Source organism: Lagopus muta, chromosome Z (assembly GCF_023343835.1).
Source record: "Lagopus muta isolate bLagMut1 chromosome Z, bLagMut1 primary, whole genome shotgun sequence".
In the NCBI taxonomy this organism is placed as follows: Eukaryota; Metazoa; Chordata; class Aves; order Galliformes; family Phasianidae; genus Lagopus; species Lagopus muta.
The window spans coordinates 41,372,469-41,494,364 of record NC_064472.1 but is presented as its reverse complement, the minus strand read 5'-3'; the positions used below and the strand labels follow the sequence as shown (position 1 = coordinate 41,494,364).

Sequence of the window (121,896 nt, the reverse complement as noted above, 5' to 3'; positions counted from 1 at the left end):
TGAAGCCCATCCGGTCCCATGGACTTGTGACTGTCCAGATGGAGGAGGAGCTCTCTAACTGTCTCCACCTCGATCTCCGGGGAGATATGCTGCATGTCAGCCCAGATATCCAGATCAGGGCACAAAGTGCCCTGAAGATAGCTGGTCTGACTATTAAGAGCAGATGTAAAGAAGGCGTTGAGGACCTCAGCCTTCTCCTTGTCATCTGTGGTCACATTCCCTGCCGCATCAATTAAAAGACAGAGATTATCCTTGGGTTTTCTCTTGTCATTGATATATTTGTAAAAGGATTTCTTATTCTGCTTTACTGCAGTGGCCAATCTAAGTTCAAGATGGGCTTTCACCTTCCGGACTTCCTCCCTGCATTCCTTTGCAACTTCCTTGTAATCTCCCCTAGTAGCCTGTCCCTTCTTCCACAGGACATAGACGCTCTTTTTCTTCCTGAGTCTTGACAGTAATTCCTGGCTCATCCACACCGGTCTTCTCCCCCTACGGCTCGCCTTATGGTATTCAGGGACAGCCTGTTTCTGCGCCTTTAAGATTTCCACCTTGAAGAGCGTCCAGGCTTCCCGGACCCCTTTACCCTTGAGGAGCAACTCCCAAGGGACCTGTGCTACAAGCGTCCTGAGCAGGTTGAAGTCCGCCCTCTTGAAGTTCAAGATAGTAGTTTTGGTAGTCACCCTTCTGACATCTCCAAGAATAGAGAACTCTAGAGAACTCTAGAGAACTCTAGAAAACCAGAACAAAATAAATAAAAAACAAAAAACATAATACTCCCAAATTTGTAAATCAAACATAGATCTGCAATGTCCTTAAAGCATTTGGGGAGGTAGGCACGTGAAGAGCTACCTGTCTTTCCTCTCCACCACTTCACCACTGTACAATGGTGAATGAAGACTTAAAACAGCAGGCACTGCTGGCAGACCTGCACACCAAAAGCATCTTACAGCAGCCTGCACTCTCACACAGTTTCTTTAGCTGGTCCCAGCCCTCTGCAGCCATATAGTCTCAGCAAAGCTAACTCAGAGGCAGGACCCACCTTCAGATATGAGGCTGAGGATAAAAAAATGAGCTACACGGGAAGAATTACAAAACAAGCAAGACCCACATATCCACGACTCTTCAGTGAGCAACTCACAGCAGACAGGGGAGGGAGAACTTCAGCTCTTTGTCAATGGTAGTAAAACACCAGAGCAGAGGTGCCTGACGGTTGGACTGCTCATTAGGTACGGTTCTTAGTGCAAACTAGGCATTTTGGAAAAACATTCAACAAAGGAGTTCAGTGATATCAGGTGAAGGATGTAATAAAGACATGACAAAATACATATAGAAAGCAGTGGGAAACAGCAATTAGCTTTTTTAAGACCTAGTGCTGTTCTGCAGCATACACAGGGATGTCAAAATGAACGCACACCTACTCCACAGCAGAGGAGCCACCTAATAAAATATAAATACTTCCACAGCATACTGAGAGAGCTCCCTGGTGTGACAACACAGGAGGTGGTCGGAACATCAGAAGTCGGGCACTGCCTCTGCAGGACTGTGGTTATAAGGAAAAGAGGAGGCTTGGTCCACTTAAGGTACAGGATACAGATAAAAGTGATGCAACAAGCAACAGTTTATTTGTAGAAAAATGCTTTAAAATTTTACTACATGGTAAGATTAAGGAAAAAATAGTATTAATATATATACATACAATATATATATACACAAACACATTGCACCATTAAAATTACATGCTTTTTAGAACAGAATGCGCTTTATCCCCTCATATCAATTTTAAAGTTCTCACTGCAGGAAATCTTGTGTCCTTTTGTTTTTATCCCCGTTAAAATTTTCAAGTACAAGAAGTAACTTAGGATCTAATAGTAGAAAACAATTTGGTATACACAAATTACAACTGACAGCCATACAGTATTATTCTGCGGTATCTAACACATGTATATCCTTTTTGAACTCCATAATGAACAAACTTTTACCTGAGGTAAATGGTAATAAAGAAGCATGGTAATTGGCAAGGTTAAGAGGTTTTCACATTATGATTTGACTGTAATCGAAGTTGACAGGTATCACACATCTGTACCCACAGTATTGGCACATGAACGCTCTGCATGAGTCATTACCAATGTCTTAGAAATAAGGGAAAAATTAAAAGGCAAGCACCACTTGCAATGATAAGCATGCAGACAATTTCAGTGAAACAGAGGTAGCATGTTCTTGTAACTCCAGCAGGGTCATTCAAACCAATGGAACCCCCCTCTTCTGCAAAAGGCACTCGCTTTTTCAGCTAAAAACAATGTGGTGTTATATTCAGGCAGACTAATCACCAATGTAGGTGGATTTCCCTCCTTAAAAAATATAAAAAAGTGTTAAACAGAGGACAGCATTTTAAAGAAAAAAATGGACATAAGAAATACACATTTCATGTACTATGTGCTATTCTTCTCCCCTTTCCTTTTACAGGGAGAATTACTTCATAAAACAGTTGTGATACATCCAGAGTTGAAAAACTTTCCAGTTAAAACATCAGTATTAAGCAGCACATTATGTATCTGTAATAACTTTTAACACATCGGAAGTACACCAGCCTTTAAGAGATCAAATAAAAAGCAACAGTTCAGCCAGAAGTAGAAAGCTTAAGCACAAAAAGGTGGTGCTGAAGAAGGATAAAAATCCTTTGACGTAAAACCTCATAATTGAGAAGGTACAGAAACTCTCGCACTTTTATCTTTTCTGCAATTTGAAAACATATCTATGCAAAACACCTGTTTCTTACCGTGATACTACAGAGCTAATTGAATTATAAGATGTGCCACTGTTGCAACTTGAAGCATAAGCCTCTTGACCATTAGCATCAAAATTTATTTTGAATACAGAAGATGCCTTGAGTAAAAAGTCTGCTGCATCTCTGCGACCTAATTCCCTCAGCTTAGACATTAGGATTCCTACAGTGCTCTCTGGAGCATTACTCCACTCCTGCAGCAGGGCATGGACTGGGCTTGACAGAAAGTCATTTTGTGTTCCATTATTTGTATTGTACTTTGCAACCAGATCAGGGAGGCCCAGGTTCATGGCCAGAAGGCACCAATCTTTGCCCATGGGATCAGGTGGATCCAGAAGTCGGCTCAGTTTTCTCCTGGTGAGTAGATTCAGATCTGAAACATGAATATCCATTCCTAGGCTTCCTTGAGAGTAGACATCAAGACACCCAAAACACAGTATACTACTAAAGCTCTCTTTATATCCCCCCATGGTGTTAGTTAGTGATGTCTCCTTTTGACTCTGTGCACGGAAGAAGTCTCTAGGCTGATAGACCATTACTGGTTCATGATGCTCCCTCAGCTGCTGAGGACTAAGGTAGTATTTTACAGTCAAAAGGCCTGGTAAGGTTGTGGCTATTAAGTTATCAATGGTGCTGCATACAGAATCCAAAAGTAAACAGCACTTGATCTTCTCTGTTTCCAGTCCTCTAACTTGAACCTCTATGCCCTGACCATGGTTGACAAGCAGCACTAAAAGCTCAGCGCCGCGATTCATGATCTTTGATCCATTTACCCACAGACGTATATCAGCATCTCCCTCGGTGCTTTGTTGATGAATCCACCTGCAGAGATTCACCTGAACTTTATGAAAAATTCCACAAGGAAATGGGGTAAGATGTTCCACAGGAACAATTCTAACACCACCATAAATCAGTACCTCATCCTCTTCCTCTGTCCAAGACCTGTGGAGATTGTCAGTCTTGATGAGAGCAGGAATATCCACCATTGCTCCACTGCTAAGGTCTCTTGCACAAATATCCATAGCGTCCAAAATCTGTATCAGTTCTTCCACATCACTATCTGTTACCAGACGCTGTATGTCCTCTATAGTGTATCGACCTCTATAGTGATGGAGAGCTTTTGGGTTCTCTATTGACAGGATTTTTCCTAGGACATTTGAACAGAGCCAGCGAGGATCCAGAAGAACAACATCTTGAACTGTTTCACTCTGCATAATGTTAATCTGTTTATAAATAGGAAAGCTATTATTGGTATTTTATGGAGAACAAGACGGTACTCCACATTCTGTCTCTCCTAACCTGTTGACCAAATCACTTAAATAACACAGCTGACAGAGCCTGAACTGCATTTTAGTTTCTTGCAAATATTCAGAACTAAGAACTCACTCTTGGCTTCCATTAATAATAAAGCCATCAGAACCCAACAGCATTACAGCCTAGCCAATGCTCTGCAAGCTATTTATGCAAAGGTGTTTTCCTACAATTCAATTTCTAAGAGACAGACAAATTTCTCATCTCATTTCACTACCTAATTTCAAGATGCTAACAATAGCATATCCTATGTATTTTATGATGTTACAATTATAGCAATGAACTGCAGCTCTTTCTGTCTCATAGAAATAATGTTGAATAGAACACATACACCAAAACAATAATGATAACAGGAAGCATTATTAACCAGTCTATTACTTATGATGTCTTGAAAGGACAAGTAGAAGGAAATAACTACAGACATTTACTTACATCCTATTAAGCAATATTCAACCAGAGAAGTACCTTGATAGTAAGAATACATAGTTTAGATAAAAAGCACTCACTTCTCCTATGCTATGCAACTGCTGTGCAATGTGCCGCAGGTCATCTTCATTTGCTAGGGGATTAAGCTGCTCCTGTACATCATACACAAACTGCTGCAAGGACATCAACTGGTTGGGTCCATTCATTTTTCTCCATGAAGGCAGCACAGAGATAATTTTTTCACACAGAAGAGTCATAGGTGGGCAAGTCTTACAAAAAGCACAGAAAACATCTTGTAACTGTACTCTGCTAACATTGAGGTCTAGTACGTACATGATATATATACACATGTCTAAAGGGTCCCCTTGTGATGGACTGTTACTCTACCACCTGTTACAAACTTAGGAGAAGATCTACTTTTTCTTAATGAAATATATTCCAGAAACAGCTGTGCATTTAACTGAAGTCTGTACTCACCAATGTCTGTTCTGGACATTTCAACAGGCGACACTGCAGAATATAAGATAATACATACAGATAGCATATTTATCTATTGACTGTTTTGGACATTACTGATGACTATGTCTTGCAGTCTCCAGCCACAGCACCCAATCAATCTGTATGCAATAAGGACCTCTCAAATTTCATCTAATGGAAACTGCTACAAAAAAAAAAGTTCTGTCAAAGAAAAACTTATTAAAATCAAGACACCATTGAGAACATTAAATAGGCTACATTTTTTAACATTCAAAAAACCTTCTTCCTTGAATCTGAGAGTGAACTCAGCAACACTTACCTTTTATTTCATTGTTTCTTTTACACCTAACAGAAGCAGCCACAGAACCTTGTGTTGGCATGTCATACAGTTAAGAAGGACTTTAATATGAAGAATTTAAATGATAGACTTCAAAATTGGTCACCCTTAGTACTGAAGTTTGTGTAGATCCATGGTAATTACATACAGTTAGGGGCAATTTTACCCTTAGTTTCATACACAACTATGAAAAATCTAAGTACATAATTTTTCAATAAAAGAATCTATATATTATCTATATTATAAGTTTGCACACCAGTATGTAAAGTCTTCAACCCTGGTCTTTTTGAAAAACATCTGCATCAAATACATTCAATTTCTTTGTCATACTACTGTGTCACATAGTATAAAACAAACAATGGCACAAGCACCGGAGTCCAATCTCTGTCAACTCAAAATATGAAAACATAGCTTTAAACTGAGAATCCCAATAATTTATTTCAAAGAAAGGCTATTTTTGGTATCTGTACAATATGCCAACAATTTTGGAACTGCTGACAGAATCCTTCATGTCAATAATTTGTTGTTTCATTTCTAATTCCTGAAATTAAGTAATAAGTTTACAAAAAAAAAAATTCCTGTCCTAGGTTTTCACATTTTGGCTGGCACAAACCAGACCATTGATATTACTTACAGAAATTATTTGGCTTCTTATTTCTTGTAAGTGATTTCGGAGAAGCTTCATATCTTTAGATCCAGATGCTCCAGCATCCAACACAAATAACTTCTCTGAAATCTGAAGATCATTTCCAAATCTTAAAGATAAAGAGAGACAGCATCGTTTACTCAGTCCCATATCTATTTTCTTAATCCAGTGGCATTCCTTCGAAGAGTAATGTGTATGTGCAGTACCAATTATGGTAAGATATTTTATAAGGAAAGACAGAATAGTTGCTCTCTAGTTTTTTTGATCCTAAGCAGATAAATTGACAGTATATTATTGTCTTTCCAACAGAAGAAGGCTGAGGAGTCCTAAGTGAAGTTTAACTCCATCCCAGCTCTTGTAATAACACATTTTACTAGATAATGGATAATAGGAATTCATTTTTAAAGGTCTTGAAATTTGCTGTTTAATTCCTACTCAATTAAAATAGTTTAGTTTCCATCAATACAGACACTAGCTCTATTTCTCACTTTTATTTAACTTTTCAATCACACATGCTTATTTTCTTAGCTCTGGAATGATCTGCATTTAAACGGATGTAAGATTTGATGCTGAAATCTATATATATTGTGATAGTTCATTTCAATTGATTGAGATACTACATTATCCGTTTTGTAGGTAACACAAATATGTGAATACTCCTATAATACTCCTTAGTTTGTGGAAGTCTTCTGTTGTATGTTACTGACAATCAGACGTGCTCAAGAAGCTGAAAAGCTTTTCTGACTACTGAATACCTTTTGGTTGATCTTTTGTTGATCAAAAGATTTTGTTGATTTTGTATGTACTCCACCAGATCTTTTGTCCAGTTGTCCAGTTCATGTCCAGTTCTTCACAAACTGTGTATGGGTACTGTCTCCAGACTTGGCTTAATTTTTCTCCTACCAATCCTGAATCAATTCAGATTAAAAGGTGGCTGCCCTGTGAAACTTCCTCTTTCACTCCTGCAGGCTGCAGCTCAGAAAAACTGCCCACTTTTCTGAGACTGGTGCAAAACTGACACAAGAATGTTGACACTGGCTACTGGATCTAACCCATCTTCAAGGTGAGACTTTTGAGCCTCAGTCATATTATGCATTATTTGCTCATGTGAGCTCACTCACTGACAAACAGTATTGACAATTTTTTTCCACCTACTCCCTCACAGACTAAGCTTTCTGAATATTTTCATTAAAAAAAGAAATCTTCAAAATAAGACACTTCCTTTTGTGCAAATATCAAAGCTTTAGCCAAATAAAAAACCTTTTCCATGTTCTCGTATATTTTAGTATACATTCTTTGAAACTCACACATACACCACTACCAATAAATATAATCCCTCCTTACCTGTTCCTGATTTCTTTCAAGAATGACGTATCCTTGTCATACCAAAACTCCCCCCCGGCAGGCCGAGGAAGATTGACTATATCAGCATGTGTGGCAACCAAAACAACACGCAGGGGAGTTTTCAGCCTTCCGCCAAATGCTAAAAAGGAAACAAGAACACTTCCTTACTATGAGACATGTCCAGGAGGATGGGTGCCTTACAGAGCCAGGGAAGGAGCAGCACGCGTTTTGTTCTTGATAACGCTCACTTCTGCAGTGGATTTATGAACTTCTAAGCACAGCTACGTCTATTCTATATAACAAAACCACTGCTGTTCTGGCTGTTAGCCACTTACAAAGTCATAACATTCAATTTTAATAGCGGGAATCTTTGAATAGTATCAGAAATACTGGTATCACGTGACCTCACTGCTTTAACGAAAGCATTAATTAATAATGCTACCAATATATCTATTAACTACAGTCTATAACAGTGTAAGGAAAAATAATTAAGAAAAATAAAAGCGTTTTTAATGGGTTTCTCATTACCTCAACACTACAGGTAAAGCTTAGGGAAATGCAGGTAGAACACAAAATGTCTACAACATTTATATGTTGGTATGAATGCTATTTTACAGTACTTACACAAACAGTGACCTCTCACCTAGGTGAGAGTTAAGTAGGAAAGCCTGGCAGATACCATGAGAAAGAATGAAAAAGAAAGAAAGATACAAATGGCATGAATGAGGAGACAGCATGGAACACAGAATTTTCTATCTCTTCTCAGACTGATCTTGCACAAAAGAGGAGACATTATTAGACAATTATTTCAGAAGAATGACAGAACATCCAGTTCTAGAGTTTTTGTCTGACAAAAACAAGTCAGAAACATGTTTTCATTGAATAAGCTGCAGAATGTGGATTCATTCTTAAAAATAGCCATATTTTCCATCTTTGTAGCATTTTGAGATAAGACTTCTCCAGATTTAGATTTTTTTTTTGACCTCAAGAATTTAGAAGCTGTAAGTAATACCAAAAGTAAAACTTATCCACTAATGTCAAATACTACAAATAGACATAAATATCCAAATAGAGCTCATCAATATAAATACTGATTTAAGCAAAGTGTCTAAATAATGGTATTAACTCAGTCAAACTAAGTTTCCTTACTAGACCAAGACATGAAAAGCTTTTAAACACTGCAAGTTAACTATATTTTTAGCTTTAATGTTTTTCTGCATATTTCTGAGCTTTTAATTTCAGAAGTCATTGCAAGTCAATTATATCTAAATGGTTATATTCATAACGTTGTGTTGTGGCCTAAAATGCAATATGAAAGACAGGCAGGTGTCTGAGATGAAAACTGAAGGTCAGCCCTTTAGCTCATCATTATCACCGGTTAGGCTGAGATCATACATACAGAAGAGAGCAGTAAGCAAAAAGAGAGGGGCAATACTCTGTACTATACAGTATACACTATACAGTATTTTTGTCTGGCTAGTCCCCAGCAATTTTTATAAACATCCATCAGTGCTGAGTTAGATCCTCTGGTGGGCACAATACTTTGTTAGTGAAACCAGTTCTTCCATAAAACTGCAGACCAGTGCTTAGCTACAATCATGATCAAACCTTACAGTGTACGTATGCCTTGACCTACAGACCTTTTAAGGAAAAAAAAAAACCAAAAAATTAACTTAAAATCAGTTTGCCTGTCGCATAACTCTACGTTATGTAACTTATATGATTCTATGAACTTTTAATTCATTGAAGAGCTTGAATACAAAGTCATTTAACTTAAAACCCATGCAAAGTCTTAAAAAAATTGAAGTGAACCAGAAGTACTGGTTTCCATATATTCTGATGTACCAGAAGTTAAAGCTAAAATACACCTCTAATTAAAGGTTAGAGTGGCATGTAATGAGAGGTAATGCCAGTCTACAATATCATTCTTGTTGGAGCAGGTCCAGAAGGGGGTCATGAAGATGATCAGAGTGCTAGAGCTGAGAGAACTGAGAGAACTGAGGCTGTTCAGCCTGGAGAAGAGAAGGAGGAAACTTCATAGCAGCCTCCCAGTACCTGAGGAAGTCCTACAGGAAAGCTGGGGAGGGACATTTTCTAAGGGCAGGTAGCAATAGGACAGGGCAAAATGGTTTTAAACTGAAAGAGGGTAGATTTAGACAAGATATTAAGAAATTCTTTACTGTGAGGGTGGTAAGATATTGGAACAGGTTGCCCAGTGAGGCTGCGAATGCCCCTTCCCTGGAAGTATTCAAGGCCAGGCTGGATGGGGCTTTGTGCATTGTGGTCTAGAGGGAGGTGTCTCTGCCTATAGCAGGGGGGTTGGAACTAGATGGTCCCTTCCAACCCAAACCATTCTATGATTTTATGATTCCTGTTGACGTTCACAAAATTAATTTACCCTGTAAAAACATTTAACTGCTGTCAGATTTAACTGCGTTTTAATCAACATGTCCAGAACTTGCCTTAAATGGTTTCAACACTTCTAAAACACTTCTCCAGAACACTTATCTGATATAAAACTTCATTTGCTACAAGAGCTTGTGCTGTACCTCATGACCTTTTTCAAGTGGATAACTGGTGCATGAAATTAATTCTTTAGGTTTGTCCCACAAATAGAACTGTCCAAATAGAACTGCTGAGAAACATTGATTCAGTTTTGCTTAAATAAAAGGGGATGAAAAATGCTTAATATCAGTCAACATAGAGGATTTAAGAGCTGTAGAGAAATGCTTGTATTCCTGTGATATTTCATTAATAAGCAAAAGAACATACCTATTGGCTCCTCAACAGGGACTAATGATTTCAGGAAACTAAGCCAAAAGGTCACTTGGTTTAACTGGATTTCATAAGGCTCCTCAAGACTAAAAAGCACTATATGAATTGTGGTGGGATCATTTGCAGCAAAATAATCATAACAGCAGAAATACACAGGATTCCCAGAGAATTCCCAGATGCTGAAATCACCAACTCCTAAAAAACAGACAAACACATGTCAGTAAGCATGAAGCCTTACTCATCATGGAAAGACAACTCAAACAGTCTAACTTAAACTTTCTCAGAGGTGAAGTGCATGCAACTGAGAAGGCAGAACTGTAAATGCAATCATGAACAAAAGGAATGTTGAAGTTTCAGACCATCTCAGAGTTTGAGAAGTTGGATCCTCACAATTTGTTCCTCTCTCACATTCACTTCTCTAAGTCATTCAGCTGGAGGTCACAGGGAAACACCTGCATTTTACATGCACTGCAGCCTTACACATTAAACAGGCTTGTGTCTTGTATAGAAGTGATTACTTGCAAAATACAACTGTTCTTTTCTTGCTAATCCCAAAAAGCATTTTAATGATTTTTTTTCTTTTGAAGGACAACTGCTGGTATTAAAAGCAACCCAAGAACATTCTCAAATAACCCACTTCACTTTACAGTATTGTGTTACTCAAACCACATTTGCAAGTCAGGACTGAAGAATCACTATATTAGGGGCTGAAATAGCACAACATTTGTTTCTATGATCTGCTTTATTTAGCTTTAGGTGAGAAAACCATTAGCATGTTGTACTGCATTGACACTTCCCAGACTCACTACCAGGTTAGTGTGAAATTAGATACAATTATACTACCTTTACTTAAATAAATGCTGATTGAGATGCACTTCAAATTTCCAGGAGGAAAAAAAGCCAGAGACCTGAAATTTACTGTTATGGGTACTGCTATTCAGAGTTCATTCATGTACACAATTTCCTTGAAGATCAAGATAATAGAAAGAAAAAAAATTGAAGAGTTTGTGGCACAACTATTTCACTGCAGAATTTGACCTGATTTCAAATTATAACGAAAGAAGAAATTAGCCATACAAAGAACAAGCTTTAGTTACGGCAGTGAACGGCAGTTACTGTTACACAGTTTTAGTTACACAGTGACGGCATTGGTGGATGAAGGGAAGGTGACCGATGTCATTTACCTGGACCTGAGCAAGGCCTTTGACATGGTCCCCCACCACATCCTCATCTCCAAATTGGAGGGAAGTGGATTTGATGGGTGGACGACCCGATGGATAAGCAATTGGTTGAAAGGCCGCAGACAGAGGGTGGTGGTCAATGGCTCTATGTCCAGGTGGAGGCCGGTAACAAGTGGTGTCCCCCAAGGGTCTGTCTTGGGACCGCTGCTCTTTAACATCTTTATTAATGACATCGATGAGGGAATTGAGTGCATCCTCAGCAAGTTTGCTGACAACACCAAGCTGAGTGGTGCGGTTGATACGGTGGAAGGAAGGGATGCCATTCAGAGGGACCTCGACAGGCTGGAAAGTTGGGCTTGGGTGAACCTAATGAGGTTCAACACGGCAAAGTGCAAGGTTTTGCATTTGGGCCGGAAGAACCCCAGGCACCTGTACAGGCTGGGAGGAGTGGTCCTTGAGAGCAGGTCGGCAGAGAAGGACCTGGGGGTCCTGATGGACGAGAGACTGAACATGAGCCAGCAGTGCGCTCTGGCAGCTCGAAAGGCAAATGGGATCCTGGGCTCCATCAGGAGAGGGGTGGTCAGCAGGGACAGGGAGGTGATTGTCCCTCTCTACTCGGCTCTTGTGAGGCCCCATCTGGAGTACTGTGTCCAGGTGTGGAGCCCTCAGTACAAGAAAGACATTGAGATTTTGGAAAGGGTCCAGAGGAGGGCGACTAAGATGATCAGGGGGCTGGAGCACCTCCCCTATGAGGACAGGCTGAGGGAGTTGGGCTTGTTCAGCCTGGAGAAGAGAAGGCTGCGGGGTGACCTCATTGCAGCCTATCAATACCTGAAGGGAACCTACACCCAGGAGGGGAGTAAACTCTTCAAAAGGGCTGACAATAGCAGGACTTGGGGAAATGGATCCAAGTTGAAGGAGGGAAGATTTAGGTTGGATGTTAGGGGGAAGTTCTTTACTAGGAGAGCGGTTAGGCCCTGGAACGGGCTGCCCAGGGAGGTTGTGGATGCCCCGTCCTTGGACGTGTTTAAGGCCAGGTTGGACGGGGTCCTGGGCAACCTGATCTGAATGTGTATGTTTGGTGGCCCTGCTAGGCAGGGGGGTTGGAACTACATGATCCTTGGGGTACCTTCCAACCCGGGTAATTCTGTGATTCTGTGTGATTCTGTGATCTCACAGACAGCAGTGTGTATTTTAGTTACATGCCAAACTCTTCAGCATCTAGGACAAATGTTTTGTCACAGTATGTATTAGTGTACATAGCTGAATTTATAGATAGGTTTCTCTCTCCAAATTAAAAGCTTGATTAATTTGAAGCTAAAGCATGCAGAACATCATCCTTACCACAGAGAGATCTTACCACCTCTGTGATTATTAGTAAGGGTGTTGGTATTAGTAAGGGTGTTGGTAAGCACCTTTTGTATGATCTTCACACTCAAAAGTGTTACACTAGGATCTACGTGTACTGAAGACAAAACACAGCTACTGGATGAAGAGAAAGCACTATACATCTTTTGTTTTGGAAAAGTAGTGAGCGGTTCAAACATCTTCTAAGACAGACCTCTCTTCCTGCTAACTGGTTCCAATTGCAGAACACTTAACTTGCTTTCTGAAAAACTGAAACCAAAAGTCCCAGTCTGGTGCTCACCGGATGTGTTCCAGCCCCCTCAGGGGGTAAGAATGGTTAGGTCCTTCACAGAGATGGGAAACACACCTGGGCCTATGGGACTGAATTAAATCTGACAAAAATCTCTATCCTAAGTGTCAGAACCTTCAGATGGTGTCCTAACCCACTCCTATTCCAACAAACCTCTTCCTCCCACCCCACTTACTCGACTCAAAAATATTCCTGTGTGATAAGTATCTGACACAAAAGATTACTACGTGTCTTACAAGCAGAGAATTTCACACCGATATACTTTCTACTTAAACACTCCCCACCCCCCAGTATTGAATTCTTAACCAGTCACTACCATACCAAGTCATATATAAGTCATATATATAAGTCATACATTATTTTTTTTACTTCTAAAAACAAGAAACAAGCAACATGGCATTACTTTCTCCACAGAAGTGAGGCATGCCAGCTCAGACCTCTGCTTACCATTCAAGTAGGCATTCTGAATGTCAATGGCCTTGGTGGACTGATCATCAGCAGAGAAATGAGAGTGATGAGCAGGTGAAACAAAAGCTTCTAATACCCCTTTTGTCAGGCCTGGCTCAAACATCATACTTCGGCTTCTCACACTGACATTCTCACAACCAGGATAAAGATTCGTAATGCTTACTGAAACTGAGTTGGAGAAAAGGAAAATAAGATTAAAAATCATGGGAAAGTTACAATCATATGACTTCAAAATAAGTATGCTAGGCAAAAAGAAAAAAAACTGATAAAAAAATTTCAATTTTTCTTCAAAAAAAGATGATTACCAAGCTGTGTGCACACACAACAACATCTTTATTCTGAATGCTGAAAGGGAAAATTTAGAATGATCCCATTTGGTGTACTGTAGCGCATATACTACTGGGAAGGAAGCTAGGAAAGGAATAATTTGGAAGTAAAAGACTTTAAGAGTTAAAGCTCTTCTACACCACAACAGTATACTTTTTTATAGATAAGGGTTGTAATTTCATAGTATGGGCTATTTTCATTGGCATAGAAGTGCTACACATTTGAATAGTTAAATTCTGTAACTAAGGATAAAATTATTATAGAATCAGTAAGGTTGGAAAAGACCTACAAGATCATCCAGTCTAACCATCCACCTGTTGCCAATAGTTCTCACTAAACCATGTCCCTCAACACAAAATCCAAACGTTCACTGTACACCTCCAAGGACGGTGACTCCACCACCTCCCTGGGCAGCCCATTCCAGTGCTTGAGCACTCTTACAGAGAAGTAGTCCAGCCTGAATCCCCACTGGTGCAACTTAGGACTAGAGGGAATGGCCTCATCACTAGTTATATGAGTGAAGAGGCTGATCCCCAGCTCACTATAGCCTCTCTTCAGGTAGTTCTAGATGTATATAGTTATAGTATATTAACTGGAGTGATTTGACTTATAAGCAATTTGTTGAGTTCACGCTCACTGCAGATTCCGTAAATGAAAAAGGGCTTTTTAATTAACTTGCACCATCTACTGGAGAAAGTAAATATTTCTTTCCCCTATTAGAAGCTGAATTCTAATACGAGTTAGAAGTATAATAAAAACTTTCATGTTTTAATCTTTTGGTAGACTATTTAAATCTTCAGGCTCACATGAATTAAATACAGTGAATTCAGACTTATTTTTACTGAATTTTTTAAAACAAACATGTTGTCAAGTACCCTACAAACTGGACTGTTTTAAATGTCTCAGATTATAATGTTCCGTTCAGAACATTATTCATGACTTACATAATGATTTGCATCCAAAATGACCAGATACTGAAACATAAAGTGATGTCATAGTAGATTCACTTGAACAGTGCTGCTCAATTTTTAAATGTAAGTTCTAGAGAAGCTATTTTCAAGTGAATGCTTCAAATTCACCATTACTTTCATGTTGATTTTTCAAGCAGCATGACAGACACATCATCTTTCAATTGATGATGGTATGACAGCATTTCATTACTCTCTGATTCTTGTATCAAGTGACCTAAAAAGTGTCTTCAGTCAAAACCTTCATAGAATCATAGAATGGCTTGGGTTGGAAGGGACCTCAAAGATCATCTAGTTCTAACACCTTTGCTGCAGGCAGGGCTATCAACCACTAAATCAACCACAAGATCAGGTTGCCAAGGGCACCATCCTGCCTGGCCTCAAACAACCCCAGGGATGGGACAGCCACAGGTTCTCTGGGCAGCCTGTTCCAATGTCTAACCACTCATTGAAAATTCTCCCTGAATGTAATCTAAATTTTCCCTCTTTTTTTAGTTTAAAATAATTCCTGCTTGTCCTATTACTATTTACCTGTGTAAAATATTCCCTCCTGTATGTAAGCTCCCTTTAAGTACTGGAAGGCCACAGTGAAGTCTCCCCAGAGCATTCTCCAAGCTGAAAAAGCCCAACTCCTTCAACATTTCCTTCATAGGAGAGGTGCTCCAGCCCTCTGATCATCTTCATGGCACTCTTCTGTATCTGCTCCAACAGCTCCACATCTTTGTTGTGCTAGGGGCCCCAGATCTGGATGCAGTACTCCAGCTAGGGCCTCACAAGGGCAGAGAAAAGGAGGGACAATGACATCTCATGCTCTGCTGGCTACCACTCTTCTTATGCAGTCCAGGGCACAGGTGGACTTCCAGGCTGCAAGAGTACACTGCTGTCTCTCACTGCAGTTCAGCTTTTTGTCCACAGCGATCCCCAACTCCCTGAGAGCAGCTCTGCCAAGAAGGACTTCTTCCCCCAACCTATATACATCTGGGATTGCCCCAACCCAAGTGCAGCACTTCACACTTGGCTTTGTTGAACCTCATTAGATTCATATGGGCCCACTCTTTGGGATCATTCAGGTTCTTTTTGATGGCATCTCTTTTTTCTGTCATATTAACTGCACCACTCAGCTTACTGTTACGCTCCTCTCTGCCTCCAGGAACCGATATTTGTGGTGTAGTTAGTCTCCCATCGAAAAACACAGTGAGTTAATAATCCAAGAACTTCTGATTGATTTATTTACATATTCTCTCACCACCACAGGTATTAATGCCTTCTGATAAATGAACAGCAAATATAAATGAACGGTAAGTGTAGTAATCTGTGTTGGGTATCTTGACAAATCACAATAATTACCTTAGAGTTTCCAAAGGTGATAGGAGGGAAAGTGGAGGTGAAATCTATTGCAAGCACTTGCTCTAGCATTATGTGGAAATAATGATAATACCTAAAACTGCAAGCAATACCCAAGGGTTTTTAAAGAGAAAGACAACACTGACCTCATCTGAAACTTAGGTAATAAGATTATTTCTGAGCAGCAATTTAAATTCAAGCTCTTCAAATTGCCTGATTAGCTTGGATACATTGCACAGTATTTCAATGTTACAGCAAACAGTCCTCTCTTTCTGGCATGCTACCACAACTACAGGCTCTTCCAGAATGAGGTGAATGTCGATGTGTAAATCTAACTAGTTTCTCCACATCCTGCAGCTCTTTCCATGTTACACAGGTTAACTTCTTGAGCAAGGTTTCCTTACCATATGCATACTTCAGTTTAGAAAATCTCCTTTTTCATCTTGAATAGAGACAGTTTTAGACACCACTTGGCTGATCCAAGTGCCTTACCAGAAAGCTTTTTCTGTGTATCTGTGGTTATACTTAATGATTGTCTGAGGATGCAGCAACTTTTAGTTTTACACAGAATTTACACTTAAACAAAAAATGCTGACAAAACTTAAGTCCAAAACCATGATGGTAGAATCTCATTATGGCAGAAATATCTGCAGCTTACGACTTTTTCGTAAAAATAAATACAGTTTTCAAAGTACTGTCCTCTGCTCTCTCAAGCTCACATACTTACCACAGTAGAAAACGGAAGCTGAACTATTTTTCATTCTCCACAACTGCTGCTCCTCTTATTTCTTATTTTAGGCAACAGTTTGCATGCAGAGTAGTCAATACCATCTTTGCTTTGCTTTGATTCTTTACACACATAGGCTATTCTGTCTTTTACACCACAGTTAATAGGTGCTTGTTTGGACTTCTACAGATGAAAAATGAGTTACTGTTTAAATGGTATAATGTTAAAGCCATACCTGAAGGTTTGGAAGACAAAGGAGATGGTGGGAACCTGGTTGAGTTCGTGGAAGAGAGTCTAGGCCTACGTCTTCGGAAAAAGCTTCGGATTAGGCCACATTTGAGAGACTCTACAAGGGTTGTTTTTCCAGAGCCAGAGTGTCCAAACAGCTTCAGTTTAATCCGTGGCTGTGGGTTCTGTGTGTGTCGCAACTGCTGGATAAAAACTGCCCTGTGCGTATCCTAAAAATGAGTACAAACAAATCAGAGTGCATGGCAGAGAACTTCTGCCTTCCAACAAATGTAAAACCTAGGATTTAAGTAGGACTTCTTTGCCAGGTTAGTGTTCATCTGGATCAGTTCTCCCCCCGCTGCTCCATGCAAGTGATCAATCACTGGCAGAGGAGGAGGGATACGTAAACAAAACACAGCTAAATCACTGCTATCCAGAAAGAATTTGAATTGTCATGAAAATCATGCATACTTTCGGGATCAACATCAGTGAACGGGATCATTCTGACACATAATTGAGGACGAATGAGAAAAGAATAGGTTCTTTTCACTTCCTTTTTCCTTACCCATCATTCTCAGTAGCGTAAGCATTACCTTTAAGCTTATATAATATATATGCAGGTCTGAAGAATTTTGCAATGATAACCACCATCTGAGCAATCTGAAAACTTGGCACGCTTCTCCCTTCCTCTTTCTGTTATCTTTTTCTATACTTGTTGTGCTTAGGAGAATTCTCTCCACCAAAAGCCTGTTTATTTTCACTTCACTTTCTTGCAAGCAAAATATTGCCTTACCCAGACCAATCTTACATCTCAATTCCCACAAAGTTCTTCTCTCCCATTAAAGACCTCTTCCAATCTTCGAAATTTCTATCCTTCTACTGCAAGCTTAAATCCTCTATACTTGTTTCCCTTTTTACTCCCAAGCCTCAATAAATCTGCTTCCCTACTTAACTGTTCTTTCATTGTTTGCCCTCTGAATGCATTCATTAGCACTTCCCCAACTGCAGTCTCCTGCTCATATTTAGGCCTTCTTCAAACCTGATCACAGCTTCTGGAGAAGAGCTTTCCACTTCAAGCTTACCTTTCACCACTCTGTTTTGCAACAAGAATAACAGCCTAGGACAAACAAAACACATCTTGCTTTCTTCCTCCAGCAAAAAGCAATCAGACATAGATGCTCTACTCATGGGAGCTGAACTTTAAAATCAACCATCAAGACAAAGCAGTGGAGGACAGGAAAACCATTAAATGCCTCTCAGTAAAGAAATACCTGTTTTAAAATAACTGAAGGAGCAAAGGAATTTGATTTATGCTCCCTTCCTTCACTCACCCATTTGGAGCTGAGAGAGGCTCTGTTGTTCAGCATTTGTACTGGGAATTAAGGTGAATTAAAAGAGTACCCACTGCATCAATCCCTAAAATAAGAACATGCAGCAATTTCACTGAGAAATTGCTCAGAGATAGTAGTGTATTTAATTTATTTTCTTTCTCCCTAACAGGTATGTACAAAGTATGTTCATCACAATGCAAATTTTGCACCCCCTCATTGCTAATATTCAGTTATCTGTAAGAGCTACTAAAACAGGAAGTTCTTTATATGTGTGCTTTTAGGAACAAAATCCTCTAGAGGCATTGAAGACAAAAAAATGTCAGGTGCACTCAGCACTGCATAGTATCACCCATTTTAAGTGGTTTGTTGTAGATTATTAATTTCAACTTACGAAGTTATCTATTGCAAGCTCTGATCAAATAATTACTATACATTTTCCCTACATATGTAGTCAGCCTCCAAGAACTAAGTATACTCCACTGTCAAAGAGCATTAGATAAATCTCTTCTGAAAGAGATTTTAGTAGCTCTATCTTGTTCCTTTTGTTGGTTGATTTGTACTAGTTTCATGTCTACATCAGAGATATTTTTCTACCTGCATGCAAAAACAGTCAAGAGTTTTTTTTGTTTTGTTTGATTGCTTTCTTTTGACAAATACTGTGCCATAGTGTGTGTGTGTGTGTGTGTATATATATATATATATATATACACACACACACACACACACATATATATATATATATATATATATGCTATACTATGGATCTTGTTATGACAAGCGTACACAAAAGCAATCACTGCAAAGGAAGCCTCAATTTTGTACCTTTCTGTCATTTTCACTGATATATTTTACAATTCTAGCAGGTACAGATTTACTGGCAGGACATGATTCTACTTCTTCCTTGGCAATGCCTGGCACACATACATTTCCACTTCAAAATTATGTGGAAAGAAGAGCCTGATCATTTACTGTATATCTCCAAATATCATTGGCATAATTAAAACAGTACTCTTACTGCTTTGGTTGTAGCCTGAAATCTCCAGAAAAGTGGTCTCTGTATCTTCACAGCATGATACTGCATATTTGGAATAATCAAACTATATCAGACTTCTCAGGCTTACTCCCTTATGAGAAGCCTAGATCAGCTCTATGTTTTAAAAGGTAGAGGATTTTGAGCTACTGAAATTGCAGAATTAAAAAAAGAAAACTTGCACTACTATTACAAGTGATATTCTAGCTTCCAGAGAACTCCTCAAAGTCATAACTCGAATCTAAATAAAATGGTAATGAAAGCAAGTCCTCCTGTAGGATGTGCTAACTCTTGATAGTTTCTTACAAAATCCTTAAAATATTTGGTAGGCATTGTTAGAGAGATAAGATGGAGTGTTGGTGTTGTCTATCTTGCAGCAAGGATATTTGTAATGAGTTTTCTAGAGTGACTTTTGTGAATGATCTTATAATTTCCTATATTCAAACTGCTTCTACCATCTTAAAAACACTCAGAAGAAGAGCTCAGTTAAAATGTACACATTCCCAACCTTTTTAAGTCTTGCAAGCAGATTGGCTACATGTTCATGCTGCTCTGCTCTGGCAAGATCTTCTGCTGTTTTCCCATCCTGTTGAAAGATAAATCATTAGCTGCAGTTTCTTCCTTTTACCCACAATAAAAAGTTACGTGCAACACAGATCAATTCTGGTTAAGGCAATAACAGAATAATTACTGTCAGACATAGATGAGTCAGAGGGAAGAGAAAAAAAATAAATGAAGCAGTACTGACTATGCCCACTGGAATTCCTGTTTTCTTAAGTAGTACAAAGATACACGCTGTGAAATACACCATAGTATTTTGTTTACAAATGAGCATCTGGCTGCCATTGTACTAACACACTTTGAATTCAGAGCCTTATAGTGATGCAGTACTCTCTTTCTGTATTCTTTTCTCACCAATTAGTAGATTATAGTAATTTCTATATGTATTTCTAACAGACACTATTTTCTAAACAGATTTCAAATGGTTCACAAAGAAGACATATTCACTTGCATGAATAGCAGGAGAATTTTGTTTTCTAACGGATGAAGAATGATGACAGCATATAAGTCAGTGGAGGTATAAAGAAAGCACAAAGAGTAGAAAGGATGTGCTTTAAACTGCATCAGCGAATTCAAAAGGAGAAAAGCTAACTTCAGCATCCTATTCTTGACATTTAATTACTTATGTTTCATACATCAGCAGTTTAATATGAATAAGCTGAAAGAAAAAGTGCTATTTTTCCTGTTACCACCAGATTAATGGTGATTTTTTTTTTTTTTTTTTTTTTTTTTTTTTTTTTTTACATTTTGGCAGCAGGTAACTAATTCACAAAGATTTTACCTCTGGAGAATTTTACTGGAGAAGTAAATTTTACTGGAGAAGTAAATTTTGTTATTTATCTTTTATTTTTAAATGAAAGACCTTTCACATATTAAGACAAAGTACTGGAAAATTAAGACCTCTTTCTTGGACTTTTATTTTTATGTACTAGGTTTTCATATGGGGTTTGCATAGTCTTAAGTAGTTTCTGACAATCCTGTTAACTATTGCCTTATATATGAAACAGGCATCTTTGATAACTGGGTATCTACATACAGGAGCCATTTTCAGTTTTCCATAGAAGTTACTATGTACTCCAGAATTTCAGATAATTAATACAGAAAAGGAACATCAGCAGGTAACAGTCAGAATCATGGGCCATGGTATGAAGAGACTAATTCTGAACAAACATCTCGCCCTTAAATTCCTTCCAAAACTTAAAGGTGTCTTCAATTTTACTGAAGAAACACCTGAATTTCTTAAAATCCTTTTCCTTAGAAAAAATCCTTTTCCTTAGAAAGATGTAACAAAGACAAAGAATTTTTGCATCTGCACTGATCCATATTGCATGGGTAGATAGTGATAAGACAAGAGGGAATGATTTTAAACTAAAGAGAGAAGATTTAGGTTAAATGCAGGAGGAAATCTTTCACTAAAAGGGTGGTGAGGCACTGGAACAGGCTGCGTGAGAAGCTATGGATGCCTTATTCCTGAGGATGTTCAAGATTGGATGGGGCCCTAGACAGTCTAATCCAGTGACTCACTAGTGGTTGACAACCCTGCCTCAGGGGTTGATTTGATGACCCTTCACACCTAAGCCATTTTATTTTTCTATGATCAATGTATATTCAGTGCGTTCTTCCCGTTGGGGTTAGCATCAGCACTATTTACTTTGTCATCTCATTCACACTGATACAAGCTACAGAGATAAAAATTACAAGGAATAGATGAACAATTATACCAACATAGTTATTTTGACATAAGGAGCTGATACAGCTCATGAATCTCCTATCCACACTTTTTTTTCCTTTATATCTCACCTCTACAGTATGCAATATTGACAACAGAAATACAGAATGAGACAAAACAAACAAACAAACAAACCAGCAAAGGACAAAAAACAGGTAGCAAAGAAAAAGCTGTAAAATGCCCCACGAAGTCCACTGCATGCACATTTCATTGCTGATTAATAGAGGACATAGCAGTCACTGACCTAGTTTTCCAGATGTCATTTTTAGATACTAAACTTCTTCAAGCCACAATTTCAATGGTTTTAATGACTACTTTTGAAAGGCTTCTATTTGTCATGTGAGATACATACTCAGAGGAAAAAAAAAAAAACAGTGCTCAATGTATGGGAAAGCAAAAATGTAATTTCCATCAAACGGCTGAAGTAAATGAGCCGTTCTTCTCTCTCCATTTTTGTTGTCTCAGGGATACTTCATGTGAGCAAAAACTTTGAAAACAGTAACCAAACCACAGTCACGTGATTTCAATATATAGAGAAACAGTTATTTCAGATTAGAATGCAGTGATTAGAGCAAGGAGCAGCATAAACCAATGCAAGTCTTCTAAAAATAAATTACAGTGGGTGGGCAGGTAAAGGTGTGTACAATGCCTTGGATGTATGGAGGGTGTATGAGGTATTTAGGAAGAAGGATATTTAATTTCTTTGGTAGATGTGCCAGTAATGACATTGCTGCTCAAAGCAGTAAGAAAGATAGATATCTTGAGTGCGAATTGCAAGCAATAGTACTGATTGATCTGACATAAATGATTTTTTTTTTTTTTTTTAAAAAAAGATACTTGCATGCTAGTTCAACTCTTCCATGTACCCACACATTTATGACATGAAAATGAAGCTTTTGAACTGCTCCAAAAAACCCCCAAAACCCAACAGGATACATACTATACATTTGTACAGCAACTGTATATGGCATGAAATATCTTAACATAATGCTGTAATAGGCCACCATTGTTATCTGTATGCCTAACTAATTCATAAGTGAAGAAACTCTGCAGATGAAGTGGTAGCTTCACTGTACCCAGTTTCAAATTCAGCTGTAAGAAGGGAACAAGTAGACAACAGAATTATTTTCAAGCTGCGGATGTTCTAGTACCTACTACTTTTTCATTTCAAAATGTAATTGTATTTAACCCCCACTGCTCTCCCTCGAGATTAACTTGTTCTAACACTGTATATAAAACACGCATGAAGCACTGTCTTAATACTTACTGAGGTCAGAGCTTCCACATTGGCACCCATAAGACACAGGAACCGGACAACTTCAAGAATGCCATTGTTTGCAGCAAGATGTAAAGGTGTTCTTCCATACTATTGTGGAGAAAATAAAGGGTCATATTAGTCAAAGAATATCATTCCAATGGTTATGATTAATAATAAAACATATCATACAATTGTTATGCACTGATATACTGCAAAGGTACTGTGAAAATTTGAAGAAAAAGCCCTTAGTTTGTAAAGCTCTTTTTAAAGTTCAATTTATTTCAAATCAAGCATTACTGAAGATGTCTGAACATGTCTGCAGTGTTCTCCTAGCAAGGAATAAGAGATGAACATAAGGAGCGCGCATGAAGGGATCTATGATTATAATGACAAAAAGAAAGTGATGAAATATTCCTCATCCTGTTTTTGCTATTTTCTCCAAATATTTCTCCTGACAACAGGTTTTCATATCAATCACTTCTGGTCTTCTACGTTCACAGCTAACATCATAAATAACTCTACTATATACTGTAAATCCTTGCATTACTTGTAAATTTTCTTATCACATCCTCTTATTACTTCATATTCTCAATACAGTTCTCCCTGTTTTAACCCTACATTCAGAATTTATTTGCTTACTTCAAAAAAGTGTACTTGAAAGCAAAGTTAAGTTTTATGCCAGCTGCAAACTGGAAAGATGCTTACTTGTCAAACTCAAATGTTTATGACATTTTTTACTGCACACAGTCTGTGAAAGAAACTAGCAGTGCCCTCAAATGGTATTGGATATGCATTGGACAATGCTAGTTTTGAGGACCAAGGACAGATGACCCTTAATTAGTTGACTCACATCACCAGTTTCACTGCGGAAGAGGACAAGTAGAAATGAATGTCCTTTACTTCATAAGACCTTTATTTACTCTTTCAAATAAAGTGTATTCTTAAAAATCACTCCAATGTACTTGACTACTGGAAGACTAACAAGACATGAACTTCAATTGCACCTCCTGTGCCATGATCCCATATCTACTGCATACTTGAAGACTGTTCTTTTCTATGGTATGCTTGAAGTCAGGCTGATCCCAGCTGAGCATTTTCAGTTATGAAAAGAGGTGCTAAACCAGCCTTTTGCTGAATTAACTCACTTCCCCAAATGTGTTCTCAGCAGTAGGTCTAAATTTAATTGCCTACTCAATAATACTTAAGCTCAGAGTGCATTACTGCAAGTTTCTTGACTTTGCAGCTGATGATTTTAATTATTAAAACCAAGTGATTGCACTGGGTAACTTTCAAGCCTGAAGACCTACAACTTTAATTAGCTGGCTAATATAGAAAAGGTCAGTTTTCATAACAAATGTAAGTATTAGTAAAATGCAACTGTATGAATATGCATTTTTTCAGAAAGAGTGAATTACAATATGAGCCAAACAATTGATAATATAAAGATATCTACAAGAAAAAACTTAAGTTTCAGAGCACATAAGAATTCAACAGAGCAGAGAAAGACTGCTTGTAGGTGATCACTTGTAGGTGAAAGAATAACCAATAGGCTAATTTCCCAAAAGCACCTTCCTCAGTCATCTAACCACAATTTTTGAAAAGTTTTACTTTTAACATTTTAATTCTGAGAATTCACATACTCTACTGCTGGCAACTTTTTATATACGAAGATATTTTATTCTAAGTTAATGTTTTATCATCGTTTATTTCAATAAATGAACTCAAGAAAGAAAAACACAAGCCAGCTAATATAACATGCATTTTTATAACCAGCAGTAGAATCCACACTTGATTCAATTACTTGTTCAGATGACAGTGCAGATCTGTACTGAATTTAAATTTAATAAAAATGCACCAATCTTCAATTTTGCAAGCTATTTAATGTTATTAAGATATTTCAAACCAGTGTCTGTTCAGGCCACCAGAAACACACAACCTCTGTTCTCTGGTGCATAGACATGATCTACACATCTGAAGAAGATTGCTGGCACAGACTTCAACATTAGGACTGAGTGGCAAAGTGCACTGTGGTAATTAATTCACTTGGATCTTTATGGATCTTTAATCCATGAACTAAACTGAAAAAGTTAAATCTGCAGCATGTGTCATTCAATGTTTTGCATTTGGCCACTTAAGAGATAAAAATGAGGGAAAAATAATTTTCTGACTAGCAAAGTAGAGAAGGTCATCCAACGCAACAGGTGACCTCTTCAACGAAGCAGTTCAGTGCCATATCCCATTTACCTTATTAGCGACATCTAGGTTACAACCTGCTTCACAAAGTGCCATTACAATAGGGACGTTGCCATCTTTGCAGGCTACATGGAGAGGAGTGTTGCCATGTCTGTCTTGGAAATCTACAAAACAGCCTTGATTGATGAGGGTTTTAACTACTTCTATCTGACATCTTCTTACAGCAAGGTGTAGGGCTATATGACCATCCTGAAAATACAAGATTCAAGATGTGAGGTAAAAATAAAAATTATAGTATTTTTCAGTCACAATAATTTTCCAGTAATTGTACTCATTTCCTTGCCTCCAGAATTAAAAAAAAAAAAAAAATTGGGGGGAGGCAAAAGGGAAGGGCAGGGATGGAAGAAGGGAGATGCTCAATATCTGTCAGAACAAATCAACAACAAGTAAAAAGTCAAATTTTTTATTAAGCCAGCAGGCTTTGCAGTGGAATGGATGAATGTAAACACACATTCTCTAGTGAAGACTTCCCCAGAAGGTGGGAGCACGACCAACTGAAAAAACAAGCTCAGCACTGTAAATCACAGTAGTATTTAACAACAGAAGTTAGGGCTGTAAAAGTCGAGCAATCTGTGACTTTAGAGACAGAACTTGCTTTCTCAGTGGAATAACTTACAGGCAACCTGGCTAGAAAAAAAATAATAAAGATCAGTTTACTTCTTCTTTGGGGAAAAAACAAAACAATACTGCACTGAACATGCTTTAGTAACAAGTTTGTAACTACCATCAATAAAGCTAGCTATGAGGACAGACATAGCAAAAGTATAATCTAAGAAATGCAAAGTTTATTTTTTTTGGATCACATTGTGAGAGAGAAAACATGATTTTGGATGAAGTGCACTTGTATTTTTAAATAGATTGATTTTGGTGTACTAGAAACAAATGTCAGGAATCACAGGAAAACATGAAATTCTTTTCTCTAAGTCAGTAGTCTGTTCACAGTTACAGAACCAAATGTTCCTTCCATTTTCCTCAATATTATTCATAAGGTGACAACAAATAATCAAAATAATAATAATAATAAAAAAGTAAAAATAATCAGCTAGCAACTTAAAAGATTAATGTAGCCGACCATATTCTCTGTAGAAACTGCTCAGAAATCCCAAATAACAAAAAACAATGCTGGGATGCAGCATTCAAATAAATCAATTCAGAGGTATGGCTCTGTGACACCTCTGAACTCTGGAGGCAATTCCTACTAAATGAAATCACTCACCCATAACTAACCTTATCTGTTGCATCAAGGTCAGCTCCATGTTCTGACAAGCATTCCACGATATCATGGTATCCCCTAGCAGATGCTGTCAAGAGTGGAGTCTCTCCTTCTCTGTTTTTAATGTTCACATCACAGCCTGCTTCACAAAGTGCTTTGGCAACAGAGTAGTAGCCATGCCAAGAAGCACAATGCAATGGGGTTTCTTCTTCCTAGAGACACAGAATAAAAGCCCACAATGAAAAAAACAGAAACAAATGTTACAAGAAGCAATTCACCTCCTTAACTTAGAGAGAAAGCAAGATGGCAGGAAAAAGTCTGCTATATAAGCCTTGTAGAAAGGGGATAATTTCAAATGCTGATGTTCTCAAGTGGTTCCTGCTGACACACTAAGGGATTACAATGAAGCAGTAGATTTCCATCATCACCTGGATTCTGGGAGTCTATATTTCTCACTGTAAGGCTATCTGTTGACAACACTCTGAATGTGAGTAGTACTAGATTGGACATTTCTGTGCCATTAAGGCTAACTGCCTTGGTTCTCCTACTAGAAAAGTGATTCTCATTCATAAACACTTTGTACATCCACATCTTGCATGCTAAGGGACTAAAATAGTGTTTAAGACAGATAAGTCACCAAGGAGATATAAATCTCACAAGACTTTTAGCTTGAGACATTTTTTTGTTTGTTTGTTTGAACCAAGGAAGATTTAAAACGTCATTTCCAATATCTCTGTATTTTGAAACAATTGGGTGGAACATCATCAAGAAATCCAAATGTTTCATAACAATAAGTTATTGAAACTAATGGTTGTGTATCCCACTACAAAACAAGAACTGTATCAAAGATTTTTTTCAAATTCTAAGAAATGAAATATCCTTTCTGTACTCGATTAATAACAACAGACAATTAGTGCTGATACTAGAGGACGTGGGCTGCAATCAAGTTTTTGTAAAAAAGAAAAAAAAAAAAATCTAAGGAAGGAAGTAAAAGTTGATTCTGCTTAAACAATACAAATGTAGCCCTACAGGATGCCAAATTTCAGTTCCACAAGTCAACACCCATGCACAAGAGAGTATCAACGAATTTAGGGTTGAACACGTTTTATTTTTCAGTTAAAACTTTTCTTTCATCTTACAAAACTTGACAGTTCAGAGCTCACAGAACAATAACCATCTTTAAAGGAGCCCTTCTGAACGCTTCTTCTGTTTTCAAAAATGGCTGATTGACACTTCTGAACTCTCTCATGCCTCATTAAAAAGCTACTGAAATCAAACCAACAAGTAATGAAGCGTTAGCTGAACTCACATACCACCAGCTGGACCTTCATGATGTGAAGCTTCTTCATCTTTAAGCTTCCACTTCTAAGCTAATTCGCACTTTCTGAGTACAGCAGTGGTTTATGCACTGTTTTGAGTAGCTATTTATTAAGAGGTACCAAGACCTCCACGATTTCAATTTTTTGTCTTTTCCAAATTCACAGAATCATAGAATGATCCAGGACCTTTAAAGGCAATCTAGTCCAACTCCTCTGCAATGAACAGGGACTCCTACAGCTAGCTCAGGGTGCTCAGAGCCTGGTCCAGCCTGGCCCCGAACGTCTCCAGGGACAGGAGCCTGTTCCAGTGCCTCACCACCCTCACTGTGTAAAACTTCTTCCTTGTACCCAATCTTAATCTCCCCACTTTTAGTTTGAAATCATTTCCCCTTGTCCTGTCACAACAGATCCTCCTGAAGAGTCTGTCCCCTTCCTTCTTACAGCCCTCCTTAAGACACTAAAAGGAAATTCGAACATATTAGAGGCTGCAAGGAAAGGCTTAGAGTTTTGACCACTTACACTAAAGCTGTGTTTCTGTAGGAAAAGCAGAAAGTACTTCACCTTATCTTGGAAGTTTGGATTGGATCCAACACTGCAGAGAAACTGAACCACATCCACATGCCCGTATCGAGCTGCAACATGAAGAGCTGTCTCTCCAGACTGCAATTACAGAAGAACATAACGGTGTAATTTTGTATGTTGCCCTAAATTCACACCACTGTACACCACACCATGTACAGTTTGATTGTCTATACTACTTGGGGCACACCTTTCTTCCTGTACCCTAACAGCTACAGTTAGCAGAGGTCTCCAGTTTGCAAACTGTAGTTGTATGTGACAATCACGATACCACCAGACAAAAGGTATTTCTTCAAAGGCAATCCTTCTCTGGAACTTACTTTCCTATTTCATTTGCTGAAGATTGCAGCCACAGTGGAATTTCTGAGTAATGTGAGGAGACTGATGTGTGCATAGTTGTCACTGAAACAGGTATCCTATTCCTATTCTTGCTATCCTTCCCAACTTTACATCCATACATGTAAGGAGTTGACCTAACATTTCATTATATCCTTTGGTACATGTATTTTGGTTATTACATAAAGTAATTTGCAAACTTCTTTTTTTTTAAAGTTACATTATAAAGAAACAGTATTTCTACTAACAGTGTAATTCCTCTTCCAGTATTTCTATCAGCAATATCAGTATTCAATTCCTAGTATGCCTTTCCTTTTGCTAGTTCAATGATCAAAGCACATTTCACAACTACATACATTTCACAAGTATAACTGCTTCTGTATTGGAGCTTTGGCTAGCACGGAAACATTGCTATGGTATAAGCTTTTAACAGCAACTGACTTTTCAGGCAAATGTTGCGGAAATAACTGTGATACAGGCTAACAGCTCATCAACTTTAAGTTCTTAACCTCTTTTGTACTCAATAAAGTAAAATCTATTTGTCAGACTAAAGTGATATTCAATCAAAATGAATGAAAAACAGAATCACGATTTTACACTGAGTTCCAACGCAAAATCCAGTGCTCATGTGAAAATTAATTTAGGTTTGTTCTTCTCCACCTGCCCACCATGTACTCATCACATTTATATGCACGCTTGGTTAACATCCATCAGAAGAATAATCAGTATGTTCAGCTACTTAAAAGCTGTGTTATTAAGCCCTATATGTCAGCTTGTAAAACCAAACTAAAAAAAAAAAAAAATCAGTCATTTTGTAAAGCCATAATGTGATGGAAAACACAGCAATAATGGCAGGATAGCAGAGTCCCAGGCTGCAGCAAGTGAGGAGAAGCCCTAGTGCAGCAGCCGTAAATGTAGAAACAAAAGAAAAAAAGCTGCATACCTTCAGAAGGCCTCAGGTAGGCAGGAATCTCTTACAAGATACCTTTGTCTCTGCTGTCAACCCTTACATGAGGTCTGGGAGGGGGTGGGTCCTGGCTCCACCCCTTCTGGTCACTCTGGTGCATTGCTTGCACCTGAGCTCCTTTGGGTTGGCTCTACCTTCCACCAGGTGCTCAACCAACAGCTGTTTCAGGCTGTGACTTAGCATTTTTGCTACACACATGAAGAATCAAAAATTCACAGCTCAAAATCATTTCAGTTCAAAGACCTCTCTCTTTGCAAAGGTAAAGCTTTATGAAAACAAAATACCAAACAAGCTGTTTCCACGAAATATGGAAAAAATGTTGTTCTTACCTTATCCTTAACATCCAAAGGACATTTATTCTCATTCAGAAATTTCAGTGTTTCTATATGACCGTGTCGAGAAGCCCAATAGATTGCGTTAGATCCAGCCTGTCCAAAATTTTTGATTATAGGTGTCAGCAATCACTTTAGAATCCTGATTTTAGACATTTACTGAGGTAAAAATGCACATACATGTATACTGATACACTAAACAAATCAAATTCATCACAGTAAATTTGAGCTTATCACTTACATCAACATTTTTATATATATACTTTTTTTCTTCAAGTTGGTTTAACAACTGGACATATCAATACCAAAAAATCCACCACACTCTATACATGGATAATTAACAGGATAACTAGCTCTATGCAAGGGATAATCCTCTTCACCCTTGCAAGTGAGATTATGGACAAGTCATAAAATAAAAACCTATGTTGTGCTTATTCTTCCATTTATTAGGTAGGAGCAGACAGTGCTTCAAGTTCACTTTAAACAAGACCCAGATCACTCAAAGATATTTTGAAGAAGCACTAACTGCAAAGTGTACCTGAATTTTAGTTAGTATCTTTAGATTAGTATCATTCAAATTACCACAACTAATAAAGTGATCAAAATGAGGGTATATGCATTAATAACAAATGAAGGTATAAAAAATTTGCATTTATCTTTTTGCTATGGAGACAAGTGAATACCTTACAAAACAAGCTCTACAGCACATTCTTTTTCATCTCCAGTACAACCTGTTCTGAACTGCCTGTCCCCTGCTAGCTGTACTGAATGTGAAAATCTTATATAGAAATGGTGACAAATCAGAATTCTTACTTTGTCTTGGACATCAATACGGGATCCGCGCTTTAGAAGCAACTGAAGCATCTGAATGTTTCCACAGCCAGCAGCAATGAGTAGTGGAGGTGTTCCATGCTAATAATGAAAAATACAAGCAAGAATAACCTATTTAAATTTTGAAGGATTAAGAACAGAGATTGGAATAAAAGAAAGACAGTTAATGGCATCTCTGGGTGTCCAGTTTTAAACAAGTCTTTGGGGAATACTGTATAGGAAACAACTACACCTTTGTCCAACTAAATTTATTATATATCAGTTTGCTGCATTTTTTGCGATGAAGTCACACTAGCTAAATGACACAAAATATTAACAGCACACTTTTCAAACTAGGAATAATAATGTTAAGTTCTCACTAGCCCAGTTTTCAAAAGATGGCCCCTTTCACAATTTCTTTATAGCTGCATTTCAAACAGCTTAGAAAAAAAGAAAAGAGTATAAAAAGAATATTAAGTTTTTGGCCACAATACCTCAAAAACTCACTAACAACATATTAGGAAGTTAAATGGTACTGCAGCATTTGAACAAAAATGCGTATTCAGGACTCCTTCACAGCAAAATGATAAATGCTTTACTTTCACAGTACTCTTCAAGAATACTTCTTGAAGTGTTTTATAATGAAAATTATAATCATTCAAAAAAAAAAACCAACTGAAAATCAAAGCTGAGATGATTTATCTAAGGTTTAACAGCAGAGCCAGCAGTGGAACCTCAGTCTCCTAGGCTCAATTATAAAATACTCCCACTCAAGCAGCTGCAGGATACTAAAATTCTTCAGCAGGCAACTCATTTTGTTTCTGAAAATGAATGGCCCAATATAACATTGTGTTCGTATATACACTTTCTTCTGTATGGGACTTTTGTTTCTGAGAGCACTTTGCAAAGCTGGTTTGTCAGTCTGGTTATTTGTACATGTTCAGCCACCTTTATGTGTTCTAAGAAACAGTTGCAAACAAAGCTCTTTTATATAGATTTGATTAGTAGTTTTTCAATGGCTTACTTTTTCAAAAGCATATTTCAGGCTCCATTTTCAGGTAGTCTGAGAAGACTGCAGGCAGAACTTACTAAATTTTTCCCTAAAGAAAGGCAGAACAATTTCCCATCCACTTGACATTTCTTTTTCATTTCATGTGTTACATTTCTATTACAGCCACACTGACATATTCCACAAGGTTAGAACTAGTTTGCCACCCACCTCATCACAGACCCACACTCTACCTTGTTAGGTTGATTGACATCGTAATTTGTCAGAGATCCCAGAAGGTGCTGTAATCCAGGAACATTATCATCATTGATGGCATGAATAATAGCTTTCATCACAAAAGAATCTTCCTCATCCTTGTAATTAAAGACAAAGAAGAAAAACTGTTAGCTTCAAGAAAAATAACCCCTCTCAAACTCAACAGTTGCCAAGACACTGTAAAATTTTAAAAAGTGAAATTCTGAAGTCTTCTGATGAAAGTAATCCTTTGTGAAGCTTATAGATAAAATGTTTGAATGTTGTTTGAAAGTCACACCAAAAAGCTCTGCACCTTTTTTAGTTCAATAATACTTAATCTATAAACTCATTATTCACTAAGATTCCAGACGCAGAACTAATTAAGGCAGAACTAATTACACTCATCTATCCATCCAAAGGGAAATGGTCAGCAGCCTACTATGCCTCTTGATTGCACAAACTTATAGGGCTGGATAGGATCTACTCAAGGGTGCTGATGGAGCTGGTTGAAGTGCTAAACAAGCCACTCTGAAAAATTTACCAGCAATCTTGGCTATCTGGGGAGCTCCCAATTGACTAGGTACTAGCAAATGCAATGCCCATCTGCAGATAGTGCAGAAAGGAAGATCAGAGGAATTACAGGCCTGTCATTTTGACCTTGGTGCCAGGCAAGATCATTGAGCAGATCACCATCAAATGGCACATACAGGACAATCAGGTGATCAGACCTTGTCAGAATTGACTTATAGTTCTGCCTGACTAACCTGGTCTTCTTCTACAACAACATTACCCACTTAGTGGATGAGGGAAAGGCTATGGATACTGTTTACTTGGATTTTGGGAAGGCATTCAATTCTGTTTCCCAAAACCTCCTCCTAGAGAAACTCGCTCCTCATGACTTGGGAGGATGTACTGTTCACTGGGTAAAAAACTAGTTGGATGGCTGAGTCCAAAGGGTCTTTCTGAATGGAGTTAAATCTGGTTGGTAACTGTTCACAGGTGGTATTCTCTAGGGCTAAGTATTTATGTCAGTTTTTATATCTTTATCAATAATATTGATGAGGGTATTGAGTGTGCTTTCAGCTTTACACCACGTTGGGAAGGAGTCTTATCTGCTTGAGGGTTATCCTTCTGCAGACGGATTTGGATAGACTATATGTACAGTCTGTATTCAACTGCGTGGCATTTAACAATTCAAGATGCTGGGGTGCTGCACTTCACAGAATCACAGAATCACAGAATCACCCAGGTTGGAAGGGACCCCAAGGATCATGTAGTTCCAACCCCCTTGCCTAGCAGGGCCACCAAACATACACATTCAGATCAGGTTGCCCAGGACCCCGTCCAACCTGGCCTTAAACACGTCCAAGGACGGGGCATCCACAACCTCCCTGGGCAGCCCGTTCCAGGGCCTAACCACTCTCCTTGTAAAGAACTTCCCCCTAACATCCAACCTAAATCTTCCCTCCTTCAACTTAAAACCATTTCCCCTAGTCCTGCTGTTGTCAGCCCTTTTGAAGAGTTTACTCCCCTCCTGGATGTAGGTTCCCTTCAGGTATTGATAGGCTGCAATGAGGTCACCCCGCAGCCTTCTCTTCTCCAGGCTGAACAAGCCCAACTCCCTCAGCCTGTCCTCATAGGGGAGGTGCTCCAGCCCCTTACTTATTACTTACGTCATAACAACCACATGCAGTGGTACACATTTCAGGAAAAGTGGTTGGAAAACTTCCTAATAGAGAAGGGGATGCTGATCAGTAAGTAGCCAGTTGAACATGCGGGTGCAGTGTCCCCAGGTGGCCAAGAATGCCAGTGGTGTGCTGGCTTACATCAGAAATAGGCTGGCCAATGGAAAAGTGATTGTCCCTCTATATTTGGTTAGACTGCACCTTGAATACTGTCTTCAGTTTTGGGCCCGTTAATACAAAAAGAATATTGACTTGTCTAAGCATGGGAAAAGAGCAACAAACATAACGAAAGGACTATGAAACATGACACACGAGGGGTGGCTGAAGGAACTGGGGCTATGTAGTCTGGAGAAAAGGAGGTTGAGGAAAGACCTCATTACTCTCTAATACAACCTGACAGGAGGTTGCAGTGAAGACAGTGTCAACTCTTTTCTAAGGTGACATGTGGCAATGGCCCTAAGTTGTGCCCTCCCTCCTTTCAAGAAGTGGTTTAGATTGGAAATCAGGAAGAATTTCTTCAGAAAAAAATGGTGGTCAGGTATTGGTCAGTTATTGCCCAGGGAGGCGGTAGAACCACCATACCTGGAGGTATTTAAGAGATGTGTGTATGTGACATGGTTTAGTGGCACACTTTTCAGTGTTAGGTACATCACTGGACTTAAGAATCTTAAAGGTCTTTTCTAACATGTTCAAGACATTAAAAAAAACATGTACACAAATACAAAAAAACAGAATAAAGTTTTGTGTTATCCAGGGATATGCTGTAGAAGAGGTACTTTGGATCCAGCTTTCATGCATTCCTATGGACCAGGTAGGAATCTACAAAATAAATAATGAGCCTAGGTATGTTTGCGGACATAACTTTATTTTTCTCCTATGCACTAAAATTCACTGAGCCAAATATCTGAACCTCTTACTTCCTTCATACTGTGATTTCTGACTTTTTAAAAATCTAACATTAGAATGTGCAGAAGATGATCTCTTCTGCTGCAATACAGGTATGGAACGCTGATGGAGTTTTAAAAGACATAATGACAGCTGATAAGCTGGGGTGGGGGAAGTGGGTTAAGTGGAAAAAGAGAATAAGCAGCGTGGAAGCAAAAAGATAGGAGAAAACGGAGACAAAGATATGTGGGGTTACAGAGGAGGGACACAAAGAAGATAACAAGAACAAAAGAGGCTTTGTGAAATTTTTGAATGTGACTCCCATCTTCAAGAAGGGCCGTAAGGAAGATCCGGGGAACTATAAGCCTGTCAGCCTGACCTCAGTACCAGGGAAGGTTATGGAGCAAATCATCTTGGATGAGATTGCACAGCATGTACACAGTGTCCAGGGGATCAGGCCCAGCCAGCATGGGTTCATGAAAGGCAGGTCGTGCTTGACCAACCTCATCTCCTTCTATGACTGGGTGACTAGTCTGATAGATGAGGGAAGGGCTTTTGATGTAGTCTTCCTAGACTTCAGCAAAGCCTTTGAGACGGTCCCTCACAGGCTTCTTCTGGGGAAACTGGCTGCCCGTGGTCTGAACAGATATACACTTCTTTGGGTAAGGAACTGGCTACAACGCCGTGCCCAGCGGGTCATGGTGAATGGAGTGAAGTACAGATGGCGACCCGTTTCAAGTGGTGTCCCCCAGGGGTCGGTACTGGGGCCCATCTTGTTTAATATCTTTACTGATGACCTAGATGAGGGCATTGAGTGCACCCTCAGTAAGTTTGCAGATGACACCAAGTTGGGAGGTGGTGTTGATCTGCCTGAGGGTAGGGCGGCCCTGCAGAGGGATTTAGACAGGCTGAACCGCTGAGCTGAGGTAAATGGGATGAGGTTCAACAAGGCCAAGTGCCGGGTCCTGCACTTTGGGCACAACAACCCTATGCAGCATTATAGGCTTGGGGGTGAGTGGCTGGATGAGTGTGAAGAAGAGAAGGACCTGGGGGTGTTGGTTGATGCTCGGCTGAACATAAGCCAAGATGAACGTGTGCCAGGAGGGCCAACGGCATCCTGGCCTGCATTAGAAACAGTGTGGCCAACAGAAGCAGGGAGGTGATCATCCCCCTCTACTCAGCACTGGTGAGGCTGCACCTCGAGTACTGTGTTCAGTTTTGGGCTCCTCACTACAGGAAAGATGTTGAGGTCCTGGAGTGTGTCCAGAGAAGGGCAACGAAACTGGTGAGGGGTCTGGAGCACAAGTCTTATGAGGAGCAGCTGAGGGAGCTGGGATTGTTCAGGCCGGAGAAGAGGAGGCTCAGGGGAGACCTCATTGCACTGTACAACCTCCTGAAAGGAGGTTGTGGTGAAGAGGGATTTGGCTTCTTCTCCCAGGCAATGAGCAGGACACAGGGCAGTGGCCGCAAGTTGCATCAGAGGAGGTTTAGGTTGGACATAAGGAAGAACGTTTTTTCTCAGAGAGTGGTCAGGCACTGGAATGGCTGCCCAGGGAGGTGGTGGAGTTGCCGTCCCTGACAGTGTTCAAGAGGTGTCTGGATGACGTGCTGCGTGATATGGTTTAGTACTAGTGGTGGCAATGGTGATGAGGAGACGGTTGGACTGGATGATCTTATAGGTCGTTTCCAAACTTGTGATTCTATGATTCTATGAAGTATGATCCTATTAATGCTCAGGAAAAATGAATTTACCCAGCTCTAAACATATTATTGCTGATCACATGGGATTTCTGAATAGGGAGAGTAAGATAAATAAGATGCTCCTGGATTTATGAGGAAGTGTTAATTTCAAAGCATACAGTTGCTACTACTTAAAATCCAGTAGATATATACAACCCGAAAAACTGAATACTGCCAACTCTAAAATTTTGTCCTTAAGTAACTGCGTAGTATCCTTAGTTTGATATTGCTGTCCAGCATTTATCATATTATGGATGCTCAGTAATTCTGAATGTTCTGTTAAAAATACCAACAGTATTATTTTATGCTACACTGTGCCATGAAAAAAAATCAGATGCAACTTTTCCACATTATAATTGCTACAGTACTAAAATTCCCCCTGAGTAAAACTGAAAAAACAGACAAATGAATTTCAAGCACAAGCTGATCAGTCTCAGTAACTTGTGGGATAAAGAATGTCGTAGTATTGCTAATGAGTGGTAAAGCTCAACAATAACTTGAGCCAGACGTAAACACCCAGAGCGCCTAGCCCTTACATGCAACCAGACTTGGCTGCGCGGGAAAACAGTCGTGTTGCGCAGGTATAAAAGGTGGTAAGCACCGCCAATAAAAGTCCTTTGTTCTGCAGCAGCAAAGGAAGCAACATCTCTTTCGCCACACCTGCAAGGGAGCTAGGTGACCTCTTGCAACAGTAACTGATAAATGGAATTTCAAAGTTGGTGTCACACACAAGATCAGACTGTGGATAATTGCCCTTTGTAGATTTAAAATCTATTTCTTCCTACATCTGAGGATTTATTAATCCTGCACATTTTGTCCAATATTTGCCTTAGAATCATTTCAGAAAACATTATTCCAGATGTATAAAGGCATCCTAATCATATAAGTATACACTTACCAGAGTATCATCACTCCTAGCAACACTCATATTACTTCTGGACAAGAAGGATCTTGATAATCTTTGGCACAAGGATATCAAGCGTACTGATTGCTTTTTAAAAATAAGAAGAGAAAAGCTAAATTAAAACAAGAATCGAAACAGTACTTGCGATAGAATGCTATATGCCTTTTAAAGGAAGACTGTCTACTAATAACACAAGCAAGTTTTATTCCAACCTCTCTCCCATCTCTTTTTGAAGTTGCATTTGAATCTTCAACTGTAATACAGATAGGCTATTTATTTACACTAGTAGAACTGTATAATATTTTTGGATTGGTACTGTTTCTAAAAGCCATTCAGATACAGAGCAAAACATAGAAAGTATTTAAATGCGTAGATTTTAAAGCACACACAGAAAATCTAACTGGGCATAAATTAATTGACAACATTCCCTTAAGCTGTTATTGTAATATATATTTATATATGTATATATATATTCATGTGTATATTCATATATGCAGTAACATAGACTTATAATTTAATATTAAGGAAGAAAATTAGTATTTCAGTTTAATAAACACCATAGATATTTTCCAAACAGAGACACTGCACTGTGGCAAAATAAACAAACAAATAAATAAATAAAAATTACAAGTATATCTGGATAATTTTTGTTTCTGCTCAGTGGCTTAGCAAAATTACTGTACTTCTGGACTCTATTGAACTCAGTAAAACTCTTTTTCTAATATTACAGACTTCCGTTGTGTCATGTTTCACTCTCCTTGTATAAATAGTAGTCAGTCCTTGCTTACTATCAGTTTGAACTCCCTAGTGTGCACACAGAAGGAAAGAACTGTCATTAAGTGTTCCCTGCATTGACCAACAACTTTAGCTAATACCCTGCCTCATTTCTGAGATTAAATGATGTTTTCCTGTAAACAGACTGACAGTGTCAGAGCAAAAGCCCTTTGCAAAAGAGACTAGCTTTTACTTCCTATTCTGCTTCGTGTTGGCATAACTTGGTGGAACAATAATTCTGTGAGGCCTGCTTAAAAACGGTTTGATTTACCTGTATTACTGCCACAAAAACATGAACCTACATCTGGGAGTGCCTTTACTCTACAAATATGAGCAAGATAGGTGATAACAACAGACAACTAGACACGTAAACACTCCACACACACGAGCACTTCTGTGCAGATCATTAGCAAGGAAGTCTTCACACTATACTCAATCTCCTACTTTATTCCAAATGACAAAGGAAAAGCATGTTTTTCTGGAGCAGGTAGCATTTTTGTATTTATATGTTACCAGCACTGAGATGATTTATTGAATGACTTACTTTCCATTTTCGCCGTGCTGCAAACTTCTTGAATTTCTCCATATTCACTGCAGATGCTTTCCTACTTAGTGCTTGCTGAGTGTCTTTAGGCTGTGAGCAAAAGTAAAATGTAGCTATGAAATATCCCACAGTTACAACCAGAATTTTCATAAAACATCTTCCTTTATGTAAAACTTCCAATTACTTTATTATATTATGATGATGTTTTTATAGTGTAAGCATGTATTTGAATACCCACAATCTAGTGAGACATGCAGGTGGAATTCCCTATGAATACAGTCTAAAGAAAATCCAGGTCTAAGAATATTTAATGAAATACTAAGTTGGGTTTTTTGTTTCTTTTTTTAAACAATAAATCAAAAAGCCAAAGAATGTTGATTTATCATTCTAAAGATAAGCTTCATTATTATGTATCACTGTGATGGAAGAACTGTGTATTATTTCCTACACAAAACATGTCTTCTAGGAAAATTTCCTGGCTGAATTTAGTCAACCTTTGTTCTGATCTCAGAGTCAGTAGCTAGATACAGCTGGAACAAAATAATAATCATATCCTACCTACCTATGCAGTAAGTTCAGCCTTTGATATTTCTCACAGGCTAATGTCAAGCATCAGTCACCAGTGAAACATACGTAGTTTTGCAAAGCATGATGCTGTGTTTAAAGTTATTTTTATTGGGAAGTACGGGTAAAGGTAATGATGAGAAGAAGGAAGAGAGGATATGAGCAGTGGAGAAGGCAGAAGGAGAATATTTGGAAGGTTAAGATTATGAAGGAACACTGCAAGGTACAAAATATAATAACTCCTGTTGCAGGAATGGAAAATGTGTACGTGAAACACAAACATAGTGCTTGCTATACTGGTTTCAAAATCACTTCAATATGACCCCAGATGTCTATTTCACACCTGTACTAGTTAAGATTAACTCAAAAAAGTCAGCAGAACAGAGAATACTGCTACTTTTTCTAGTCAAAACTGCAGTTTGGCATATTGCTGTGGAAGTATATCTGCCCAAGGATGCTAAACGTGAACTGGTTCCCTGGAAAGTGGAAAGAGGCCACAGTGCAATCTCAAGGCTTGGGAAATCATTGCTGCTAAAGACATTTACTATTCATAATTAGAATTTGATAGGGTATTGAAAAAAATCCATGACATGCATTAGTGCACACTTTAAGAAGAGTGACAGGTCCACTTTTTCCCTTTCAGCTTAGAAACGCTACAAAAGCTTATCCTTAAACAACCACTGGAAGACTGAAGGAAGTTGAGGACTGCCCCACATCAACTGCCTTCAGTCTAAAGGGGGAAAAAAGACAGAAGAGAGAAGACTCATCTATGCCTGATCTGAATAAGGAGATTAGAAGACAACAAAGGGACTGGGTTGAGATAATGCATCTTTGTCAGTACAGTGCTCTCTGAACTCTCGCTTCTCTGGATGAACATGAATTTTATCTTAACAATAAACTGCCCTTCTTGCATAATTGCATATGTAAATGAAGTCCACAGTTCACACACACTAGTATTCATACAGATAGCCTTCAAAAGCAGTAAGATATATTTAACAATTAGACCAATTGTCAATTTGAAAGCTTTGCTGAAGAACATGTGAAAGTGGAATAAGAAATCAAGAACGATTAAAAAACAGAACAGAGAATGAACTGCATGCTCACCTTGATCCAAGGATGCAGCAAACTATCTTGAATAGTCATTCTCTTCCTATAATAGGAGAAAAGAGAATTGTTTCAGGTAGTAAAAAATAGAAAATACAATATAGTAAAAAAATTAACATTGTAAAATATTCTGTAATTTGAAATATTACAGACATTTCAGAGTGCAACAATGCATATGCAAGAGGAACAACTCACTTTGGATCCTTGACTAGAAGTCTTCGTATAAAATCTTTAGCTAGGGCACTGGTATTACTGAAGAATTCTTCTTCAAATTCATAATTCACAGCAGACACGTTTGCTAATGTTTCCTGCTTGGTTTCTCCAAGAAATGGCGATGCACCACTTAGACTGCAGAAATACAGAACCCTCCTCACATTACATGTTGAAACACAGCTGTTTAACTCTCTCAGCTCAAACAACAGCAGAAAGTGAACATTTTTTTTCTTGCTTTAAGACTGGAAATACTATTTTCAGGAAGGTTTGATTTAACAGGGCAAAAAAATTCTCTGCAATTTTAGAGAGTATTACCTACAGATTTGAAGATAGCTTCCCACGCAATCTCACGGCCCACTAATGACCATTCTAATCAATAATTATAATACTGCTTTTGTGATTATTCAACTTGAAACATCTTCTGCAATCAAAATTAGTTGATTTGCATAGGCATCACCAAAATCCCAGAGAACAGATTAAAAATCTAGCAATTCTAAGAACTGCCCATAGATTTTTGTACTTACAGGATGTAAGTTATGACACCAATGCTCCTGGAATAAAAAAAGGGAGAGTGGAGGGAAATGGAGAAAGAGAAGGAAAAACGTAAGTTTAGAACACATAAATAACCATAACATTTATTTCAAATAAGATCTAGTAACTCACCACATATCTGCTTCAAGTCCAAGAGGCTCATAATTTACTATTTCAGGAGCTAAAGGAAAAAATAAATAGATCAGAATATAGCCCATGAGGAAATCTATTTCAACCTATATAAGTCAGAGATAATAAACTAAGACGCTGACAGACTAAATACCTTTAACATATATATTCCTACTATAAAAGTAGGAATGAGGGAATGAGTGCTACAAACTGCTTAGTTAAATTTCAAAATATCATAAATTACCAAAAGTAATGCCTTCTATTTATTTAAGTGGAAACTACAACAGATACAAGGAGTGCAATAACACAGTTTGAGAGATCAAATTCTCAGCTAGAAAACACTACTTTTCAATACATTCACAATGATTTGCTATGCATTTTCACCACAAATGGACAAAATGCATGCCACATTCATAAAAATCTGCACCAGAAGAGGTGACCCACTGTCGCTGCTGTCACAGCTGAAGTAGTCCCGTCCCTCACTGTGCTCACATCCACTATTAAAGTTCCATAAACATTCAGCAAGTCAATGAATGGCAGTGGGTGCAATGTTTTCCACAGAGGAGTTATACACCTCTGCTTCATACACGCTTCCATGTCACACACAGTTTCATTAGAATGCCTCTCTGCTGCCACATCTTACATGGCAACAAAATGTAATGGAATATTGTCAGGAATATTAAACTTCCATTGCCATACCCCCAGCACGTGTCTCTGATGAAATGGATCAATATAATAATACAGGAGGCATTACTTTTGGAGCAGCCACCATGTAAACTCTATCTCAGTCAAGCCAAGCTAAACCACATTTATCGTTTCACAGACTGGGAAGGAAGAGTTTTAACAACATCAAGTTTCTCACCAACAAACTCTGGTGTTCCGAAAATATTTTTGAATTCATTTCCAAAATCAATTTTGTGTGCTAAACCGAAGTCAATAATCTTGATTCGAGGCTTTGGTACATTTTTGTCCAACAACATTATGTTTTCAGGCTTGGAAAGGTAGGAAAAGAGAGAAAAAGGAGATTACATATTGGTACAAAATGTCTGATACATTCCAGTGCTATTCAGTGTTGAGCACTTCCTGTATATTCAGCAGAGAAATCCTGCTTTTTCCTATCACAATTTAACATGATAAAATCAGCAAATCAGAGTTTCATGCTGATGACAAACTGCTGATTACTGCAGGCACAAAATTCTACTCCTTATGGATACAACAGTTGCAGTTCTCATTTGGAAAGATCCTGGTGAAACACGTTCTCTTCAGTAAAGATCACAACCCCTGTTTATGATCACTGCAGTTCTGCTAGAAGCTTCTAAAAGACAAAAACTATTAAGGAATATTTGATCAATATTACCCCCTGAAAGAGTTTTTTTTTTTTCACAGAAAGTGAGGAAACAACAAATCAGGGAAGTATATCTCTCTGCTTTTGGTTCTCCAAGAAACTTTAGGAGTGGTCCAGCTCCCAGACTTTAAAGCTTGAAATCCTTTCATAGATGAATAGCAGGTTCTTGTATTTAGCAATTACTTTTTAAAATACAGCAAAAGATTCTTTACAACACAGAATCACAGAATGGCTTAGGTTGGACGAGACCTTAAAGATCATCTACATCCAACCTTCTGACATAAGCAAGCTTGCTACCCACCAGATCAGGCTGCCCAGGGTCCCATCCAGCTTGGCCATAAATGCCTCCAGGGATGGGGCAGCCACTGCTTCTCTTGGAACCTTACCACCCTGTGAGTAAAAGATTTCATCCTAACATCTAACCTAAATTTCCCTTCTTTTAGTTTAAAGCCATTCCCCCTTGTCCTATCACTATTTGACTTCATCTGCCAGTTCCCTCAGAACCTGTGCATGGATCTCATTGGGTCCCACGGACTTCTGCACCTTCAGGTTCTTAGATGGTCTTGAATCTGATCCTTACTTACAGGAGGCAGATCTTACTTCTTCCAGTTCTTACCTTTGCTTTCTGCAGCTGGGGTGGTGTGGCTTAGAGCCCTTGCCACTGAAGACTCAGGCAAAGAAGTCACTGAGCACCTTAGTTTTATCTATATCCCTCATGATCACATCTCCAGTTTCCTTCCAGAGAAGGTTTACACCTTCCCTGGCCTTCCTTTCATTACTGACATACCTGTAGAATTTCTTCTTGCTCCCTTTAATGTCGCTGGCTAGATTTAAGTCTGGGTTTTAGCTTTCCTAACCTGGCTGCTCAGAGAAATCCTCTGTAGTCCTCCCAGGTTACCTGCTCTTCTTCCACTCCCTACAGACTTTCTTTTTGAGCTTAAGTAAGTCCAGGAGCAACTTGCTGATTCATGGAAGTCTCCTGGCATTTTTGCCTGTCTTCCTTTTTCCTTGGACTGCATCAGGCTTAGAGAAGATGGTCCATGAGTACTGACCAGCTTTCTTGGGCCCCTCTTCCCTCCAGGGCTTTATCCCATGCCACCCTGCCAAGTTGTTCCCTGAAGAGTTTCAAGTCTGCTCTCCTGAAGTCCAGAGTGGCAAGTTTGCTACACAACCTCTTTCATACTCCAAGGACTCCAAGGCTGCCCTTGAGCTCCACATTACTCACCAGCCCCTCTTTGTTGGTGAGGACAAGGTCCAGAATAGCACATTTTCTTGTGGATTGCTGTACCACTTGGAAGAGGAAGCTACTATCAACACATTCCAGGAACCTCTTCAACTTCTGGTGCCCTGCTGTGTTGTCCCTCCAACAGATATCAGGGGGACTGAAGTTCACCATGAGGACCATGTTTTGCGAATGTGAAGTTGCTCCTATCTGTTTATAGAGAGCCTCATCCACTCAGTCTTCCTGATCCGGCAGCCTGTAGCAGGCTTCCACTATGATGTCTTTCTTCCCTGTCTCTCCTTTAATCCTAACCCATAAGCTCTCTGTCAGCTCCTCATCTGTCCCCAGGTGGAGCTCCCTGGACTCCAGCTGGTGATGTCGTGGGCAACACCTCTTCCCCTTTTCCCCTGCCTGCCTTTCCTAAAGAGTTTATGCCATTTATACCATCCATTCTATCATGTCTCAGTGATGCCAATGACATCATAGCCGTGTAGGCACACACATGCCTGCAACTCTTCTTGCTTGTTCCCCATGCTCCATGCATTAGTGTGCAAGCATTTGAATTGGGCTCCCATTGAGGCTAATTTACCAACTGGAACTCCTTTATCTTTCACCTTAGGTGCAATCTTACTGGCTTATGATCCAATTGCAGGTCTGTAACACCCATTATCATCATCAGCTTCAAAGTGGGATGGTTTGAAGATTCCCTTTCTCAGAAACTCTGGGTTAAACCTTCCTGATTAAATTGGAAAGCTTGTTGCCAAAGATGGTCTTCTGCTCTGAGAGATGAACCCATCCTCCTATAGAAGACCAGATTTCTCAAAACTAGTTCCATGACATAAACAGCTGAAGCCCCATTAATAACACCACCAGCCCTGTTCATGACACTAGACTTCAATGGATGTTGCTCACAGCCGTGTGCATTCTTATATGCTCAACATACCTTTAGATCAAAGTGGGCAATTTGAAGAGAATGGAGATACTGAACACCATTAAGTATTTGCTTGAGAAATTCTGTGGCTTCCTCCTCTGTAAGAGACTCTTTTTCAGCTAAGAAGTCGAAGAGCTCTCCACCTGCAACACTGGGAAAACAGGATTAGAGTTATTGCCAAGCTTGTTTTAAGCTACAAGCTCCTTTAGCACAGTTATTATCAGACCAACCTCAGAAAGCATCCAAAAGCTTATAAATTGACAGCATCAAAGTAGAAGATGGAAAACACTTAATTCAGTATCTGAAATAATAATTACCCCCAACTTCCCTGAAGAGGAAAGATTACAATAGAAAAAGTTCACTTTTTAAAAAAAAAAAAAGGTTGGAACAACTAAACATACATACATTTACAGGAAGCTGTATCCAAATTTAAGTAAACTAAAACCCACATACTCAAATCATACTGAATATTAGAAAATAAAGCTTGTCTTTGCTCATACACCCATATGACATCAGCTCCTGTTCGGTTGTATTTTATTGGAAAATACAAAATTCAAAGCTTTCTTTATAATAATTATTAGTATTGTTTTTTTCATTGTTCTTTTAAAAAATGAATTAAAGAACACAACTTCTCCAAAGTGTTCAACTCTTGAAAAACATTGTGTACTCTCTGAAATAGTGTTATTGCACTCAGCATGCGTGTTATATTTCTACTCTAATCTACCACACAACTTCTCTAACAGGGAGAATCTACAACTGCTCTTAAAACAATTTAGTTGGCTTTCTGGGCTGCAAGGGCATTGCTGGTCCATGTCCAGCTTGCCACCCACCAGTACCTCCAAGTCTTTTCATCAGAGCTGTGGTCTATCTTTTCATTCTCCAACTTGTAGTGACAGTGGACATTGCAATGATCCAGTTGTGAGATCTTGTACTTGAATTTGTTGAACCTCATGAGGCTCTCCTGGGCCCACTGCTTGAACGCCTTTAGGTCTTTTTTGATGGCATTCAGTTTCTCAGGTGTGTGACTGCACCACAGAGCTTGCTGTCATTTGCAAACTTGCTGAGCATGCACTCAATCTCACTGTCAGTGTCATTCATGATGAAGATACTTAAAAGTGTTGGCCCCAGTATTGACCCCTGAGGGACACCGCTCATCACTGATCTCCATTCAGGCATGAGCCAGTGATCACTATTTGATGGTTATGATCTTGCAATTAGTTCTTTGTCCAATGAACAGTCCATTCACCAAATCCTTGCCTTCCATTTTGGAGGAAAGGATGTTGTGCAATGTGTGTGTCAAGGGCCCTACTGAAGTTCAGACAGACAACATCAGTGGATCTTCCCTTGTCCACTGACACAGTTTCAGCTTCAGAGAAGGTCACCAAGTTGGTCAGGCAGACCTGCTCTTGGGGAAGCCATGCTGGTTGTCTTGCATCATCTTCTACTTTTCCATGTGCCTTAGCACAGCTTCCAGGAGCAGGAGCATCTGCTGCATGACCTTCCCTGGCACAGAACTAAGGCTAACAGGTCAGTAGTTCCCTTGGTCATTCTTTCTATCCTTCTTTAAAATGGGTGTGATATTACCTTTTTCCAGTTCATCAAAGACTTCACCCATTTGCACGATTTTTCAAATATCATTGAGAGTGGGTTGGTGACTACATCAAATAATTCCCTCAGGACTCCGGGATGCATCTCATAATGATCCATATATTCAGCAATGTTCAGTCTCCTCTGGTGGTCATGAAACTGATCTTCACTTACAGCAGGAGCGGCACTGCTTTCCAAACCCCATCATCTGATTCTATCTGCTCGAAGTGTGTGTAAAGAGCAGCTGCCAATCAACACTGATGTAAAAAAATTGTTAACTACCTCAGCCTTCTCCTTGTACGCTCTTGCCAGTCTGCCTGTATAGCTCACTAGGTGGGGAGTATATACCCTCCTAAGCTTTCCTTTTCCAGTTAATGTACCTGTAAAAGACTTTTTTATTCTTTGCAATCCTTGCCAAGTCCAGTTCTAATCTGGCTTTAGCCTTCTTCCCAACTACATACCTACACAATGTAGCAGCATCAGGTTACCTGTCCCTATCTTCACTGCATTTTCTTCTTCCTCTCCAGTTTGACTAGTAGGTCCTGGTTCAGCCACACTGGTCTCCTTTCCTACCTTCCTACACTTGGAGATGGAGAGCTCTTCTGCAAGAATGAAAGCTGCCTTAAAGATCTGCTAGTTCTGCTCTGCTCCCTCATCCTTGAGGACAGATCCCCAGGGGAGTTTTGTTGACTTCACTCCCTGAGGAGCTGGAATTTGCCTTTCCTAAAATTTAGCATCTTGATTTTACTTTTTATCTGTCCTATATCCCTCAGATGTGTGAACTTCACCATTGCATGAAGCGAACAAGAAACAAGATTCACAACTTTTCTTAAAAAATAATCAAGCTTTCTTCAGTTTAAGAACACCTACAGAAGTAACTTGCCACTCTGCAACTGTTTTTTCCTGTTTATAAAAACTGCACTACTACACAGAAAGGTGTTAGAGACAGCAAAGAAAGTCACATTATCCCTTGTATTTTGTACAATACTGATAATTTAAAAATTATATGTATACATATCAGAACGCACAACCTAATACAGTATTTATAGTGTCTTTCTGTAGGGAAAAAATAATCTGTGCATGATTTAAAGTTCTAATTATGAAAAATAATGGGATTAACATATAACAATAGTTAAACAGTCCAGGCAAGTTTCTGGAAATACATTTGACTTACTTTATCGTGTCTACTTTTCAAGAGACTTAATCTGCATTATTGTAATGCAAATTACATGAAAAGTGTATTTTAATGAGTTCTTGGAGCCTTCACTGAGCTGCCTAGAAGACAATAACAGTATTGTTTTGGGTATTATTTGGGGTGTTGTAGTATTTTCTTCATGAAAGTAATTATTAAAACAAGTGCAAAATGAAATGCCAGAATTACATTACTTCAAGGAAGAGAGATAATTTCAGTAACTTTTTTGTTTGTTTGTTTTAGAAACATTAAAATGAAATTGCTGCAGATTAAATACAGTTGATTATGTTATGCAGGCTGGTCAGAAAGATCTTACATATGGATGCATATGCACATTCCCTCATTCTTTGCTTCCCTCTGAATTAAAGTGAAAAATTTCAGAGAGCTTAATAATGCAGGTATTGTTTATTAGCTTCCTTCCAATGCTTATTAGAAGAACGTTTACTCTGTTACCTTCCTGCTGACCCTGGTTAGGTCTGATATTAAACACTAACACCGTAGGTATACAGAAAATCATTGCATCATTACAAGGTAATTGTTACTTTAAAACAACTCATAGAGTGCTAATGCGTGTCTGCACTCAACATGCTTTACAAGCTAAGTTTTAATTCTGCAGTTTATTTACTGGCTCACAGTTCCCTTGATCAGTGTAATCTACTCTCACAAATTACATAATCACTTTATATACTTAGATTCACACTGGATGATCTTGAGCGGACTTTCAAAAATTTCGGATTAAGAAACCGCTTTAAAAAAAGCCAGTCTAAGACACTGGTTCTCAAACCTATGTCAGTCCTCACAGATCTAAAATACTGTCAGGTTTTCAAGTCTAGTCCTGTGCTTCAGCCAGGATAATGTGTTCCCATACTAAATAAACACAGTGTAAACTATTCTCCCGTGTTTAACTTTAGAGGTGAAGCTGCAAGCCAGAACTGTAACAAAAGAAAACCTTACTCACCAAAATACCTGCACGTAGCCTTTCTGCTGCATGGCAGCAGCCTCAATCTAAAGGAGAAGAGGCAGACCATTCAACTCCTAAGACTAACCTTGCAAAACTTCAGCCTCTCCCAAGAACAACACTGGTTCCACTGCCAGCACAGTGACCCAGCACTGTTTCTCATGTACCAAAAACAAGTTAGGCTTGATACTGCTGGTGAATGAATGCCCTGTTTAAGTCTAGCTGAAACCAGATCACTAGACAGGCTCCCTGCTGCTGCCAGAGCCCTGCAACCTGGCTTCTTTAGACACTACATCGGGATCCAGGCAGCATTGCATAGCTGACTGCTGCCAACAGACTGGGTGAGAATTGCTTTCCTCAGGGTGCGGAGGAAACGAGTTCACTGAGCATGAGGATTTCCTTCTGCAAAGCACCTGGGAATAATGATATATTGTATCCTCTGGAAGCCCGTAGCTTTTTCTCTATCCTCTTTTTCTCTGTGCACTTTTTCTTTGCTAGCAGGAGCTACAGACAGCTTTCTGAGCAATTCACCTGTGCATCGACAACTCTTCTCTACAAACTGCTACCAAGTGACAGGTCAGCAACAAGACATATCTCTTCATATTAACATTAACAGCTGAACTTTAGTCACATCTGAATCCCATTACAGTTCCAAAACCTTTACTTTCACCATTATGTAACTGTTTCCTTTGAAGCATTAACTCTTTGCTGTTCCTGAATTAAACCTTTCTGCTTACCTTTAAATTGGAAATGTTCTGCAGTTACAATAAATAGGTTGTTCATATATTTGCTTCAGTAAACTAAAACTTGTGACTCACGGGTATCACATTTTGATCCTAGAGGCCAGTTTTTATCATTTTCTGTGCTGAAAGCTGCAAGGACTGAGTAAATCTATTTTCACTGCCATAACATCACTTCACTTCATACTGTTTCAAGCAGCAGTGCACTTGTTTTTAGAAGCAGCAACAGCCCTGAACTTGAAAATATTCTATACAATCATTTTTACTAAGAGTAACACTGGTATCACTGCATCCCCAGCACAACTAGGCAGCAATGCTAGCTTTCCTGAACCGGTGTAAGTGAAACAAAGACTTGGGTCTGCTGCATTTACATAAATTGCAGCAGTGGTAAGCACAGTTCCCCGTCTTTCCAAAGGAAGGCTGACAAGATGTTTTCGCAGATCACATATTTCCTCTGGGAACTGAAATAGATCACACTTGCCAAAAAAGGACTTCCAGATAGTACTGTTTCAAGTTGTCAGGTCTCCTCAACTAGGAAACATCGCTAACCAGCAGACCTTGGAGGAAGTCATTATAGGAACTGGCACAAGGAACTTAAAAACAATTAACCTTCAAAGTCAGTGTGGCCACCTCATAATGACTCAGTCACATGCTGGGTTGATCACATTGCTTATATGATAATATTGCCTAAATGATAATTAATGATTATCTAACAATTTCTCATGAAGTCAAAGAAAACAAAATATAAAACACTAAGCCCTTGTTTCAAACAACTTAACCCAACTTTAAGCTTAAAAGATTTAACCAATAGATTTCAAAATAATGTGAAGTAGAAAAGCTAAAATCCAGAATCAGTTTACTCCAATTTTTAAAGCAGATTTAACTTGGGAAGTTATCTGAATCATTTTCTACTACAGAGATTGGTGCCCTTTCCTAATCCAAAATATTGTGTTATCACTTGCAGAAGAAATGCTCTCTTCTGTAGAGTCTGGTTGTCTGTGGTCAACTGTCTCTCTTACGATTCCTTGAATTTTTTCAAAATATGAGTTTTCTGTCCAAGACTAGAATAAAATATTGCTACTTTTTTTTTTTTTTTTTTTTTTTTTTTTTTTTTTTTTTGTATCCTATCCTTGCAACACTGTCATACTTAGTTTATTTAGTTTATTTTTTTAAAGAAACAAAAAGAAAACAACCAAAGGCTTATTACTGCATTACAACTTCTTGTCATTTCACTGCTCCAGTCCATGGTGGAGATACACACTGTTGTGAAATCCTCTTGTCTGAATTCTGCAAGTATACAGACCAAGAAGCTTTGGCTTCAGAATAACTAGCCAGAAGAACACGTGCTCTGTAAGTGGGCAGGGATCTAAACAGTCAACTTCCAATAAGATGGAGACCTGAAAACATCAGTACATCTTTCTGCACCCAAACACATCTGTTAAGTCTTTTTTCCTAGGTGTTGAAACACTCCCTGTAGCTCTATCTGACAGCCTGCAATTCAGGATTTTGAAGTCAAAAGGTAGCACGTCTCAAGATCAGCACTGTGGAGCATGCTTACCTGCTGCTATCTCCCACTAATCTCTGAAAAGCCAGTACAAGGCTCTCAAAAACAACTTCTTAGCAAGTTGCAGGTAAATTTAATAAAAATATCAAGGCTATTTTAGTCAAAATACAATTAAAGAAACTGTGCTGACTTCAAACCTCAGTGGAAGTCAAGCTATTTTAAGCAAAGTTAATTCTGATGAGATACAAGAGAGATTCCAGAGTTCATTGTTATTTGTACTTATTTTTTCAATAAGCAACTCAAGATGTCATTAGAATTTTATATATGGATCTACTGTCCACTCTTTGCTGTGTTCTGTTTTGGTAAATATTATAGAGGTGCCAAGAAGGTAGCAAGAATGGCTTGGCTGGAAAGGACAACAAATATCATCTGGTTCTAACCCCCTGCCACAAGGAGGGCTGGCAACCACGAGATCATGTACTAGATGAGGCTGTCCAGGGTCCCATCCAACCTGACCCTGAACACATCTTGGGGTGGGGCATCCACAATCTCTCTGGGCAGCCTGTTCCAGCACCTCACCACCTTCTCTGTGAAAAACTTCCCTGACATCTAACCTAAATCTCCTCTCCTATAGTTTGAAACCATTTCCCCCTGTTCTGTCTCTATCTACTCATATAAGAAGATGATAACTCTCATATTTATAATCTCCCTTTAAATACTGGAAGGCCATACTGAGATCTCACTGGAACCTTATCCAGACTGAACAAGCCCAGATCCCTTGGATTTTATTTTAAAGGAAGTACACAGGAACTAACTTCCGAAAAGGACAAGCCTTTATACTTAATGTTCAATCACTTGCAAGTAATAAAATTCCTCTCCCGAGCTGAGACTTTAAAACCATTCTTCTTATTTTCTAAATTTTATAAACAGATTTTCAACATTCAGCAATACGTTACAAGAATTAAGATTCTTAAATTAAGATTCATAATGCTCTCCATCCATTTCTATGCTCAGCATTATATTTGAAAAATCATGGCTGTTGGGTGAAATCTCTGGTGACCGGAAAAAGGAAAACATTACTCCCATTTTTAAGAAAGGAACAAAGGATGATGCAGGGAACTACAGGCTCGTAAGCCTCATCTCTGTGCCTGGGAAGATCATGGAGCAGATTTTTCTGGTTACCATGTTAAGGCACATATGAAACAAAGAGGTGATCTGAGACAGCCAGCATGGCTTCAACAAGGGCAGATCATGCCTGACCAATCTGGAAGCCTTCTATGATGGAGTGATGGCACTGGTGAACAGGGGAGGGCGGTGGATGTCATCTTCCTGGATTTCTGCAAAGCCTTTGACATGGTCCCTCACCACATTCTTCTCTCTCTGGAGAGGTATGGATTTGAATGATGGACTGTTTGATGGATTAAGAACTGGTTGGCTGGTTGCAGCCAAAGGATTGTGATCAATGGTTCTGTGTCAGGGTGGAAGCCAGGCACAAGCAGTAACCCTCAGAGGTCAGTCTTGGGACCGGAACTCTTCAGCATCTTCATCAATGACACAGATGATGGCATCAAGCGCACTCTCATCAAGTTTGCAGATGACACCATGCTGAACAGTGCAGTTGATACACAGGAGGGAAGGGAAGCCATCTAGAGGGACGTGGACAGGCTGAAGAAGCGAGTGGGCCCATGAGAACCTAATGAGGTTCAATATGACCAAGTACAGGGTGCTGCACTTGGGTCAGGGCAATCCCAGGTATTTATACAGATTGAGGGAAGAACTCCTTGAAAGCAGCCCTGTAGAGAAGGACTTGGGGGTCCTGGTGGATGAGAAACTGGACATGAGCCAGCAGTGAGCGCTTGCAGCCCAGAAGGCCAACTGTATTCTGGGCTGCTTTAAAAGAGGAGTGACCAGCATGGACAGGGAGGTGATTGTCCCCCTCTACTCAGCTCTTATGAGGCCCCATCTGGAGTAATGCATCCAGGCCTGGGACCCCCAGCACAAGAATTCCAAGGAATGGGCCCAGAGAAGGGCCACCAAGATGATCAGAGGGCTGGAGCACTGCTATGATGAGGAAAGGTTGAGGGAACTGGGCTTGTTTAGCGAGGAGAAGGCTCCAGGGAGACCTCACTGTGGCCTTCCAGTAAATTGAAGGGAGCCTATAAACAGGAGGAGGAACAGATGTTTATGATGGTGGATAGTGATGGGACAAGGGGGAATGGTTTTAAACTGAGACAGGGAAGGTTTAAGTTAGATATTAGGAGAAAGTTTTTCACACAGAGGGTGGTGAGACACTGGAACAGGTTGCCCAGAGAAGTTGTGGATGCCCCATCTCTGGAGGCATTCAAGGCCAGGCCAAACATAGCTCTGGGCAGCCTGATCTAATGGTTGGCAAGCCTGCTGGTAGCAGGGGGGTTGAAACTAGATGTCCTTTGAGGTCCTTTTCATCCCAGGTTATTCTATGATTCTACAAACTGAAGACTTTATTTTTAGCAAAGTATGAATGGATAACTCTACCCATAGCTTTCCTGTGTGAAGTACTCCACTACTGCTATCAATCCGTTTTGAAAAGTGAAGCCAGTTGGATTTTTTTATTATTATTATTCTGAGCAATTGTTATATAGGATTTAGGGTAAAAGCACTTGTTCTTTCCTGGTGCATGTAGAAAGCACCACACATTGATAATATTTTGCAGGTCTGCAGCCTAAATGAAATCCTAAGGAAATGGAAGGAAAAACAAAACAAAGTAGTCAGATACGGTGCACCCAGTTACCAGCAGGCCAATGAAAAGGTAACCAAAAGTGTCTGAGGAAAGAACGTAAACTTGCTGAGGGTGTACTCGATCCCAATGTTGAAGTCATTGATAAAGATGTTTATGAGCGCCAGTCCCACGTCAGACCAATAGGGCACACCATTCATCACTGGCCTCCACCTGGACACAGAACTGCTAACCACAACCCACCAGGTGTAACCATCCAACCAATTTTTTTCAACCAAATAGTCTATCCTTCAAACTTCTTTCCCCAATTTAGGGATAAGAATGGGACTATGCCAAAAGCCTTGCAGAAATCGGGGTAAATGCCATCTGTTACATTTGCCCTTCCCTTGTGCAGTGATGCTGCTACTCCACAGAAGATCACCAGATTGGATAGACACAACCTGCTCTTGATGAAGCCACCGTGCTGACTATTTCAGATTGTCTCCTCATCCTGAATGTTCTCAGCACATCTACCAGGACGATCTTTTCCACGATCTTTCCAGGCACAAAGGTGAAGCTCACTGGCCTGTAGCTCCCCAGATCTTCCCTTCTATTCTTAAAAAGGGGAGTGTTGTTTCCCTTTTTCCAGTCATCTGAGACTTCATCTCACTTCTCAAGCACAACTTCTCAAAGATTTTGCAGAAATGGCTTGGTAGATAAAACAGCCAGCAGTAAGACAAGGAATGAAGTAGACAAGAAGTGATACAACAACTATCAGTCTGGGACTCGACATGTAATATATTTATTTCCCTACTCTGTCAATATAGTTATTTGATATTGCTAGCAAATATCTTAAGATACTTTCCACTCTACAGCACAATGGTAGTAACTTCTACTTCACAGGCTGGATAAAAGAATTATAAATATGAAGTGCTATACTATTAAGGTGAATATTTCTCACATACACCTTGCGACATGAGGAAAAGCTTTTTACTGAGGTGGTGATGGGGTACTGTAGAAGGTTGCCCTGAAAGGCTGTGGATGCCCCATCCCAGGTTTCCAAGGTCAGGCTGGATGAGGCCCCAAGCAGTTTGATCTACTACTGATCTAGCAGCTAGCAACTCTGCCAAAAGCAGGGGGATCAGAACAAGATGATCTTTGAGGACCCTTCCAATATAAGCCATTCTATGACTCTAGGATGCATGCTGTTTGGCCCCAGAGACTTGTACACTTTTAGTCTCAAGAGGTGGTCTTGGACTTCCTCTGCTCTTACAGTGAGGGGAATTCTGCTCCCCTGATGCTCATCCAAAGGTTCAGTGATGTAAGAAACGTGGGAAACCTGACTACCAGTGCAGACCAAGGCAAATAACTGCTTGAGTGCCTAAATCTCCATATCTGCTGTTGCCATTTCTTCCTTCTTGTTCGTCAGAGAAAAAAATGGATTACATAGTTATGTATTTGAGTATATGATTAAAATGACAAACTTCCCACATTTTCAATGGCTTTGTGAAATACCATAGTGATTTTGAAGATAGTAAAAGTTGTTTCTACAGCAATTACAGCAATTCAGTTTATAAAGGGTTGGCTAGTGTATCATATACCCTCTGTACTACCTTTTGATACAACAAATAGCACTTCTTCAGATTAATATTCATGTAATAGTTTTGAGAAGTGGAGAAAAATCTCTGACACTACATTGGGATTATTAACTTGGCAATATGATTAGCTAAACAGCTATACAAATAGTCTGCTGTGCTTCACATTATCAGTTTTATGAAACATTAACTCACACTGGATGCAGTAACTGTTTCCATTCAATAAAAGTCAGGAGGTACACAAAGACACGCATGGTAGCCTTGCCACCAAGGGAGCTTTTATTCCATGTGAACAAAAAAAAAAAAGAAAAAAAAAAGAGAGGAATATCTCCATTCCTCCTACCACTATCTGCAGCTAATGAGTTTTCTTCATGGCTCAAGTACAGGACACTGGACTTTCATGTAGACAGACTACAGAACAGAAAAGTGTAGAAGAAGCAATATGATAACAGTAAAGTTACATATAAGAAGAATGTGAGAGCAAGGGGAGGGAAATCAAGGTAATTTTTTTTTTTTTTTTTAAAGTATTTATTACACTTTTTTTTTTTAAAAAAAAGAGCTTTGAGCATCAGTAGTAGTTGGTCTTCTGACAGAAACTACAAAATTCTTACTTTTTACAAGTTGATTATTCAGTTTTTTGCAAGAATTCTCATCTACACAAATTCAAACTAATGCAAATGTGTAAATCTGAAACTAAAGAAGCCAACACCCAGACAATAGCAAGTATTACAATAAGCAATCACATGCTGGACTAAAAGAAGCGTAAAAATGTTTTCATGTATTACAATGTATACATTATCGCTAACAACTAGAGCATAACTCCAGAAGGTAATTTGCAGTTTATGAAATCTCTACTGCAAATCTACATGTACACTGAAACTGAAAACATGCCACACTGAAGTATCCTTATAAGGTATGTGGAATTATCAGTTATGAAAGCCAGTAAACAAAAGGATGTAATGTACAAGAAAAAAAAAATCACATGAACAGCAAAGGAAAAGAGAAGTATTGCCCAAGGTTCTCACAAGTCACATGCATTTGCTTGCATGAAATACACATTCTGAAACATTTAAATGGTATGGAACAAATATGGCAATAATACAGCCTGTGTTAGGCATCTAAACAACTTAAAGACATGCATATCCCACAAGCAGACACTGACAAGCTGTGAAGGATAAATACTGATTAACTAGAGAACTTGTAGCCTTTGAAGAACTTGAGCTCAGGCTCCAAGCAGCAGCAAAGTGAACTCTGCTAACACAGTTACTTCAGTCAATTAGCAAATAACTGGATAAAAAAAAATGGGAACTAAAACAAGGATATGAAAGTTCAGTTTACATTTCAACAGGAAAGAACTGTGAGAATTCTACTCTCAGTTACGTGGGCAAAATAATAAATAAATTCAGTGATGCTGCTTTACACCAAAACAAAATACCACAAAATTTGCTAAACTAACCTCCATCCAGAATCTGTACTTCCCTCTGCTCTAATCTTAAAATCATCAATCCACACTGCTCTGGATTTAGAATAATAATGATGATAAAAATAATAGGTTCAAAAAAATATTAAGTATACTGTACTTATTTAACCACTGTAACACACTTAGAGTGAAAAACAGATGTATAAATCAGGAAGCGACAACTCCAATATAAAGGAAAAGAACCCTCAGGCTATTATCATTCACCTTCGGGTGGTAAGAAAGACTCATTAAATCACCATTCTTAAAGTACCTTCATTTCTTTAAAATAACAACACAAAAAATCTGTCATTCTTCCCCATACATAGAGTCACTTACAGTTCCAGAATAAGAATGACATCTGTTTTGTTCTCATAAACATCATGCAGGGTGATCACATTAGGGTGTCGAATCTCCTTGAGAATGCTGACTTCTCGCTCAATATCTTCGCGGCCCACGCCACGTCGGCTAGATTTTGTTCTCCGTTTCTTGATGAATTTTGCTGCAAACTGCTGACCAGTGCTTTTCTCACGGCATTTTTTCACTACAGCAAACTGTCCACTGAAAAAGAAAAAAGAAAGAGAAGGAGATTGTTAGAACTGGAATAGTTTCTACTTGCTACTACAGGGAGAAACAGCTGTGACTCCAACTTACTAACTCTGCTGAAATATATATCTGTTTTTTGTGAAAACCAGAATAATACCTGAAAAAACCAAACGCACCCTGGAATTCTACAGACATGTGGCATGCATATATACCCAAATTTCAGCATACGTAACTAAAAAAAGCTGCCTGTGCAGGCCATTAGATTTTTGACACATATGTGCTTTGGGAATTAGTGAGGGAAAGTTCTGCATTTCTTCGTCTTCACTCATGCTGAAAGTAATTTTTTGTTCCCCAAGAATCTAGTGCTATGTTAAAGAAAGAAGAGGATTTCTAATACTATTAAATATTCTTCCTAAGTTTTCTTAAACTCTCGCTCAGGGTTCTCCAGAAATTTTGTTAGTTTTTTTCACTGTACAAAGAATTACTGGATATCAATGAAAAAGTTTTCTGAAGTTTTTCAATTTCTAAATTTCTGAAGTTAAGCAAAAAAGTGACCCTTGAAGTAGATTTATAGCAAAGGATAAACCAAAGACAAGCTTAGTAGGATCGGATATCTGCACAGAGGTGTAACATAAGCACGCGCAACTCCCATCAGTACCTGAAAGGTGAGCTAACTTGTACCGGTAGTTGATTAATTACAACTGGCAGAGATCTGCAAGATGATCCATCACCTGCTGAAAGGGCATCACTTAAGTGATGCCAAGTGGGAATCTTTCATATGTGAATACAATCCATTACACCGTTTACATCACTGAGAATCTGCTCAGGCAAAGTACACTAATGAAGTAAGTAGACAACTAAGAAGTGTATGACAGACCGAAAATAGCCAATAACTGATAAAAGCAGTATTATATAATTGGCCAACTTCCATGCTAGGTGGCTAGAAGTACATGATCTTTAAGTTCCCTTCCAACTCATATCATCTAATGGTTCCACAAATCAACATAAGAGCAAAAATCACATTTGTGTTTTACGAATTTGGAGGGCTGGATCCTGCTGTTGGGTTGCCACTATCACCACACTTAAACTTGAGTGACAAAGTATCTTGAGCTGGGACACACTATGGGGCAACACTGAGCGACTTCCTTGCAGAAGATTGGGCAGAGACATCAACCTTCACCTTCTAGAAAGGCTTTGGAGTAGCCAACAATTACAGGGCAGACTTTGAACTCTGCCATGGGCAGCCAGAGAAGTAAACATTGAGAGAAACATTCCATTTAAGTTTCAAGATTTGGATTTACTTCAGTGTTATCATCAACATTCCATGAAATCAATTTCATGAAATCATGAAATCATGAATTTGTAAGATGACATTATGTCCCTTGAGAAAAAAATATTTACAGCAAGGATTTTTTAAAAATTCTGCTGCATACTTTGTTATTCCCCTGTATATCTCTGTTCTAAAGATAGAGCTGTACTACTCAAACCTGTCAAGGGCCCGATTTGCCTGACAGGGCCTGAAAACATTCAAATGGTAGTGAGCAGAGCTGTGCTTTGGGCTGTGCTGGCTGTATCCTCCTCCTGATTAGGCGTAAGATGTACATTATTATCCTGAACTTAGCTAATGAGAGTCATCTGAGATGATCTTGGACACTCATACAGAACCAGGATACAAGGTACAGGACCTCTGGAAGATCTGTGTTGTCCTAAGACCAGCAGCAGAGGGACAGAAAAGACACTCTAAGGTACCTCAGCACTTTTTGCTTAGTTCAGTTCAGCTCCACGACAAGGTTTGGTCTCCAGGATCAGCACAGTTTTGTGTACAGGACAGCAAGTCAGGGCAGAGCATGCACTCAATTATCTGTCCTGCTGTGGTGGAGTGCATGCACAGTGCCCGATGCTGTTGCTTATAGAAAAAAGCTGTAATTCTCTCACTCTCTCACACAACATGTACACGTTTAGAGATAGAGGTATTTAGTATTATTGAAAAAGCAAGCCACATTTCAGAAAATTCAAAGCTCCAGAGCAAGTGCGAAGTTAGGCATCAGACACAAGCACTGCTACAATACAGTCCAACTCAAGGGTCAGAAGGAAGTAAGAAGTTCCTCTTCATATTTTGGCCAACTGGCTTTCTGCCTCTAAGCCTAAACTGCGCAACAGAAGAAACAAAATATTTCTGCTTATGATTCATCCACAGGCTTGAGTGCTATGCAGACATCTAGGGAGCTGATCATGGGATAAAAATGCCGCACACCACATAATATGTACACACAAAATTAAATGACTCTGTAAAGAAAGACTGCCAGCAGCAACCAGTAAGGGTAAGTAATTTTTGGTTTAATCCCAATGGGCACAAAATTCCTGTTACACTTTCTATTCTACTTTTATTTTCCTGGGCTCTACTAAAGTACTTAGAAGTTATATCCACCAAGCTAAACAGAAAACAAGACAAATTCTGGGAATTGTATTCTTGTCAAGCTAGTTACTCCTTTAAAGGAGAGCGTATTAAAAACACCCTCATCTCTCCATAACATAGGGAGAAAAATACTAGGGCTAGACAAAAGCATTCTCTGCCCAGTAACAAAAAATGGCTTTTTTTTTTCCCTGTGTTTTAAAAGAATGCCAATCTTTGCATAAGTGAGACACCTACAACATGATTTTAAGCTATTACCATTTTTTTTCCCCCACAGATTTGAGGTTTTATCTGCACTCAAACAGCACATTAGTAATGATTTTGCAGCTAAGTGATTTGCAGCTCCAAGAAGCTTAGAATTTACACTGCGTGTGTGCACACATAATACTTATTCTCCTCTTCTAACAGCAGGTACCCACTGCAAAAAAGGCAAAAAAACCACTTTACTCTCAAAACAATTGAATAGCCATTAGTCAGAGTAAGGAAACATGTAAGACCTTTTCAATCATAAAAATATTAAGGTTAGCCACTTTCTTATCAACACTCTCCTCGGAAGTTTTACAACAGCTACTGCTTTACCATAGTTAAAAAAAAAAATAAAAATAAAAAAAAAATAAAATAAAACAATCACTACTAACATCAGGCTTAAGAAAGGCTGCAGCTAAAAAGTAACACTGAGGTATGTGGATATACAATACATTTTGGTATCTAAGAAGATTTAATAAAATTGACAAACAGAGTGGGATTAAGAGTCATGTACATAGGTTGCTTCAAAAGTAATAACTTCTAGTTATTTCCATGGAAATGACAACAGATACAAAAGAACACAATAAGACTATTTCAGAGAGTTAAGTCCCACCTACAAAACACTATCTTTCAGTATAGTCACCATACTTTTTACCAGAGATGAGCAAGCCTTCATGCTACCTGTAAAAATCTGCAAAGATGTTTAGAACAAGGGGCCACGGTCATCACCATGTAGCCTCCACAAACGTTCAGCAAGCATCAATGAATGTCAATGAGTGTCATTTTTTTCTATATGGAGGAATTCAGTGGCACCCCTTTGCTTCAGACATACATCCACTTTGTCAGACTGCCCCACTGTTGCCATCTGTATGGCAACAACATATAACGGAATACTGGCGGGAAGGTTCAACTGCTACTGCCATGCCAACAACATCCAACCTCTGACATCATGGGCCAATACAATAAAACAGGAGGAACCACTTTCAGAGAAGCCCTTCTCACTGAAAAGACTTGCACTGCTGGTGTTTGAAGAATTCTGACACCTGAATTTCTGATATTTTTTCCTTTAGTCCATATTTTTTTCTTTTTTTGTTTCTTCACTGAAGATAGCAATGCATTTTGGACTTCTTTCTAAACAGAAAACATTCTGCACATAATTTTAAACATGCAGTAGTTGTAGATCTGCAAACTAAAGAAAGATAATTTCTCTGTGGTGTCAATAGATCTTCAATAGCCCCCATTCCACAAAGACGCATCGTGCTTATGATGCCTTTAAGGTTAAGAGTTCTTCAATCTGATGTTGGCAATGAGTCAACTATCGTGTCACAGCATGAGGCTGAAGCACTGAAATAAAGGAGATCAGCTCAGGCTAGTAGATCTCCTCTCTTCTGAGCTATGTAGCATTTTCAGTCTTTTTTTCCTCAAGGTGTAACTGTTTCAAGGATATCTCCACACAGGGTATACCACAGTAAAAAAGTGTTATCAGATGGCCAGTATATTGCTTGAAATCAAATTACTTTGAAGACTGCTCCCACCCACAGTTCATCAGGATGTGGGGTTCTGGGAATCTTTGCCAGTACAAGAAAATTATCAACAAACAGTTATCTAGATTAAGTGCCAGTTATTCAACAGCCTTCTTATTGCTATTCAGCACATACCCCACAATTAGTTGTTTGTTATTAAATGCTCTACTTGCAGATCACTTTTAAGCTGCAATCAAAGGGGCTATTTCACTCCAGAGTTCTCTAAGCCCTGCTATTTTACAGCTCCCTTAAAAGCAAAGGAGGTGTTAAATCAAAGGGTATTTACTGGACTTTAAACTGTAGAACTTCAGCAATAGAGCTGGTGTAAGTCAGCCCTGTATAGGCTATATTCATATTCCTACACATTCTCCTGCTGATCTTTTATTTCAGATCCAGCATTCATTCATTTAGCCTTTTCAAAGACAGAAAAAAAGCACTTGAGTTTTTACAGCTTCTATTGCTTTTGCAGGTTTGATTTGAAGTGGCCAGGTCACAAAGACCATTGTCAGTACAGGGGACAATTACATTAAAGGAACAAGCCCTCATAGAAAAAATATCCGACATTTTTTTCCACATGGCAGAAGCAGGTTCAACAGTGAAAATGACAGCTTGAGGAGAGAACAAATACTTTTGCTAATAACAGTAATTTGTTTCGCAATTTTGTAACTCTTACTCAACCAATAGCTAATTGCTAGCCTGAATCCACTCTTTTCAGGACACTTGGCATGAAGCTTACACATCCAGTGAATTTTCTGACTCACTCTTGAACAAGTACTTATCCTACTGGCCTATTCATCATTATATTTCTCTGTCATTTTTATATCATAAAGACAATGTGTGCTATCCTTTATAATACATACAGATAAGTGCAAAAATTATGGAAAGTGACAATATCCTCAATACAGCACACACACACCACTCTTCATTGGTCCTGGATCAGCGAGATCACAGAACAAGCACTAGCATGAATTATAAACAGTTTTAATTGCAGACACAGATGTTTTAGAATCTATTTTCCTTGGAAGGAGGTTCAGTGTTATAAGTGCCTTCCCTTTCAAAGGGATGATCATAGTGATTAGGAGTAGCAGACTCGTCACCTGTTCCAAACCCTGTACTCTTGTCCAGCCCCAGCCTGCAGGTTTAGACTAGCTGCAGATTAGTTGCTTCTGTAATGAGAAAAATTCTTGCAAAGAGAACCTTCCAAAAGAGGTGAAAATTGAGCAAGAAGGTACTGAAGCAAGCCCCAGAGACCAGTTTCTAATACTTACTGCCATAGATGTGCAGGTGTAGAGGAATTACTCATTCAACTTTCTGAGATGGACTGCACTAATGGAAGCAGAGAAAGTGAATAAAGAAGGGACATTACACTGATAATAGTAACAAAATGTCTCAGTACGTTCCTAATATTCAGTGTTTTTTTTTGTTTTTTTTTGTTTTTTTTTTTTTTGAAAAAAAGCATGTTATAAACTTGGTATTCATTACTCAGCTCTGACAATGTGATGTATCAAGATTCAAATATTACTTCTTTCACTATTTGACTGCTCTCCTTTTAAAAATCATACTTACCCAATGAAAAGACACTCAAATAATATTATTAGGTTGCAAGTCAATCACTCAGCTACTTGCTTCCACACAAGAACAGCTGCTAGCAGACTACAAACATCCTCACACCTCCTCTCTCTTCTGAGCTCTTCTTGATCTCTACTTCAGATGTTTTCAGAAATGGAAAAGCAAACATCCTCTCCCCAGTTTTTATGTCCTGTTCCTGGAAAGCTGACACGCTACTTGCGCTGAAGTAGCCATCCACAAATTCAAAACACAGCTGGCAATTTCTCTCACAGCACTGCAGCAGGGAAGGCCAACTGAGCTGATGATTGGTTTTTAGCCCTCTCCCTTACCCCCACCCCCCACCCCCCATCTTCACCCCAAAGAACTGAAGATAATCTGAACAAATGAGAAGTCTCCTCAGGGATCAGTGGATCTACTCATGTTGCTTCAGAGAAAGGACACTGACGTAGCATTAAACAGGTACTTCAGATAAAGCAAGTGTCTTGATAAGTAGATACCTTTTAACAGAAACTGCTTCCTCCTATTGCAGCTACTTATGTAAAACCACCACAGCATTTGAAGCGTACAAAATGATCTTTATAGGATTTAAGTCCAGAGATGTTGCACATTATACTTCCATGCGGTAACTGCATTTCTGTTTTTTGCATGTTCTGATTTTCACTGCTGTGACTGAAACAATTACCTACTGGTATACCTCTCTCTAACTTGAAACCTTTTGTAATGTGGAAACACACCTTCAATTTTGAGAATTCTGTATTTTTCATCATGTAAGATACTTTTGCAATACGCTGTTCCCTGCACAAAGAATGTCTATACTGTGAAGATACAGGCTTTAAAAACATTATATTGTGGACTTGTGAAAAACAATGTTTATTGCTTCATTACAGATTGAAATGAAAGCAGTTATATAATATAAACCCAGCAGAATCACCTGCAATATTGCTTCCTAAACTGGTGAAGTTTATTTTGTATTTTCAATTTCCAATTACCTGCCTAGATCTGCCATGGGTTTTATAACCTATGCAGACATCACATGCCTCTGACTGTTTCTTTCTTTCATTTTTTTTTTTTTTTTTAAGAGAATTTTTAAAAATGTATTTTTATAATTGTCTTTGTTCTAATGGCTTAACATTCTCTAAGGCTTCTTCTGAAAATAAACCGTAGGGAATATGACAAGACACTAAGGGGAATGCACAACTGAGCAAGGGAACTCATCCTTCATTTGCTCTTGCTAACAACAGCCACCTCCACATCTTTTTGTCAGCTCGGTCCATCAGTCAGCACTACCTCTCATGTTCTGTCATGGTAGAGCATATCTGAGTTTTTCCTGCTAAACAGATTAATTCTCACCAAACTCTGAGGAAGGTATCAGCACCTAAGTAAGCTTTTTTCAAAGGAAAAACCAGTTTCTCTAGAAATTATAAAGGGTTATAAATACATCAGATCTCTCTCCATGTTCTAAGTCTTGCAAATAAGGCTTATGTTTTCAGCTCCGCTACAATGCCGAATTGGAATCCAGGTGATCCCTTTCCATTACCACTTCTTTGCAGTTTTGCACAACAGGGTAAACATTAAGAAGCACTTGAAAGCTTGTCCTGCATGTGAGCCAGTGACTCTTAAGTGCAAAGTGTTAGACTTGCCCAACTGAAGAGATAAGCTACCACCAACACTAATAGGGCAGGGTAAGTCATCTACTGAAGAGAGCACTCCTGGCAATCACCGCAGGAAAGCGGTGGTGGCAGTCCACATTCACCATGCTCAAACACAACTACGCTCACTGCCAGCATTATGCCTCAAGGCACAATCTTCTCTAATCTCGATGGATGAAGAAGCTGAGATACATGTGCATGGACACATGGAGGGCAGAGCAGGGGGGGGAAAAAGGGCACAATTCCCCTGTTTTATCTCCAAATCACATTATTAATTTTGCAGCCACATGGAGAATTAGTGTAGGACAGGCTAGTTTACTCATACTGCGTTTGCTAAGGCTTTGAAAGGTGGAAGTGCTTATTCAGTGCTCAAAATGTTTGCGTTCCTTCCCTTGCTCTGCAACATTTAATTCACTGGTAGGGAAACAGAAAATGGCAGTAGCATTTAGTCTCCCAAATACCAGAGCTTTGAACAGAGATGGCAAACAAAACAAGAGAGAGCACTGCAGGGTGTCTGTATCTGAAGGATGCTGGACAGATGATTAAGCTATTTGCTTTTCTTTTTTTTTCTTTTTTTAAACTTCCTATGAAAAACAAAACAAACAAAACAAAAAATTGAAACAGCTCTGGCTAAACAATCCTTAAGTAACAAGCTTACACTTTAAGTACTCACAGACACAAATCTCTCATTTGACAGTGCAGTTGTCTACTCTGTGTCTCTGGCTTAAAAAAGTATTTCCCAAAAACTGCCCAGTGCCTAAGCTGGCAATGCACTAAGTACTTGGCAGCTTTCTAATATGGAGGAGCAGTACCCAGTCACCACATGCATATTTTTGCTGCACATAAAAACCCGCTCTGAAAAAGGGTGCACTGGTCACAGCACAAAGCCAGAAGTAAATTCAGGAGACATGTGAAACAGCAGTACATCAGAAAAGAGCCAGAAGAGGAGCTGAACACTATATAGCATCTCCTAGCATCAAGCTGAAGAGAAAATAATGCTGAAACACTACATGAATGAACAAGGAGGAGAATGAGGCTGCTGAAATCCAATGGTTTTCTACGAAGACAGCCTTTTCCAGCTACTACTGATACAGAGAAGCACATACAAGAATCTAAATAAATTTGACCATAAAAACAGAAGAGTACTATAAGTACAAAGGCAGAAGAATGTGTTATGTGATCTTGCTATGCGAATGTTTCTGAAATTTAAAGAATTTAAATTAAGTTGTAACTTTTACTCATCAGTAAAATAGAAGCTGATACGCATTCCTCAGAAATATTCTAGAAAGCAGCAAAGCTAAAAAGAGCAAGAATAAGGAAAGGGAAGTGCATCATACCCCTAAAGCAAAGCAAGTGTTCTGATGTGAATTATTTCTAACTTTCTTCATATGACATGCTAAGCAAAATGAATAAACAAACAAATAAATGTAACAAACCCACTTTCAAAATAATCTGTATTATTACTATAAGAAATACTTCCAGACAGAGGGTGCATAAAAGTCAGCTGCAAATTTTTTGCCCAAATGAACTGAAATCTTTGCTCCACCACCTTTTCAAATACAGAGTGAACAGTGTAACTACAAGCTATTAGTAAAATTAATGGTGAGAGAAGCAGCCTGGCATTATTTGTGATAGATGATGGTTAAGATGAAACAACCAAAATTTGATGTTTCAGATGCTGTAAAAAGCAGATAGGGTAGAGTTTAAGCATACACATTTTTAAAAATTAAAACTGTACTTTAAAATTACATATTTCAAACATATCCATAGGCAAAAGTACGCAGCAGAAATTTGTAATCTACCCTGAAATTAGATTGAACTCGAGTTCTTTATTGTTTTCTATTTTTCTACAGTTTCATTAGGCTGATAAAGACTTCTCTAGATTTTTACAATGCTTAAAGAAAAGTGGTTTTTTAATTGTTTTCTTGGAATCCAGAAGAGTCTCTAGTCCTAAGGAAGGACATTAACAACATAACAGCATGAAAGCGCACTTCAGTATCCATGACAGAGCAGAAGACAGATACCATATTTCTTACTGTTACCTATACTTCTGCCCTTTGTTTTATCTGACTAGTGTATCAAAAAATTCTAGAGGAATAATTACAAGATCTTGGAGTAAAATAGAGAAAAAAATGGAAAGAAGGGGACTTATTTTTGAGCCATGTACATGTATGCATAAGCAGTTTTAAATGAAATACTTATGCTACCAAGTGCCTTCACAATACCAGATTATCATACAGTATTACAGCACTTCACAGGCCTCATTATAAATGCAAACAATAAAATGCATGACTGGTACTGCCAAGATTCACTGCAAGAAGTGTTATGCATGCACAACTTCTGGTATGACAACATCTCGCCCAACAGGGTGCTCCAGAATAACAGCTATTGTTAAACAGAAGCTGATTGATCAGTTGGGTCTGACCACAGGTGATTCAGAAGCGTTTGAACTGGGATGGACCTTTAAAGGTCACCTAGTCCAACCCACACGCAATGAATAGGGGCCTTACTGAACAAAGCTTTACTGAGGTCCAGATAGATGACATCAGCCACCACAGAAAGCCAGGTTAGTCAGGCAGGACCGGTCAGTAATAAAGCCTTGCTGGTTTTCTCACATCACCTCCCACTCTTCCATGTGCCTCAGCATAGCATCCAGGAGAATCTGTTCTCTCATCTTCCCCAGCACAGAGGTGAGACTGACAGGTCAGTAGTACCCCAGGTCATCCTTCCTACTCTTCTTAAAAGAGAGTGTGGCATTGCTTTTTTTTCCTGTCATCAGCGACTCCACGTGACTGTCATGAAGGAAGAGCGAAATTCGGAGTATTTCCAATATATTTTTCGCATATATTTCACCCACATGTTGAAAGTAAAAACAATACATCTTCCCCAGGCCCAACAACACTGTTTAAAAGGAAGATGTTGGTCTGCTTAGGATTTTCTCCTTCTATTCACAGAACAATCACACCATTTTACCAACACAGCCAATGAAAAACAAGTTAAAACCTGTTTAGGCATGCATGTACATACCTGTGCATACAATCACAGCACCAAAAGTACTTATTAACTAGTACAAGCCATTAGGCAGAGTCAGATAAGTTAATTCTAAGTATCAGCAGTTCAATAGTAAAATTCAATTGTAGATGAACAGTGAATTGCTCACATCTGAAAATAAGGAGTTTAACATAAAGATGTAGTCTTTTGATGACTAGGCTTAATTTTGTGTGTAGAACAGAGAACAAATTTAAAAAAAACTCAGCTTATTCCCGCCTGTTCACATCCAACACATGTAAACATTTTTACTTACTGTTTATGCACATGTAAATGTGCCAGAATCTCAGTATACTGCAACAAGAGCATTGTAGAAACAGGACAAAAATAAAATATGACTGATATATTTTTTGATATTTTGATGATATCTTGCACATACTATGTTGTAGAGTGAATATCTAGATATTTTGAATACTCCCTCTTGGCATGCAGTAACTAGGTTACTGTCCTTGGAAGGGTTTTAGCTAGAAATGCAGAATCTAGGGCGGGGGTGGGGGGGGGAATAAAAAAAATTAAAAAGTACAAAACCTGTATTATTTGCTTTCTGCTGATGTACTTAGCCTGAAGGCTGATGCACAGACCATGCCAAGTGTGGCTGCTACTAACTAAATTAGGCTGTACTCCTCTCTTCCATCTGAGAAGAGATCTCCAACATTTTCCCCCTTTATACAAGGCTTTGTTTCCAGCCAGAGCTCTAAACTGAACAGTGCAGTGCGCAGAATGTGCTCTGAATAACACCACATCTCCCTGTGAAGTTGCAAATGCTTCTGCTCAGAGCAATTCCTGGCACGTTACTTTTTATTGGGGAGCAAAGGGGATCATGAAACTCAAAGCTGTAGATACTTTACTGCACAATTCAATGTGAAAGCAGTTATGAAAACACCTCAAAGAACAGCAGCATGTGTACTGCTTGGAACAGAGGCTATTTATATTTTCTTTATGCAGGCCATCTCCTTGACGTATAATCAGATGTTACTGAACTATACTTTATTAAAGGAATGTGTACATATTTGATTAACTTATCATATAGCATAAAATAGGGAAATGTAAACTGTTATTTACCCAAACATTACCCAAAATATACGCAGATATTAAATTATAATTAAATCAGAAATACAAATAACAAATTTAATAATTACATGAAGCATACCACTTCTGAGTGCTTCATCTGCACTGAACACAAATTGGATTACTGAAAGATATCACTGGTTTTCATTGAAACAATGAAGAATCGTAGAGGAATTACAGCACAGAAAGGAAAGCTCTGACAAACTAAATACTGCACATATACACAAGATTCTTACTCCAATAAATATTTTATTATCCAAACTGCCACAGAAAGCATATCATTATAAGCCACAGTCAAGGTTTATATGGGCATTTCATCACAGTTTGAAGATATTAAGTATTGAAACTTACCCAAGACTTTCAATAAGTTCACACTCGAACACAAATTGGCAGATGACAATGCAATAGTATAAGAGTGATTTCAGTAAGCCCTTCAAAAGTCACCTGCTCGGGAGAAAATGCTTTGAAAGATGCATCTTAAAACTTCTACACAGCCCCTGGTCATTTCAGAGTTTAAGCTAGAAATTCTGCTTTTTATATGATCTAACATCTAATCTTAAACTCAGCTTGACCAAACGGTAGGCTAAGTCGAAGGCTTGCAGTGCACAAAAAATACTGCTTGTTGGCCTTTTACTTCTGTTGAAACAAAGATTTTTGAACAAGTGGCACAGGTCCAAAGGCTCATCTCCAGTATTCAATACCTTCACTTTCCGCCTGATCCTGTAACACAACTGAAAGGCCTTCTCCTCACTCTTCTGACAGTCCACTGTAATTATTTTCCTCACTAAGTTCCTCTCAATTCAAAACTTCTGTAATCCCTACCTTCCCTTCCAGCCTCAAGGTCCACCTCTCCGATCCCTGTCTGGATCTAGGCAGACAAAAAAGATACAGTGTCCAAAACACGGAAATGCGACGAGTTCCTCCTCATGCTTTCTGGCCCTTTCTCCTCCTCTCAGTGCTCCCTGGCATGCTGAACACCAGCAGGATGGCCAGGCACTAACATCCCCTCCCCAGCCATAGCTAAAGTCATGAATTGGAACTCTATCCCTCATAGGAGAGAGATCTTTTTCACAATTCTTCTCTCACTGTGCACACAGTGTTGTGTCCCCAGCACCACTTGGTTTTCTTTCAACCTGCCCTTCTTGTCTTCTCAATGAAATGGCACAGCACAAAGAAACATACTTTAAGAAATACCAGACAAAGCCAATCAATTATGCCTTATTTCCAGATTAAACTGAGTGCTGTCTCCAGGGTTTGCCGTTTCCCTTGGTTTAATCGAAGAACTGCACCCCAAACGTGGTCTTCACACTTCACCAGCACATTAAACTTGTTACATGGAGAGAAACTTGCTTATTTGTTCCACAGAGAAAAACAGTGAGACTGGACCTATTACTTTCTCAACTACAGACCTACTAATGCATTCAGTTTAGTGCATGCACACTTAAAATACAGTTTTAAGCAAATCATTTGCTGTAACCTAAATAAAAAAAATTGAGAGTAAATTGTAAATAAAGGACTTAAAAAGTTCTACATACCTCATTTAAAAAATAAATTCTTACTTTTTCAAGTTATTTCCTCTCTTATTTGATAGCTGAATAACATTTGTAACAAGTGTCTTAAAAGATAAATGAAAAATAAAAACATCCATGGGCAATATCTAAATTTAACATACTAGCTAGGTAGCAGATGGCATCATGTGGTTACCCATCAATCTGCAGCACTGGCAAACAGATTAATCTACAAATCCTGCTGTTTAACAATAACAAGCAATAGGGATATCATCTGCCTCTTCCCCCCCGCTCCTTGCTGTGTTCTCCCCAGATCCTTATCTCACATACACAGAAAATTCTGTTCATGAGGCAATGGTATTTCAGCAGGAAGTTCTTGCATGTTTACCCACCCACTTTTGGGCGCAAGGCCAGAATTTTTGAAGCGTAGGCCCATTTAAAGCACAACCATCTGAAACTCCTGTACTTGCCAAGATACCTTCACTTCCAGGAATTCTGCTACGTATGATGTTTCACATCTTTTCTAATTCCTACAGAACATTCTTTCAAGAATGCAAATATAATTTATCTTTATTTTTTTTTTCCTTCCATTTCTTTCCTATTCCCTTGATAAGGATAGGGATCAACATTTTCCCCATAACAAACTAAATGGAACAAGCTATCCTAAAGTGGCGCATTCATAGAATCATAGAATCACTAAGGTTGGAAAAGACCTAAAAGATCACCCAGTCCAACCGTTCACCTATTCCCAATAGCTCCTACTAAACCATGTCCCTCAACACAACATCCAGCCTTTCCTTGAACACCACCAGGCTCGGTGACTCCACCACCTCCCTGGGCAGTCCATTCCAGTGCCTGACCACCCTTTCTGAAAAGTAATACTTCCTCATGTCCAGCCTGAATCTCCCCTGCCGTAGCTTGAAGCCATTCCCTCTGGTCCTATCACTAATGACACGAGAGAAGAGGCCGACCCCCAGCTCATTACAACCTCCCTTCAGGAAGTTATAGAGAGCAATGAGGTCTCCCCTGAGCCTCCTCTTCTCCAGGCTGAACATTCCCAGCTCCTTCAGCCTCTCCTCATATGGCCTGTGTTTCAGACCCCTCACCAGCTTTGTTGCCCTCCTTTGAACACGTTCCAGGGCCTCAATATCTTTCTTGCAGTGAGGGGCCCAAAACTGGACACAGTACTCGAGGTGCGGCCTCACGAGTGCTGAATATAGGGGAACAATCACCTCTCTGCTCCTGCTTGCAACGCTGTTTCAGATGCAAGCCAGGATGCCATTGGCCTTCTTGGCCACCTGGGCACACTGTCGGCTCATGTTCAGCCGAGCATCAATCAATACCCCCAGCTCCATTTCCTCTACGCAGTCCTCCAGCCACACCGCCCCAAGCCTGTAGCGTCGCCTGGGGTTGTTGTGGCCGAAGTGCAGGACCCGGCATTTGGCCTTGTTGAAACTCATCCCATTGGCTCCAGCCCAGCTCTCCAGCCTGTCCAGGTCCCTCTGTAGGGCCTCGCTACCCCCAGGCAGATCCACACTTCCAGCCAATTTGGTGTCATCTGCGAATTTACTGAGGGTGCACTCGATGCCCTCATCCAGGTCATCAATAAAGATATTGAAGAGGACAGGCCCCAGCACCGACCCCTGCGGAACACCACTCACGACCAGTCGCCAGCTGGATTTGACTCCATTCACCACCACTCTCTGTGCCCAGCCCTCCAGCCAGCTCCTTACCCAGCCAAGAGTGTACCCATCCAAGCCTCTGGCTGCCAGCTTCTGCAGGAGAATGCTGTGGGAGACAGTGTCAAAGGCTTTGCTGAAGTCTAGGTAGACCACATCAACAGCCTTTCCTTCATCCACCAGATGGGTCACTAGATCATAGAAGGAGATCAGGTTGGTCAAACAGGACCTGCCCTTCATGAACCCATGCTGGCTAGGCCTGATCCCCCGGTCACCCTGCACATGCCGCATGATCTCCCTCAAGACGATCTGCTCCATAACCTTCCCTGGCACCGAGGTCAGGCTGACAGGCCTGTAGTTCCCCGGATCCTCCTTACAACCTTTCTTATAAATGGGAGTCATATTGGCAAGCCTCCAGTCTTCTGGGACCTCACCAGTCAACAAGGAGCGCTGACAGATGATGGAAAGCGGCTCGGCTATCACCTCCGCCAGTTCCCTCAGCACTCTCGGGTGGATCTCATCTGGCCCCATCGACTTGTGACAGTCCAGCTGGAGCAGTAGGTCTCTGACTGTTTCTTTCAGAATCACAGGGGGGTTAGTGTGCTCCCCAGCCGAGATTACCAGGTCAGAGAGAAGGGTATCCTGAGGATAACTGGTCTGCCTTTTAAAGACAGACGTAAAGAAGGCATTCAGAACCTCCGCCTTTTCCTTATCCTCAGTGGTCACATTCCCAGCCTCATCCAGCAGAGTGGATATTCTCCTTTGTCCTCCTCTTACTGTTAATGTATTTATAGAAGAGTTTCTTATTCCTTTTCACACCAGCGGCTAGGTTAAATTCAAGCTGGGCTTTTGCCTTTCTGATTTCACCTCTACACATCCTAACAACTTCTCTGTATTCATTTTGAGTGGCCTGTCCCTCTTTCCACAGGCGATAGATTCTCTTTTTCTCCCGGAGCCTCAGGAATAGCTCCCTATTCATCCACGCCGGTCTTCTTCCCCGCCAGCTCATTTTGCAGCTCAGGGGGACTGCCTGCTCCTGCGCCCTTAAGACTTCCTTCTTGAAGAGCAACCAGCTCTCTTGGAGATTTTTCTCTCATTTTCCTTGGGCTTACTCCATATAAGCCCTTACTTGTAGTACCTGTATCGTTCTGTAAAGGTTTTTGCAAAGACAGAACAGGCTGAGGCATTACACTTTCTCCAGTCTAAGTACATGGAACAGATCCAATAGCTGGGATACCAAGGGCAGGATAACTGATAACCTTTTTTAAAAAGAAACAAAAAACGAAAACACCCATAACTCCCTTAACACAATGCAACTACAACAATCTCTCCTTCCAAGAAAAACAGACTGCAACCTAACAGCTCAGTCTATATATTTTTACGTTCAAATATACTGTGCTGAAACATGCTGAACTAAAGATCACTGCTCCATGTAACTTTGACAGTGGATTTCTTTAGCACTTGGATTATTTTAGAATATTATAAAAACAGCAGTCATAGGGTACTTGCAGAAGTAATGGATTAAAAAAAACCAACACAACACTTGTGCCAAAACCAGCCCCTTCATTTAAAACAGTGTTTTTATCCTCTGGTAGAATCTGGTAGGAAAGCATTGTTGTGAAGCACAAAAGAGACAGCAAATTTGGAGCACAGCTGCTGAATAATTACACAAGCTCAGGTTAAGCATACATTTTCCTTGTGTTAGTGATACTTGTAGAACAAGAATGAAACCTTCAGTTAGAATTCCAGCTGCAATTAGACAAAAGGGGAGAATGCCATTTCTTCAGAGGGCTGACTGGTTAGCTCTTCCAGAATCAAAAAATGAAAATAGTAAATCATTGAAAATTGAAAAAGCTTGTATCTGATTAAGAAGAGAGATAGGTGTGTCGTCATTTTATTCATCTACTGGCTCTGTCTAATTGACTGAAATAAAATAATATCCCTCCTACCATCCTTTGGGGCTCAATCCATTTGTGATCCAGACTTTTAATGGTATCCATACCCTCTACAAAACTATCTTATTTTTCTTGTCTGATTTTAACAGACATGCTTTTTGCCTATAAGTGCTTGCTTTAACCTGTGATCAAAAAGCCAGAAACATCCATTTAGATAATAAAAGAATGTTAAAAGCTTCAATTCTCAACAGTAGTGCTGCTATCCAAAAAATGACATTTTTTTCTATACTTGCAGGCACTCAAGTTGATCTTATTGAGGCAGAGAAACTGCTTAAGCCACCTATACTGAAATTACCATATTTTAATTTCATACTGCATATAAACCTGCTCATTGTTAAAAACAAGTATTTTTTCAAATGCTCTAAACCTATATTTTACTCACTGTGCATAAGTAGAAAAATCACATCTCAAGAAGGACAAGTAAAGACACAGTAACCCAGATTCAAGGTGATGTGAACAAAAAGGACCTCCAGAAACACTAGCACTCCAGTACATCCAGATCTAACCTGAATCTCTGAAGTCTGAACTGCAACTCAGACTTTTATTCTTCCAAGAATTATCTAAAGTACTTAAGGATTAAGTTCCACGGTGGTAAACTGTTGCTTATTTTCCAGAAAACCAGCATAAGCAGTATTTGGATGAAAGATAAATGTGCTACATAGCTCTTAAGGAAACTTCAGCAAACCAGAGGCAGTCACTTGCTTATGCACAGCAGGACTGGGGCTATGCTGCAAGGCAGCACATGCACAGACAGCCAGCTATCTGGAGCCGCAGCTGTCTCACAATATTTCCATTGGTAATGAATGCATCCTCTGAACCTCAACTCCACTCCAGCTGCATTTCTGCAAGCACATGCAGAGCACAGAAACTACCTTCAGACAGCTTTGACCTAATAACACTGATGGTCAGTATTATGAAGCAATCCAAAACCCACATGCATATTTTGATGACACTTCTAAACACCATGAAAACTGTTTTGTTAGTAATGGTAAAGGAATATGTAAAGGAAAGATTGGGGACCAGTGTAAGCAACATACATATACTTTCATTAATTCATGCACATTTTATGCTCAATGAGTAACAGTGAGAATAAACAGAAGTAAAAAAAAAAAAACAACTCTCAAATTCACATCAGCCTTGCTAAAAAGAGTTGTTTCCTAAAATTCAGATTCTGTGCCAAAAAGTGTTTTTTTAAATTTGGCTTTGAATAACAAGATGCCAGGAGATCTGTCATTCAAAACAGTTGCATATTTATAATCAGTAACACTGCAGAGCAAAAGTTGCACTTTCTACAGTAATTCAGCCAGTCTACAGAAGACTCACACATCAGCCACAGCTTTTAGCAGTACAGCTCTTTCTACTCAGATTGAGTTAAACCTCAGAACAAAAATGTAGCCATAGAGACATGAGCATAACAACCACTCCGAGCTGCAAACAGAATTCTTTCCTCCCTTCATTAAAAGGGATGAGAAGTGCATAAATGACAGAATTTGTTTCAGAAACCTTGCTCTTCATCACAGAGCATATTTTTAGATTTTTCCACTGTAGAATTGTTATAACATGGTCTTGTTTCATTCTATCCTCCCTACCTTCCTCATCAGCTTCCAACAAGAGCCTGCGTGTCATGCTCATAAAAAACTGTACCAGTGGAGACAACCCACTGTTTCACAAATGCAATGACAATATAGCTGCTAGGGGGAAAATGTTGCCCACATAGTCCAACTTTCACCGTGCTTACATCCACATTTGGTCTCCATAAACGTTCAGAAAGCATCAATGAATGTCAATGGGTATCAATTAAGCAATTCAGTGATGCACCTTTGCTTCACACACACACTTTCATGTCAGACACCATTTTGTCAGAATGCCTTCCTGCTGCCATCTGTCACACAGCAACAACTTTGCTGTCATGACTTCTCAAAAAACTTTAACTCATCACTTGCTAAGTGCATTTACTCTTTCAGTCATTAGTTTCAGATATTTCAGAAAGTTACGGAGTACTCCTCTTGATATGTTGCAAGGGTACAAAGGGCATTCAGCTAATTTTAACTATACATGGACACGCTCTTATGAAGTTTTGGTAAGATGTTTCTGTAGATGATATTTCTGTAGATGACAATAATAAAAAAAAGTTGAATATAAATGACAGTCTTCTTTATTAAAAAATGTATTTGTTTGAGCTTCTACTTATTTTGGCATGCAGAAATAAACACAAACAACCCTGAATTATTTCACTTCAGAAACCATAGGTGGCTTTAATATTTGATTTTCTACATAAAGATTTCTCATGTAAATACCTGAAATATTAAACGGTACTAACTGCTGAGCTCTCCTTTATATCACTTGTTTAAAAATTGTTTTTCCCATACAGAATACAAAAGGAAGTACACGGAACTGACTCAAGGTCTTATAGTGCAATCAAAGTTGCAACTAATTCTCCTTGCATTTCTGTTATGAAAGCAGTTTACCAAGACATTTCTTCTTAGCTTCAAGAACACAAATTCTAATTATACATTTCTTTCCCTTTTCTAACATAAAAAATCATTCCTTTATGAATTATGTGAAACCTTGCCTGAAGCAAGGCTCCTCTTAGGAAGGTCTGCTACAGTTTCTTTCGAAGAAAGAAAGAAACTTTCTGCTACAGTTTTCTTTCACAATCTCAAACAAAAACTGTTACATTAAGTTACCAGGTGTTTCTCAGCATGCACCTATTTTCTAAACAAGCAGTGTAAGTACCTGCCTTTTCTAATGCCAGCCACCAGCTTTTCAGTTCAACACAAATGTCACAGTGAGATGAACACAATGACCTCTGCCCTCAGTGTCATGCTTCATTTTTTTTTTTTCCTTTTCATTTTAAAGTGTCCGATTAAGAAAAATTGCCATGATTGGAGGTTTCTCCCTGCTCCCTTTAAATGGAAGAGAAAATGTCAGCGGGAAAATACAAGCAAGCAGAGAGACGCTAGTGCATTTGCTACATTTCACTCTACAGAAGAACTGGATGAAAAATAAATTGTAATTATCCTTTTTCATTTTGAGAAACAGACTCTTCATGGATTTAGGACTACCTGAGAACACGCCATGCCAGGGGCAGGGTCTGGACAGAAGCAGGCCATCGCTTTGCCTCACACAAGGGTCTGATGGGATGCGGGACAAGGCAGCCACTGCCATGCCTCGTGACACCAGCACTCAGGCATAGCTTTGTGGATAGTGGTGCCAGCTTCACACTGCCTCCAGAAGCCCAGGAGAAAGTGCACACTACATGCCTAATGAGAGGCTCTGTCCAGTCTGCACCACAACTTGCCTAGGCTCATCTCGCAGCAGACCTTTTGCCTATGGCTGCCACCTAAGACACTGGCATTCAACATGAGAGCAGAGAACAGCACAGGATGTATCTCACAAAATGGGGGAGATGCTCTACTGATACACAAATATGGGATGAAAAACAAACTCACTCTGCCCCAAAGGAAAGCCTACATTTCCAGAAACATCATCTTTTTCTCCTCTCTGATCCATATACCCTGCCTTCCACCATGGTCCACGCAGCTGCTTAGGGCCACTGAGGTGGTGAAAGACAGATAAGGAAGCAGCTGAGGTTTCTGGGTGTTTTCAGCCCAGAGCAGGGCAGACTGAGGGGAAGCGCATGTGGCTGCAGCTCCCTCTGCTCTCTGCGGCAACAGGGCCCAAAGGAATGGCATGGAGCTGTGTCAGAAGAGAGGCAGCTGGGGGTTAGGGACGGGTTAGGGCCCTCCAGGCTGCCAGCTTTCAAGAAGCCTTTGGGCAATGTTTTCAGATACAGGGTTTGGATTTTGGGTAGTCCTTTGTTGAGCCAGGGGTTGGACTCAATAATATTCTTGGGATATTCTATGATTCTATGACTGACTGCTTTTCTTTCCCACTCACAGGACAAAGGCAGCTCACATAACACAGGAAAGCAAATATCAGTACACAGCAGAAGTGAGCTGGCTCTATCTGCTGCTCTGCCAAGCAAACCAGCCTTTGCTCATCTACTGTCTGGGACTTGACTTACTGCAACTGACCTGGAGCATAAGGGACTTATACAACTTTAGAAAGGCAACTATTAACATGTGAACAACATTCTGGATATATAGCTTCTCACTTCATGAATACAGTTTTGTTATGAAAACCTGTAGGATGCACCCAATGTTTTCAGCCAGGAGCAACTATATGCAGTACAGTCCTAAGCAATGACAAAAAAAAAAAATAAAATAAAATAAAAAAAAATAACAGAAGCTGCTTATGGTCTTGGCAGATTGTCCAGAAAATGTGGTGGCAGGCAAGTTTAAATCTGCAGAGTGGCAGCCATCTGTCAGAATTCCCCTTCCCTCACAAAATTGGGTGTTTCTCTCATACAATAAGAATTGCTACAGACTCACAGCCTCAGCATGGCTGAAAGGTGGCTCCTTGCTGTAAGGAAGGGAAGTTTTGTAACAGAATTGCAAGAAGCGGAAAAATGTAAGTTCATCAAATGAAGACGCCTCCCAGAGCAATACCAGCAAAATTCCCTCACAATTAATGAGTCTGCTTAAGTGCTACTCCAGTGTAACCTTCAGGCTGCCTATCTGGCAGAAACATAGCTGAAGTGATAGCTTGTTGGTGATGACAGAGGAAAGAGCACAGATCAGCTGCCATAACGCATAACAGCTTCCGCAGATTTGGCAGTCAAAAATCAGCTTGAAAATTTGATACAGATATCTGTGAAATGGAATACGGAATCCCTAAATACCTTCTGGTTTAAAATCATGCAGTCACATCTTCAAGTCAGAAAAGCTTTTGATTTACTATTCATTATATTGGCAGCACTGATTACCAAAATAAAGACATCAGCAAGCCTGAGCTGTTTTGGAGCATTTGTTAGACTTGAACTCACTCTCATTCTCAATACACTCACTTCACATGGTTTAAGATATTTACTGCTTGTTTCTGAAAGCTGTCCCCAAAAAATAGAAATGAAAAAACCCTCCATCAACAAAGGAAATCCATCTCAAGCTTTTTTTGCTTGTAAAGAACATTTTGAGAAAACAAGTTGAAACTCTGGTAGGTGTGTGAGTTCCAGACTTCCACTAGACAGTGAACAAGGTAAGCATAGACACTGCTTTGAGTAATCAGACATAACTGCATCAGGGACACAGAAATAAACAGATCTCCACAGTACAAACTCCTTCCAAAAAAAGTTCCTGAAAAAAATATGCCCTATTGGCAACAGTGGCACAAAGCAAGCCCCAATGCAGCAGAGACGCAGGAAAATATCATACAATGATTAAAAAAGAAAAAAGGTTATTTCTAAACTTAGGCCTAGGATACCATAGAACCAGCACAGGAGCAAATAATAATTTAACTGACAGCTTATATTCAAGTTGCAAGGGAAAAAAGAAAGTTACTCTGCAGCAGTAAACAAGCCTGCACAAAACTGTTTCACAGAGATTGATAGAAGGTGGTTTTGTTAGAGACAGGAAAATGGCTGCAAGATGAAACTAAATGATAGAGTGTCTTAAAATGTCACCCACATGAAAGATAGTGCCATCTCTGCTGAGGCGGCTGTAGATAATACGACTAACAGTACCTGAGCATAAACATCACTTTTTTGTAACTGGAAGTAGAGGGGTATCAGGGTTAAAATGAGTATACAAGATAATACCCACTTCCAGAGATGCTACGGGAAAACCACTATCATGGAGAAACAACACTGACATCTAGGAATAATTATATTTTTTCTAGCCTTACATATTTTTTCATGCTGCAATGCTGAAACTCTTTTCCCCAACTGCAACACTACTAGTAAGTGCAATAAACCTTGTCAGAGTGAAATGAAAAACGTCAGTGCTGGAACTCATAAAATGAAGGCAGGAAAGGTAGTACCTTTTGAACTCTAAAGCTCTTCTCTGAAGTTAGAGCCTGCAGAGGCCACACATTAACAAACACAAAGTAAACTGGGACATAAGACTAGTTTAAAAATTGGTATTATGAAGTTGAGTAATTGATTTGCCTATGCAATTTATTACGAATTTGTAATTTTTTCCCTTCACAGTTTTCCTCAAATATATATTTTTTTATAATTCATTAATGTTAAAAATCAGTTAAAATATCACATGCATTACACACAGGTTTATTGTGCTGGATTGTTAGCACAGTTGCAGCTCTGTAGAGTATGGCACTGTGGGAAGCATCTCCTCTGCAACACCTCTTCTGTCTCAGCAAATGGTCAGCAATGTCTATGCACATACTTACCTACACTCCTGTATTCTCAACCACTTGTTCCTGCTGTCACATTTTACCTCCAACTGATCTCATAAAAATCAAAGCTTATTTCTAGCTATCAGAACTCTAACATTCATTTTAAAAACAAAGCATTCACACATGCCACAGAGGAAAAAAGCCACCATACACCTTAGGATCAAATGGTAACAGACTGAAGTTTTCCCAAGGCTTTTGTCCCTTACATCCCAAATCTGTCTCTTGCAGATTTAGAGAGACAATACCCTAAAAAAAAGGCAAAAGAGACTACAGGTAAGTAGGCAAACTAGAATGTAAGTACATCTGAGATCATTTTCAACTTTATTTATACTACTGTTCTTTAAACAAGAAATGTTTTCCAACACCTACAGCATTTTTATTTTCTGCTCCCTCAGATTCCATTCATGACAGCAAAACCACTGCCTTAATTTAAATTTTCTGCTTTGCCAGCCACATACTAATAATTAACGTTAGCCAGAGAAACCCAAGAGAAAAATATGGAGTGTCAGATAAGAGCTGTATTTTGTCGTTGTTTTTGACTTCTCAGTAACAAGTAATTATTCACTGCAACCTTCTGAAATTTGAATTCCTTTAAGTCGGCCTATTGAAAAGAAAGGTGAAGTTAATAGTCATGCAACATGATGTTACCAAGGAGCAATTTACTAGCACTTTTAATCTGTCAAGAACTCCAGTACTTTTCCATGGTGCACAGCTTTTCTCAACTACAGAAAGTCCATTACTGTCAAGGTAAAAAATGAAACTGAATTAAATTCTATATAGTTCACTACATTTAGGATACTATTCTAGAAGCATCAAATTTGATTTTACATAGCTAATCCACTGTAATTGTACTAATGTGAAACATAAGTTCACTGTTTTGAAATAACGCAGACAAAACAAAGAAGACAGGTCAGAAAATCTTCCCTATATATTATTTCCTCCCTGAATTATGAAGTAGAAAAAAACCAAAGTTTAGAAGACTAATACATTTCAGTATTTTCACTTGCCAGCGGTAGCATCAGATCACCTATGCTGAAAAATGCAAACACTTAACTGCTGACAAACAACATTCAAATCCAATACAAACAAGAGGGCTACACTGCAATTGTTGCAGAGGCCATTTCAAGCAAATGGAATGGTCAAAACAACATAGCTGTCCCTGTAATGTGAAATGCAATACAAACGAATAACATTTATTTCCCATATTCTCCTTTACCACTTAGCCTTCCCATCCCAGAGAAGAATTGATTGGCTTGGCCACTTGGGAATTTCAGCTAGGAATCTGTATTGACACAGGATCGACACTGGTGCCTCCAAAGAAAAAGTGATTAATCAACCGAGTTCATTGGAAATTTCTGGAACAACGTGATAGCAGTCATGACACCATAAATAAAAAATAAAACTTCAGCTGATTCACAAAGTATCAAGGTGAGCTTGTTATCGCAGAAGACAACTTTATGACGTAAATGTTACAGCCAGGATGTTGGACAAAGGCTAAGAGTACATCACATAAAGAAAATAGATTATTTTAGACTTAAGACATTCCATCCTTTCATAACTGCGAACATTCTGAAAAACTTCAACTGCTGGCCAGATATTCAGGTACTAAGAACAGGCCAGTGCATTTTGACACACTGAAGTGTGTGAAAAAGAAAAAAAATCCAACAGGCATCAGGAAGCAAGTACTCAGTTGAGGTTGAAGAGCAGGTAAAGTGCAAAGGACAAAAAGCAAATATGAAAAAAGATAAACACCCAAGACAACATAGAACACAGTGATGTGTTGTTTTTGTTGGGATACAGAAGCAACTGAACCTTGATACAATGATGAAGGAAGAGGCAGGAGAATACAGAGTAGTTAAGCAATCTGAACCAAGCTGCACATGAACAAGCTGTATATATTTCCAACATACTCTGCAAACTAGCCCAAGATTTACAGAGACTAACCACACTGTACAGCCTGGGCTGTGGGGAAGCCGCCTAAGAGAATGAGGTGAGCAGCAGCAGCCCCAGGCAGCAATTCCTCCCTGTGCCACAGTGCCCTGCGTCACGACCACATGGTTCCAGTGGCCAGGGTAGGCAGAGCCCACATGCCCTTGTCCCAGCACAAGACTGCCCTGGATGAATAAATGACCTCTGCCTGCTGCTCTGAGGCACCACCTGCCCTGCCACTTGCATACACGCTTTGCAAACACTGATACAGAGATATTAATTGAACACATCCACAAAGCTCATCCCTTTCCCTCAAGAATGGATTCAATTTTTACTTCAAAAAGCATTGTGTTACAAACTTAGATTTTTCCTGTGAGCTTTTCAGCACTGAGCATATGCAAGAAACAGTATCAAAAAGATGCCTCTTTTTTTCTAGGTCAGTATAGGTTGTCATCACTAAAAGTTACTAATACATAAACACTGTTAAAAATATAACATTATTTGACAGGATTAAGAAAGGTGTATTTAAATGAGATCGTTTGCAATGCTTTTAAACTTCTTAATCCTCCAAAAAGTGAACACCATAATTAGGTGCAGAAGAATTTTATTATTAGATCATTTTATGCAGCTGACTAAACACAGGACCTCTCAAAAAACACCAATGACAACACAGTTTATGTGTTAAGTAAAAAAGGAGTAAAAAACATGCATAGAAAACCAAATACCATATATCCTGTACATCCACACAGACAAACAGTCTCTTTCCTCTCCTCCTCCACCCTTGTTTTAAAGATAAAAGCCATTAGGCTTCCTAATTTCACCTAACATTACTAAACTTGCTTGAACATCACAGAAGAAAGGGTATCAGCAAAACATTAAGAGGCTTAAGTGTAGTAACGCATATTTTGGTTTAAGACAGCAAATTGAGGGGTGCAGATACAAGTACTAGAAACAAATTCTGTGTTCTGCTAGGAGAGTACCCAAGCTAAAAATGAACAAACAAATGAACGGTTACTGCTGCAGCAAAGCTAAGCCAGCAGTTCTGGGCATGCTTCAGGTACTCGCTTCACACTCTCACCAGTGTTCTGGTGAGATGAAGCCCTGTTAGGGCTTAAAAAATAAAAAATAAAAAAAAATCCCCCCTCCAAAACACTATCTCATCTGAGTTAGTTTCATCACTCAAAACTGCTGCATTGCTTATCACAAGGATGGGCTGCATCTCTCCTCATAAACCCTACCACATGGATTCTTTGTTTTTTCCACATTTCCTCATGTGAGGACAACGAGCCCCAACAGCTGCTGTTATAACTACCAGCAAAACAATACATCAGTAACATTTATGGGTGTATGGTTGACAGTTTTGGAGCTTAAGACTGTAGCACATAAACTACAGATCAATGGAAGCGCACAGAAGGAAGGATACCAATTTATTATTTATTAATTTGCAGTCACAAGGTATGCAATACACATGACAGACAGAAGGGCAAGCAGTCACACTGCTTTCTGAACTTGTTCTTTTGGTATTACAGAATACAGAAAAAATAAATTATACGTAAGTGGGAAAATAATACTGGACCTAGCACAAGAAGTACCATTAATAGAAAGTTAGTTTTCATCCCTATTTTTGTCTGAAAGTGAGAGCTCAAAGAGCCGTCCAACATCAGCTTTCTTTCTCCCATGGAGTGTGGTGATGGCACTGATGCCTACCCAGCACTCCAGCAGGGGAGTAAGAGCTAGCAGGTACCACTCAAGGACAAAGCGTCACAATTAGCCCTCAGAAACAGTTCAAAACCGATAGCATGCAATTAGTTTACCTAAGAAATCCAGACACAGCTAGGAAACTCATGCTTTTACTTGCACCATACTTTTCAAAGGGCTAGTTTCACCATCAACCAAGTCATTCTGTGAACTAGAAAAACCCCTGCACTCCCACTTAATATGACTTCATTTATCATAAACAGAAGTCTAACTCCCAATCTGCCCATGCACAGCTATCTGCCTCACAAAGGAGCTAGGGAAAGCAGTTTTCCACTTGGCACTCAGGGTGGGGCAAGGGCTGTGACAGGCCTGGCAGCCAGCACCCACAGCCCAAGTGAGCCGCAATCAACCTCACTGGAGGGGTTTGGGAATGAGAGGCTGACAGCAGTTACCTTTTAATTCTATGTGTTCAAGTTCAAGCTGCATTCACACCTAAATTGTCTTCAGTCTTCAAGGGAAGATCACACAAGAAGTCACACCCACATATTTTTTATTTGGGTAGAAAAGCAAAGCAGGGTTTTGTGATTCAGTTGGACACCAATTTTCTGTCTCTCTTTTAAGTGCCTTGAAGAATGAAGGGTAAGTGGTTTTAAAGCAGAAAAGGTAGCACTGTCAACGGTGCTTCAAACAACGAAGAAAAAAAGAGATCATGCAGCTGCTAAATCCTCCATGGACAACATCAGCACACAGACTTCCCATCAATGCACTCTGTCAAATGAACACATGATTTTAAAGAAATTATGACCGCAGGGTTAGCAGACAATATATGGGATTTCTCCGTGATCATACTCTGTTAAGCAATTAGGGCAAACTGTGCCCTTTAAAATTAGTTTAACACAGCTGAAGGTCAAGGGAAGAAAGCATGTGGCGGAAAAGAGGAGGTTAAAAAGGTGCAGGAAGATTTATTTTAACTCTCAAGAACTTACAAAGCCCTTGCCAGAAAGAGGAGTTGCTTGCTAGAACTTTTTAGTGGATAAAAGGAACATTCCTGGCACAGGAAAACTGGCATCTGTGTACAATTAGAGAAAGTATTTTCGAAGGTCCAAGCTACACACACACAAAAAAACCATCAAAGAGAAACTTCTTTACATCAATCTGTTCACTAGTACTGCACTGATAAATCTAAATTACACTTTTGTCAATGGATTAATGTGGCTTAGTAGGCAGGTAAATAAGTTAATTTGTGCTGTTATTGATAATCAGAACAAAGAGATACTGCATACTGATGTGGAGTTCTTAAAACATATTCCCTTGCTTGAACAGGAATTCTCATATCAATTTTTTTTTTTCCTATTCACATTTGGGTTTTGAAATGCAAACTGGACTGAACAGAAGTATTCTGGATCTATGCTGACAGCAGCTGTTTAGAAAAGAAGGTGCACTGAAAAAAAATAAATCAAAAACCATTACTGAAGGTCTGATGGTTCTGTCCTGCTGGAAACCCATAAATTACTACAGATACAAAACAAAGAGCTACAAAGAAAACTTATAGCAATCAATAAACAATTGAAATCCTAAAGTAGCCATTTAAAATTAATTTTTTTTTTGCATTTTCAAATTGTTAGGATTGTTAGAATAGGTGGGTGTGAGGCACACACCAAACAGGCACAGACAAAACCTCCCTCATTTCCTGTATGCACACAATTCAGCACTATCTTCAGTTTCACATCATCTATGTAGCAATCACTTATATGGCCTGTATAATGCTAGACTTGCATGTTTATTGCTGTGCCAGTAGACAGGGCAAGAAATGCAAGTTATCAGCACTGAAGAAACTTTTTACAAGAGGCTGAGCAATGCCAAGACGTTTCTTTTTCCTGATCAAATTATTGCCTAGGCACAAGAACTACTGCAGCATTATTGGGGTGTGTGTGTGCAGAGGGGGGCAGGGGGAATAACAAATTGATGGATATCACTTTGTAAGCATAAGCAGATACATCATTCTTTACATGTTTACCATTCTTGTGTAGCTTGAAGGTAACGACAACAGAAGAGGCCTTGTATGTCAAGTCCCTTAACATTAGCACTTTACTTAGCAATTAAAAAACTCCAGAACAGGAAGAACTATTATTTTAATTGCCCAAGTAAGGGCTCAAGAAAATGCTTCAGACAGAAGCCTACACATAGATACAGTGGTTTAAAATACCAATGCGAATCCATGACTAGACATAGCAGTATCTACTATATAAGCTAGGGGAGTATGTATGGCTGTAAAACTTCCAGGCCAGCTGGATATCAGCCATTTTGTAATGATGATGCCTGCACTGGAGCTTGCTGGAATTCATTTGGTCTGAATATATGTACATCTGTTAAAGCCTTTTCAGAAACCATCTTATCATATGAAAACCAGGGTACTCACACTTGTAAACAGTTCAAATAATAGCTACATCTCTGATGGAAATGAAAAAGCCAGAAATAAGGTGAGACAATGCATAGATTTACTTTTTAAAAAGCGCTACACTAACCACCATTTAAAATAATGAAAAGGAGCCTGCATGTACAGGATTGATGCCTAAGTAAATAGCAATATATACAAAGAACATAATTTACTGTGCCAACCCCTACAGAATTTGAATCTTAATACTGCTATTGCTCTTTAGGAGTTTATTTTTCCCTTAGGATTTTTCATGAAATTTGTAAACCAGCTCAGAAATTATCACTACTTCTTAAGTTAGCCTGCCTAAATGTTGGAAGGCATTCACAGCAGAGAAACAGTCATTAGATATATAAAACGGCTACGTTAAGGAGTTGTTTTTCCATTATCTTTGAAAGAGAGATGTAATAGTATGACAGCATACTGATTAATCAGCAAAATTGCTAGAAAGACAATAAACAGAAATGAAGACAGACTGCAAAACCCCCAAATTGGTTATGCTTTCTTAAGAGAAGATACGATTGAAGTTACGATTTTTACTTCCCATTGGGTATGAACAAGCACTGCAAAATCTACAGGTTTTATTAAATTCCAGTACAAGAACATGAAGAAACACATAAAACCACAAGCTTATACTTGGCTTGGAAAAATTTTTACTTTTCCCCTTTCAGTTATTAATTTGATGTTATCTACATACAACAAGAAATACACCAAGCAATAAAATCTATAAGCACATCATTTTTTGATGCCTTCCAAGAAAATCTGTGTTGGCAAATGTGATGCCTCTCCTTGACTGAAGTAAGTTTTTTAGGAAGACACCAAAACCTGTTATTAAAAGAATTGCAAACGAAGCTCAGTTTCTGTCACATACTCAAACCTCATACCAAAAGCCTTAGTAACTGACTGTATACATCACTGTTTTATGAGCTGCTATTTACAACCAAGTAATTGTCTGCTTTCCCTGCCCTTTAGTCTTTATTTACATCTGTTCACACTCACAGATGAGCTGGAGCACTTAGGAATTCAGAACATTTAAAAAAAAAAAGTTGCAAATGGCCCCCTCTGACTTCCACAAAAAGGAAGGCCTGCCTGTCTGCCCTATAGCTGCCGCGATGAGAAACATGCTCAGACCATGCAGTCACAGCCCTTGTAACCTGGGTTTAATCAGTCAGGCTTCTCCCCCTGCGCAGAGCAGCAATTCCATGAAGTGGCATGGAGGTCCACATGCTCCCCTTCCACTCATCATGCCAGTGGTCCTTGCATGGGTAGTGTGGCAGGTGAGGACAAAGACCATCACAGGTCTCTCCTTGGGACAGGTTTGGCCACACTCTAAGGGCACCTCAGCAGGCTAAGAGGGAGGCACTGCAGTGCTCCCCAGGAGCTACCTGATGGCATCCATAGAGGAAAACATAATGGAAAGAAGGAACAAGAGAAACCAGAAATGGACCAGCTTCGTAAAATGTAATCTGGGACTATCTGTTCCTCAATTAATGCTGTAATTAGTAACAAAAGCAGAAAAAGCAATGCTTTTCAGCAGAAATGTGAAGTAGTATCAGAAGGCCCTTTCAAATAGAAAGCAACAAGAATTACAAAGACACAATGGACTAAGCCGTTCCTTGGCACGCCTTCCTTTCCCAGGGAACATACAGCAGATCTACGCAGATTGCTGCTCCAAAAGTAATACCTCCTAGTTATTTCAATGGAAACCACAACAGTTACAAAGAGCACGACAACGCTATTTGATAGAACAAGTTCTCAGATACAAAACACCATTATTCAACAGTTACCACCATTAGCTATGTATTTTCACCAGCTATGAACAAGAGCCTGCATGCCACACTCATAAAAATCTGTAAAAATCAATTGGGAGTTAACCCAACATTTCACAGATGCTATGACCCAGACTGTCATATATGTGGTTTTCTTAGTAAGTAATAAGCTGCCAATTCATTTGGTGGAACTACTGGAAGTCATGGGATCTTGGCCAAGAACTTGTTAGAACTAAAATATCCAGCAATATTATTTCCCAGTCTGGACAAGGAGAAACAGATTCCACACCACTAAATCTCCACTGAACTTGGCAAAATAATTTAGCTGCAAGTAGTGCCAGAAGAGAATGCAATACAATCAAGTAACATAAGAGTTACCTGTGCCTAGTGACACCTACATAAATAAGCACAGTAAACACCAAACAAAGTGTGCACTCAAGAGAGCACAGGATCTCAGCAGTTTAATTTTTTAACACTAGTTTTCTTCCTGTCATTTAGAAAATGAAGACTAAGAGGCACCATCTCAGAAATAAAATACAGTCCTCCTAAGCTGTAGACAACCTGCAACACAAATCGAGACTAAAAATTTCAGCTGAGACCAGAGAGATGAAAGGAACCATCTCACTTCTCTGTAATCATGTCTTGAATGTCACCACAGACTCCAGAAAATGAACACCTTTCCTCTTTTCTCCTGTAAGGGTAGTAACTTCAGAACACTGTATATCCAGATGTTGGTCCTCCTTATCCCTGGCCCCACAGGCACGCTCACAAGCAAGGCACTCTCAGCAAACACTTTCAGAGGCACACACCATCCCACACCTCACACCTTATAGTGAGTCTGCGAGAGATGCTCTTTGAGATATAGCTGAGAAAAGTACAAGAGCCCAGAAACAAAATGACATACTAGACAGAAAGCAGGACCACCTCAGGTAAATGGCAAAAATTTATAACTGAACTGATAGCTCACTAAAAAAGATACAGTAGAAATCAAATAATAGTAGATTACTTTAGTTAAAGGCAATCCTACCACTGAGCTGAAGCAATAAATGCACAAATAGCAGATCACAGCATACAGCAATGCTTTTTTCCTTTTCAACAGCTCATTCCCCTGAACAGCTCAGCAATGAATCCAATAAAACTATCCTGACCAGGCTGTAAGCACGGTTATAATTTACACTGACTGCAAACTCTCCAGAGGTGCGGATATACCCTCGTATGCTCACCATCACCTGGTAAGAGCTAGTTTTCTTCCAAAGAAGTACAGACTACACGCTCTGAACACCTGCAGCATCTTAAATGTGCAGGCAGGCTATTCAGGGAGCAACCTACTCCTTTAAAAAGTGGCATACCACTGCTCTGCAAGTTCTGTGCTGGTGGTGGAGAATGCACATACACAGTCTAGGCAGCCACGCAGCAATGCTTCTTCCTCCCCATTACTGCATCTTCAAGCAGAAGTTGTCATCTGTCACATCTGGTTATGCAATCAATGTGGAATAAGGGGCAGGGGATAAAATGTTAAAACCAAAACCAAAAGGTTGCAAACCATCAAATGGATTACTCAGTGCAGGGCTTCACAACAATGCCAAACTATGTAAACTGCTCTGGATTAGGGGAAATGCACCTGTTAGAAGACACTCACCATGACATCAATGCATGAAGCAACCAAAAAAAAATACATAATATTCTAACATGCTTAAAATATAATAGCCTTCATAAAGAAGGAAACATCCTCAAGGACGATAACATGCCTGGATAGAAGAGAGATTGAAAGCTGATCTGAAAGATCCACCAAGAATAAATACTTATCAGCTTCCTCCTTCCCCACAATAGTGTCAAGATAAACACCCCATTAATTTAACAAGCTCAGTCTTCGAACAATTTAGGTTCCCTGTTCAAACCAACTTTGTTTCAAAGAGAAACCTGAAGTTCGCTCTCCTGGAGGCCAGCAGCATTTCAATTTCCAGCCTGTTCATTTACCTTTGAATACTGAAGTGTAAATCTAATTTAGATCTTTCAAGATCAGAGTTTCTTCATTTCCTTAAACGTTTTCATCCTTTCAGTGCACTTAGAAAAATCGCATCCTTCTACACTGTGATAGGAATGTTACCCAACAACTTGACCAAGACAAGCAGGCTCCACTCTTGCAATATCAGCCCCAAGTTATGAGATCTGACTGCAGCAAAATTACCTATGTTAGGCTATCTCACAGAGGCTCTCACAGTCTGCTCCACTAACTTTCACACCATTTACATTACTCTATTCGTACTACATTATGAAGATACACAAGGAAGTACTTTCAGTTCCAGAACCCTGAGATGCAAACTCTCATTGTCCACTTCCATAAGCTAGTGTTGATTAAGAAAGATCTACTGTGCTGGTGATTAATGCTTTTCAGATTTGCTGGATAGTACTCCTTGGGGTCACCCATCTTCCTGCAATGGTGTCAAAACACAATTTGAGAGAAGTTTTACTTGAGATAAGACTACTATGCAAGACACTATCATTCGGGAAACAGAAACTACTAAATCACTGCTCTAACTGACATATGTTTCCTCCATAACATATAAATATGCCAAGAAGTTGTGTGTGCTTGCTGCAAGGCTAACAAAAATCAGCCAAAAACAGAACACTGGTCATAAGGACCAGCTGTGGCTCTCACAGGAAATATGCAATTTCCTCCAAAAACTGATAGACCTTTTAATGCATTACCAACTTTAAAAACTGCCTGGTAAGGTTTCCCTGCAGCCTCAGTTCTCTCCATCATTCTCATTATTTTCAGCTTTATTTCCTGGTTTACAACTTATGTTCTGCCTTCATACCATGGTTCTTTACCTCTGTTCCTCCCATGTGTTTAACTAGAAGCAGATTTCTAGAGATTTCCTTGCAAGTTGAAATTTCAAAGGGCTTTCAGCTGATCTGAGTGTGAACTGTGGCCGTAAGTTAAATATAAGGTGTTTCTTCTCTTTGACAGCATCTTCGCATCAAAGAAGTGGGTAGGAACATTCAGCAGGGGAAAGTGATACTACTCATGTCAGCTACAGTCTGGACTGGGCCTGGCATACAACTCTCAGGAAAATGGAGCCTCAGCCTCCTCCTAAACCAAGCATGCCAAATTCTATTTAGCACGCACAGTTCTAATAGGGGAAGAGATTTACCTGAACATCTGTAAAGGCAAATAGAAATGAGAAAAAAGTCTGCCAAAAAAACTTCCACATTCACAGAAAAACAAAAATGCAAAGCTGGAAAGAACAAATTTAAGTTTAAACACACTCTCAGCACAACAATTCAGGAGCTGACTATACTTCACTGAACCTACCTAGAAGACAAATCAAAGACAAACATTTTTATCTACTTCCTGATGAGTTCAGATTTACATTCATTTAGATGAATGAATAATAATCGGTAGATTTGATTACACTTAGTTTTAAAAGTCTTATAAATCAGACACTTCTCCAAACAGAAAAATGCATTAAGAATGAAGTTGTCACACCAAAATGCAGCTGTACTTCCTGTGATTTTCCTGCAGCAACACCTCTCAACACGTTTTACAAGGCAACAGTTGTTAGTGGCTGTGCTGCATGCAGCCTGCATGATCTGCAATTTGCAGTTTATTATGCATTTCCAAATAGAGCTATTTTGGGGCATGACTTTGAGACAAAGTGAGATGAGATCCAGAAGAGTAATTCCTACAACCATGCTCTACAGCTAGAGGATTATTTTTTCTGTCCCCATGCAACCACCAGGGCTAGGACTTGCTTTGCTTGGTGTTACCAAGGCAAGCATTAAATATTCAGCTTCTCAAAGCTTACAATACTGATACAACACATACACAGCTCAGAGATAGCACTGAAATAGCTCTTTGCTGCAAGCTGGGCTTCATCAGCCACTCAGGTGTCTTAAACAAGTAGCAGCTCTGGCACCAACAGTTTGAGCCCATTCAATTTATTGCAATTCACTATCATGTATTACTGGAATTTGCATACATAGTTACAAAAGTAATGAATTTCATATTTGCAAAGCTTACACAAGTTAACTTGGGAAACACTGCTCCAGGGGTTGCTACCCATCTTCAATGTTCAGTAGTATTGTCTCTGCACAAAAATGAAGGTTAGCATGTCTTTCAAGAGAGCAAACTAAGTAGTGATTTGGTAGGATTATCTGATGAAGCAGAAATTGAAGTTTCCACACACATAGTTAAAAATTTTAGACAAATGTAATACTTCTAGCTTTCTTTACGAGACCATCCTTCAAAATGCTCCTCTCCTTATCATGACTTTCTAGTAGGATAACTAAAGGGAAAAAAAACATCACCCTATGACAGTATTAAAAAGACAGCTGGCATGGTTCTCAGCTTGGCCGTTTGAGAGGAAGCATCATCTTGAAGGAATTTCACATGCTGTGTATCTCATAACGGAACTTGACAATATGTGCACAATTTCTGCAAATCAGCTTATTAGTATGAGTTGTTCAGGTTGGCAAGCCTGAAAAGCACCATGAAGGTCATGTTATAGTTGTCATCCAAGCATTTTTTGTCCACTGTTTTCTCTTTCCTCTCAACACCAGAGTGCAGTGTAATTACTGTTCCAGTGTATGGATAGGTGAGGGACAGCCTCTGCAGCCCTAAAAATGAGCATTTCTGAAAACTGAAGCATGAACAACCAGAAATATATATATATACACATATATATATATTTTCTGCCTACGTACTCACTGCTTACTACTGAAATCAGATCCCACACTGCCTAAAAAAGATTTCTCTAGCTGAATGCTCTAAAGGTAAAGAACATTTTTCAAACGCTTCCACAACTGCCTATTCTCTCTCATCAGCACCTTCATCACATTACCCTATGCATTTTCCTCTCTGAAATGGTGAAGTGATTAGATACCTTAGATAACAGCAGAAAGCAGTAAGCTAACCCTGGCGGCTCCTCTGCTTACTGAGCTACCAAGCAGAAGCATGTTGATTCCAGAGCTGCTGAGATACATTGTTTTGTTCAACAATGGTTGAAAGTGTTTCACTTGTGAGTTCAAAAGATCCAAACAACTGAGGTTTCAATTTGCCCGATATCTCTTCCTACTTTTTGAAACAACAGGGGTGCCCTATTAATAAGAAGCAAACCAACCGTGCAACACAAATGCCATTCTACAATTCCAAAACATTTCAGAAATCTGCAGCTCTTTCAGGAAACACTCAAAAGTTTAATGCAAAAAAAAAAAAAAAAAAAAAAAAAAAAAAAAGTAAAAGTAGAGGCAGAGGAATTCAGTATTTAAGACTATTAACCAAGTCATTTCAATTCATATAAACAAACATGATGTACATAGTGTAGCTTTGCTTGGATACCACTCCCAATAATTTCCTGAGCAATGCACCATTTCTCACAGCAACTGCTTCTGGGCAAAATCATGGAAGAGTAGGAAAACTCATTTTTATTAGTCTGATCTGGTTTCAAGGTCTTTCCTTGCATCCTCCCCATGGTAAGGTTTTTAATACTGATGAACTTTAATTCCCATCTTCTGGGCAAACTGAAGCAGAGGCACTGCAGCAGGGTATTTAAAATGCACAGTCAGATGGCTTGCAACTGCAGGCAGAATTAAAATGAATAAACCTGCTTTAGCAAATCTGTTACTCCGTCATGATCATCTTTAACCCAGCAGGATCAGAACCTTCGACATTCTTTGAAATATCACGGTTAGATGATTATTTAACACAATAACTTACACCGGGCTAATAGACTGATACATACCACTAAATCTGTAAGACGAAAAAAAGTGTACACAGAACAACGCGTACAATGGTCAAGAGCACAGTCTCCATGTATGATGTTCCGTCCCAAAGACAGAATTTGGTTGGCAAGACTCAGGATACTCAGTACAAAAGCTAAACATGACAAAAGAAGTAAATCTACTTCAGCAATCACAAAGCTATCTGCACAATTAATGTAGAGGCAAGATGAAAAAAGTGAACGATCCCACAAGTATTCACAATTCTGAACTCTTTTTCTCTTATTTTCTGTAATGATAAATCAAAACAAACTAAAGAACTGAATAAAACTCAACACTTTAGCGAGAGAATGACTGTTCATTACTTTCGCAATGCCACTGAGAAATAACGTAAAACTGAGTGGTGCATTTTTTCAGCCAAAGCATGCCATTATTTCTTCCCTTGTTTCAGCCACCTGCAGGTTTTGTGCAAGCAGGTATTTAAAAACTTTCTTTACTAGCTTTGATCAGAAATTTCATTTACACAATCCACGTATTTTCTTTAAGAGACCTTTGCTAGAATAGCAAAGCTACTTTTTATTGTAGTTACTATCTGAAGTATTACAAGGCAATAGAGGTAGCAAAATATATTACAAAAAAAAAATAAAATAGTGAAAACATTAAGATACCAAAGTATTAGCATTCTCAAAAGGCAGGTAGTCTAGGAGCTTCAGGACCCATATATGAAAATATTCCTTAGTGGAAAAAAAAATAAATAAATAAAAAGTGAAACAGCCCAACACTAATCTGTTTGCTTACCTACTTGTTTGTCTCACTGCTGCTGTGAACTAAGTGGAAATAAATGAATTCATCCCTAACAAGGGAGAAAACTGATTTAGGGGAAAAAAAAAAAAAAAAAAAAGAACCTTTCATCAGCGCTTAGCCAAATGTTAGATCATGACTCAGGTGCTCATATAAATACAAAAAAAAATTCTAAGTCTTAGGTGCTTTTAATAGTCACTTGATCCTTCAGTTTTAAGCCTCACTCAGGGTTGATATTTGCAAGTACATTTATTTGCAAATATAAGGTGATGAGCCTAAGGGGGAACGAAGCAAGAGAAAGAAATAGGATTTACAAGAGTATTTCAAGCAACCCTGGAAGCTTAAGTTCAAAAATGAATTAAAAGCATCAGTGAACTAAACTGCTCAACAACTGTGCTGAGATTTCTTTACCCCTACTATTTTATGGCAGCACTTAGCTATGAAATGATGTGTATTTGTCAGAGTGGTACTGACGTAAACTCCTTCAGCCCGTTTATTTTTAAAGCGAAACCCACACATCTGGTTATGTTTATAATCAGCATTTTCTCACAATAGTCACTAAAAATCAGCAAGGTTCTTTGTTACATTTACTTTAAGGAGAAACAAATACAGTTTAAATAATTCATTTAAATTCTTATATGTTATAGGTTTAAACTGCATGCCAAGGTTATAAACCACTAAAACGGAGAAAAGCAAACAGCCTTGGTACTGCAACACCTTGTTTGTAATTCATCACATTAATGCAACTATTTTTGTTTTTTACAGAACTTTATTACATGATATTCAGATAATTTAAAAAACTCCACTTGATTTTTTTTTTTTTTTTTTTTAATACTATATAACATCATTCAGTGTTTGCACTTCCCCATGCTTCAAAAATGAAATTCCCCATCTTCAGTGCTACATTCTGGAGTTAACATGAGACTTCTGAAGCATGCTTGTACGGAAAAATCCTCATATTTTTACACGCTGCCTCTGTGAGTGTCCTTATGGAACCTCTTCTGTATGCGAGTATTGTTAAGGAAGCAGCTCTTTATCACAAACAGGTGTTGGTGACCAAGGGTTGCACTGACACCATCCCTCTAAAAGGAATACACGAGGGGTTATATCAAGCTCAGCATTTCCACAACTAGCAGGCTAGAACCGTTTTCTCTGTGAAGAATTTTAAGAAAACACAATAGATAATTTCTGATTCTGTCTTTATTTTCTCTTGTAAAATAAATCAAGTACCCATGTCTGTAAGCACAAGCATGGTGCCAGTTTCAGTAGTCCAGAAGCCGAAAACTGAATTCCAGAACATTTCACACATTCTTCCCAAAATCTTTTTCAAGCCTAAATAAAGAATTCGGACCTGAAATTTATGGTTCAGTATACCACATGCCATTCTACCACGATATCCAACAAGTCAGTACGACAAGGCTGTCCAACAGGCACCTGATGTAGAAAAAGGTTCTGCATGTGCCTGCACAACGAGTACGCTACTGTTCCTTTAAGCGTCCCTGATAACATGCCGCTCCTTTCCATCCGCAGTCCCACGGCTCAGAGCCCCCCTGGGCAAAGCCGGGCCGCCAGACCGCCACCCCCGGGGCACTCAGGGCATCCCCTGCCCTCGGCACAGCCCTGCAGTAACGTGACACTGTCCGAGCTTTGCAATCGCTGACATCAACACCGGACACAGATTCGGCCCTGTGCCGCCAAGAAATGCCGCAACCCTATCCTACAGGAGCGGGGAGGACGACGAACTTCGAAGGGCTGAGCCGCAGGGCGAAGGAACGGGTCTGCCCGTTGCCCACCGCGCCCCAGCACCGCTGCCGGCCCTGTTTCCGCAGCTCCCAGACTGGCCACAACGGCACAATGAGAACTTCTGTCCCCGCCGCCGCCGCCGCCGCCCCACACCCACCTGCCGAGATCCTCGCCGGTCTCATAGTGCTCCTCCAGGTTCTCCTGCCGGAACACCGTCATGGTAGCGTCGCGCCACACCGCTGACCACCACTTTCAGCCCCTGCTCCACGCCCTCATCACCGCCACGCCGGGGCCGCCCTACGCCCTACGGAGGAGCGCGGATGTGAACGCCCGCCCTCGTCCGCACCGCCCCCGCCTCCCGCCTCCCGCGACCCGCGACCCCCGCCCCTTCCCCGGGGCACCGCCTACCCGCCCGCCGCATTCCACCGCGATTCCGCTACCCAGCAGCGGCTGGGCACTCCCCGGCCTCCCCGCACCTGACCCCGGCGAGGCGAAGCGGGAAGGAGTTGCCCTGTTGGCTGTCGCGCTAGGACCTGCCTGGCGGCAGCACGCCTTCCCCACGACCGGTCGGTCGGAACTCGATCGTTCGATCCCCTGCCTCCTCGTCCTCGTGGAACGGCGCCCCAAGCGCTATGCAGTCGCTCCAGGCACAGCACAAGGCCGCCTCCCCTCTGCCAATGGGAAAGTGTCGCCGCCCCGCCCCCGGCCCCGCCGAGAAGAGCGGGCGGCGGCCGCGGCGCTGCCCGGCCCTGGGAGATGGCGGTCGGGCGTGCGCAGCCGCCATTGTGTGGGGGCGTAGGCCGCGGCCCGTCTGTACCCTGCTATGCCGAGGCGGGAAGCTGGCTCCGCGCCGGGCGTTGGCTGTAGGGCTGTACGGCTGTACCCGGCGTGGGGCTCTGTGTCGCTGGGCCACGTGAAACCCATTGCTTTGTTGCTGCCATGCTGCCTGCTTGTTGCCCGTTTGCCCTTCCCTGGTTTCCTGTGCTCTGTGGCTACATGGTTTTGGCCTGCCCTGTTCTGTAGCGTATAGCCCAGTGCTAGGTTGGAACTTAGCTGCATACGTTTCTTTATAGCTGCTGTGTTCCTTTCATCTTGCGCTGTTCAGCCCTGAGGGAGTGCATGACGTCAGGTCACAGAGCAGCTTTCAGCTCCCATCTGAGCTTTGTGATTCTCAGAAAGAGGATTGCTCATCAGAGGTGAAGAGTTCAACACAGCTGTGCGTTGTCACGCTCACTCCATTTAGCATTTGTGAGAGCCCAGCCTTCTCTAAGCTCAGCACCAGGTGGGCAAAGGCCTGAAATCTCATGAGAAAGTCATGATGTGGGCTTGGATGAGCGTCAAAATTTTATGTGCCCCAAATGTTGTCGTCCATAAAATGGAGGCACAGGCATAGTGGTTGTGAGGTGCAGTTCCATCATGTTGCCTCCAAGGAGTGCACCGCAGGCACCGCACCAACCGATACGGAAGCAGTCAGAGTAGCACTGCTCTCGGCTGTGTTATACAGGATCAAGGTAAGCAGACCTGTGCACATCCCATATTCTATGTGTTTGTCTCTAATAGGTTCTCATGACTCACACATTTGAGGTGGTTGCATTGTTTGCACTGCTCAAGAATCTTGACAAGCATTGGTAAAAGTTCAGAAGTTCCTTTTGGCTTTGGAGATTTCTTCTTTGATGGATGCAAAGACAATCACTGCAGCCAGCCAAAGAGTTTTTTGGTGATTAATCTTCACATTTTTTCTTGTTTTTGTGATGGCCCTGGGCTCAGCAGGAGTAGCACCTGTTGTCACATGTATTTTGCACTACCATCACTGCTCATGTATGCAGCTCAGGGTGTTCCTTGCAACACAGCCCTGCACCAAGTAAAGCAATTGGAAACTCAGTGTTGGTTTAGACAAGTGCTCACAGTGGAATCAGTGCACTGTTTCTGAGAAAATTACCTAAATACATAGCATCAGCAGAAAAAATGCATTGCTTACAGTGCTTGTCTCATTTATTTAATAGCTCTATGGAAGGCTAGGCTGCTAGGCCTGGGTTTTGTTAGCGCTCAGGCCCTTCACTTGCAGAAACAGCTGTGTCTGAACACTGTTGCAGCAGCAGTGCACCAGCTGTGCTCCGCATGGTGCATGTGGGCCTAGTGGCCAATCTGTGCCAGGGCATGTGTGAGTGCAAAGGAGACATTTGCCACTCAGAGCACCATCTCTGCATCTTTAGGGGGATACTCAACAGGTGGCACCTGGTGCAGACCATTTCAGAGGGTGTACATACTATGCTCTTGGTGGCATTCCTGCAGTCCTTGGTCTAGGTAGAAGACCAGCCTGCCAGCTGCACCTTCAAAATTATTCTTGGCTTCTGGAGACAGGTGTTGGATTGCACATGTGATGAATGGGAAAAATAAAGTACAATTGCTGACAAATGCAGTTAAGCAATTTTGATTGCAGTTTATGCTTTCAGGTTTTACACTGCATTGGATGAAATATAGCTGACATTCTAGAAGACTGTGCTGCCGTTCAGCAGGAACTGGACAGGATGGAGAGCTAGGCAGTAAGAAATCAGATGAGATTTAACAAAAGCAAATGTAGAGTCTTGCACCTGGGAAGGAATAACAGGATGTATCAGTACAGGTTGAGGGATGATCTGCTGGAGAGGAGCTCTATGGAGAAGGACCTGAGGGTCATGCTGGACAACAGGTTGGCAATTAACCAGCTATGTGCCCTGGTGGCCAAGAGGACCAAGGGATCCTGAGATGTATTAAAAGAAGCATGGCCAGTAGGTCAAGCGGGCTGATCCTCCCCCTCTGCTCTGCCCTGGTCAGTCCTCATCTGAAGTACTGTATCCAGTTCTGGGATCCTGATACAAAAAAAGACTGGAGAGAGTCCAGCAGAAGGCCACAGAGATGATAAAGGGCCTGAAGAGCCTCTCTTATGAGCAAAGGGTGAGCAACCTGGGTCTTTTTATCCTTGAGAAAAGAAGACTGAGAGGGGATCCTATTAATGTTTATAAATATCTAAAGTGTGGGAGACAAAGGGATATAGCCAGCCTCTTTTCAGTGGTCTGTAGGGACAGGGCAAGGGGAAATGACCATATACTTGAGCATAAGAAGTTCTGCACCAATATGCGACAGAACTTTTTCACAGTGAGGGTGACAGAGCACTGGAACAGGCTGCCCTGGGAGGTTGTGTAGTCTCCTTCTCTGGAGATAATGAAGACCCATCTGGACACCTATCTATGCAACCTGATGTAGCGAGTCTGCTTTGGCAGGGTGGTTGGACTTCATCTCTAGAGGTCCCTTTAAACTGCTACAATTTTGTGATTCTGTGAAATGCGGTCTATCTTGGCTTTAGCATAGCCTTTGACTCTATCTCCCACAGTATTCTGGAGAAGCTGGCAGCCTGTGGCTTGAACAGATACACTCTCTGCTGAATAAAGAACTGGCTGGAGGGCCAGGTCCAGACAGTTACAACCAGCTGTGACCAGTCATGAGTGGTGTTCCCCAGGGGTCAGCACTGGGGCCTGTCCTGCTCAGTATCTTTGTTGATGACCTGGATGAAGGGATTGAGTGCACCCTCAGCAGATTTGCAAGTGACACCAATCTGGGAGGAAGTGTCAATCTGCCGGGGGGTAGGAAGGCCCTTCAGAGGGATCTGGACAGGCTGGATAACTGGGCTAAGGCCAATGGGATGAAGTTCAACAGGACCAAGTGCTGGATTTTACACTTTGGTCACAACAACCACAACAGGACCGAGGCAGAGTGGCTGGAAGGCTGTGTGGAGGTAGAAGATCTGGGGGTTTCAGCTGAGAATAAGCTGAACATGAGCCAGCAGTGTGTCCAGATTGCCAAGAAAGCCGATGGCATCCTGGCTTGTATCAGAAATAGCGTAGTCAGCAGGACCAAGGAGGTGATTGTCCCCTTGTACTCGGCAATGTTGAGGCCACACTTTGCTAACAGAACTAATAAAGTGAAAGTAACTCCTTGCTTATGTTGCTGTAAATCAGGAGCAGCACCGACTCCGGTAAGATTACCTTTAAATAAAAGAGGGTTAGGTACAAAGATTTATAACAAAAAGCGTATTTGCGAAGGGCTGGATTGTGCCTGCCAGTTTACTGTGTCAACTAGTATGCATATATTTTGCTATGTATAAAATAAGCTTTCTTTTTCTCAATAAATATTATGAACAACTAGAATTTGTAGAGAGCCCTTGTGTGTCCAAGCACTGTTTAGTGAAAGGAAAGCTACAATATTTCTGCAAGCTCCATGATTCACAGCACTTCTCAGACACTTTTCCACTCCATCTAGGCAGCCTTTTCTACATTCAAACAAAGAAACAGAAACAAATACAAAAACAAACAATCAAACAAAAAAACATCACTAACAACAACAGACAAACAGGTATGCTAAGTACATTGTTGTACAATAAATATTATTGAGATTACTGGCTGGTCTGTTTCCATCAACCAGGTAAAATACCTCCCCTAATAATGTAAGATAGACCTGACAGTGAAAGATGTGAGTCACTTAGAAAGGCTATTGTTTCTTTTGCATATGGTTTTCTTTTTAAGAGATCAGTGTTTGCTTCTGACATGACTATAAAAACAATTTCCTGGGTAATGTGTGATGTTTTCTGTGCTGATTCACAGGTTTTCCATACCTATTTTCATTTCTCACGAAGCACACTATGTCAGCCCCAGGAAATTGCTATTTTGTATGCTCTGTATAGTTAAGACACACAGATTGGGCAAACCCAGGGCATTGCTATTACAAAAGGAGCTCCAAACATGCCAAATATTCTTTTTACAAATGTCACAGTATAGTGGAAAAAGAAAAAAATATATATAAGCAAGGAGCTGACAAAAAGAAATTGATTCACCAAGAAGTATTGAGCAAGGCCTTTGACATGGTCCCCCACCACATCCTTATCTCCAAATTGGAGGGATGTGGATTTGATGGGTGGGTCACTCGATGGATAAGAAACTGGTTGAAAGGCTGCAGACAGAGGGTGGTCATCAATGGCTCTGTGTCCAGGTGGAGGCTGGTAATGAGCGGCGTCCCCCAGGGGTCTGTCTTGGGACCGGTGCTTTTTAACATCTTTATCAAAGACATCAATGGAATCGAGTGCACCCTCAGCAAGTTTGCTGACGACACCAAGCTGAGTGGTGGGGTTGACATGGTAGAAGGAAGGGATGGCATTCAGAGGGACCTCGACAGACTTGAAAAGTGGGCCCGGGTGAACCTTATGAGGTTCAACATTGCAAAGTGCAAAGTTTTGCAGTTGGGCCAGAGGAATCCAAGACATTTATACAGACTGGATGGAGGCTGGCAGGATGGAGACTGGAAGGAGCAGTCCTTGAAAGTAGCCCTGCAGAGAAGGACCTGGGGATTCTGATGGATGAAGAATTTAACATGAGCAAGCAATGTGCTCTTGCAGCTTGGAAGGCAAATGGTATCCTGGGCTCCATCAGAAGAGGGGTGGCCAGCAAGGGACAGGGAGGTGATCGTCCCTCTCTACTCTGCTCTTGTGAGGCCCCATCTGGAGTACTGTGTCTGGGTCTGGAGAGGGTCCAGAGGAGAGCCACAAAGATGATCAGGGGGCTGGAGCATCTCCCCTACAAACACAGGCTGAGGGAGTTGGGCTTGTTCAGCCTGGAGAAAAGAAGGCTGTGGGGTGACCTCACTGCAGCCTTTCAATACCTAAAGAGAGCCTGAAAACAAGAGGGGAGTAAACTCTTTGAAAGGGTAGATAACAGCAGGATAAGGGAAAATGGTTTTAAGTTGAGGGTTAGAGTTAGGGTTGATGTCATGGGGAAATTCTTTACAGTGAGAATGGTGAGGTGCTGGAACAGGCTGCCCAGAGAGGCTGTGGATGCCCCATCCCTGTAGGTTTTCAAGACTGGGTTGGATGGGGCCCTGGGTAGTCTGGTCTAGTATAAAATGAAATAGTTGGTGGCCCTGCATGTGGCAGGGAAGTTGAAGATTTATGATCCTTGAGGTCCCTTCCAACTGTCATGGTTTTATGCAGCAATGATCTTGGAGGAAAACTTCTTTTACTAACTATGATATTGGAATGCAAGATAACACTATATAATACAATCTAGTTGAAATTGAGACTAATAAATCAAATAAGATAGGAGAGAGAGAGAGTTCCTGAGACCAAGTCAAACCTGAAAATCTTGGAATGGCTAGGAAAGCACCCTCCAGCACCCATTGCAAGGCAGTAAGAGACCGCCCTACCCAGAAAGGCCAGATCCCATGATTTCTGTAAATGTATAGGGGAATATGTACCTGGAATTGGAGCATTAACACTTTAACTCCAGTGCACTACATGATGTTATGATGCAGAATACTGAAAAACAAAAAACAAAAGCATGACACCAACCCGGGCCATTCTGTGATTCTGTGTATTCAACACTGTCACTGCACTCATGTCAGTGGACAGGGTAAACTGGACAGGCTGCAGTAATAGCTACTTAGTGATTTAGTTAGTAAAATATGATTTTGTTAAATTTTGTTGTAATTTGTCTCATTGCTGTGTTTTGAAAACCACAGACATGACAACATAATGACAATGATGGGATTTGCTCTTCCAGAAGCACTCCAGAAAGATTAATGCCTCCTGTAATTTCCAGGTATATATGTAAGTTTCTTATAGAAAGAAATGTGCTCCATCCCCCCAGAGAGTTGAAGGGAATCTAGGAACTGCTAACTCATGTGTTTATTCAGAAGGGGTTGTATCACATACATCCCCACAAAGCAGCTCTTTGACAAGATGATTAATTGAATGCCTGACTTGAGCTGCAAGTAGCAGATTATCTAAGCTACTTGAGGGTCTAAATGCACATGTCATCATCTCCCTGTGCAAAAGTCCAGACCCAGAGTCCTGGCAGAGCGCTCCAGGGCTCAGGTTGTCCAAAAGTTGAATGTCACTCCCTTTGTGATGACGCCCTTGACACTAGCTCTTCTCTAGTGGAAAAATTGAACTACAAGTGGAAAAGGAAGGTTTGTATCCATGGTAGTTGTGTCTTTCCATGATTCTGAATTAAGACTACAAAAACGTCTTCCAAATGACCCAAGGATAATAACTAACTGCATTTAGAACTAACCAGAAATTATATATCTTTGGCTTAGCTTCTTTGCAAGTATTCTTCCACATAAGTTTGTGCTATTGTGTATTTACTTAATAGAAATCCACAAATGATAAATTTTATTTTTGCCAGACTATGTCTTTCTGAAAAGGTTTACTCAAAACATTTTGACAAAGATTTCTTAACAAGCAATTTCAGCAAGGTAAATGTGTAATTTGTAGTTGCATTTAGTTAAAATATTGCTCTTAATAACAATAACTCCATGTTGCATATAGAATTAGATTCTCTGGGAGACAAAATATTTGTCCTGAGGTATCACGAGGATGTCCTCTGGAGTTTTGACTTCAGGCTCAAACAGGTTACTTCCCTACAAGAACAAAACCCATCCATTATATAACAGTGTTTGTTTAAATTTATGGTGAATTTTACTGTTAGGGAAGAATAAACCTACATTGGAAAGAAGAAATCAAGGAAGCCTATTCTGCAAGTCGTTGGCAATGCTCAGTCTATTTCATGAGCTCTTCAGGAAAAATGAAGATCCAGTTTGTCCACGCAGTACAGTAACAGTACAGCACACTGCACAGTAAAACTCGAGTTTGGATGACCTGCTGATATCTAGACGCACATGCTTAAAATTAGAAATAATCAGTACTGCATTTTACTATTGTAAAATGATAGGTGATATATTGACTAGTTGCACAATATGAACAAGGCAGCACATGCTGTCTTACCTTCATATCTGTTTCCTCCTTTTCCTTTTCTAGGAAAATCACTACTATCTCAACCATGAACCAAATAGAAAATTCAGAGTACCCACACATAAAGGAAAAAAAGTTAATGTGGATAATGAAATATCCACATTATATATAAATGTGTATAAATACCCTGAATTTGCAAGGTCATTTTAACTAGAATTTCAGCTGTTTGGGTTATTGGCTGTACTGCCTGTAATGAAGAGTAGTCAGCCAATTGTTTTTCAGGGACCAAAAAATAGTTAAGCTAGCAAAGGGCCTCAGTTCCCATCCGGGTCCTTGTATGGGAACTGCTGAATCATGGCCTGAATCTCTGATTGACCATCTGAGGTGAGCAATGAGTCAGCCCTGGGAGAACAGGTGAATTCTGGCTCCACCCTCTCATAGATGCCATTTAAGAGCTGACAACCAGTAGGGAAGGATCTTTTTTGGAGATCACTCCTCTTGGAGTCTTCTCAGTGAGCTGAGGATGAGGTAAGTTTTCATCTGTTCTTCTTTGGTGTGATAGCAAGTTTAACCTGACTTTTCTGAGTATTTCTTAATAATAATGTCTGTATGCTCATTGATTATACAGGCCTCTAGATGCAGGGGAGCTGGCATCTCTTATCATGCAAGTAGCCATGCAATCTCCAGTTCTTTTCCTTAAGTGGCTTGGGCATAGTGGTCCTGGTCACCTGAGGAGAGTTTTTCCTTTTGTTAGGAGCTATGAAATCTTCTGAGATCTATGTTCTTGTTGGTACTTGTTAAGTAAGTCTTACCCCTGCTTTTTCTAGGGGTGTTTTGAAGCTTTTGATTTTCCTTCAGCTCCTTCTATATCTGAAGGACATGATTGGGTGGGCAATCAATCTTTGCAGATTGAAGACTAGCCTGGATTAAATTGTTGAACATCTGTTTTTGGAATACCTATGTGGATTCTGATTGAGAAGCCCCTAGGGTGGGTTTCCTAGTTTTACTTATACAGAAGACCTCTTCCTCTTCTGAGGTCAGGATATTGTGCCTGGTCTGAAGGCGCTCTGTTTGTTCTAGATCAGCCACCAATTGCGCAGCTTGTTGGAAAATGGCCTCTGAGGTTACCAAAGGGTTTAGTATGAACACTAGTGTTCCATACTGATGGGAAGGAGCTTATTGTAGGATGATGTCCCTTATCCCTGCCAAGAACTTAACCAGGTCTGGACTCTTAAGGGCACCATCATAAATTGTCTCCTTCATTCCCAGTTCTCTGTTATAATTTGAAGTTCTTCCATCAACATTCATAGACCAGTATTTATTGAGACATCACTTTTATTTAGCCATGTGATTCTACATGCAGCCATTATCCATTGAATAAGAGAATGATTTTCTTCATTATGCATTACAATCACATATAGACTTTGTCTGAGGGCCAGGTGTGTGGTGATGGATGCAAGTTCAGAAATCTCTGGTCCGTTAATAACCATGCTTTCAGCCCTCATAACCTTAAAAGTCAAGCTGGTATGCTCTGTCAGCAGCTGTGTATGGGAATTGTCATATTAATGTGGGCAGGTGCTGCTGCTCAGGTGACAATTCTATTGGTCCGTCTTGGACTTTCTTTGTGTTTTGAGTAATTACTGGTCTTATTTCTAGAGGATCTGAGGTTCCCATATCCTCTTGTTGCATTTCAGTCTGCTTAATTCTCTTTTTATATTTAGATTCAACTAAGATCCAAGGATCCTGTTGATCTAAGTCCTTTTTCCCTTTTGATGATATAGTCCTTAATTGTAGAGGGGAAATGCCATAAAAAGATGAGGCAGTTCGGCCCACCAGAAATGTGACTTTATTTTCCAACTGTCTGATATAGTCTTTTAAAAGCTCCTTTTCATCTTTTAATCTTTGCTTAGGAGAATGATACACATTAATAGTTAGTAGTAGCAGCCATGCTACAGCATATGCTGCTACTACTCTTTCCTCTGTTGTTAGGAATATTTGTTCTAATTTATTCAAAAAATCTGCTATCTTGGAAGGGGTTTTAATAATGGATCATTATCCCTTATAGGTCCCAATTCTACAGTAATCTATGCAGCAGTCTGACACTGGGAACCCAGGCTTTCCCCCAGGAGTTCCTCCTTTTGGATATTAGGGGTCCCAACAACTAGCAAATGCAAGAAATAAAGGGAAGAAGATGCTTACACTCAGAAGACCTCAGGTGAGCAGGAATCTCCAGTAAGGTATCCTTTCTTCTACTGCCAACCTTCTAATGAGATCTGGGAAGGAGTGGGACCTGGCTCCACTCACTCTGGTCACTCAGGTGCACAGTGTGCACTTAAGCTCCCCTGAGTTGGCCCTGCCTTCCTTACAGGTGCTCAATCACTGTTGCACCCCTGTGTGAAAAACTTTCTCCTAATATCTAAACTAAACATCCTGTCTCAGTTTAAAACCATTTCCCCTTGGCCTATCACTATCCACCCTCTTAAGTGGCTGTTCCCCTTCCTGTTTATGTGCTTGCTTCAAATACTGGAAGGCCACAACAAAGTCTCCCCAGAGCCTTCTCTTTTTCAAGCTAGACAAGCCCAGTTCCCTCAACCTTTCTTTATAGGAGGGGTGCTCCAGCCCTCTGATCATCTTAGCAGCCCTACTCTGGACCCATTCCAAGAGCTCCATGTCCTTCCTGTACTGGGGGCCCCAGGCCTGAATGCATTACTGCAGATGGGGTTTCACAAGAGCTGAGTAGAGGCTTCTTCCTCTCCCCGATGGCCACCCCTCTTTTAATGCAGCCTAGAACACAGTTGGCCCTCTGGGCTGCAAACACATGCTGCTGGTGGATGAGAAGCTGGATAGAAGCAAGGACCCAAAAGCCCTGAAGGGCTTTTCTACTGGAACAGGCTGTCCAAGGAGGTTGTAGATGCCCTATCCCTGGAGGCATTCAAGGCCAGGCTGGATGTGGCTCTAGGCAGCCCGGTCTAATTGTTGGTGACCCTGCATGTAGCAGGGGTGTTGAAACTAGATGAGCATTGTGGTCCTTTTCAACCCAGGCCATTCTATGATTTCCATTACATGCAGTCATTGCTTTATACTTAGAAATAATGCTGAATAGTATTTAGCATAATCTGTTTACACACAAGGCATGGAAATGCAGGCTGGATGTGGGGCATAACCCCAAATGCATGTATGTGTATTTAATTGCTGGATGTTTTTGTTTGGGTGGGTTTTTTGTTTTTTCTTCAGTTAAGCACAGTTAAACTGAGCATGCAGAATGTCTGTAGCTGCAATCTGTCTTGCACAATGTCACACCTGAGGTTAGCAATGATAACTGTACAAAAACACTACCCTGAAGCTTAACTTCCTTTCCTTGATAGTCACAGGTACTGCCTTTGTCAGGTCTGTGAGTCCAGACACCCATATGGAAGTGTTGCCTGTGAGGATGCGCTGTGAAAATCTGGCTGCGAAGTCATTAATGCTTTCAACAGCTCCTCCAGATTTCACATTTCTATGTGGGCTGGCATGGCGAATACACTGCTGGGGAGTCCATGTTAAATTCTCATCTGCTACAGCATCATTGTCTTTATTGCAAAGCAACATTTGCTATGGGAGCTTCAAGAACTCTATTGATCAGGGGCCATGTATTCACACTGGTGCCATTATGTTTCTATCATCCCTTTTGTTGTGGATTAACTCACAAAGCAAGGCTTAACTAGCACTGAGCCAGAACAGGTGAAGCAGGTGTTATTTTATGGTGAAGCTATGGGAGGCTCCTTTTGTTTTGAGATGCTGAGGAGCCATAGGCAGTAGTTTGGAACTCATGGAATGGACTGAGTTTACCTACTGCCTGGCACCTTTTTCTGCAGTGGAAGTGTGTGTTGTGGAGGACTTTCTAGCTTTTAGTGAAATGCTTGTGTGCAAAATCATTAGCATAGGAAGAAATGCCTGTTTGTTTTGCAGCATTTGCTTTACATATTTTCAACCCTAAGTAAAAGATCACTAAACACAAATCCCTAACGGATATGTCTGCATGAAGTTGTCATGAAGATGTTTGGGAGACGGAGTAATCACATTTGACTCTTTTCATGCCTATGCACTCCATCTGCCTTGTTTTGCCTATTTGTACAGCACAGAATTAAATACTTCTACTGCAACTTCTGCAGAGAGAAACAAAGTTTGAACTCCATCTTTTTTTGTGTGTGTGATTCCTTTGTTCGAGGACTGCCAAAAACAAACTGGAATCCTCCAGTGGATTGTGTACGTGCCATGAAGATGATGACTGTGAATACAGGAGGGGGGTTGAAACTAGATCATTATTGTGGTCCTTTTTAACCCAGGCGATTCTATGAAGGCATGGTTGGAGCATTACTAAACATTTGTGAGCAGCTGACTCCACCAGGCAAAGGGGCCTGGAAAAAGTGCAAGAGGTTTTTGTTCTGCAAGTGACATTTGATCTTGGTGGGTAGATTAAAAGATAGTGAGTACTGTTCAGGTTCTCTAATCAGGTCAGTTGAAGTTCCCTGTGCACTGGAAAAGCCTGCTGTCCTTCTGAAATGCCAGCTTCTAGGGCTGGACTCTAGCTGCACCTGGGAGATGAGCAATAGGAGTCAGTAATTCTTCAGTAATTAGGGTTGCCTGGCCTTCTCTTTCTTCTTTACTTCTCTGGCTTTATTGTTAGCTAGAGATCATGCAACCTAAGCATGTTCTACCTCACTGTGGATGGCTACTGAGACCAACTGGTTGCAGCAGTTTCTCTGACAGCTCTTCCGTGCTGGGAGTAAACTCTGGGCCAAAACAGTAATCTCCAAAGCATGTCAGGGTGTAGTGGTGGTGTGAAGCCAGCAGCACCTCCCTTGCCATAGGGTACAGAATATGCTAATAGGAGCTAGGACCATTTTTCCCTGCTGAGGTAATCCCTGCTGGCATGCACTTAATTGATTTATTGCAGTCTCTTATTTCTTACTGTATCAGATAAATCTGAGTGGGCTCTGTTGCGAATTCAGTGTCTGGGATGGGTCAGTTATTTGTTTGATGTTTCGGTGACGATTTTTCTTGCACAGCTTTCAGAGGAGAGGTAGCTGCCACATGCCCACATACCCAATTGTCTTATTAGGCTTTTACATCCTTAGTCTTGCAGGGGCTTTCCCACTGCTAATACCTTGGAGGCTCCTCAGCTGCAATAGAACATGTGTGACAAGCATTGTTCTTACAGTCAGTGCTGAAAATAATATATTTTTTTTTCCTCAGTGACTGTCACAGTTTCTCATGACAGCAGAAAGTTGTGGGAATCTGCAGGTTCTACAAAGCAAATCCAGAAGTCTGGCTGCCAAACTGTGCATGAGCACTGAATCTGTCAGAGTAAGGCCACTGCTCTTCTGGGTAGGGGCTGGCAGTCTTATAACCATGCTGCTGGGTGAGCAATGAAGTGCCTTGGGAGATGAAGCCCTTATATTCTTGCTAATGTGCTGAGATAAATGGGTTTCTGTTCAAATGCAAAGTCTTCTGGCTTTATGACATGAAGAGGAGCTTAGTTTTGTCCACTGTTAGAAATCAGAATGCAACTTTAGTATTCCCAGCATAGAAATATCATCAGCGTAGAAATATGCCTCAGTTATAATTACAGTAATCATACATTATTTACATACCTATTGCTTAAATAGGTACTGCTGTGTCCATAAGGAATTACTAAATTGTCAGTGAGCTATCAACCAAACTATCCTGTTCTTAGATTAATAAAGGTATGCATTAACAATGCTCTCTTGTACCTGAAACCATATTTAGTAGCTAATTTCACTGACAGACAAACGTAAAGGGTTCTGTCGTACATTTTTTTTCCTTTTGATTTTCCAACAGCTATATGCTGTTGGAAAGACCTAACACATAACACTTTGCAGGTGTTTTGCAGTGTATTCTACTCAACCAACCAGAAACTTTTGTATTTATTAAAAAAATTTGCTCTGCAAGAAAGCTGCCAACAAATAGGAAACATAAATATTTTATAAGCAGACCAGTAAGGGGAAAATGTAATCAGGTTGTTCAGAAGAAAAGATCAGGCACACTAAGACATTCGTCCTGAAGATTGAGAATGACTACTGAAAGACTGTGGGGAGGAGAGACGTCAGCTCTAAGCAGGCTAGAGGCTTGTCCTCTGGCCAGAGAAGGAGCAGTGCTGGTGGAGGCAGGAGGAAGAAGCTGATACCTGTCTGTCCTCCTGTAAATCCACAGCAGCACTAGCTCCTTTTTCAGATGAAGTAGAGAGCATTTAGTAATGTTAAACATACAAAAATTGTCCTGGGCTAGTGTCAATCAGTGCAATAAACTGTCATGCTCCTCCAAGTAATGTGACCTGGATCATTCCACAAGGCCAGTTTTTAGTGTGAATTATCTGTTTAACTTAACCACTCACTTTGATTTGGGGGATTTAGTGTTAGAATATCATGTAGGAATTCATATTTGTGAAAGTACTCATACAGCTAAACTTGAAGTTGGGTGCTCAAGTGGTGACTGGACGTAGTTTCAAAAAAATCATGACCCTCCAGTTGTGCCATGTGCTCTGTGTACCTCGCTGGCCCTCCAGACTGCTGCAAAGGAGCCAGATTTTTAAGATCTATGAATTGAAGGCGTGGTGTCATGCTGGATTAATTAATGCAGCAATGCTTAACATCAGGAAATCAAGCTTCTGTTCCAGACCTGTAGTTGCTTTGGCAGTGCCAGCCCTGTGCTGGCGCCTGTTCCCGGTACAGTCTGTGGGCGGTGAGCGCAGGCACACGCCTAGGGTTGCAGCTGGAGGAGCACCCCCAGGTGGAGGGACCTGAGTGGAGGATGTGGTGTCAGTACGCCCCGCACATCCTCAGCATGCTCAGACCCGCTTGGCTCTGTGAACCTGCCAGCATGACAACTGTGACATCCCCCACCCTGAAATGTGTGGCCAGCACTTGGGGGGCGGGAAGGGTGGGCTTGCTGATTATTGATGTTTAGGACAGTGGGTGGTGATTGCATACTGCGGAAGGCTAGAAGAAAGGCAGGTATGATATAATTTCACCCTGGGAATCTATTGCTATGGCAACAAATACTAGATTTTTTTTTTTAAATAGAGTTCAATCCAAAAGCGTAATAAAAATCACCAGAGATGATTTTGAATGAACTTCTCTTCTTTGTTTGCTTTATTCATTTGTATTGTTGCTGAGGTGTTTATAAACATAAAAAATAAGTGGTTGTGACCCACAAAATTTCCTCTAAATGAAACGGTATTTTTACTGTAGCTTTATTTCCTTAATCTGCAGCCACACTAAAATTTTCAGCTACAGACCTTTTACAGTTTACATTCCATTTCCAGCATTTAAACTGTTCCTCCAGGATTAAACAGATGTAGCTGAGATCAGGGCTAAGCATGCATAATTTTTCGTTTCATAGACATAAAAGATTCAGGGAGGTGATCACTTTTCCTCACAGCCTCTGCAGTAGGCACTTGGTGGTCACACTGGGATGTGCTGCTAGCTGCATTTCCCTCCTATTAGTGCTTCAGTGATATGATCAGGATGAGATGGCTAGCAAGGACATCTGCAGCAATTTCACCTCATCTGTGAGAGAATTGAAGCTCTGAAGTGACTCAGCTTACAGCAACAGAGCTGACCACATCTCTGCATGAGGCAGCTTGGCCTTTGGTCAGAAGACAAGCAGGATGCCCAGGAACAACATGCATGCTATGGGGCTCCATGCCCAGCGTTGATATCTGACACGGGGAGCAGTGGTCAGTGCAGCTTCTTTCCCTCCATAGATTTTCGGTGAGAAATTGGAGCTGCTTCCTTGATGAACCAAGGGTTAGCCCTACCTATGCTCTGCTCTTCTGATTCTCCTCGAGATACCACCTTCATTTCATCCTTTTAGGCTTCATTCTGCCCTGTTTTCCTGGGGCTTGCGCTATGCTAATCACATTTGCTATTTCTTTGCTCAGACATGATATCTATTTGAATTACACACTTGTGTTTATGCTATTTTAGTGCTACAACAGAAGTGACAGTGTTTTTCTTTACATTGTTCATGTATTTCACAATATTTGGAGGCTATTTCCTTAGTAGTTAAATACATTTTTAAAAGCATTTTTTACTTTTTTTTCCAAAATAGAACATGCCAAGAGATTTCTGCTGCCATGGAATGCCATGAGCTCCATGCACAGAATCCTCTGCGAGTGTCAGTCACAGCCAAACAACAGCCAAATTAGAACTGTGGTAAAGAAAGGCAGCAGGCCTACAGCAAGAGGTTCAAGCAAAGCAGTTGTGATCATTTTGCACAACAAAAGCACAAACAAAACAAACTCAAAAGTAAAACAGGAAATAGAGAAGAAACTAAAGAGGACAGTGGACTGATTTTGACAGAATTTGATGGTATGCAAAGAGATAGGACACCACAGGATGCTAAGGGGTCTTCCCCCTAACATGCAGATGGGAGGAGGCAAGGATGCAATTTGTTTAAAATTCACTTCAGAAGCCACCTAAGTTTGTCTGTTAGGTGCTTAAATGCTGATGTCTGTACTTTCACTGTATTTAGCATACACTTTTAGAAAATTACATTGCCAGGTTCTTCTTCACCTTTGGAACTTCACTTGGGAAGTTGCCTGGGGACTTCTATTGCATGTGACAGACTGAGGTTGGCACTGACCTTACACAGGCAACTCATCAGCACCCTATTCTTCATCATTGCTGCCAAACGAGGCCTCAGTATGTATTAGGTGTCCTAAGATGAGAAGATGTAGGTCTTCCTAGGACATATTAAGATGCATTAGTCTGATTGGCAGAGCAGCCTGAGAGGAGTTGTTATGCTGAAAAGCCTTCTGAGACCAAGTCTTACTTCTCTCCTTAAGTGTCTTGCCTCTAATTACAAATATACAACAAAAGAACTGTTCAGCAGAGAAGACTTCTACCACATAATAACTGCTCACATGAACTGTTGTGCTTGTGTCTGGATGGCAAGTGACTGAATTATGTTTTCATGACGCTGAAGAAGTGCAGGTTGGTATCATGAAGATTAGGAGTGCTCTCATGCACCTTTCTGGTATGTGCTTTTAAAACTTGCTGTTCTTCTTTTCACAACATACCCAGTTCTCTTATGGACAGGAAACCTGAACTGAAGCCTTGGCACTGCTGCCAGTGGCAGCACAGCGCTGCCAGCTTCTTCTCTCTTTCTTGGTGCTAATGGAATGTAAGATGAACAGAACATTCCTGGGTATTTAGACAGTAAGTTCACAATAACTGATCTTTTTATAATAACTTTTTTAACATTAATCGGTAGGAGCTAAATTCATCTTTACTGTTGCTGTATTGCAAGCAGTAACCTTGTGGCAGGCATAAATCTACCCTCTGTGTTCTTCTAATGCTAATATTTATTGGAGAATTCTCTGTGAATATTGCAGTATTTTTATTTTGCTGTTAATTCAACCTAACTTATAATATATATATATATATTTTTTAAAGCTGTGTTTAGCATGAATTGATTTTTGTTGTGTATCACAAGCTTGGAAGTTATGAGCAGTGACTTCTCGTTTGTAAGTAACAGAACAGAAAAGTAGCAATTTTACCTTCTTTTAAACAATACAGATTAAATGTCTTGTATCTGTGTAGGCTGCAATAAAAGTTCAGTTGTTCCATGGAAGAGCATTGTTGAGTTGAACAGGGAAGAAACAATTAAGATTCCATAGAAATTTAGCAGCTGATAGGTTTGTTGAGAATTATAACTCTGTTGTAGCACTCTTTGGGTTGTTCTAAGCATTCTACAGAAAGCTCATAACCCACCTATTAATCTCCATAGAAATTTTTCCGTAAATAATGTTTTTTAATATTTTGGGGCTGCAGGAAGTAGACCCCAGGGGCTAAGGAGCACAATCCATTTGCTAGACTACAAAAAGATACCATTTAGTTTTCCTTATGCCCCATTCATCCCTCTGGGATAGCAGTGTAATCTAAAACCTGAGTGACATTAAAGCAGTGCAGTTAGCCAGCATTGCCATTGTATCGAGAGGTATTTATTGCAGCTCTGCCCTGAAAGAAAAGAGAAGCGAAATGGGATCCTCGTTCTTACTTTTTTCTCCAGATTAAGGTATGTAGTGATACGATTCACGGTATATGGCAAAGCTACTGCTGCAGTTCTGAGCACCCTTCAGAAGCCAGAAAATTAGATGGCTGGGTTTTTATGCTCTCTGTAGTGTAAGTGCTGGAATTGTTCCTGCCTGAGAGCTGCAGGAAATCCCATCGTACATTCAGGGATTGCACTCCTGTGAATGGCACTGAGCTGGTGTGATTCAGGTATCATAGCAACCTTTATGAATCACTATCTTTGTTTATCTGTGACTTGATTTTATTAAAAAAAAAAAACAACAAAACAACAACAACAACAAAAAACAGCTGGCTTTGGGCCCGGCCTTCCACTTTGCACTGAAGTGAACAGAAGGGCTGCAGGAGTGGTCCCACGAGCTTCAGCATGAGTCACAGTGGGAGAATCAGCTCCTTTTGTACTGACTTCTCTGAAGCAGGAGATGTTTCATGCCATATGTCTGCATAGGAATTACCACCCACTGAGTTTATGACAATTATTAATATTTAATAATTAAAAGGCTAATTTTTGCAATTACATGGGGACTAAGGAAATATCACTTGAAAAAATCCTTCCCAAAAATGTTACTCTAAAATAAATGAATAACTAAAGGGAGTGACTTATGGAGTTATTCTGCTTGCACGTAGTAATTCTTCTTTGGCCTTCTTCTTTGTGCTCACTGGGATGTGGTGCACTCAGTGTGGAGAAGGAGCTAACTCAAGAGGAAGTTAAATTCCTTCAGTAACTGACAGTAAGCGACCTGCTTTGCTCTTGTTTACTGTCATTTTCTCTGGTGGGCAAAGGAAGGGAATCTCTGATCTACATGCTCCTCACTGAGCTTCATACTTCTTCCCTCCCTGCCATTTGCAGTAGACTTAGGGAATGAAGACTTGGCTCCAAATCAGGCCCAATAAGCAAGCAAGCAAAGAAGTGACATTAATATCCTGAGGCCTCTTTGTCCTCTGCTTTGCCTGGTAAACACAAAGAAGGTGGTGCTGGGATTTGCTCCTATGTAAGAATACAGAAAGTCAATGCCACGTAGAAAAGTAACTGTAGTGCAACTCCTTAGGCTTATAACTTTTGCTTGAGCTATTTTATCCATGAAATTCCTGAGTGAGAGAAGAATCACCTTTTTTTTTTTTCTCATAAAGAATTTTCCTGAGAAAAGATATTCTGCCCCAGTGTCAAGTATTAAACAGAAAGGGGACAAAGAAGAAAACTAATGAATCATTGCTGTGACCAAACAGGCTGGCTAGACATAAATTTCTACTCATTTTTTCTGCTGTCATTGGTATTAATTCAAGCATTTGTTGAAAAATATAATGTTCTTAAAGCTACTGTAGTCAGACAGTATTGGTCTGAAAAGTCAGAACATCCATTAAGCTTTTGAAGTCCTGTGGAAGGCCACATGGATTTTTGTAAAATATAATGGATAGGATGACTAACTTTATCGTTACATTAAATATCTTAAAAATTTCTTAAGGCAGTAGAGCATGTTTAAGCTTAAATTGCTGATTCTGATAAAAGGCAACATAGATACTATTGCAAATATAAAAATACTAATAACTTTAAAGTTCAGAATCTTAGCAATCCGTAAGTATGGTATTTATCAGAAAGCCTCAAGCATATTTGTACTTCATGCCGCAGATGAAGAACCTTTTATGGCTGCTGGGAACTTGAATATTTACAATCTTGAGTCAAAATGCAGCTTTTTGACAATAACTTGCCTTCAGTATTGAAAACAGAAGAGCTAAACCACGAGAGTTCAAATGAACTGCAATGTTTAAGATCAGACATATCACCACTCTAAGTGAAAGCAAATATTTCAGATCAGAACCTGAAAAGAAATGTAAATATTCTTCCCAGTGCTATAAGAAAGATTCTGCTTGTGCATAGCTGGTGTCTCCAAGTATGCATGCATTAACCTTAGTTCCAAGATTTTGGTCTGGTTGGCTTCTGGGAAGACAAATGTTAGTCTTGCCATTATGCAGAATGCAAACCACCTCCACAGTTCACACATATATTTGTGGTGTTCACAGAGAGGCCAAAGATGTGAGTAATGCAGTGGCTGATCTGAACAGAAAGTGTTTTGTTTCCAGGGAAAAACAAGTGTACTTCACTGGCTGAACACTCTGGTGTGGTCACAGCTCTGTGTTGGTGTTGTTCTTGGTGTTTTCTGCTGAAGTGTTAAGATGCTTACTTCCTTTTCTTTCTCTGTCATGACAATCCAAAAATGATAAAAGAATCATTTTGCTCACATGGGTTTTTATCATGGAGTGTCTGTTACAATCCAAAAATGATAAAAGAATCACTTTACTCACACAGATTTGTATAGTGGAGTGTCTGTTATGTTTGCAGCATCAGTTCATTTATTAAATATTTCAGATTGTTTTAGCTATGGCTGGTAAGCTGTGGTAGCTTATGGTCTAAACTACCTCTCTTGTTTCTCAGTAAGGCAGGGATGTGCTCAGGTATCTATCAGAGCTCTTCCATGGAGGATCACATGCCTTCCCCACATTCACTGCAATTTTTTCACTCTGGAACTGCAGCTTCACTACTGAGAGAGGCCTAATGAAATGCAATTCACCTTCATTGTAAACTTTGTTCTTTTATGTCTATAGCATATTTTGTCTCTGTTCCCCATTCCTTCCTACTTTCAGCTGATAGAGTCTGCCTCAGCCCATTCCAGTGGTGGCCATGGCCCTGAGAGCAGAGGCAGAACTACATTACAGTCTCTACTGTCTTTCAATGGACTGAGACCCTCAGTTACAGGCGGTACTTGGTCTACCATATCTGATAATAAATAAATAAAACAGCTCACTCTCTTGGTCTGAAATCCTATTTCTCTTTCCAGCAATCCTATAAATGAGAAGGAAGACTGAGAATGTCTGGCTGAATCTTCAAAAATCCTGATGTAAAGTGTGTTGTGCCTTTTTCTGTTTCAGTTCTGCCATTCTGGTCATTTTTTTCCAGAAGACAGTGATTAATTCCTTATCTCTGCTTTCCTCTGTTAGAAGGGCTCATTATAGCGACCTTGCAGGGCTTGGCATAAAAGATAGCGGACCTTTCTTTTTCCTGATACTTAATAGTCACTTTAAAGCTATAATATGTTTACAGCTCTTGAAAACCTGTTTGCCTCTTTGGAAGCCAGTGTCCTTGATCACAAATAGAGGGCACATTGTAGCAGCTAGTTCTTTATGATTCCAAAGGGAGACAAGGAACAACAGTACTGACAGATAAGTGGAAGTCAGGCAGATACATAAAATGGTGATGTTCAATAAAGCGGGACCATGGAAAAGTGTTGTGTCATGAGAAATGTAGATGATTTCCTGGAAGCTAACAATAAACCAATCTATCAAATGAGGCAGAATTCTGTAGCAATTATATGTATTTTGAAAGTAAAATAGTTTTGGAGGAATTTCTTGCCTCAGATGTAATTGGAAAAGATGGAAATATACATCTCGGTTCAAGGTTCGCAGATTAATCAGAACACAGAGCCTCGTGTTTTCATTTGATCGTTCATGTAAGAATAAAGTTGTAGCCTCCAACATAAGAAAAGATCAACAACTCATACAGAATTATTGACAAAACAGATTATTTCTAGTGCATACATTATGTGGACCCAGTTTACAGCACAATGCTTTGGGAGTGTTCATGTGTGAGTTGCTGTAGGAACAGAAGCGTATCTGTGTTCTCTGGTGCACACTACAGATCATAAGAGAGACAATGGCTTCCCATACAAATTCTGGATAAAATGACATGAGAACAGAAGTAGAAACTATGATACTGATAGACACATCATTCAACTCTGGGCTCCTTTAGCTACCATACTCTTAGGTAGAGTCTCCTCCTGTGCATACATGTCTTAAAACCCCATTGACTTTCTGTAAGTAAAAGAATATTGTACTTTCCACCTCTAGTTCTTTCTAACTCAGACATTTGCCTTTTTTGATCACTGTAAGGAGCTGCTTATGGAGAATGCAAGTAATGGCTGCAGAGACAGATATAATTCATCTTGTTTCAACATTTATGGAAAGAGCTGACTAGCCCTGCCCCAGTAAAACAGATATCTACTTTCATGTGCTATGTAGGAGGAGGATGGGAAAAGGATGGAGCTGAACAATATTTCAACTTTATTATTTTATTTTATCTTATGTTTTTCTAGCATGAGACAATGGTTTTTGCTTGCCTCCAGACCTAAAAACTTCATAAAAGTCTGCAGGAGGAGGCATGCTGGTAACAGACCTCTGCTGTCTGTTCACAGGGCTGATGGGACATAGATCCTCTCTTTGCAGTTTCTTTGTCAGAAAAGTTCTTTCAGTTTTTGAATCAGAGTACTGAGGAGTCAGGAGAAACTGTGACAGTGAACGGATCACTTCAGAGCTCAGCATCTTCAGCTCATCACACACCTCCTGTCTCCTTTCAGCTAGTCTACGTTTTTTAGATTGTGTTTTCTTCTACAATCTGTACAGTCCATACTAGGAGACAGTTTTACTTCCAAATGAGCTAAAGTATGTTAGGCTATATCCTTCTCTTCCAGCAGGAGAGAACTTCACTTGTTGAGAAAGCTGCATTTCAGGGCTACTAATGTTGCCTTTGATTATTATTTTTGCCTTTCATCGGTGAGTCACTGTTCTTTCCTCCTGTGAAAGCTAATCTTAGTTGTTGTTTTGGGACAAATACTTTACAACTGCAGAGTTATTCACTAGCAATAAACTCGATGCATTTCTATTTACAGCAAACTTCCCACATTCTGTTGTCTTGTGACAGATCTGAACTTCACAGAATCACAGGGGATGGCACTGTACCCTTCTGTGCCGAAAAAGGCTTGAGGAAAAAACTGTGATACAAGAAGCAGATGAGTGGGAAAGGGTAATGGAACATAAAAATGCTCAGAGGTGTGTTTTTGTTTCTGAGGAGATGGGAAAAAAATCTGAAGAACCAAGAAGATGTGGAACTAGCCTCTTGCTGTCCAAGCTCAGGAAGTCCTATTTCCATGGTTAAGACCTCTTAACACAGCAGCATAACATCCCCTGCTGAAGAAGGGGAATCTATGTAAGGAAGGCAACTGTTGAAAAACTTGCTGTTGTAGTCAGTAATTAAATTGTATGACTGCATGAATACAGATAACTCTGTATATCACAAAAGTTTTGTATGCTGGTGGGAAAATCAGCAGTGACTGAGGAGTGATTCTGCCTCTGCAGTGGGAAATGAGGCTGGTTTCATTAAGTGCAATGGAAAATAAGATAGGGTCATAAAACACAATTGGCTGTTGAGGTTCTAAATTACAGTAGGATATATCAACTTCCTTTAAAGTTTTATGCAAATCTCTGTTTGTGTCTGGGCTTTGTTAGAGGCTACTTTGTTCTATGTTTGTTTTATTTATATATTCTTCCAGCTTCAGTGAAGCAGTACAGCAATACTGTCTGAAGAACTAATAGCAGGAGATTCCCAGTGAAAATTACCACATGACATCAGCTTCCAGGCTAACAAAGGTTAATAAGTGCTATTTTGAGGTATATGACTCCCCTCTTGCCTGTGGGACTATCGTGAGCTGTAGCTGATTTGAATTTCAAGGAAGTGTACTCCAGATGTTAACTCCAGATGAGATTGTGCAACACAAAGAGGGTGGCAGTTTCCCTTAATGCTAGGTCTTCCTCCTCCCACCTGTTGCTTCCAAGTCAAATGTAGGGTTGCACCATCAAATTTGTTACTCTGTTCAGGATAACAGTCTATTAAGGAAATTATTTGGCATATTCTGTCACTGTTAACTGTTGACACAGGATGCAATCTTGCAGTTGCTTTACCTTTTAATAGACAAATGGTAGCCATGCAGAAAGGTGACAGCAGTAATTACTTGGAAATAAGTTAGGAAAGAATGCAACATTTATAGCAGCTTTTAATCCATCTTGGTGAGTAAGAAGTAAGGAAAAGAACCATCCCCATGAATGCAGCTTTTTCTCCAATGACTATCATAATACATATAGTCTTAGCAGGAATGTTTTAATGGTTGGCACATGGATAAATATTGCCTATTGTGGCTTCTTCTTTTTTTTTTTCTTTCTTTTTTTTTTTTTTTCCCTTCATCTTTCCATCCACTATCATTTACTCCTCACCAGAACTACTTTGCTCTGATGGGTTCCAGATTCACATTCTAACATATGTCAGGTGCATAACTGAAATAAGGTGGGAGTTAGAAACCTAAAATCTTTTCAATATCGGGCCTAATATTTACATGTATATCCTCAATAGTTACATGAATATATATATCCTCAATTCTAGGTTTTTCCAGAAAACAGAATCAAGAAAAAATAATGTTTGAAATGCAGAATTTTTCTTTATTTATCTCCTTTCCCTTTCCTTTCCCTCCACTTTACCTTTCCTTTCCCTTCTTGTTTTCTTCCTCTCCCTTCCCCTCTCCTCCCCTTTCTCCCTTTCTCTCCCTTCCTTTTTTTTACCCTTCCCTTCTTCTCTTCCTCTCCCTTCCTTATTATTTTTTTTTTTAGTCATTTATGCAGCAGTGCACACATATAGTATCTGCAGCTTCTGGATGGCCAGACATGAATCCTATTTCTATAGCTGCCCAGCACACAATGAATCATGACAAAGCACTGATGCTTTCAAAAGCAAATTGTTAACAAAATTGTATTGTTGTCCAGATGCAGAAAGAACACATGGCATCACATTTGCAATAGTTATGTGCTAGCAGGCAGAATTTGAAAGAAAACTCTGCAATTTCAGTCATGCAAAATAATTTGCAGTATGTCTTGCCAGGACATATTGTTCAGATTTGTTTGCTGTCTGAACGATTAAAAAACACAATCGATGTGAAACTGGTTTACACTAGTGAAAGGCTTACATTCGAAGGTACAGAGCAAGAAATTTCTTCATGCATTCCCATGAAAGTACTTCCACCCTTCCCACTACCCTACACTCCCTTTCCCAGGACATTTCACATCAGCTGCATGCTGCCCTTCTCAAATTCCTATTCTTTTCTGGCATTTGATCCCTTCAACAGAAGCTGCAAATTGCGATGATTTGCAATGGCTATGTGATGTATGCAAAAGAGGAAAAATAGGATCAGAGCTCTGTGCTTATGTTTTCTTGTAAGCCAGGGAAAAATTTGAACTCAATTTTGCAAGGAGGAAAAGACCTTATATTTTTCTTGGTACAATTCACAATATGTTTCAGAAATTGTCATGGCCTAAAGGTCACAGCTTAAAAGCTGGTATTGAATCTGTACTCCCTTTGATAAGAAAAAATCCCCACTGTGCTTGCGCAGGTCTGAAAGAATTTAAAGTGTAGCACTGAATGCAGTTCTTTTATGTAGGCAAGCAGAAATAAAATGCTTACTAACTGTTTCCTAAGGTCTTCTGACATTTTGAGGCACACCTTTTATGAAATACTGTTCCATGTTTCTGAGAAACTCTGCATGGGTTGTTGTTTGGTAGCTCAGGGCACAGATGAAAGTGGATCAGAATTTGCTTTTTGCACGTTCTTACACATCCCCAGGCTGGATATTAGGAAGTATTTATTTTTACAGAGTGGTGGGATATTTGGAACAGGTTGCCCAGGGAGGTGGTGGAGTGACCATCCCTGGAGGGGTTCAAGAAATGTGTATATGTGGCATCTGGGGATGTGATTTGTGGACATGGGGGAAGATGGTTTGATGGTTGGACTAGATGATCTTAAGGATCTTGTCCTTTAGCCTTTATCACAGAATCACAGAATCACAGAATCACCCGGGTTGGAAGGGACCCCAAGGATCATGTAGTTCCAACCCCCCTGCCTAGCAGGGCCACCAAACATACACATTCCGATCAGGTTGCCCAGGACCCCGTCCAACCTGGCCTTAAACACGTCCAAGGACGGGGCATCCACAACCTCCCTGGGCAGCCCGTTCCAGGGCCTAACCGCTCTCCTAGTAAAGAACTTCCCCCTAACATCCAACCTAAATCTTCCCTCCTTCAACTTAAAACCATTTCCCCTAGTCCTGCTGTCGTCAGCCCTTTTGAAGAGTTTACTCCCCTCCTGGGTGTAGGTTCCCTTCAGGTATTGATAGGCTGCAATGAGGTCACCCCGCAGCCTTCTCTTCTCCAGGCTGAACAAGCCCAACTCCCTCAGCCTGTCCTCATAGGGGAGGTGCTCCAGCCCCCTGATCATCTTAGTCACCCTCCTCTGGACCCTTTCCAAAATCTCAATGTCTTTCTTGTACTGAGGGCTCCACACCTGGACAC

The 121,896-nt window shown here is 40.0% G+C and overlaps 1 protein-coding gene across 1 annotated transcript; it reads right to left on the bottom strand.

Moving 5' to 3' along the window:
- Window positions 1-1,524: 1,524 nt before the first annotated feature.
- On the bottom strand, window positions 1,525-96,506 carry DAPK1 (death associated protein kinase 1). The gene is made up of 26 exons (XM_048932137.1): window positions 96,285-96,506; window positions 95,966-96,112; window positions 56,597-56,818; window positions 44,543-44,681; window positions 41,895-42,024; window positions 41,036-41,084; window positions 40,897-40,923; window positions 40,355-40,507; window positions 40,160-40,205; window positions 38,492-38,581; window positions 37,168-37,260; window positions 31,959-32,078; window positions 30,720-30,818; window positions 29,904-30,002; window positions 28,254-28,352; window positions 26,388-26,585; window positions 25,152-25,349; window positions 22,917-23,015; window positions 19,868-19,945; window positions 17,006-17,228; window positions 13,384-13,572; window positions 10,096-10,293; window positions 7,324-7,462; window positions 5,968-6,088; window positions 4,600-4,788; window positions 1,525-4,005 (listed from the first exon to the last, which is right to left on the bottom strand). Exons 2-26 carry the CDS (start codon window positions 96,025-96,027, stop codon window positions 2,773-2,775), a joined length of 4,293 nt encoding a protein of 1,430 aa, XP_048788094.1. The 5' UTR covers window positions 96,028-96,112; window positions 96,285-96,506; the 3' UTR covers window positions 1,525-2,772.
- Window positions 96,507-121,896: the final 25,390 nt, after the last annotated feature.

Excerpts from the sequence above, each read along its gene's own strand:
- DAPK1 (XM_048932137.1), bottom strand. The coding sequence starts at position 96,027 with ATGACGGTGTTCCGGCAGGAGAACCTGGAGGAGCACTATGAGACCGGC. Across the intron at positions 28,353-29,903 it reads CTTTGGATGTTAAGGATAAG|TCTGGAGAGACAGCTCTTCA; the intron begins GTAAGAACAACA and ends CTGTAATTGCAG. Across the intron at positions 19,946-22,916 it reads ATGTGGAAGCTCTGACCTCA|GATGGGAAAACAGCAGAAGA; the intron begins GTAAGTATTAAG and ends ATCTTTCAACAG.